General features: G+C 49.2%; 1 protein-coding gene and 1 pseudogene across 2 annotated transcripts; one reads left to right on the top strand and one right to left on the bottom strand.

The window, feature by feature from the left end:
• Positions 1 to 20054: 20054 nt before the first annotated feature.
• Positions 20055 to 20217, top strand: LOC130043119 (uncharacterized; annotated as a pseudogene).
• A 26653-nt stretch (positions 20218 to 46870) lies between these two features.
• Positions 46871 to 119716, bottom strand: LOC130043104 (aromatase). Of its 2 annotated transcripts, none has more exons than XM_056135415.1 (10): positions 119492 to 119716; positions 86361 to 86543; positions 76799 to 76949; positions 61616 to 61770; positions 58185 to 58361; positions 55604 to 55718; positions 52074 to 52188; positions 50692 to 50854; positions 48886 to 49127; positions 46871 to 47175 (listed from the first exon to the last, which is right to left on the bottom strand). In XM_056135415.1, the coding sequence occupies exons 2-10, from the start codon at positions 86503 to 86505 to the stop codon at positions 46948 to 46950; spliced, it is 1491 nt and encodes a 496-aa protein (XP_055991390.1). In that variant the 5' UTR covers positions 86506 to 86543; positions 119492 to 119716; the 3' UTR covers positions 46871 to 46947. The 2 variants fall into 2 exon arrangements, with proteins under 2 accessions (XP_055991390.1, XP_055991389.1); XM_056135414.1 differs by lacking the exon at positions 119492 to 119716 and adding an exon at positions 116774 to 116896.
• Positions 119717 to 143581: the final 23865 nt, after the last annotated feature.

Consider the following 143581-nt stretch of genomic DNA (forward strand, 5'->3'; position numbering starts at 1 on the left):
CGTTTCCTTTCTTTATTTTTGCTTTTTGGGTCACACCCAGAGATGCTCAGGGGATACTCCTGGCTCTGCGCTCAGGAATTACTCCTGGCAGTGCTTGGGGGACCATATGGGATGCCAGCGATCAAACCTGGGTCAGCCATGTACAAGGCAAATGCCCTTCCCACTGTGCTGTCGCTCTGGCCCAGGAAGCTGACGTTTTGGTATGCATGTGAGCAGTCCTCTTCCCTCTAAAATCAACATCAACAATTGCTAATATTTATGAGCCCTTACTACGTGCCAGTCACTCTTACCAGCTTTCTAGGTCCATTCGGTTGTTTAAAACCTTTCAAAATCTACAATTTAGTTATTCTTGTCATCCCAGTGTTTCAGGTAAGGGAAGTTAGTACAGACTGAACGTTTATCCATTCAACTTCTCTGCTATTCCCGTCTTTACATATGTAATAGTTTATGTTTTCACCTTTGACTGTGAGAACCATGTTCAGGTTTATGTGATGATTGAGGGAATGGAATGATGCTGCCAACACCCCCATTTCCATTTGATTCACCGTGATTTCCCCATTCTATTAGCAGTCTCCACCCCAACCACTCTCAAGCAAGCTCCAGACACCATTCTGCTTCCTTCCCAAGGCGGACCTCCATAGGTAGGGGGGCTTTAGTTAGTGTCAGGGCCTCTCCTAGTAGTCAGAGGCCACCATGGCCATCCCCAGGAGTGCTCAGGAGGACCAGGCAGTGCTGGAGACGGAGTTCAGACAAACACACTAGGTTTGGGTTCTGTGTAACATTGGTGCCATCTCTCCAGTACAATGAAGGCCCCTTTGTGGCCCATTTGGTGATGTGGCCTCATAACAAAGGAGCTGGCTCCAGTGGCAGGCTCTCTGGCATCAGTCACTGCACCCCACATTCTTTCAAGCATTGCTGGGTCTGCTCACCCACCCCATAGCTAAATTCAAGAAACAAACTAGATTGCTACCTCATACCACAGACAAAAGTCAATTAAAAATGGATTAAGTATCTCAATATTAGACCTAAATCCATAAAATTTATCATTAAAAACAGAAGTAGAATTCCTCATGATATTAACCAAGAGAGTGTTTCTCAACTGGGTATCACAGTGTCCCCCACCCCCCACATGGACTCCCAGGATATTGCATGGGGGCTGCAGGTGAAAAATCACATAAGCAGTGGCCATGGCGTGAGACTAGGGGCCCAGCAGTAGGACAGGGAGGGTCACGGGAAGGAAGCAAGGTCAGAGTGGCGCCATGGTCAGTTGGAAAAAGCTTGAGAAATACCGGACTAGCGGAGTCTTTGATGATTTGGCTTCATTGGCCAAGAAAGTAAAAGCAAAAATAAACAAAGGGGACTGCATCAAACTGGAAAACTGCTGCATTGAAATAAAAATCTGACTCGAATAAGAAGATGCCCCCCTGAACAGGAGAAAATATTAGCACACCATGTCTCTCAGAAAGGGCTGATATCCAAGGTATACAGATGACTCTCCAAACCCAACAACAAAAGCAAAATGAAACAAAAGTCCGTCCAAAAAATGAAGAAAGTGAATAGACATTTCTCCAAAGAAGACATTCAGATGGCCAACAGACATATGAAAAATTGTTCAGCACCAGTAATATCACCTCATACCAGTGGAACTGGCCTGTTTTAGACTGGAAGCAGACATGTTAGGGGAAAGGATCCCTCACTCACTGTTCACTGTTGGTGGGACTGTAAATGGACTCAGCCTCATTGGAAAACAATGGAAAATCTTTGAATGTTGGAGAAAGAGAGAGACAGAGACAGAGAGACAGAGACAGAGAGACAGAGAGAGACAGAGAGAGAGAGAGAGAGAGAGAGAGAGAGAGAGAGAGAGAGAAGGGAGAGATGGAACTACCATATGATTTAGTACTTCCAGTCCAGATTTGAAAAGATATATGTCCACACTGCTCACAATAGCCCAAGTATGGAAACAGTAAATATTCCACAAAAGGTAAGTGGAAAAGGAAATTGTGAACTGTGTTCTATACACACAAGGACATACTTCTCAGCTCTAGAGCACAGGCAAATTTGTGATTTGCTTCTACTTGGATGGAATTAGAAGGTATTGTGTTAAGCGAAGTGAGTCAGAAGAAGGACAAATGTTGGATGAGCTTATGTGTGTGGAGAATAAAGCAAGCAACAAGGGAAAAGACAATGAATGGCCAATGCAAATAAACCCTGAGGTTCTGCCAACAGAACTGAGGCTGCTAGAGGTGAGGGTGCAGTGACAGGGATGAGAAATGATTTACAGACAGTAGTGGAAGGACAGTGTCACTCTGGTGGTGGGTGTGCCACTGTCTTATTGTATGCCTAAAGCATAAATATCAGTATTATTATAAATCATCATTCCACGATGCATGAAACCATATTATTGTGGTCGCCAGTCCAGGCAAACAGTCGCTGACATCATCCACTTTCTGTGCAACTGTTCGGTCTCCCCAAGGGTCTCCTAAGTCTGCTTGACTCCAGACCACACACACACACACACACACACGCACACGCACACTTCTTCAATGCTGGAGTGGGATCCACCAGCCCGGTCTGGCCCTAACCCTTCCTCTTTCCAAACACTGGATTCAGATTATTAGTTGAAAAAGTGATGCGATTTTGATTGCAGTTCATTTTGCATGTGCATGTGCAATCGTTCATGCTTTTTAGCTATTGATTTAGTGCCAGAGGTTTCGAAACTGTTTGGCCTACTGTCCCCTTTTTAGAAATTACTCAGTCCCCCTCCTTTGCCTTCCCCGGAAATCTGCCTTCTTAAGTAACAAAGTACACCCAGTCGCACCCACTGCCTCCCTGGATCGTTACAGCACCCCACCCTGGGAGTGGACAACAGTACCCATATATATATATATATTTATATATTATGGGGGACAAAAACCCTCTGCTGCCTCAGGGCTTACTCCTGACTCTATGCTCAAGATCACTCCTGTTGCCATTTTTTTTTTGAGAGACACCAATTTAGACAGTAAAGGTCAGGAATCAACTTGTATCTTCTCTTCATGAGAGAACTGGTAAAAACTCTCTCTTAGCCAAGTGTTCTCTGTACAGTCTGCCAATTTGCTCTTATCCTGCAGTCTTCCTGATCTGTAAAGAGTTTTCTACTATAGTTTTGACCCACAGTAGATAGTTCTAAAGTTGTTCTTTCCTTCTGTGAGCAGCTTTATTATTATTTTCATTCAGCCATGCATTCACCCAACAAATTAACCATGCAGCTGTTATTTGCAGAGACTGTGATGGAGAGATATGGTCCCTGCTCCTGTGGATTTATATTCTGTGGGAGTGAGAGATCAAGAAAGCCAAGTGGATTTAATTTAAAACATTTTCAGGGCCGGAGTGATAGTGTAACAGGGTACTAGCCTTGCTTGCAGCTGAGCTGGGCTTGATCTCTGGTACCCCATATGGTACCCCAAGCCCTGGCTGGAGTGATCCATGAGCATAGAGTGAGCATTAAACCCTGAACACTACTGGGTGTGGCCCACACACCCTCACCCCATAAGCCCACCTAAAATACCCAATCTCAATAAATGTGATCATAACCAGATAATCAATAATTAACAGGTGTGAATCTTACCGGATAAATCCCCAAGGAGTGAATATTGAGACTAATGGTGGAAACTGCATTCGCAAGCATTTAGAAAATGATATGCTTTTACTTGCTCAAAGTTCTTTTCAAATGCACCCTCCATAATTAGTATTTCAATTCCCCTTTGCTGTTTGCTATGACTTTTCAATACCTTATGTTTATTGGCAGTGCCACAGTTTTGTGCCTGTGCCTCATTATTCTGAACATTCCATGTTCTGCTGACACTACGGTGGTGGTCGGACAGTGTGTGTGGTTTCTTTGAGGAAAAGAGTAACTTCCACATCTGAGGAGAAAGCAGTCTCCCACTAGGTAGAAATGTGGGTTTACTGGCTCTTTTTTTTTTTTTTGGCACTGTTATCCAATTCATGAAATTGTTTTTAAGTTGGTACATATTTGTTGGAAAATATACATTTACACATAAAATCAAGTCCCAACCAAGCTTTCCTCTTCCTGCTCTTGACCCTCAAGTACAACCCCAGTGGCTTTTTAGGGTGGTAGTAGGTGCACGAGGCACCCTAGGATCCATTAGAGAATGGGGCTCCACAGACAGCTCTCTGTGATAGAGAATGTCCGCTTACTGGGAGCACCTCACCTGGCTTACTGGGAGCACCTCAGCCACATGCATACAGTTTACACACTCAGGGTATGGTGAGCTGCGGGTACCCCTATTCTTTGAGAAGTCGACCTGTTGAACTGAATGCGGCAAAGCACATTCCTTGTCACTTACCAGTTTTTAGAGATAAAAGCACATAATGAATTGTGTGTATGACCACCTTGTCACCGTGAGATATTTTGCAAATGGAAATAAACTTAAAGGGGGAGAATTGGATCCATCAAAGTTGTCACATCCAACCAGCAGTCCCTTTGAAGGTGATTTCCAAAGGCCTGTTCAAGTCATGCTTCAGAAAGAAGGTGCTGCAACCACAGGGCAGTGAACACACACAAAGGCAAGAAGTTGAAGACTATTAACCATGCAAGCCCTGATTAATGAATTAAAGTATGTCTAGTTCACTCATTTCTAAATGCTTTGATTTCATATTAGGTATTTATATGGCTTTATGCATGATATTGTACAGCATGCATTTTTTACTCAACACTATTCCTAGTAATAATTGTGAGAGTAAAAATTTAGCCCATTGTTTTGGTAGAATGGGTAGTTTCATAATATAAATATTCTGCATAGGATAGAATTAATACTGTTTCTGTAATATGAATATTCAGCACCATCTTACCTTCCTCTACTTGAAAGTGTTATTCCTCTGTGAACTGTTTTCTATAATGTCACACAAATAAATCAAATAAATGTACAAGTATCTTCAATATGCATGTGTTTCCACAGGATAGATTCTAAAAGTGAAATCTAGGTCAAAGAATTGTATAGAAATATGGGTAATATTTAACAAATTATCTCCAAAAGATATTAAAGCACAGTTCATGAAAGTGATCTTGTCTGTAACCACCTGATATATTCAGCTCTTTATTAATTTTACTTGTAATTGTTTTTGTTTTTGGGTCACGTCTGGCGGCGCTCAGGGATGACTCCTGGCTCTGCTCTCCAGGATCACTCCTGAGGGAGTGGTATGGGGTATCAGTGATTGAATCCAGACTGGTCATGTGCAAGGCAAGCGCCCTATCTGCTGTACTATTACTACAGCTCCCTTCAACTACAGCTCCCTTCAACTTTTTATTTATTCCCAATATAAATAAAAAAATTGTAGGCACCATGTTCCACAATACTGTTAATAATAGGGTTTAATGATATAACGTTCCAATATTACACCCATAACCAGAATGTCCCTCTCCTCATCCCAGCCCTATACTAGACTAGTCCTATGGTAGGCTCAATTCTGTAGACAAGTTTCTAGATTTTGTTACCTTTAGCCATTTATTACTTACATACTGTGTTTCTTTATATCCCATGTGTGAAAGAGACCATTCTTTATCTGTCCCTCTTTTTTTATTTTATAAGGCAGTTTACAATGTTCGATTACTGTTAATATTCAAACACCAATCCCACCATAGTTACACCTTCCTACCACCCAGTTTGGGATATCTCCATCTAAAGCCCCAAGACCTGTCCCAAAGCACAAACAAAATAATATATTTTGTATTGTCTGTTATGGAAAACCGTTTTACGATGTGTTACGTGGCCTCATTTGGGGCTGCGTGGTCCAGGAATGGATTCACGTATGCATGAGACTCCTTGAGCGTGGAAGCAGTTGGGTTCTGGAGGTTGTTGGCTGCCAGGGCTGGGTCCCTTGGGGTTGGGAGGGCTCTAACCCGTCCCCCTCTGGGGTGCCCCAAGTGAAACAGCCTGGCGCAGAGTCTGGTGGCATGGCTATGGCGGGCATCATGTTGCTCCCTTCTGGGAGAAAAAGCTGTGTGATCTGGATGGTGGTTGATGAGGAGATTATCTAGTGCTGGCAGACGGTGGCTTATGGGTGTTGGAGACTGGGGGAAGCAAGCAGAGGATCTCTGCTCCCAGGTCCCATTGGGCCCAGAGTCCAAGGTCATAAAGTTCCGCATTTCCTGGGTTTTGTTTGACTTCACTTATGCGTGAGGCTCGGCCTGGGCGTGTGGGGAGCAGCCTTGAGCATGATGACAGTTGGGTTCTGGAGGTTTTTGGCTGCCGGGGATGGGTTTCTTGGGGGCGGGGAGGGCTCTCACCCACCCCCCCTCTGTGTCTCTCTTCTGATTTCACCCAGCATTATACTCTCCAGTTCCATCCACATCAAATCAAATTGCATAATTCTTCTTTTCTCATAGCCAAGTAATATTTCATTGTGTGTGTACCTCAGTTTCTTTATCTAGTCATCTATTATTAGACACTTGGATTGTTTACAGGTTTAGGATATTGTGAAGAGTGCTTCAGTGAACATATTCTTTTATGAATAGAGTTTTTGGGCTCTTGGGGTAGATGCCCAGAAGATGAATTGCTGGGTGATATGGAAGCTCAATTCTGAGTATTTTTAGAGGCACTTATATTTCCAAAAAGGTTGAACCAGTAAACATTCCCACCAGCAGTGGAGGAGGGTCCCTATTTCCCCACATCCATGCCAAGTCAGATTGTTTTTGTTGTTTGTGATCTGGGCCAGTCTCACGGGTACATGGTGGCATCTTGTTCTCATCTGCATTTCCCCCATGACAAGTCATACAGAGCATTTATCCATTGGCCGTCTCTATGTCTTCTTTGAGAAAGTTTCTGTTCACCTCTTCTCCCTGTTTTTTAATGGGATTGATTTCCCCACCCCACCCTGCCTTGTACTATGTTATAGTGCTTTAGAGATCTTGGATATTAACCCTTTATCAGTTGAGTGGTAGACAAACATTTTTTCCCAGTCTGAGAGAGATCTTTTTATTTTGGTCATCATTTCTTTTGTGGTGCAGAAGCTTAATTTGATGTAAACCCATCCACTGATCTTTGTTTCCATTTGCCTTGGCCAGTGGCATGGAATCCCTGACAGAGCCTCTGCATTCAGTGTCACAGAAGATCCCACCTCTGTTTTTATCAATACAGTTTATGGAGTTCAGGTTTGATATCAAGGCCTTGAATCCATTTGAATTGGTTTCTGGACATGGTGTTAGGTAGGGGTCTGGGTGTGTTTTTTAGTATGTGACTGAGTTTCCCAACACTATTTGTTAGAGACTCTCTCCTTGCTCCGTGTTATACTGTTTGTTTTTGTGGAAGATTAGCCATTCATATATCCAACAATCTGTTTCTGGGTCTCAGTTCTATTCAATTAGCTGTATGGCCTGTCCTTATTCAAGTACTATACTGTCTTGATTACTATAGCTTTACAGTATAATTTAAAATTGAGAAAGAGAAGCCTCACATATTCTTTTTCCCCTATAGTAGATTTGGTATTTGTGTGTGTGTGTGTGTGTGTGTGTGTGTGTGTGTTTATTCCATATAAATTTCAACAGTGTTTGGTCTCTGTCTTTAAAAATTTCAGGGGTATATTTTAAGGAACTGCATTGAATCTGTATAGGGTTTTGGGTAGAACTGTCAACTTGACAATATTAATCCTTCCAATCAATCATCGGGGCATGTATTTTCATGTCCTTGTGCCTTATTTCTTTTAGTCGATTGCCTCGAGCAGGCCCCAGTAACGTCTCCTTCATCCTAGCCCTGAGATTATATTCAAGGCTCTTTAGGAGAATGAGGCCCATCATTGTTACTGGTATTTGGCATATTGGGTACGACACAGGGAGTTTGCCAGACTCTGCCGTGTGGGCAGGTTACATTCGGTAGCCTGCCAGTTTGTCCAAAGTAGGAATGAGATAATAAGATGTCATAATAAGATGTCGCACGGCCGCATTTGCAGCTGCGCGGTTCCGGGAGCTGGTTTTTATAGTCTCTGAGTCTTGGGCGCTGATGGGATTGCACGGCACCAGGGGGCCAGTTGGTGGGTGTGACCCCTGCCTACTGGAATTTGGAGGATCTGGGTGGAGGATGCTTGGCCCTGATCTGAGTAGGCTTGGAGATCTCGGCCCCGGAACCTGCGTGGCTTTGTCCCTCTGCCAGGTACATTTCTTTTAGTAGTGATTCACAATTTTCTGCTTTCATTTGAACTTCCCTGGTAGCTAGGGAGGCTGACCAACTTTTTTATATATCAGCCATCTGCATTTCTTCCTCTGAAAGCTTCTTCCCTTGCCTTCTTCACCTTGTGGATAAAGCTGTGATTAGTGGTCTGCACACACTCCAGCTGTACTCGTGCTTGCTGGGTCATGACACCTTTTATTGTTGGGTCATTCACACACATGTGCACCTGGGGTTGCACTCACTTAGTAGTGGTATTGAGAACATTTGGGATGTGGTGCTTGCCAGGGGTCACTGGGTGCTCACAGTGCTCAGGTAGTCACACTCCTGGCTACAGTGCTCACACACCTCTTTTCAGTTGTGGTGCTTGCACCCCTGGCACTGGAATAACAGGAACTGGTGGTGGCACCTGGGATCTCAGAGAGAGGGGCTGTCAGGGTCACATTCTGCACATATGTGACACCAGGGACCTATCTCACACGGCCTCAGGCTTGCAGGACTGTTGAGCTTTCTCCAGGCCCTGAAGTTTCCTGAGCATTTTTCTTTTAACTATTCTTTAAAAAAAAAAAGCCAACCAAATACAGTTGTATTTTGTTTATAAACACAAAAATTTTTATCAACAATTGTGTTCGAAATTTTATTTGTACACCATGATTTGCAAGGTTTTCCATAGTACAGTCGTGTCAGATATTCCATGTTCGATGCCCTGTCTCACCACCGTGTTCACTGTTCTATTGAGCTGTTTGCTTGCACCGATTTGTTGGACCTTTTTTGATACTGTAGAAATATTAACTGCCATATTGTTACCTACATTGTGAATGTTTTCCAGGTTTTGTTTGTGTGTTTCAGTAGGAAGTCAGACTTTCAGTCTGTTCACATGGTTTCTAGGGATCTGTTTTTGTCATGCTTAACCAGAAGCCATCTTCCTGGCTGCTCAACTATGTCCTGTTTAATCAATGAATCAGAAAGAAGTAAGTAGAGGGAAGAAGGAAGTCAAGAATCGCTAGCAGGGGTCTGGAGAGATAGTACGAGGTTAAAGCCCTTGCCCTGCATGCAGTGACCTCAATTTGCTGACACTCCCAGGAGTGACCCCTGAGCAGAGAACCAGAAGTAGCCCCTGAAGACTGCAAGGTTTGACCACTCACTGTCCATCCCCCCCACACCCCCAACAATTCCTAGCAGAACCATCTTGCTGTTGGTTGTGTCTCTCTCACTGAAGACTTGCTTTCCCCAGGTATTCTCTCAGAAAAGTTGATGGATGTGTTGGGAGGTACTCGGGCTGCTCCCACATGCCCCCCTTCCCCCCATGTTGGTCCTGCTCTAGAAATCCTCCTCATTCCCTTGGGTGCCTCACCCTTCTTTCTTTCTTTTTAATAGAATCATGGTGAGATACACAGTTGTTCATGATTTGGTTTCAGTCATACAGAGTCCCAATACCCGTCCCTTCCTTCACCAGTGTACATTTTTCACCACAAATGTCCCCAGTTTCCCTCCCGCCACTCCACCCCGTCTGCCATTATGGCAGACACACATACTCTCTCTCCCTTTCTCTCCCTCTCTTTCTTCCCCCCTTTTGGGTGTTATGTTTTGCAATACAGGTACTGAAAGATTATCATGTATGTCCCTTTACCTCCTTTCAGCACTCAGTTCTTGTCCAAGAGATCATTTCCAACAGTCACTGTTTTAGTGACCTCTTCTTTGTCCTAACTGCCCTTCCAGCCCCCTGTTTGTGTTATGCTTCCAGCTCTGGACCTGTCCTCCTAGGCCCTCATTTCTACTGTCCTTGGGTGTTACGCTCCTACTATTTTTGTTTCTTATATCCCACAAATGAGTGCACTCAGTTTATGTCTGTCCCTCTTCCTCTCATTATACTTAGCATGATGCTCTCCATGTCTGTTCTTTTACAAGCACCTCTTCTTTGTCATGCCGGGTGCTGGGATGAAGATTTGGACGCTTTCCAAAAAAAAAAAAAAACAAGATAAAATCTGAAGCTCTGTCCACAATGTCCGTCTTTAAGACAAGTTCCACTGGAGGTGTGGAAGCTAATGTTAGATGGTACAGCAGTCAGACAGAATAATCACAGGACGAGCACATTAACCCCTTTCCATTGGTTACTAATATTTTTAAGGGTACTGAGGAAAATTAGTGGCGATGCATTCCACTCGGGCTCATCTCTTTCGTCAGAATCTGGCTGGTGCTGAGGGTCAATTTTTTAGTACAATTTAACAGCATGCTGTTGTTTTTCTTGTATTTCTCTTTCTCTGTTCCATTATTCTGTAAGGATTCTGTAAGGATTTGGAGTAGAGATACAGTGTTTCCTTTTAAAATATACACATAATTGCATACGTGAAGTCAAGAGTTTTGGAGATGCAGCCGGAATATAATAAATCATGCTGGTGGTTTCCCATGAAAGGGAGTTGGGAGAAAGGTCAAAATTGCCTCAACCAGAGTCTGCAAAATCCCCATTAACTCTGCTCCCCTTGCCGCTGCCCTCACTTTCTGCCCTCCACTCCTTTTCCTTTGCTACCCAGAGGCCCCATTCCCTCCTGACCTAAATTCCAGATATCTCTGCTCCCCCAGTCATATCAATCTCATCCCATCCTGGGGCCTCCCTTTTCTAAAAGAATCTGCATGTGATTTGGGAGTGTTACCTACTCCATTAAATGATGTCATCTTAATGGTAAAAGATCTCTCAGCCCGAGAAAGAGTGGGAAGAGCTTATGGGTTTTGTGGTTCAGGTTTCAGGCTAAGTCCGCCTCAATCAAATATTAGCTGTGACCTTGGGCCTGTCAGTCTAACACAGAGTAAATTGACTCTTAAAATTTGGGGAAGGGAGGAAGACAGCCTTGTAGGTTATCAGAGTCCTAACAGAATAAAGACAGGAGAAAGGAATACAATGCATCCAAATTGGAAAGGAAGAAATGAAATTACTTCTTGTTGCAGGTGTCATGATCTTATATGTAGGAAACCCTAGAGATGACACACACTAGAAGTGGTTAGAATTTAGGGTTTTGGCTTGGTTTGGTTTTCAGTTTGGGGCCACACCCAGCATTGCTTGGGGGGCTGTTCCTGGCTCTGTTTAAAGGTGACCCCTGTTGGTGCTTGGAGGACCCTATATGACATTGGGGATTGAACTGGGTTGGCCACTTTCCAAGAACCTTAAAAAAAACATTAGAATAAATGAATTAGGTAAAATTGTAAGCTACAAAAGCAATACTTTGAAGTCAGTTGAATTTCTATAAATAACCAATGAACCATTTTAAAATGGAATTGGGGAAATAATTTCATTTGTATGAAAAAATGAAATGCATAGGAATATACATAATCAAGGAGGAGAATGACTTTTACTCTGAAAATGACAAGACATTCTTGGGATAAATTAAAGAAGAAAAAATAAGTAATTTTTAAAAATGATAACTGGAAGGAACTCCTGTTTATAAAATGTAGAGCTTAGTGTTTAAAAGGTGTTATATGTCCCTGCTTAATCAAAACAATCTCCAGATTTAGTCTACTCTAAATCAAAGTCAAAGTCAAAGTCACAGTGGCAATTTTTTTTAGAAACAGAAAAAAACAATTCTAAATTGTATATGGATCTGAAAGGACCTAGAAAGGCCAAAGCAATCTTGAGAAGAACAAAAAAGGATATACTATACTATATACTATATACTAAGTATATACTATACTTCCCCATTTCAAGATACATTATACAGCTACAGTAGTCAAAATAGTTTGATCCGGGTAGAAAGACATACTGATAAATCAAACAGAGTAAAGAGTCCCGAAACAGATGCTTGCATTAGCGCCCAGATGATATCTGCCAATGACTCCGGGACTAGGTGGAAAGGATGAGCTCTAAAACAAAGGGCTTGGGAGAAAGTAGATGTTCATGTGAAAAATTAAAATTAAATGGACCCGTTCATACAACTTATAGGCTCAAGGCTCATTGGTGTCAGACTTGAGGCTAATGTGGCAACAAGAAATAGAAAAGCGAAATGAAACCTCCCCTCCTGGACAGGCAGAGCAGAGCTGACCCTTCTGCTAGAAACACGTGTTGAGGGTTGCTCTGTACACACCTGCCCAGGTGCCAAACCTAGATGTCAAACCCAGCTTGATTCAGATGGCCTGGGACTGAAACCAGATGGACCACAGTCTCACTCACTCTTTACATGATTCAAATATTATTGCACCAATTGGAACTTGATTGACCTGGAACCTAATTTCCATAGCCCCAGAGGGAGCTTGGGTAAGAACTTTCTTTGCATGTATAGGTATTATACACTTACAGATTTGCATGCATCTGCCCATGCCCAGAAGCATGCAAAACAAAAATTTTAGGGCTTCTTGAGTCTCAGGATATAGTTGTAAAACTCAGATAAACATATACTACCCAACACTCTAAACTCTCTTTCTCTCTCACTTTATTTCTATCTCTCTCCCTCCCTAATAAGGTTGTATGACCAGATCTTGGTTTCTTGCTTAATAAGGGAAACACGCATAATCCTGGAATGAGCTGTGATTGCTTGGAGAGAAATGACCTCAACGGCACAGATAACAGACAAAAGTAGACAAGGAGCAAGACTGCATTATTCTTCTAGTTTTGTGTTCACACCGAGCAATGCTCAGGGATTACTTCTAGCTCTGCACTCAGGAATTGCTCCTGGTGGTTCCCAGGGATATGGTGGGGGGTGGGAGGGCGAGAAGGGGGCATATAGAATGCTGGGGATTGAACTTGGGTCAGCCTTCTACGAGGAAAATGCTCTGCCCTTTGTGCTATCCCTCCAGACCCTGCATAACTCCTGAAAACTTCTTCACATCAAAGGAAACAACCAGCAGAGAGAAAAGGCAGCCCACAGAATGGGAGAAGGTGTTTGCAAACCAAATACTAGTAGGACTAATACTTAAAATATGTACACGATATGTCGTCCCAAGACTCTTTCTCTAATCTACCTATCTGCAACTTCTCCAATTTAAAGCAACAACAACACCCCCCAAATTGTCAAAGGACTTGAATAGGTATTTCTTCAAAGGATATATATTAATGGCCAACAAAGGTCTGAAAGATGTTCAACTTCATTCCATCTCAGGGAAATGCATATCAGAGCCACAGTGAGGTGTCACCTCGCACAAGCTACTCTGGTCACTGTCAATACTCAGTGTTGGAAAGGTCATGGAGCAGTCAGAATCTGTATTAATAGTGGGAGAATTGTAGATTGTGCAGTTGCTAGAAGGAACAGTGCAGCCTGTGATTAGGAGTCAGGACATTCCCTGGGCTAGGGCATGGGGCTGGGAGGAGGTGCAAGTTGGGGCAGGATGGCTCCTGGGCTCTGCTCCCTTTTTTTAAAAAACTGAAAACATGCCATATTTATTGTTTTTCTCCAAGCAGAGGTAAAGCAGGATTTCATCCTCTGTTTCCTCTTTAGTTTGAATTTATAGGATTAGCATTGTAGCACTGTAGCACTGTCCTCCCATTGTTCATCGACTTGCTCGAGCGGACACCAATAACGTCTCCATCGTGAAACTTGTCACTGTTTTTGGCATACCAAATGTGCCACAATAAGCTTGCCCAGGCTCTGCTGTGTAGGCGGGATACTCTCGGTAGCTTGGAGCGATAGCACAGTGGGTAGGGCATTTGCCTTGTATGTGGCTGACCTGGGTTGGATTCCTCCATCCCTCTCAGAGAGGCCGGCAAGGATTAGCATTACTTAAAAAATTTTTTTTGAGTCACCATGAGACACAGTTACAAAGTTTTCATGTTTGAGTTTCAGTTATACAGTGATCAAACACCCATCCTTTCACCAGTGCACTTTCTCCAACACCAATGTCCCCAGTAACCCCCCCTCCCCCACCTCTGTGGCAGACAATTTTCTTCTTTCTCTCTTTCTACTTTTGGGTTTGCAATACAGATATTGACAGGCTATCATGTTTGTCCCTTTATCTATTTTCAGCACACATCTCCCATCCCGAACAAATCCTCCAACCATCATTGACTTAGTGATCCCTTCTCTATTCCAGCTGCCTTCTCCCCCAGCTCATGAGGCAGGCTTCCAACCATGGAGCAATCCTCCTGGCCCTTGTCTCTACTGTCCTTGGGTGTCAGTCTTATGTTATTCCACAAATGAGAAAATCAGCGTTACTTTAAAAAAATTTTTAATTGAATCACCATGAGATAGAGCATTACAAAATTGTTCTTGATTGCATTTCAGTCATACAGTGTTTCAACACACATCCCTTCATCAGTGTGATTTCCCAGCATCAGTGTCTCCAATTTACCTCTAGTCCTTCAAGTCACCCCCACCCCCATGCTAGCCTGCCTCTATGGCAGGCACCTCTTCTCTCTCTCTCTCTCTCTCTCTCTCTCTCTCTCTCTCTCTCTCTCTCTCTCTCTCTCTCCCTCTCTTCCTCTCTCTCATTTTAGGCATTAAGGTTTTCTGCTCCCTTCTTGTTTCTTGACCTGGGTGCTTCTTGGTGTACGGGGTGAACTCTGCACTTCAGCACCAGCTCACCACCAGCTCAACCCACAGGAGGGATCGGTACATGACTGCCCTGGCGTTTGCCTTGCACGCAGCCAACATGACCGACCTGAGTTCGATTCCTCCGCCCCTCTCGGAGAGCCCGGCAAGCTACCGAGAGTATCTCGCCCGCACGGCAGAGCCTGGCAAGCTCCCCGTGACGTATTCGATATGCCAGACACAGTAACAACGAAGTCTCCAATGGAGACGTTACTGGGCCCGCTCGAGCAAATCGATGATCAACGGGAGGGTCTTTACTTTACTTTTACTTTTAAAGAATGTTATTACTATTTCTTTGCTTTGGAGGCTACACCCAATGGTGCTCAAGGCTCACTTCTGACTCTGAGCTCAGGAAACACTCCTGGTGGGCTCATGGGATGATATGGGGTGCTGGGGATCGAACCAGGGTCAGCCTCATGCAAAGCAAACACCCTACCCTCTATACTACTGCTCTGGCCCCAAAAGAATCATTATTTAAGAAAGCTCTTTCTGAATTTGAGCAAAACATAATGTCCCAAAATAGAGAGAGAGTATTGAGGAAATTGCCAGCCATGGAGGCAGGGTGAGGACTGTGATGGGGGGTGGAGGACATACTGGGGACACTGGTGGTGGAAAGTGTGCACTGGTGGAGGGGTGGGTGTTCGATCATCATACGGCTGAATCTCCAACATGAAAGCTTTGTAACTGCATCTCATGGTGATTAAAAAAATGTAATGTGTAGTTCATGCTGAATTCAGTCAGCTTAATCAATGGCTGAATAAATAGCAGTATACCTACATATGAAAAAGAAAAGAGGGACTGGAGGAAAGAGGGATAGCACAGCAGGTAGGGCGTTTGCTTTGCACGTGGCTGACCCGGGTTCGATCCCCAGTGTCCCATACGGTCACTGTCAGGAGTAATTCCTGAGTGCAGAGCCAGGAGTAACCCCTGTTCATTGCCGGTGTGACCCCAAAAAGCAAAAAAAAAGTGAAAAGAAAAGAAAGCCCTTTCTGCTGCCCTTGCCAGTGGCCCAGTTCCTTCTGACATCAGCAAAGCTTAGTTCACAGAGAAGTAGGGGTCAGAGCAGGAGAAAGGTGGTTTCTGGGACCCCCTGTGGGGAACTGCCTGTGCTCAGCTGAAGGGGGAAGGGGGGAGGGGGCTCTGAGGGATGGGGAGTTTCTGGAAGAAGAGCATTACTCTTGCAGGAGGAAGCCTGGAAGTCGAAACTGGGGAATAGGGGAGGAAAAGGGCTGTGGAGGGCTGGTGGCAAGGCAGGGTGGGGACTACAGGGGGAAGAGGGTGTGTGGGGGGGGGGGGCGCATTTGCGCATTTTCTTCCCCAGTGAAGTGCTGTGAGCTGGGAGATGTTTCTGCTCCCTGTCACCCCATTAGCCATCAGGGAAACCACAGGGATGGGAAAATGCCCAGAAACCTGCCGTGTGCAAATGTACTTTTCTCTGTGCTTCCGGTTGGCAGAAGCAAGGCCTAGTGGTGTCTGGAGGAGACGGGAGGGCGGCTGAGCAGAGCTCGGCCTCTCTGCACCCAGCTCCTTGTCTGCTCAGTACCAGGCTGGCCTGGGCAGGCCCCAGTCTTGCTCGGCTCCGGCAAGGAAAGGGTTAGCTTGAGTTGCAGTAGGGGGGTGGGGGCGGTCAGCTCATGTGACCTGCACTGCCTCCCAGGATCTGTACTTAGAGGACCCCATGCTTGGTTTAATGCTCTGCTCTCACAGTCTTGAAATTCAGAAGGTTTTTTTTTTTTTGAGCAAAGTGCTTGATTTAAATTTTTTTACTTGGAAAAAAAAAAAAAACCTGGGCAACGCCAAGCAGTCGGGAGGGGGAGTGTGGGGATCCAACTTGGGCCTTCTGCATGCAGAGCAGATGTGCAGACTATTGACCAGTCTCCCCAGCCCCCTCAGTTTAATCGAACTTAGTTTAATTATCTTTTGGGTCTTAGGCCACACCCAGCTGTGCTCAGGGCTTACTCCTGGCTCTGTGCTCAGGGATCTCTCCTGGTAGGGCTCGGGGGAAGAGATATGGTCCAAACAGGACTCAGAGGTGTGCAAGGCCAGCACCGAACCCCTGGACTGTCCCTCTACCCTTGACTTCACCCCTCAGACCGTGCCACCAGTGTCTGGTGACAGTGCTGTCTTTATTGGTGGGAGGGGCACCGGGAGATGAGCCAGCCCTTGGCCAGAGGACAGCAAAAGCCTTCTCCCTCCCCCTACCCGCTTTGTCTGGCGGTCTGGACCTGTCCCCCTCCATGACCGCCCCCATTCCCCAGGTAATGGCTGTGGCCATGCGGGGGAGGGGGGCTTGGCAGATGGGCCCTCGGGAGGAGTGCCAGGCCAGGCCTCACCGTTTGTCTCCCCAGGCCCAGTAGACCCCGTGAGAGGCCCACCTGTGTCTCCCCCATGGAGGTCAGAGAGGCTGGGGGCTGGAGGGGAGCAATAGGAGAGAGTTAAGGCCGAGGGGTGAGGAGAGACAGTTCTTCTTCTCTCTGCCTCCTTTTGCCCCCTTGAGTGAATTAGATTATAAAGTTCTGTGTGCTTCGGAGTTTCAGACCTTCTCAAGTTGTTACCATACCCATAGCCAAACTGGGGGAGGGGGGAATCCCTCCAGCACTGGGTCCCCTCTCTTCCCCGTCCTTTGGTAACCTCCGTCCTGTGCTCAGAGTCAGGGCCAGTTTCTGTTCTGTCACCGGCTTTGCTTGTGGTCCAACATATGAGTGAGATTATCCGGTATTTGTCCTTCGGACTCAGTTCGCTTTCCACGACCTCTTGGAGGAACCAAATAGGTGGTCTGCAGAGGCAGTGACTCATCTTCTCTTCTAGTAGTGGCGTTCCCCTGTGCATTGAGGCCTCCCTGCATCCCCTCCTGCCCCGTGCAGCACAGGGGCAATTCCCATATCTCCCCTCTGGCAGACAGCCCGGCCATGCCCAGGGGCCCGTGCTGAGCTCTCAGGCCAGCGTGTCTGTATCCGCAGAGTGCGGCTGGGTCGTTTGGTTCCTGAGTTATAAGGTCAATCTGGTTTTGATATTTGAGAAGCCTTTGTACTGTCTCCATGGGGTTTGCCACACCTGCATCATCGGAGGGAAGCAGAACTGTTCATTGGTTTGCTCTGAGTTAAGTCAGTCGATACCTGAAAGGCCAGCAGAGATGCCGGAAGCAGCAGACTCTCTGTTCACCTTGAGGCCCCTCCCCCGAAGGGCATTTCCCTGGGGAATCGTCCACCATGCAAGTGCTGGAGTCTGCCCTGTGGTCTGGGCAGCTGTCCTCCTCAGCACAGAGCCATGAAGGAATTTCAAGAGACAAACTCCAAGCCTGAATGTCAACCTGTGGCCTGGAAATTAGAAAGCATGAGAGTCGGACGGACAAAGGCTGGGACTTGGGTGTCGCAGCAGGAAGGAAGGGCTTGGGGCCACACCTTCAAGAGTCATATCTACGACTCCTGGGCCAGAGAGATAGTCCAGGGACTCTCTCTTGCCTAGCATGCAGCCGACCAGAGTCTGATCCTCAGCATCCCATAGGGTCCCCCAAGCTCTGCCAGGAGTGGTCCCTGGCAGGAATAAGCAAAGTTGGTTGACTCCAACCCCCTTCCATTGGGCATTGCAACATGAGCACTCCAGTCCTTTAAACTCTCTAGCAGGAATGAGTTGATTTTAAAAAATATTCTGAAAGCAAAAATAACGGGCTCGTATTCAGGGTGGAGGCACTGAGAAAAGGCGCAGTGTCAAGGCGAAAAACTTGGGGAGAACAGAAAAGCATCATTGAACAGATGGAGTGAGCGCTTTGTTCAGTCTTATTCCCTTAAATGCAGACTTTCCAAATGCAGCATGTTTCTGATCAGAAATGACACTTAATTGTGGGTTAGCCCGCCAAGACTGAGCGCAGTGACTGTCACATGCCTGTCAGTGGGATTTGGAGGCTGGGAGACCCCACACCGTCTTCGCAGTGCGGTCCATTTACAGATGCCCACTAGGTGGCGACAGAGATCCACCCGCTTCCCTGCAGAGCGGATCCCTGCTGTTTGAGGATACAATGTAACCTCTCCCGGTATTCCGCTTCTGTAAAAATAGATAGCTCACCCCCCAAACAAGATGCAAAGCTTCGTTGTATAGGGGAAAAAAGACATGGGAAAAAGAATATACCTAATAATTAATAAAACCCATTCAGAATAAATGTGCAGACAACTCAAGTGATTTATTTATTTATATTTTTGGCGTTTTTGAGTCACACCTGGCCACGCTCAGGGGTAACTCCTGGCTCTGCACTCAGGAATTACTCTTGGCTGTGCTTCGGGAGACCATCTGGGATCCCGGGTATCGAACCTGGGTCGGCGGTGTGCAAGGCAAATGCCTTACCTGCTATACTATCGCTCCAGTCCCTCAAATTGCTCTTTCCCCTCCACTCTGACCTGGAACTATGCAGTCTGACTTTTCCTTCTGGAACTGATACCTAAAGGATTCTGGAAGGCCCTCTTGTAGAGTTCTGCTTGTCTGTTCAGTGCTTCCAAAGAGCTTGTAGAGTTTATTTCCTCAGGTTTGAAAGAAATAGTTTGAAAGAAAGATTCCCACATAGGACAAGGGCACATGCTAATCTGGGTTTGATCCCTGGCACCCTATATGGTCCCTTGAACCCTACCAGAGCACAGAGCCAGAAGTTAGCCCTAAGAACCTCCAGGTCTAGCCCCAAATTATATTTTTGTAACAAGAGTATACGTATGCATTGTCCAAAAGCCAATGCACTGAATGTTCTGTTTCATTCTATCAAATTTTCTTTCCAAGAAAGAAAAAATAAAAGAACTGTCTAAAGGTGTTTTAGTATGAGCCCTCAATTAATTTTTCTACCACTGTTGGCTGGTAATGGTTATGAAAGAAATAAAATCCTCATTCTCCTGTTAAGTAATGTCAGCTTAGAGAACCTATACCTTTTTAAAATTGAGTAAATAGGGACTTACGTTACTGTGTATGTTTCAGGCCTACAGCTCCCAGTCAGATAATCTTATATGCTCCACCGTGATTACTGTTCAGTGTTGAATTTCCATTTACCACCAAGCCCTCACCCCTCTACCTATGACGCCTCCCCACCATTTGTTGTCAGAGTCTGAGTTGGTGTGATATGTTTATGTCCTTAGGTATCTCTTATCCCATTATCCACTCAAGGGCACTAAGGGTGTTTTTCTTTTCCAATTTTTTCCTTTGTTTATTTACCTGCTTATTTATTTATTTATTTATTTATTAGTGAAACACCATGAGGTACAGTTATAGACTTACAACCTTTTGTGCTTGGGTTTCAGTTATACAATGATCAATACCCGTCCCTCCACCAGTGCCCATCCTCCACCACCACGGGTCCCAGCATCCCTCCCACCCCCCCCCCCCCATCCTACCCTGCCTCTGTGGCAGGGCATTCACTATACTTTCAGGGATCATTTCTATAGTATGTTACTAAGGGTGTTTTTATACCTTGGCTATTACGACTGGTGATGAGGTGAATATAGAAGCGGTTCCTCAATTTGTGGTTGCATATTTTGATATATAGTCAGAAATGGAATTGATAGATCCAGAATTAGAATTGCTACATGTAGTGGTTCTGTTACCTCCATACTGTTCTCCATAGTGGCTTCACTTCACCACCCCACCCCCCAGGCGGAGGGATGGCACCTGCCCCTGTCAGCAGTGCACGGTGATACCTATTTCTGCACATTCTCACCAGTACTTATTTCTTCTAGACTTTTCCATAAGGGCTCTTTCAATTGGTATCATTTGAACTCTCATTGCACTTTCGATTTACATTTCCCTAATGACTAATGACATGGGGCATATTCCCATGTGTCTATTTGCCATCTAGCCACTTGTCCTTTGGCAGAATGCCTGTCCATTTTTAGTTGGCAGTATGGACATTTTATTTTTGTTCCTTGTTTTTGTTTTTTAACTTCTTAATTTAACTTAATTTATTATTATTTTTTGATTCACTGTGAGGTACAGTTACAAAACTTTCATGTTTGAGCTTCAATCTTACAGTCATCAAACACCCATTCCTTCACCAGTGCACACTTTCCACCACCAAAATTCCTAGTATTCCCCCCCCCCCCATTCCACACCTCCCCCTGCCTGTGTGGCAGACAATTTGCATAATACTCTCTCTACTTTAGTTATCTTTGATATTTTGAGACAAGTCCCACTACTACTCATACCTGCCGAAAAGGCAATGCTAGACAGTGTGTTTTGTATTGCATGTTATGGGTTCAATATAATGTCGCGTGGCTGCTCTCGCTCTAGGAATTCTAAAATTTTAATAATTAGGGTCTGAAGAGATTGCTGCAGCAAGTTGCTTAGATCCTAGATTCATCTGTGTGTCTCTGGATCATGACTGTGTGGAAGCCTAAGTAGATGGTGGCTGGATGTGGCATCATCTCAGAGTCCCATCAAGGTGGGGGGAAGGAGAAGGGCCCACTCCTCCCCTGTCCCATGAGGCTTGGCATTTACCGCCACCGCCACTCATACCTGGAGCTTGTTGCTACTTCTAGAAAATGGTGGCCACCAGGGCTCCTAGAGGGCAGGCGGAGGGATGGCACCTGCCCCTGTCTGGAGTAGCCTAGCAGAAACAGCCTATTGCAAATTCCAGGGTCATCCCTGCAACAAGTTGCTCAGGTCCGAGATTCGTTTGTGTGTCTGGACATTTTGTTATCATTGCTGTTGTTACATCAGAGATGTTGATCCCTTGTCTGGTTGATGGTTTGCAAGTACCTTCTTCCATGAAACAGGCTGCCTTTTCATTATCATGATGGGTTCTTTTGCTGTGCAGAATCTGGTTAGTTTGGTATGTTGATGTTCTTAGGTTTCTCTTATCATCAGAGACATCGACAGAGGCATGACCAAGGCAATATCAGAGGCTTATCTACCTGTTCTATACCTACTCTATTTTATGTTCTCAGATTTATATTCAAATCTTTAACCTGCTTGGAATGAATTTTTGTATATGGGTAAGAGTGTGGTATGGTTTCATGTAGCTATCCAGTTTTCCCATCATCTTTTATTGGATTTGTCTTTCTTTATGGTTTCCTCTTGGTTCTTTTATCATAAATTGGTTACTTATAAATGTGTGATCCAGCACTAGACAATGCCAACTCTCAGCACTCATTGTCACAAGGTTTTAGAAATCATGGCCAGAGCACTTAAAGGGAAAAACAGTATCTAGGTTGTAAAGGAAGCGGTCATACTGTCATGGTATGCAGAAGACATGATATTATAGGCAGCAAACCATAAGGACCCTATTAAAGTATTAGAAATAGTAAACATACACAGTAAAAATTTAGGCTTAAAAATCAATATATAAAAATCAATATACAAAAACCCTAATATATTTACATATGCAAGTAGTGAACTAGCAGAGACATGAAGAAAGCAATACCACCTAGATCTCATAAAAAAGAATAAAATACATAGAAATAGATTTAACCCATGAAAAGAATTACCTATATACTGAAAACATTAAAATAACTTGGAGACATTGTATATAATGAAAATATTGATATAAAATGAAAATATTAATTGTAAAGATGTTTTCTTCATAGAACAGAAAAATCAATATTGCTAAATTGTTATTTAATCCAAAGCAACACACAGATTCAGTACAATTGCTGTTTAAGAGACTAGTAGCATTTGTAAAAAAAGTAGGACAAAAATATCTCCAAATTTGTGTAGAACCACAATGACTTCAAATAGTCAAAACAATTTTAAGGGGAAAAGAACCAAAACAGACAAACCATGTTTCCTAACTTCAAACTGTATCTACACAGTTACAGTAATTAAAACAGTAGAGAACTGTAATAAAAACAGGGAACACAGATCAATGTAATAGAATCAAGAGCTTGGAAATAAACCTATGAATTATTTATAAACACTTAACTATTTGGAACTAAAAATAAGAAAATAGGGTAGAAAAAAATCCATTCGTAAAAATGACAAATCAGATAAAATGCCCTCCCTAATAAATGCAGTCATAAAATTGATTTTGGTAAAATACATGCTGATTTATTTTTATCCTGGTTTGGGGACAACACCTAATGGTACTCAGAGGCTACTCTCGCCTGAGGAACATTCTCAGCAGTGCTCAGGGGACCACGTGGTACTGGGAATAGAACCCAATTCTCCTCCAAGAAAAGCTTGCACTCAGCCCTTTGAACTATCTCTCCAGTTCCACAAAACACATTTTAAATGCTATTTTAAGCCATACACACAGGGACACACTGCGAAGTCTTTAAACAATGAAATTTTCTGCTATTGCCTGGCTTCAGAGTACTGGAGACTCAGAATCATAAAGATGTCGGGATCCCTCAGTTAACTCAGAAATGTTTTACTTTCCTGACAAGTTTTTTTTATTCATTTATTTACTTATTTTGGTTTTGGGCCACACCCAGCAGTGCTTATGGCTTTCTCCTGACTTTGTGCACTGGGACGACTCCTGGTGATGCTTGGGGAATCATATATGGTGCTGGGGATCAAATCTGGGTTGACCACTTGCAAGACAAGCGCCCTACTTGCTGTCCTACTTCCTGTCCTATCTCTTAGGTCCCCTGATAAAAGTATTTTTCTTTATTATAACACCGCGTTTTACAAAGTTGTTCATAATATGTTGTTTCAGGCAGGCAGTGTTCTAATAACAATCCCGCCACTATATGACCCTCGTTTCACCAATGTTTCCAGTTTCCCTCCCATCCCCCATGCATTTTTAAAGAATTAGGGGGCCATACTCGGTTGTGCTCAGGGCTGACTCCTGACTCTGCACTCAGAAATTATTCCCAGCAGGCTTGGGGGACCATGTGGGATGTTGGGGATAGAACTCATAGGCTGTGTGCAAGGCCAGTGCCCTAAGTGCTGTACTATCGCTCTGGCCCAGTGACAGCATTTTCAAGCCTATGAATATATGCTTCCTGCTTGCATGCAAGCCCGAGTAGGCATGTGGAGTGGAGGGGTGGCTCCGATGACAAAGACATCATCATGGCCACTGGGTAAAGGATCCTGGAGGATTCAGCCCTAACTTCTCGGTGTTTCAGCCGTGGCCCCTGACATCAGGGAACAGAGAGACATAAAGCCAGCCCTAATGTTCCCTGTCCAAATTCCTAATCCCCAAGTCCATGGGCATAACCCAGGGCTGTTTAATGGGGCTGAATTTGGGGCAGTTTGTTATGTTACCATAGTAACCAGAGCAGGTGGTATCTGCCAAGTTTATCTGCCAAGTTTCTCCACTATAAATTTCCTATTTCCCACCTTTTGAGTAATATGTAGAGAAAGTCTTGGAGATAACATAAATAGTTTATTCCTCATCAACCTCATTTTAGGAACCATAGCTGTTCTAATTCCATCATACTTTCCGTGTTAGCTCCCCACCCACACCCTCACCAGGAAGAACTTTTTTTCCCACCACTATATGTGTTTCTAAGTATGGGTTATAGTAATGAATTCATATTCAGTGGAACTCAATACATTCTTACCATGATGCCCAGGTTGTACTGTATTTGGCCAGTGAAAGTTCCTTCTAAATGATCTTTGATCTTTTACAATTTTTTCCAAATGCTTGTTGAATGTCCCCGGGGTTGCTGGTGCTTGTGAGATGTTCTAGGTAAGAGTTTTCTCCAAGGATCCCTGGTTTGTTAAATGAGGAATAGCATTTAGAAACGCAGATCTAAGCCCTGAATGTCTTTGCGGTTACAGGGCTGTCATTGTCTGCCAGCACTTGTGATGGGCAAAGCTAGGGGTGTAGTTTATTCCTCAGATCGCATAGGTTCATGTTGTTATCCTCATCCCCAGTCCATAACCACAGAGAACATTCTAATCCTCTCCCCTTTCCATAATTGCAGAGATTTACTAACCCCCACTAACCTTAAGGAATCTGGCTCCCAACCACCTTAATCTATGTTATTCCTTTTCCCAAACTGAGGATGGACAGAATGTGGCTTCAGAATTATTAACCCCATGTCACTGAGAAAGATTTATACAATCTGAAGAGAAAAAAGCCTCCATCCCTTTCAGAGAGCCCAGCAAGCTACTGACAGTATCCCACTCACACGGCAGAGCCTGGCAAGCTACCCATGGTGTGCGTGATATGCCAAAAATGGTAACAATGATGGTCCTCATTCCCCTGACCCTGAAAGAGCCCCCAATATGCCATCGTTCTACACTTAGCACGTGACAGGGATGAATGGAGACGTTACTGGCACCAACTCGAGCAAATCGATGAACAACGGGGTGATAGTGATAATCACTGAGAAAAGCAAGCTCCTGACCAGAGTCCAGGCTTTGTCTTCCTTTAGGTAAAATGTCTACAGAGTGAAATCCACAAGGCTTAGATGTACAGTTTTGTATATTTGGGGGAATGTTTGTGTAGCCATACCAGACACGCTCACCCTGAAGCCAGAGAACATTATATCACCCCAGAAAGTTCCCTGTGCCCCTTCTCAGACAATCCTCCTAGCACTGATTTCCCGCTTTTCTGATTTTTCCACTATAGTTTTTTCCCCCCTTCTGTACAATACCTCCATACAATACCTCCTTCTTCACATTGGCTTCTTTTGTCCAACATAACATCCGAGACTCATTCAAAATGTATCAGTAGGGTTTTTTCCCTATGTATTGCTGATAAGTATTCCATCTTATAAATCTGCCACAGTTCATCGTTCCACTTTTTATTTTGGGTGGGAAAGGGTGAAAATTTGGATTGTGTTCAGTTTTTTACTTTCACTACTAAAATATCCATGAATATTTTTGTGCAGTTCTCTTTTTTTTTGTGGATGTGCATTTTCATTTCTCTTGAGTTAAAAAGAAATATAGGTAGATGTTTAACTCTATAAAAAGCAAAATCATAGAGTTTCATGCTCTTTCCCACTAGCAAGGCCTGAGAACTCCAGTTGCTTCATGTCTGGAAATCCCCAAGGTGTGAATTTTGGCTCTGCCTTCTCCTATCAGTCAAATTTAACTCAGAGTGGGATTATTATAAGATCCTTAAGATTTTGGCAATCGAGTCTGAAGAGATGATCAGGAAACTCAAAGATGCTTTTTACATTCCTAATTCAGATTTACATAAGCTTTTGCTAATGGCATGAAAATTTTGTAATTAATCACGTGCCCATAATTTACTTGGGTTTGTTCTGTTTTGTCAAGCTGATTTAAATTGTAGACACTTAGAAAGAAAATTGAGTATCTGGCATTGTTTACATGCTAACACTTCCAGAGTTTTTATGAAAATTGCACAAGTGGAAAAATGGATTCTCATAAAATTCTCTTAGTGGCTTTTATTTTTTATTTTTAGAAAATAACACAAACTGTTCAAGGCTAGCGTCAACATACTGCCGGGCTGATTATTGTACTCACTGTGTTCATGATACTTTTCTTTGTTTGGTCATTTCATATGCCCACCACATCGCTGAAAGGTATATGTGCATTTAACAGATGGACAAATGTGGGCCTCCAGGAGTTTTAAGTGACTTGCCAGGGGTCTCCCAGTTGGTAGCAGCTTGGAAGTGGAAACTAATGTGTGTGTGGCTGATGCCAGTTCCATTAGAACCTGCTGGTACCCCCTCATGAGCCGCACTCGTGCCTCGGCCCCAGAACCACTTGCTGATGGACCACCTTTCAGTGACTGGAGAATAGACAGCCTGGGATCCAAGCATGAGACTCTCAGGCGTGCCAGACTCTCAGGCTTTCCCCAGAGAAGGGTGTGTGCACCCTGGGGGTGCCCAGGGGCTACTCTGACTCTGTACCCAGGGGCCAGTGACACCTGGCAGTGCTGGGGGGGACGTACCATGCGGTTCCAGGGACCAAACCAGGCCTTCCATAGGCAAAGCTTGTGCTCAAGCCACTGAGATCTCTGACCCTAGAACTGCCTTTGAATGGTAAAGCTCAGGAAAGTCAAGGAATGGTTTGGCGCCAGGAAGGCCAAGACTCGGGGAGACTGAGAGTCACTCTTCTCCCTGTGCCTCTGAAGGCTCAGATTTAGTCAAGGTACAATGTGGAGCAGGGTTAAGGCTCCCTTCCCCCGACCCCCCCCCCCCCAGCCCCTGCCCTCCTGACCTCTCTTCCCTCCGTTTGGGGGAAGGAGTTGAAAGTGGGATTCTACCAGTATGCATTCCTGAGCCCCAAGCCTATCACTGTATACATGCCTCATGAAGGTCACTGTCACTGTCCTCCTGTTGTTCATCAATTTGCTCGAGCGGGCCCAGTAACATTGTGAGACTTGTTTGGCATATTGAATACATCACGGGTAGCTATACAGGCTTTGCCGTGCAGGCGAGATACTCTTGGTAGCTTGCTGGGCTCTCAGAGAGGGGTGGAGGAATCGAACTCCGGTCGGCCATGTCAGCTGCATGCAAGGCAAATGCCTTACCTGTCTGTGCTAGAGCTCCAGCCTGACCTCATGAAGGTGGGGTTCCCATATATGGGATTAGTGCCCACCACAGGGTTCCCATATATGGGATTAGTGCCCACAGAAGAAGGCGGGACAGCACTGCTTCTCTCTGCCTTGGAGAAAGTGGCCAGGTGCTCTGCTTGGGACCAGCCCCGCAGCACTCTGGGGCGTCCAATTCTCTGGAGTTGGGAGGAAGAAAGAGTTTGGAAACTCATCAATGCAGGTGCGTGCGATTGGTGCCTCACCCTGGGATGTGCTTTAATTAACATCAAGTACAGGTTCCTCCCGTCTCAACAGTTAAGCTGTTCAGTCAGTTTCCATCAGTCAGGTCCAGGTTGGACATGATTTTGACTATCAGACATGGTTTTGACTATCAGAGCTTCAGCATCTTCCACTCTTGTGTGGGAAGTGCATGGGGACTTCCTTCGAGAAGGTCGACCGCTGGGTGCCCGAGCTTGGCCACCGTGGACTGGTCAGGAGTTAAGGGGCTCTGAGTCTGACCGTGGGTCCTGCCTTCCAGGTTTGGGGGGATGGTGGGAAGGCAGGAAGAGAGCTTTGTTTAATTTCACACTCAGATCTCTCTCTGCAGACAGTTCTCAGAGAGAAACTAGCTTCTCCTTCTCCTTTTATTTATTTTTTCCTTTTTAGGTCACACCCATTCACCCTCTGATGCTCAGGGCTTACTTGCACTCAGGAATTACTCCTGACAGTGCTTGGGCATCCATATGGGATGCTCGGGATTGAACCAGGGTCGGCTGTGTGCAAGGCAAATGTCCTACCACCTGTACTATCATCATGCTGTACTATCGCTTCTCCTCTTTCTCCTCCTCCTCCTTCTCCTCCTCCTCTTCCTTCTTTTCCTCCATCCCCCACTTCTTTCAAATTACACTGGTCCTTTGGCTCTAAATCTCGGCTATAATCTCTATTGTCCTGTGTTCCCACATCCCACTGCCCTGTGCTGTGTCCCTGCGCTCATCCACATTGGACCTAAAACTAATCATGTCTAATTTTCACATGTTCATTTTCATTTCAATGTATAAATACTCAGGCTTCACCATCGCTTTGTCTTTCTCACTTCTTTAGCTTCTTTTTGGGCAGAATTATTTCCAGAGCAGAATCCGCTACTTGCCTTCTCTATGGGAAGGCAACCGGTTTGTGTTTACTTTTTCTGGTCTCAAAGAGTCACACTGTGCAATGCTAGTCAAGTGCTTTGCTGTTGAGCCCCCTACGGCTCAGAGAAGCTGGAAGGAGAGAAATGTTCCTGCCCAGTGGAAAGGCAAATGTTTCTGTTGGGCAGAGAAGGTGCCCCCCAGAGGGATGGTTTAATTACCGTGGAGAGTAGGGCACTAGCCAATTCTGTGGCCAAGTTGGCACCTTCCCCTCAGTTCCCTTTCCTACTGATCCTCTATGTCATCTTCTTATATCACGCTTGAGCCACTTTTTCACCTCGCCTCCCCTCATTAATGAATCATGGAAATCTTCTGACACACTCCTTATATATTTACATGAAAATGACATTTTTGGCTTTTTGAAAATTAGAGCTCAACACTCGCAGATGTGACTGAGATCAGATTTCTCACCTTTCTGGAAAGTTGTCAAAGCTAGAATTTGGACTAGAGAAAAATGAAGTCATATCCCTGTGTGTGATTGAAATCCGCTTTCAGACAAGGAGGTGGTTGGTCCAGAGAACAGTTCGTCAAGATCACCTGAGGCTAGTCTTAGTCTTTATGGCTTAAGAAAATGAAATGAATAGAGGCTGGAGAGGTAGAACATGGCCAACCTAGGTTTGATCCCTGCACCTAAATGATGGTTCCCCTGTGACTGAAATCTCCAAGCTCTCTCAGAGCAGGAATGGGCCACTCTTCCCATCTCCGTATTTTACCAGTAGCTTGTTAATCATGCCTACAAGCTGCCCCTGGTGCTATATAATCTTATAAATGGCCTTGATATGGAGACTCAGAAATAAAGCTCCCGGGAGAGAGCGACATAGAATGACAAGCTGCAGAGATGCCTCCAGACCCTATGCCAGGCTATCTTAAACGAGGCAACTCTGAGGGGGTCGGGTGAGTTTCCCCCATGACTCAATGGAGCTCTGCCAGCCTAAAACCTCCAGAACTCAGTTGCCTCCACACTCATGGTCACTCTCTACAAGCTCGGACGAGCCTCACCCATGAGTGAATCTTCCATATAATCGTATACTAAATTTTAGAATTCCCGGAGCGACCTTTCATACTCTACACCACTTGAATACCAAGAGTAGCACACAGTGTTTGATTGGCTTTAACAAGCATGCTAGTAATCTCTTATACAAGGGCTTAATGGCTCCAGGATGAAATACAACAATTTTCCCCTTACTTTCCTCTAAAGAAACTTTACTGGACCATTTTAGCGGATTATTCATAACAAGTAATACAAAAATTAAAAAATAAATAAGTAAACGATAATTCCCAGGTCACTGCCAGAAATGCTCCCTGACTACCACTGGGTGTGGCCCCAAACAACAAAAATATGAATACATGGAAGTTGGTCTCAGATTTGATACTGTCATACTGTCGGCACTCCTGGGCAGTGTATGCTACCTACCTCTTTCTGCATCTGTTAATTCATCCCTTCATCCAGCACAGTAATTTGACACCCACTGTTTGCTGACTCCTTTGTAGAACCTAGACCCTGGGGAGTTGGGAAGGCAGAGGGCAAATCTCTTGTTCAAAGCAGTGATAGGGACAGAGATATACAGAGATTGAAGGTTGTAAGGACGATGGTTGGTACCCAGACATTGTGGGAACAATGTACATTGGGTTGTTGGAGGCCCTGGACATTATAGAGGCATCGCTGGTGGTGCCTAACATGCCCTAAGAGAACCCTTAATTGGAGACTTAAAATATGAAGAGGACATGGCCAGAAATGAAGACGAGACAAGACCCCTCTAAGCATCGGAGCATGGAAGAAGGGAAAGAAGAGTGAGGCTCCTGCCCAAATGTTCCTGAGCTTGGAATCTTGGTGTGTGGCTGAGCATGCTCCCCCAAACAAGTTTTGCCCGTGGAAGGGTGAACTATGGGTGTCTGCTTACCTGCAGCTGGTTAATTGTCTGTTTGACAGATGCATCTGGTTCAGCATTATTTCTGGGTGTGCCCGTAAGGGTGTTTCTGGTAGAGTTGCATTTGGGTGGTCTGGGTCCGACAGGTCCCCCACCCCCTGCGCCCCGCCACCATTACTGGGCATCACACTACCTGTTGAGGGCCCAAATAGGACACAAAGGTGAAGGAAGTTGAATTCTCTACACTGCCCCACTGGAGCTCAGACTCCAGCCTCTGGCCCTGGCCACAGCACACATGCTCTGGGCTCCATGCTCTGGGCTCAACTGCATATCCCAGGGCTTTGGCTCTTGCAGGTGTGAGATTGTGGGAATTCTCAGCCTTCCAGTTATCAGAGTCAGTTCCATAGACAAAATCTCACTCTATGATTTTTATTTCTCTGGGAAACTCTGACCAACTTTCAAAATCTCAGTGGAAGCCAATGGAGATTGTACCAGGAATGACTCCTGAGCACAGTGCCAGGAGTAAGCCCCGAGCACTGCTGGATGTGGCCCCAAAAGATTAAAAACTGTACTCAGTGACCGCTTCCCCCACTGTGTCCTGTGCTCATCTTGGCCCCTGACTTCCACCCCTTTCATCCTACGGACCTTCCTGTGCTGCCCAAATGGATGAGGCCCCTTGGAAGGGACAGGTCCACTGCAGAAGCAGGGCAGCCACCACTCGCTTCTGCTTCTCACCACTGACCCAGAACCTTGTGATAAATTGCGGGGGGAAGTGCAGTTTGCTCTGGATCCCATGGGGTGAGGTGCTGGAGAAGGGAGAACTTCGACACTAGTCAGGCTAGGAGGGGAAAGGGCAGCAGAGGTCAAGCTGTGGGGACACTTGCATTAAAGAACAATTATTGTTAATATAATTATACATTTTTGGTTTGTTTTTAGTATTTCTCCCCTTTATGAATTAATTTTTCTGGTCACTTCCTGCAGGCTCTCTATTCTCCCGAGCATCCAGCCAGTGCCCTCACCCCCGTTCTCCCTATGTGATGGGGTCTTAATGTGAAGCCAGGCTCTCTCCCAAGGCACACAGTTACCATCCCAATAACAGCCTCAGAAAATGACCAGGGTGGAAGCAGACGTTCATGCCTTGTCCCCATGCTCTTTGTCACAAACTCCAGCCACAGCCCCATGGCTGTCCTGAGCATTGCTGTTCACAGAGAGCTTAGCAGGCAGCGGCCACTAGTGTTCTCTGCTCTTTTAACCCTGCAGGGAACTATCCGAGGTGGGAATTACACCACTCAGATGAAGATGCTGAGGGTGAGGAAGGAGAAAGCAATGATTTCTGTCCCATAGCTGACACATAAGCTGGAGCGATAGCACAGCGGGTAGGGAGTTTGCCTTGCACACTGCCGACCTGGGTTTGATTCCTCTGTCTCTCTCAGAGAGCCCGGCAAGATACCGAGAGTATCCCGCCCGCATGGTAGAGCCTGGCAAGCTACCCATGGTGTATTTGATATGCCAAAAATAGTAACAACAAGTATCACTTCATGTTCCTGGGACGAGCAGACGCCACTGGGCTACACTAGCACAAGACAGGGACGAATGGAGACGTTACTGGTGCCTGCTCAAGCAAATCGATGAATGGGACAACAGTACTACAGTGCTACAGTTGACACACGGTGAGGCAGGGATGGCCTGAGCACAGAGCCAGTATTATTTTCCTCCTGCTGCCAAACCACCGGGCTATTGAGTGTAACATCTCCCTGCGTCTGTCTGTGACCAAGTCCTCATTCTGGGTGGTGAGGGAATGAATGCCCCATTCACACATCACCCTGCCAGGAGCTGTCCTGGAATTTTAAGGTTTAGACGACTCCTCCCCAGCACTGGGGAAGGTAGCTCAGTGGGAAGGAGCACAGGCTTTGTATGGGGGAGAGCCAGGTTCCACCCCCAGCACCTCATCTGATTCCCCCAGGCACTGCCAAGAGAGACCCCTGAGCACTGAGCCGGGAATAACCCCTGAGCACTTCCACCATGGCCCCCAAACAAAGCACAAAACAACACCCCTCATCCGTAGACCCAGAGCACAGGTCCAGGGTGGGGACCCTCTCATGCCACCATCTTCTTTTGCTTTCTGTGTGCCAGGGGTGGGCAGAGGGCAAGAAGAAGCAAGAGCAGAGCCTGTTTGTGGCTCTTCTGTTGGCTCTTCTGCCACCCTTGGCATGTTGCTGGAGTTTTTCAACCTTTGTTGGGGAGGGGCCAGAGCATAGAAAGAAGGGGCAAGGGAGTGGGTTTTAATGATTTTCCCCCCAAAGAAGGCAGGGGGAGTGTGTCTGAGCTGACCTTGGAAACGGCAGCATTTCTCTTGCTTGTGCCCCCTTCTCGCTTTGCAACCCGCTCATGATTGAGGATATTGTGAAGGTTCTTGAGGCAAAGACAGGGCCAAAGAAGAAGTGGACCAACCGGGGGATATTATGGTCACAAGTGACAGCAGCTTGAGAGGGGTCTGCTGCTTTCTGCATCACCCCACTTGGGCACCCAGGGTGTGTCTGGGAAGAGTTAGGACTGGTTGAATCTTCTCTGAACACCTGCACAACACAGGCCTGACACCTCACTCGCCCCACACAATGATTGTCAAACTGTACCTGAGTTCTACATGATGTACGCGGCATGGTAATTAACGCCCACCACCTGGTTCTTCAGGGAGCCATGAAATTCTGGCTGGAGTGAGGGCTTGGTCTTTGTGAGAAAATGCAAAGGCCTTCATGCTTTCAGGATGGGTTTTCCTTGGAGTCCCAGGGTCTATTCCAAGTCTATCCTAATCCACATTACCGCCCCTCCACTCCTCTCTTCCCCCACCGACTATCTACCTGCAGCAAAGGGAAAGCTTGGTTGTACTATACAATTCCATCTGGATGGCAATTCTAATATAACTGTTCTTCATTCTTTACTGGAGGGAAGAGGGAAGGTTTATCAAACTTTCTCAGGAAGTGAATTGCAGCCCAGAATTCTGTTGACCTGTGTTCAGTTCTCTCTTGAAAATTCTAGGCTGTCAGAGCAGACGGCTCTTCCAACACAGCTGCATTATTCTCAACAGCAGGACAATAAACCCGCTGCCCTGCCTGTATCGATGGGGGAATTTTTGTGTGTGTGCATGTTTTTTTTTTAATTCTATTTTTCCATCTGGTGACTTTTGTTTTCTCCTAAATGGTGCTGTTTAAATGCTTTCCACAAACGCAATCTTGAAAATAAACACATTGAAAGAATAAGAACAAAAGAGGCTCCATTCTCCATGCAGATCACTGCCGAGAGGTTTCTTCAGCTGCAGAGAGATGTAGGGCCTGGGGCAGAGGTACAACTTTTCTGTAAAATGCTCCCAGGGGTACTGCGGGGCCTGAAATCCCACCAGCAATGCCCAGCCCTCATCCTGATACCTGTCTGTGCACTAGACCTTGCCAAGGAGTGCGGCATTCCCCCAAAGTGGGTGATAGGCCACTTTGTAATTGGGGCTTTCTGCTTGTTTACTTAAAGAAAGTAGGTTTCTGTTGGGAGCCCGAGTGCTGGTACAGCAGGCAGGCACTTGCCTTGCACCCAGTCAACCAGGTTGGAACCCCAGAGCCCCAGATGGTCCCCTGAGCACTGCAGGGGCCATCTGAAGTGCATGGTCAGGAGTAAGCTCTCAACACAGCCAAGTGTGGTCCCCAAATCACCACCACCACTGTAGCACTGTCCTCCTGTTGTTCATCGATTTGCTCGAGCAGGCACCAGTAATGTCTCCATAGTGAGACTTGTTGTTACTGTGTTTGGCATATTGAATACGCCACGAGGAGCTTGCCAGGCTCTGCCGTGTGGGTGGGATGCTCTCGATAGCTTGCCAGACTCTCCAAGAGGGGCGAAAGAATCGAACCTGGGTCAGCCATGTGCAAGGCAAACACCCTACCCACTGTGCTATCGCTCCAACATACCATCACCACAACAAAAAATTATTTTTCAGTGGGGCCCTTTCAAGGAGGGGGTGAGTAGGTCAGGTCAGGCTGGGCTGTGGGACTCTGCACATGAGTCCTGTCTCTGTCCTGGAAAGCAGAGCTCTGCTTTCATGCTGGGTTCTGTTGTAGCGAGGGGGCAGTGTGGAGAGTCACTTCAGGACAGGATGTCTCTGTCCACTTCCTCCTACTGTCCAAAACTCTCCCCAAAGCTGTCAGAGGATGCCTGCAGGCCTGAATTTGCCAGAGCAGGCCAATCCCCCTTCTCCCACCTGCCAGTCCCCCTTTACCCCACTCCCTCCTTTGTCCTCACAAACCCTGACCTGGAAGCAGATCCCAGGTCAAACCTGACCTCAGTGCCTCCCACTGAGGGGCTCCTGGCCCCATGCCAGCTTATTTTCAGCAAAGAGGAAACCTGCCTCAACAAACTGTCCTATTTATGTGAGTCAGAGGAGAAACAAACCATCATTCTCATGCAAGCATAACAAATTGTATGCAAGCATAACAAATTCAGGTTTCATTTAACTCCAGGATCAAGTGAGTTACTCTCCCCCCCCCCAAGATTCTGTTAAATGTAGTTGAAAGGAAATGACCCACAGCTTCTTCGTGGGGGTAAAGGAAAGCTGAAATAACGATATACACGGATTTGAAACCTGCTTCAGTTTGGGGGCATTGCGTGTCCAAACTATAGACAAGAACCTCTTGCATTGTTCAGAGTCATAGGAGGGAGGGAGGGGCAGCGGGTGAGCTGGGTGCAGCCCCTCACCCATGGCTCCTCGCACTGGGCAGTGTCCGTCCAGGGTTCAGCCCAAGTCTGACCTTCTTGCGCTGGTGAGTATCGCCTCTTTTGCTTGGAAAAGTTTTGTGGGGAGGACAGTGGCAGCAGGTGGAACTTTGAGGTTCTACGTTTATGAAGCCTGTCGAGATCCCAGAACTCTCAGTCCCAGGACCTGGGTCTGGCTCTTGTGATTAAAGTACAGCGTAAGGTGCCCCGTGCCTGTCCTTGCACCACCCGACCCTGGTCACGACTCATGTGGGTTCCATACCCAGCAGCCTCCATCCTGTCACCTCCCGTTCGGCAGGTGTGAAACAGACGTGCAGGGTGTCCAAGGCTCTGACTGGGCTCCGCTTCTCAGCTCAGGCAGTGGAGCTGGATTTCTATCCTGGTGGCCTGGCCCCACTGAGTGTCAGCACCCAGGCACCAGACACCCGGCTCTTAGGCTGCCCCAGGCCGGCTGTTGGAGTGAGCGGGGCCAGGGCTATGAGCCACGCGGTGCCTCACCTTCTGTCTCCGTGTAAGTGCCCCAGGGTTCCCAGCACTCCATGGAAACTGGGATCCATGGTGGTGGGAAATGGGCACTGGTGGAGGGATGGGTATTTGATCATTGTATAATTGAAACCCAAGCACAAAATTTGTAAGTCTATAACTGTACCACATGGTGTCTCACTAATAAAAATTAAAAACAAACAAACAAAATTTTTCACCCTACACTTTATTTAAACAATGTGGTTTGCAAAATTGTTCATGATGACTTGTTATAGGTATTCAATATTCCAACACCAATCCCACCACCTTCCCTCGACCATTGTCTCCAGTTTTCCCAGCCACCACTCAATACTGAAAATTTGCTGACAATCCGTCAGAATGGCCTTTAGCCTAGTCTTCTGGATTGAGGCTCAGCTTCCTCAGAATGAGGGCACTAATGAAAGCCAGGGGTGCTAGTCACCTTTATTGACAGTACTTGAGATAATTGATAATAGAGAGGGCAAGATGGCCTTTGTGATGCCTTTGAAGTAGGGACTTCTTCATGATTCCACCTCCTGAAGGCCTGGTTTGAGGTGTTACCATAGTAGATACTCAAAAAATATTTGAGAGAAAACCTGTTGATTACTGGCCAACCACACTGGGCACCTCCTATGTGGCTGATCATTTTTCATCTTCACCCAATCACTAGTTCCTTAAAGAAAGTTTCTTTCTAGGGCAGGTGAGCCCACCACTCACCCAAACAGCCCCAGCAGCCAAAAACCTCCATAATCCAACTGTCATTATGCTCACAACCGGACTCCACAGGCTCGGGATGAGCCTCATTCAGGAATAAATCTGTTGGAGAAACTCAGGTATTCAGGTTTTGTGACTGAAATCTCCAAGCTCTCATGGAGTCGGGCATGGGCGACCTCCTCCCATCACTCTGTTCTTCCCAGAGCCCAACAGTCACACCGGTGAACTCCCTTGGCACCATCTAAGTTCATTAACTGGCCATGATCCAGATACTCATAAATAAATCTTAAAAGAGATCAACAAGCTTCAGAGATCTTCTGGATTCCAAAGTCACCATCAGTTTAATTCCAGCTTAATACCCCATTCAAAATTTTAGAATTCCTGGAGCGAATGTGGCCAAATGAAATCTCATACTCTCCACCACTGATATACCAGGAGTAGCACACTACATTGGATGGGATGTAAAGTAGAAGGCAACCAATCTCCATTAAGAAAATAAATACTAGCACACATGGCTCATGCTATAATAACATGTTAGTAATCTCTTATACAAGGGCTTATTATCGCCAGGGCGAGATACAACAATCTTCACACTTTTCTTTTTGTGAGCTCTTTATTTTTACTTTATTTTTTAATTGAATCATAGTGAATAATGTACAGTTACAAAGTTGTTCACGATTGAGTTTCAATCATACAATACTCCAATACCCATCCCTCACCAAGGTACATTTCCCACTACTAATGTCCTCAGTCTTTTTTTTTTAAATTTTTATTAGTGAGACATTATGAGGTACAGTTGTAGACTTACAAATTTTTGTGCTTGGATTTCAATTATACAATGATCAAATACCCATCCCTCCACCAGTCTTCACACTTTTCTAAGGAAATCTTTTTTGATTATTTTTAGCAAATTATTCATAACAGGCAATACTAAATAAATTTTATAGGGACTGCTATTGGGGCAGGCTTGGGTGGTGGTTGGGAAAATTGAACATAATGGTTGTGGGAAGGTGTTATGGTGATGGAATTGGTGTTGGAATATTGAGTATAAGAACTCATCGTGAGCAACTTTAAAAATTAAAAATAAATAAATAGAAAAGTTTCCTACCTTTTATTGTTAAAAAAATATTGGAGTCACTGTGATTTACACCACTGTTAATGGGAGGGTTTGTGCATACAGCATTCTACACCCCCCTTAATCCCCTTAGTCCCCTACATTCTCCCCCTCCCCACCTTTCCACATTTCGCTGTCATGGTAAGCCGAGTTCTGTAGACCAGCTCTGTTACGCTTGTTTGGCACTTCCTTATCCCCCTACTTTGTCAAATCCCACATACGAGAGAGATTATTCTGTGTCTGTCCATGACCTCTGGTGGACTTCGCTAAGAATGATATTCTCTAGGTCCATCCACGTAGCAGCACAGTACCTGACTTCATCTTTCCTAGGGTCCAGCCGTATTCCGTTGTGTATATGGTTGTGTATACGGGGTGTGTTTGTGTCTACCTTCTCTATCTACTCATCTTTTTGGGCACTTGGGTTGTTTCCAGATTTGGGCTATTGTGAATCATGTCGCAATGAGCATCGGGGTGCAGATGTCTTTTCTGAAAGGGGTAGGTGCCCCCGAAGTGGAATTGCTGTGTCATAGGGGAAGCTCGAGCCATACATGCTGTTTTCCAAAGAGCTTGAGCCAGCTGGAGTTCCCAGCGCCATTGGGGGAGGGTTCCTGCCTCCCCACATCCCTGCTGAGAGTGGTCCCCATCTTTTTCAAGTGTGCAAACAGCTGGGAGAGGGGAGGAGCGGCCCCAGATAGACATCTCTTCTATCACGGCAATGATTGAGCCAGCCTGGAGCAGGCATTACTCAAAGGAATCCAGAATTTATGAGTCATCATTTTACTAGGCAGTCAAACCACCCAGTAGGCGGTTTCCTGGCATCCCTGGCCCTGCCCTCCGCTCTGCTTGGAGCCTCCCCACAAAGCTTTTCTAGGTCTGCCCTCTGCTGGCGGAAGTGCACAGTGCAGGCTTCTCCCAGCTCTGAGCATTTATCAGGGATACACTCCTGCGCTCAGCCCTTCTGAGTGAAGCTGGACAGGCTGGCCTGTGGGACCCATGCCACTGAATCTGCCTTTCCTGCACCGTCATGGCCAGGGCTGTCTCCAAAGTAAGTCCGTTTTTCCTCAGTTTCTAGAGCTATAGGAGTGGTGAGAGCAAGTCACTGCGTTTTGTAAAGAGGATGAGCTTGGGAGAGGGAAATCTGTTGACTGGTCAATAGCGATTTCATCAGGGAAATGAGGTTCTATTGAACCTCTGTGGAGAAACCCAGGTGATTTGTCTAGAAAACCATGGACACTTGGAGACAGATAATTTCCTTGAGTAAAGGTACAGATTTGTTTGCCAGTACAAACAGGGCTCAGAGCAATTCTTTGTGAGTGAACTGTGTCCTGTGAATACCCTCATGTCCCCGTGGGACTAACTTAGGACTCCATGTAGATGTCCGAGCACATTAGGGCTTGTGACCTTCAGGGTGACACAGAGCAGGTACCTGGTTCCTGAACTCAGGCATCACACTGCGTGTTTGACTTGAAAGTGAGGTCTTATTAGCATTTTGCCTCACAGTGAGGGGTTGGCCACATGTTTCTGTAGTTGAACAGCACGAAGGCTCTGGAAATGACTGCCTGCTCTTCAGTTGTGGTCGGTGTTTATGGATGGGTCTGTTGATATTCATATCAATGAGAGGACACCAGCACAGAAGAGTGGATGCCTGAGAGGATCTGGGGTCCTGAGAAATCAGACACTCCTGTCTGCTGAGCCCCTAACCTCTCAAGAACCCTAGACAGGGGGCTGGAGCGATAGCACAGCGGGAGGGAATTTACCTTGCACGCGGCCGACCTGGGTTTGATTCCCAGTATCCCGTATGATCTCCCGAGCCCCGCCGGGGGTAATTCCTGAGTGCATGATCCAGGAGTAACCCGTGTGCATCGCCGGGTGTGACCCAAAAAGCAAAAAAAAAGAAGAAGAAGAAATCCTAGACAGGACCCTGTGTTGTTTATTGCACTGGACAGACTTCTCCATCACCCCGAGTGTGTGCTTCTGTCTGTCTTCCTCAGAAGGTGGCAGGATGCAGATGGAGTGATGGAAGTGAGCAGAACTGATTTACCCTCGGTTAAAGTCTGGGTCTGTGGCCTGGCAGGGGTGGGGGGGGGGGAGCTGCAAGGATGGTGATGTGAGGTCACTTTGTTTGAAAAGCACCGGCCTTGAGCCCTAAGGGAAAAGCTTCTCCTTTCTACAATAATTTACATATACAGCTGGCTTGACTCCTCCAGACATTTTGTTTTGTTTTGTTTTGAGGGGGGATGCTCAGGACTTACTCCTGGCTCTGCACTCAGGAATCACTCCCAGCAGTGCTCAGGGAACTATACGGGATGCTGGGGATTGAACCTTGACCAGCTGCATGAAAGACAAGCTCCCTATCCACTGTGGTATCACTTTGGCCCCTTCTCCAGACATTCTGATTGGGGAGCAATTACGTCCCTATTACTACCCAACAGGTGGTTATCCCAACAGCTTCCTGTGTGGGTGAAGGAGGTGCTGTCACTCCAGGGGGGCCTGACGACCTCACTGCCTCACCCCCACCCCACCCCTATTCCCACAGGCCTGGCTCACTGATGCCTATAATTAATTCTCTTGTTTGGAAATGACTATAATTCTGCCTCCTTGGAAATAATTGGATGATGGATCGAATATTTCATTTATATCTGGAATCCTTGCCAAATGAAGAAATTTTGTGTAGCAGCTGCCCATCCAGTGAGTTTCTTTGCATTTTTTTTTCCAATTTGGCCGAAAGGGGTGTGATTTTTGTTTTGGGTTGGGTTTTGTTGTTGTTGTTGGGGCTGCACCTGGAAGTGCTCAAGGCTTACTCCTGGCTCTGTGCTCAGAGATCACTCCTGGCAGGTCTGTATGCAATTCAAGCACACTGCTGCTATACTGTGGCTCCGCCCCCCCCCCCCCAGGTGATTTTTATAGTCCTAATGAGGACTCTTGCCAACTTTGTGCTTATAGTAAACTTCTGTATTTTTCCTCTTTTTTAAAAATCTGAAGTGCAGCGCCACGTCTGAAAAAAAATGGAAATGGTTCAAAATTAGAAAGTTCTTGGTGGTTAGGTAAAAGCCTAAATGGGATCTTATTTCCTGTTGAGGCAACTATTGAAATCCACATATTAATACAATTACCTGCTGGTGCGTTTTCACAGCCCTTTCCTGTGTAGTCTTTTGAGTAAGACCCTTAGTACATAATGGGGCAGTAGAATCATCTGGACTTTTAGGAGGAACAAGCAGAGAGTCTTCCAAGTAGGTAGCAAAGCTCACTGGAGGGGCCTAGGGCTTGGGAATGGGGCATGGACTGGAACCCAGCTGAACCTGTGGAAAAGTCCCCCAAGCTCCTCACTTCATCACTACTGGGCTTCTTGGGCCCCATCCTACAAAGGGGCTTGTTTCCTGCAGCTCCTTGAGAGATGGTGGACAGGGAAACATCTGCCATTTGTCCCTCTTCTGGGTAAGAAGAGGTTTGGGGTGAGGATGCCTTAGCTGGTGAGCTATAGGGAGTATGGACCACAGCATGGATACTCATTATGTAACTATATGTAAGTCACCCCAGGTAACCACTGTACAAAGTTTGTCATGATTCCTGCAAAGGAGGGATGATAAAGCTGAGGGATGGAGGGGCAGAAGGGCATGCCCAAAGTGCCCCCATCAAAGACTGTACCCACACTCCAGGTATCACTGCCTTCCCGCCCCCCCCCCCCCCGACAATTTCAAGATTGTGGTCTTTATTACTATTCAGCTTTTGCAGCTGTAACACCAAAGCAACACTCAGATACAGAAGAATATTTCCCTAGTTTTCTGGATTTTAACTGTACTGGCTGTTCAACCACATAAACATCAGAGAGATTAGTAAAAGGAATGAATTGATTTAATTACACACATATGGAGAATCTATCTGGGTGCAGAGTTTAAAGTAAATGAGGCAAAATGAGGGAATTTGACCTGAGCTAAATCGTGGGATAGGACCTGGGACTTGAAAAGGGAGGAAAGAGACACTGCCTTCTTATTTTGGCAAGTCACCTGGGACCCTGCTCCACTACCAGTCTCAACAGGTCAGACCTGCTTTGCAGAAATAAAAAATAAAAAGCTTCCAAACATCAGAATCCTGAAGTTTGTGAAACCAGGGTATTTGGTTAGAGTGGATTCAGGGTTTTTCCTTAGAAAAGATTTGCTAGCAGGGTTCTCAGAATGAGTCTCTTTTGTTTTGTTTTCCTTTGAGGGCCACAGCTGGCGGAGCTTAGGGTTACTCTGCACAGTACTTAGTGACTAGGTGTTGCTGGGGGGATGGACTGAGGCCATCTCAAGCTTAGCCATTTAAGGCACCACCCCAGCCCCTGAGCCCCGTTTCTGTTGCACTTTGAACTGTCTCTTTGTGGAAGAGGAAGCAGCAGCTACATCTAACAGGGCTTAAAGACCAGCTGCCTTGTCTAAGTGCTTTCCTTGTTGTATCTCTTGACCTGATGTCACCTGGACTTGACCATTGCTCCCTAGCTGGAGACCAGTGCTTTAGTACCCCCGGATGGTTCAGAGGCTGAGCCATGGACCCCAGAACTCAGATTTTGCTTTTCAAGTCCAGCCCATTGACAAGTGCCACAAGTTCCACTCAGTTCATTACTTTGGCTGTCTGATTCAGGAAGTCCTTTTTTTTTTTGCAAGTATAGGTGGGTCAGCCCCAGGCCCCTTGGAAGAGAAGACCAACAGAGATCCATCTGTTGCTTCCACATTGGCACATGCTTGCCTGGAGTGTGAACCCTGAATGCACAGTGCAGACTGCCAACCAGACTTTCTCAGTCTCTGGCACCTTCTGAATGGGATCAGTTCCTACCTGGAACCAGGAAAAGTCTGATGTCAGGTGCCCTGAAGGATGGAAGGGTGAAATAGCCCATATAATCTGACACTGACAGTGCCCTGCCAGGCATGCATTTCACTGTGAATTGACCCATCCCAGGTGCTGGGAGATAGCACTGCAATCAGGGCACATGCCTGGCACATGTCCAACCTGGGCTCAAGTCCTAGCACCACATGGTCTCCAAGCACCACTGGGGTAATCCAGCACTGCAAGGCCTGAGCTGACCTGCCTTTTCGGGACCAGTGGGCTGAGACTCTGCAGTAGCGTCCCTGGACTTCCTGAGCACCACTTTGGAGGACTCCCTCCCCCAAAATTAATTAATTTTCTCACCACCCAGAATCAGCAGCACATTCCAAACTGACAGGTACTTCCCAAGGTGGCAGAGTTCTGAAGAGAGAACAGGGTGTGTGATGGTCTGTCTAGCTCTTTAATGAAAAGTAAAGGATATATTCTGGACAGGGAAACTCACTTCTTCATTAATGTGTGTTTCTACTCGATGTTTGTACAGGGACCTCCCAGTGGTTCAAGGCGGTCTGGGGTCATTTCTGGGAATGCTCCATCTGTCGATGGTGTGGGCCTGATGCCTCAGCACTTAGGGACCACCCCGTCCCCCCCGGGACTATCTTAGCAGTGTGGATGGGGGCAGGAGATGCTGAGAATCTTCCAGGCCCCTCACCACAAGGGGGGGGGGCATGTGCTCCCTCTCTCATGACATTTCCCTCTGCGTCTCCTTCGCTTTTATGGAGGAGTCAATCTTGTCATTATTTTTGTTGAATTGGGTTCTTTATTGGAGAGAGAGACAAGCTCAGAGGAAAGCACAGCCTTGTGTGACTGCCACAGGGCCATCCCTGATCCGTGGGTTTTGTGTCCCCTGTGGGTATTCCTCCCCTCATTACAGATGTATCATTAGTTTATGATGTTATAGCGTTTCAAGAGTGTAACTACACCCCCACCCCAGTGTTTAGGAGTCATAGTCTCCCACCCTCAGGGTAGACCCTCTGCTTATTCCTCCCACTCACCTCCACAACCCCCCCCCCCAATAACCTTGAGTTGAGAACTTATAACTTTTGCTAGTGTGTTTGCTTTAGTGGTTCACATTCTACATTTAAGTGAAACCATCTGCCGGTTATCCTCCATTTCCTTGCATAGTTCATTGACCATAACCACCATTTCGTCCCAAAGGGCATCTTTCCGTCTTTCCTTTTCCATCTGGGTTAGGGTTAGGATGGCAGTTTTCGGCTAAATTACGGTGCTTGTTTGGCTTAGGGTTATGGTTAGGGTTGACGGTTAGGAATGAAGGTAAGGTTCAGTTAGAATTAGGGCAGCTAGGATGAGCACGGGACTTACAATCAGGGTTAGGGTTTCAGTTAGAGCCATGGTTAGGGGTCGATTTTATAATTTTTATACTCAGTGGAATAGTTCATTGAGTTTGTTGGCCATCTTGCCTTTTTCCAGGCATCTTAGATTGGACGCCCAGGCTGACTCCCAGTCTGACTGTTCTGTTAGGACAGTTTCAGCTGCTACTCTGGCCACCAGAGGCTCAGAGGGACCCCCGCTTCCCACTCTCTCCTCCTCCCCACCCCCACATCCCCATAATTTTCTGCAACTTCATCTGGGTATCCTGCAGCTAAAGCCAGATCTGTTACAACTTCTTCTGGGAGGTGGGGGGAATCAGTTCCACAGGGTCAGGTTAAGTCCATGACACTGCCCACCCCCCATCCCCCACCCACTTCAGATACCACTGGAAATTTGGTGGAAGCCCCTCCCCCGCCCAGTTATTCGGGTCACATTTGGCCTCACATCAAAGGTTCTGTGATCCCCCTCCTCGCCCTCAGCAGATTTACACACTCAGGGAAACACTCAAGTTCACCAGTTTATTCAGGGGTACCATAGGGGATGCAGGAGAGCAAGTAGATGAAGTGGTTCACCCGGAGCTGAGCTCTGGGAGGCTCCCTGGGGAGTGCAGGAATTTCAGTCCAGGGAGTTGGGGCATGGCACCTCCCAGTGGGACTTGTTCATTGGCGTGATGACTCTGCTGTTCCGAACTCCATGCCCTGGGCTGCCATGGGGGCTCTAGCCAGTGTGGGGCTATCCTGCGTCCATTGTCCATCTTCAGCTCCTCGCCTCCTCAGGAGCATGTGAGGGAGGTACGCTGGACAATCCAAGCTTCTCATCAGGCTCCTTCTTTCCGGGGACCAGCCCCCATCCAGGTGCCAACTAAGAGTCCAAGGCATTCCCATCATCCAGGACATTGCTAGGCTCTAGAAGTTCCGTGTCGGGGATGGGGAGCAGAGACCAATGCATTTCTTCTATTTTCTTACATATTTCAAACTTTTTAGCTAGACCTTCGGGGTTTGTCTATATATGGGGTTTGTCTATACCAGTGGTTCCCAACTACTGCCCCCTTTTAGAGAAAAAAAAATATCATGCCTTGTCCCCTACCGCAGTCCTGCTACCCCAGGGAAGTCCACCTTCTTTAATTTAGCAAACAACCCCCTACCCACTTTTACCCAAGCACACTACCAGCCAATCATCCCAGCAACCCCCATCCCTGGGAAGGGCTGGCATCACCCAGTTAGGGAGTCCAGGAAGAGTTGAAATTATTTAGACAATTTGACTTTAGGGAAGTTTGCCTGGATCTTCCTGACTTGCGCCACCCATTCTTCACCCTAGTTCTCATTTCCCCAGCATGTTTTTGATCTGCATTACTTCTAACACTATCGGCCTTCTGGCTTCACTTTGACCATGGACACAAAGCATTGACTGTATACATATACATATGTACATACATTTTATATTTTATGTATGTGTATACACACACGGGCTGGAGTGATAGCACAGCGGGTAGGGCGTTTCCCTTGCACGCAGCCAACATGGTCGAGTTCGATTCCTCTGCCCCTCTCGGAGAGCCCGGCAAGCTACCGAGAGTATCTCGCCCGCATGGCAGAGCCTGGCAAGCTACCCGTGACGTATTCAATATGCCAAACACAGTAACAACAAGTCTCACGAAGGAAATGTTACTGGACCCGCTCGAGCAAATCGATGAACAATGGGAGGACCGTGGACTGTGGACCGTGGTACACACACATATATACACACATACATAAAATATAGCAACTGTTCCAAGGCAATTGGACAGGTGAAGTGCACTGATCCAAAGCCTGTTTTGCTCGACTATGCAGCTCCTGCCAGAGGCAGAGTCAATTCGGTATTAATAATCATCAAGTAATCAAACTTGGATCCAGTGAAATCTAGAACCTGGATCTTCTGGGTCTGGGTCTGAATCATTTGGATGATTATCTGTTCCTGACTACAGATAATTTCAGGATACACAGCAATATTTCTGAGAAGGTTGTAGAAATGATTCAAGTAACTCCTATATCAGCTATTTATTTCTTTACTTATGCCTGTCCTCGAATTCTTTCAGTACCTTCCACTTCTTGCTTTGGTCCCTGGGACCAGCAGAGAGCGTCTGTCAATAAGAGTGTTGGGTCAGGATGGATGCTGAAAGGAATGGGAGGTGGGGATGGGTTACCAAAGACAAGAGCTCCTGCATTCAAGGAGCTTGCACTTTTCATCTTCTGTTGAGATGCTGGTTGGCTTAATGGAACACACTTACAAATGATTTACAGTTTTTAGTGACATTTGGTAGATTCAGTCATAGTGGCTATAACAGCACAGGTAAAGTGGTGTTTGGAAAAAGGACTCAGCTGTTGGGTTCCCTCTAGAGAGCTCATGCCATTTCGTACCTTCTTATCCATGGCTATGTGTAATAATTCCATCATCAAGGCATCTTTTACACCTCAACTGAGCATATCCATAAGCTCTGAGGTAGAATTTAACAGGATGGCAGTGATTCTCTACTGATGTTCTTTACTGATCTGTATTTGGCTTTTTCTGGTCATTGAAAGAACAAAGGGACAATACTGAAAGAGAGAAAGTCAGTGGAATGGCAGCAGCACTCCTTCTATATTCCTGGAAATGTGAAATTACTTACGAGGACCCCTTCGACCCCAGATCACTGGGGCTGTTGTACTGATGAGATGCCATTATTTCAAGTTAGCTTTTGATCCACCATACTAAGTGGAGCTAAGCAAAACTACGGACAGAACAAAGGATCATTATTCAAATGGGAAATGATTTTGTGATTTCTCTCCCTCCTCTGGAGCATATGTATCGTCCTAATTATATTTTACTTGGGTTCTTACTAAGTTTCTTTGTACTAATTACCTGAATCTACACCAGTGGCCCCTGAGGCTGGGCTGGAGGAACTGGGAAAGAATATAGCTGCTGGTTTAATTTTCCCACTGACAAGTCACACAGGGATAAAGAAAATTTAACTGAATAGAATTCCTAGGCAGCATCAAGTGCTGAATTTGTAAGAATTTGCACAAAGACTCTAAGAATATCAACCCTAAATCATTAAAATCCCAATCAAAGTAGTAAGGGTGTTTGGTCCCATTGCCCAGACATTGGCCTAGCCATTGTAAACCATTGACCCAGTGTTCCTTCCTCTGCTACTGATGTGGCCTGGGCAGGGTGGCGTGTATTGTGGAGGGGGAGAGGGAGAGAGGGGAGAAAGGGGTTCCACAGGAAGCTGGACACTGAGTCTGCTGATGGTCTCACTTTTCCAAAGCCTGTTTTGTTTTGTGAACAAAACAGGGGTGCTGCTTCTTCATGGACCACCCTCCCCCCACCCCTCCACTCTTGGCTTTAGCATTTTTCACTTCCTGTCTGGTTCTCGGTTTCGAACAGGTAGAGCTGGCTGCTGGCTTGCTGAGAGCCCCGCCCCAGAAAGTGTCCCCATTGAACCCATTGTCTCCAGAGTGCTGCGCTGAGGATGATGCTTTCTGGCAAAGCTGGATGGTTTCCTGGTCAACTACTGATGAGAAATGCTTGAGAGGAGAGGCAGACTGGCTCCCTTTGGGGTTTGAGTCCTCTGTCTAGTTTCTTGGGATAAAAATCATCTTCAGAAAGCTGTCAGTCTCATCAGGGTGCAAGGACAAGTCGTTGCATTTCTTCATGCTCTCCACACACTTGCCTTGGATCGTCTGCACGTGGAATCGCTTCAGCAACGTCACGAGAATGACTTTCATCATCACCATGGCGATGTACTTCCCTGCACAGCCACGAGGCCCAAAGCCAAATGGCTGAAAATACCGGTAAGGAACCTATAAGCAAACAAAATAAAAACCAATGATTAGACAGCTGGAGCAGTAAAAGTCCGTGACATCTCTGCCCAAGTCACCCTGAAAATTTAGACCCATCAGAACACTTGGTTTGGGTAACTCAGCGCTGTGGCCCCTTCTCTGGCATAAATGGCTGGGGAAGAGCCAGAGATATAGTACAGCCAGTAGGGTGTTGGCCCTGCATGCGAAAAACCTAGTTTGATCTTGTGCATTCCTTATGGCCCCCTAAACCCACCAGGAGGTAATCCCTGATCTCATAGTCAGGAATAACTCTTAAGCATCGCCAGGTGAGACCTCAATACCAAAAAAAAAAAAAAACCAACAACAAAAAAAACCCAAAAAAACCCAAAACAAAGAAAAAAAACACAAGTGGCCAAGTGGCTGTAGCTCAGATTAGATCTTCCTGTAGCCCATTTGAGTGGCCGCTGCCACCCTCAAACACCCCCGGCTCTGCTCTCTGTGTGGCACCACCAGGTAGGCCTGTGGCATGGCCACATCTCTCAACTGTTTGGAAGATCACCATGGTGGTGGTGAGTTTTGTGCTACACAGTATATGCAAAGGGCCCAGTTTAGGCAAAGACGTGGATTCTTGGCCAGTGCCTGCTAAGCAGCTGAGTATGTTTAGTTATGCACAGAGTTAGTGGGAACCGTCTATCTGTTTTGTATTTCTACCTGTCCTGCGCATATTTTACTTTAGGAGTCCCTGGGGCATGACTAATGCGCAGTAAAAATTTTTTGACCAGTTGCAAGCATGGAAATGTTTGCTCATATACAAGCAATAAATGAGAGAACTGAACTAATTATGATATGTTTCTACACCGTATACAAATGGAAAAAAGAGGGAGGGAATTATCCAGATAATTTGGGTTTAAAAATATCATTGCTTATTTGACACAATGGGAATAGTTTCAGTATGCGTCAGTGACAGGACAAGGAAAAGTGGAAGCTGTTCTAATCATGTGACCTATGTAGAATGGAAATTAGTGTGTGGGGGGAACAATTGGGGAATTGCAGACAATTTTTTTTTCAAATTTTGGGTCACTCTTTTGGGTCTCTCCACATGAAGCAAAAGTAGAGTTTGCTTAGGTGGTGCTAGATAAATGATGAAAAACGGTAAATTTGTCATCAAAGTAGATTGGTTGGGTTAAACAAAATTTGCACCAATTCAGTGTGATTAAGAACCTTGATTTTGCACATTTTGACCTGAGGTATGGTCAAAGGTACAAGGTAGCTACCTCCCAGGCTAGGAGAGCCAGCTTTCTTGACTTGAGGACCAATATGGTAATCCTATTTCCAGTGGGGGGGCCAGAGGGCTGAGAAGCTGTGTGAGGGTAGAGGGATGCATGTTAGACAAAAAATGTACATGGTGCAAACAAACCTAGAGAATCTTCATGAATGACACTTTCAAGAGTGGCACATGGTTTTTAAGGAAGGGATCTTCAAAAGTAGAGAGAGAATAAGAAGGAAAGTGTCTGCCACAGAGGCAGAGGGTGGAGTGGGGAGGAGGTGGCGGGAGGGAGATTGGGGACATTGAAAATGTAGAAAATGGACACTGGTGGAGGGAAGGGTGTTAGATCATTGACTGTATATCATGATGGTTTTATAAAATAAATAAATAAAAGCAAAAATAAATAAATAAATAAATAGAAGAATTGTTTGGTGAGGTGGGGGAGAGAAAGGAAGGGCTCTTACATTCTGTGCAAAGTTTTCAAGAGTAAATTCATTGGGCTTGGGGAAAAACTCAAGTCTATGCATTCTTCCGATATTCAGGATAATGTTTGTCCCCTTTTTCACGGGGTAGCCGTCGATGACATCGTCCTGTAATGCTCTGCGCATGACCATGTCCACCACGGGTTGGTAGCGCATGCTCTCATAAATAAAGCTTTCCACCACTTTCAGTTTCTGTAGATCGTCAATCCTTATATCTCTTTCACCTGTGGGAGCAGATAAAAAAGGATACATAAGGAAATGCTAGTTTTAATGTGAGATGGGCACTAAAATGCCTATAGTTTCCACCAAAGAGTCTACTCTTGGTTGAAACATATGTTCATCTAAGAGGCAAACTTGCACATCTAAAATGTATACTTGACAGGGACATAACTCGTCAAGCATCTCTAGTCCAACGATTGATCAGAATTCAGTTTTGAAGCCAAATGTCTCAAAACCTGGGGCCATTTTTCATCAGAAAGTCTGGATTTCTAGAAAAAAAAAGCATAAGAAACTGATAACACTGGATCTGTAGCCCCATATGACCAGGATGGGCTGAAATTGTGTTTTGTCTCTGGCTGGGATGGATGGGTGCTCCTGTCTCAGACCGTACCAATACTGGATGAGTCACAGGTTACTCCTAGAATTGGTGAAGCTTCAGAACATCCTCAGATCCCTAGCACTTGGTGTCTAGGGTACCGAGGCAAGGAGGTACCTGTCTTCTGCACATATGAGCCATTCTGGAAAGGGTGTATCTTGTCAGAGGGCTCGCAGAACCCTGTTTCTCACATGTGGCACTTAGTGAACTCAAAGCGCACTCTGTGGGAGGGAGGAAGTGTTTGGCTAGGGTGGGGAAATGATGGGGAAGACAACTAAAGGCAGAGTTAAGAGGGTACTTGGGGGCTGTCCTGTAGAGAATGGGAAGGCAGGGAGAAGAAAGGGCCAGGGAGAGGAAAACTGTCCACTGTACATGAGAACCCTCAATCTCTGGGAAGACACATCCAAGCCCTTTTGGTGCTGCAGAGGTGGGCAGGACATTGTATCTGAATATACTTTTTTTTTATTTTAAAGCAGACAACAGGGCTGGAGAGACAAAGAGATAGTGCAGCAGATAAGGCTCTTGACTTGCATGTGGTCAACCCACATTCAATCTCTGGTACCATATATAGTCCTCTGAGCACCTCCAGGAGTGATCCCTGAGTACAGAGCCAGGAGTTAGCTTTGAGCACTGCTGGGTGTTGCCCTCCGAAAAAAAAAAAAACACAAAAAACTAAATTAAACACAGCTGTGTATCTGAGTTTCTGTGCACATAAAGACCTTGTAGAACAGAGCAAACACTGTACAGTGGTTCCCCAGAGGGATAAGAAGGAGGTGAGCGAGGAGAGTGGGAAGAATTGGAGAACATAATTTTCTGCTTTTGACCTGTCTGTTTGATGGTTTTATTTTAATTTGGGGGCCACACCCGGCGGTTCTCATAATTCATGGCAGAATCTGGGTACCATGTGGGGTACTGTGGCTAGAATCCTGGGTCAACCATATGCAAAGAAAGTGCCCCACTTCCTATCCTATTGCTTCAACCCATTGCTTTTATTATTTTTTTAAAAGAACTTTTTAAGGAAGAATCATTTTAAAACCCAAAACTTTCAGCCAACTTGATATAATTAATGAGTTATGGGAAGGGTTGTTTGATTGTTCTGAGTATGAAGACATTATCAAGCATTAGATTCCTAGGACCTTGGTTGACAACAGGAAGTGTCTTCAGAGCCCTCTTACTTCTTGACCAAGTCTTACCAACCACAGTCTTGATTTCCTTCATTATTGCCTCCTCGACCTGCCTGTGCTCTGTGATGAGGAAAAGCATGAAGAACAGAGTGACAGACATGGTGTCCGGGGCCGCAATCATAATCTCCAGGATGCACTGGTTCACATTCTCTCGTGTCACGTCACCCCGTTTCTGAACAGTCCGGTGTGGGGGGAGAGGGGGCAGATAGGGAATGGAAAAGCAAGTCAAAATGTTAAGAAAGAATCAACAACGTCAAACAAAAGAATGTCACAGTTGACACTTATCTGAAACCGAAGGTGGACATTTCTCTTGCTAGTTCTTAGCTCAAAGTGTGAACAGTATAACTTTTCTAAATAGTTAGGATATTTGGGAATCCCTTGAGTTTCAGAGTTTCTGTTAAGTAGACAGCGGAGTTTCAGTCTGAGTGGTCAGTCTTACAGAAATGTCTAATGTGTGGGCTGCTTGGGTAGGCATTATAGAAATAGTAGAGGGAAAAAAAGGCTTAAGTACAGAAATACACCACTATTTGAAGAGGGAATCTTTCCGTGCTGGAACACAAAGTCATACATGTTATGTGGGAATTAAGAAGCCGGGTCACAGTCAATACCTCAGCAAAACTTCGGAGACCCATTAATAAATCTCAAAAGCCACAGTTAATCTCGGACCAGCACAAGGCTGAACAGACGGGGTAAATCGGAGGGGGCGGGTCAGCCCGATGCCTGCCCATACAGAGCCCTTGGCAGCTGCTTGCTCCCACAATCCAAAATTGCTGCCATACCCCCAGCCTGACTTCACCGTCTCAGGAAAGACCTCTTTGAATCTGCTGAAAATTCTGGTATGTGGGCTCTGTGATTGGAAACTCCAGGCTTTCTTGGGGGTCAGGATGGGCTACCTCCCCCTACCTCCCTGTACTTCTGGAAGCCTCACATCCATACCCTAAAGCTGCCACCCAGTTAAAAAGCTACTCCAGCCTACTGTCCCGATAAAAATACTGAATGCCCTGAAAAAACACCACGACCTCTTAACACTTGTATTGCAAACCATAATATACAAAGGGAAAAGGAGTAAGATAAATAAGGAAAGTGACTCCCATAGAGGGAGACTGGGGGCAAGGGGTGGAGTGTTGGGGGATGATAGAAGGGAAATAGGGGACACAGGTTGGTGGGACATGGACACTTGTGGAAGGATGGGTGCTGGGTCATTGTATGACTGAAACCCAATTATGAACAACTTTGTAATGGTCTACTCACAGATATTCAATAAAAATTTTTTTTAAAGTAGTGGAGTTTGTGACCATGTCAATCATCTTAATCAATGGCTGAATAAATCACATACTCCTACATTAAAAAAAATACCAAAAAAAAATACAATCCAAAAGAAAAAAAAATACCTCAGCAAAAATCAGCTCAGTGGCAAAATCTCTGCAGTCTTCCAGTTTCTCAGCTGTGGAAATCCTCTGCCTTTTTTCTTCAATCAGGATTTCTAGCGCATCTTTCAAATCCTTGCTGGAAAAGGAAAAAAATTATCAATATTTATTTAAGACATCTAGGAAAATGGATTATGTATCATTTAAATGTTTAAAATGATCAGTTTTGACTTAAGTCATTAAATACAAGCAAAAGAACTTACATTTTGTTTATAAATATCCTTAAACCACATATAAAATATACTTCATATTAAGAAACGAGTTATCTGGGACTGGGGAGATCATACAGCAGTTGGGCAATTTGTCTTGCATGTGGCTGACCTCAGTTTGATCACCAGTCCCCTTTGGTCCCCTGAGCTCCACTAGGAGTGGTCCTTGAGCACAGAGCCAGGAGTAAGCCCTGATCACCGCTGGGTATGCCCCCCCACCCCATACTCCCTAAAAGAAAAATAAACTGGAGTTAGCTTTCTAGGTACAGGGAGAAAAATAAGCAATGCAATCTCTTTAAAAGTTTAAAAACTAGTATCAAGGGACTGGAGAGATAGTACAGTGGGCAAGTACACTTTCCTTATGCTCAGTTGACCTGAGTTTGAGTGTCCCCTGCCCCAAATAATAAAACTAATACTACAGAGCTAAAATCGTCAGGGCCGGTGATGTGATTCAGTGGTGGAGTACATCACCTTGCCTGTGTGAGTCCCTAGGTTTGATCCCCAGCACCACAAAGAAAAAAGAAAAGAAAGGGACAGCATAAAGCGAAAATTTAATTTGCTTGACCGTCATAGCATTTTAATCTTTAAAAAGTGAGTGAAGGACTTCAGTGGGATTCAGGGGAACTGGGCTGTCTGATCACCCACCCATTCTCTCTGGACTAACCTGCACTCTCATTCTGGACACTAACTCAAAGTAAGTTTTATTTTTAATATTTATTCTGACATGCTATAGTTTCTTCCACACTGTAAACACCGAGTAAGCATGGGTTGCATAACTGGCTCCATAAATGTGTTTTTGTAAACACGTTTTGAGGATGTAGCCAAGGGGGTTGTATTGTGCTCTGGGCTCCCACTCACCATAACCTTCTTTCAATCTCTGAACCTTATGTCTCTTTTCAAATAAAAGGATCAGGGCCAGAGCGATAGCACAACAGGGAGGGCACTTGTCTTGCACGTGGTCGACCCAGGTTTGATCCCCAGCACCATGTATGGCCCCCTGAGCCCATCAGGAGTAATCTCTGACCACAGAGCAAAAAGTAAGCCCTGAGCACTGCCGGGTATGGCCCCGAAACTACACAAAATGAAACAGAAACCAAGAGAAAAGTCAAATGAAAGGACGAGAATTGATGAACACTAAGACCACACCTTGAGATTTAAATACGGTTAGTCTCACCTTTGCCTGTTCGTGAATACATTAATGTGTGAGTGGGTTGTTCACCCAATCTTAGGAAGACATTATTCTGTCTTGCATTAGTGAACAGTTGTCCCTCTCCTCCTTTTCGAATGATCACTTACAGACTGACAGCCTTACAGCCCTCTTAATGGTCACTTATAGCCCTTTTGATGCTGATAAAAATAGTCTTTTGTGATTACCCCAGCTTAACTGGAAAAGTAAGGGACAATTTTTTAAGTTTCTTTAGAGAACTAGATTGAGAGTTACACATTTGAGAGGTACTCTTTAGACTGTATGGGAACCAATTCTCTCTAACTGAGGGGCATCACCCATGTCTCTGAGATGCCCACACCCTCACATGCCTCCAACACACACCAGCAGTGTCTGTGTTCACCCATTCACTACCCAACCCCACTGACTGCGGGGGTTCGTCGGGCACCCCCACCTTCGCCTCTATATTTAGGGCGCTGTTCATGGAGCCTCATCATCACTCCTACCAACCATCTCCTCCACTGGAACATTCTGAATGCTTCTGCGTTGACACCTGGCCAACTGCCCCCAATGGTCCAGGAGGTTTTAAAATATCCCCGGCCTCTGAATTCATAGAGAACACCTTGATATATCTAGGTACACATCTATATAAAAGGTAAAGGTAAAGGCCCTCCCGTTGATCGTCGATTTGCTCGAGCGGGCCCAGTAACGTCTCCATTGGAGACTTTGTTGTTACTGTGTCTGGCATATCTAATACTCTCGGTAGCTTGCCGGGCTCTCCGAGACACATCTATATATCACAATTTATTTTCTTTCATTCTTTTTTTTTATGAGTCATCATGAGATACAGACTTACCAATTTTCTTGATTACATTTCAGTCACACAATGATCGAGTACCCATCCCTCCACCAGTGCCCATTCTCCACCACCAATGTTCCCAGTATCCCTCCTGCCACCCCCCATCCCCCACTCCCCCCACCTCTGTAGCAGGCACATTTCCTTTTACTCTCTCTCTCTCCTTTTGGATGTTATACCAGTAGTAAGTGGACATCATGTTTGGTCTATAGTCTTCTTTCAGCATGCATCTCCCATTCTGAGCAAGCCCTCCAAGCATCATTCATTTAGTGGTCCCTTCTCTATCCTAGCTGTCTTCCCCCCCAGCATGTGAGGCTAGCTTCCAAGCCATGGAGCGATCCTTTTGGCCCTTATCTCTACTATTCTTGGGTGTTAGTCTTCCATTATGTTACTTTATTATAGATCACAATTTAATTGAAACTAGATTCATTCTATTAGAGAGAATCATGCTGAGTGGAGTCAGTCAGAAGAAGAGGAACATACACAGACACAGAATGATCTCTCTCATATGTAGGATATAAAGAAACGTAGTAGGGAAATAACAAATGCTCCAAAGCAGAGCTGGTATGTGTGTGTGTGTGTGTGTGTGTGTGTGTGTGTGTGTGTGTGTGTGTGTGTTCAAGGGAGTGGGCAGTTGAGTGGCGTACTAGGACCACGGTGTAGGAGGGAAGTGGGCACTCTGTGGAGAGTGTGGTGTTGGAATGCTGTACTTGACTAATAACAGTATTGTAAAGCACAGCACTTAAAAGTCATACAACTAAAGAAAAATTAGGTTCATTATGACCCAGGTTCATTATAAAAACATTCCTCTGAGGCAGCCGCCGTCAGTCTCTACAAGCCGAATCATTTTGAACGTTTTTTCTCAGAATCAGCGCAAGTGTGAAAGAATTCAGTGTTTCCAAATTTGCGGGCAGGCCAAGAACATTTTGACAGAGATGCTGAGCCAACCCTTCCCTTCAGCTCCCACATGGGCCAAGGTCCTGGCTCCGGAAACCAGGTCTTAGAACACACACACACTCGCCCTGCTCAGCGGGAGGCTGGACTAGCCCAAAGCTCTCCTGTCTGGCCACAGGCAGCCCCACTGCTATGAGAACAGTTGCAGCAGCAGCTCAGCCCCCCCCCCCCCCCACTCCCTCCTCTGGGGTCAGGAGAGCAGAAAATTTTGCAGAAAAAGGCCAAGCATAGCAAAGGTAAAATAAAAACAACAACAGCAACAACAAACATCCAATCTTGGTGATAAACTTCCCAGCTGTGTGTTACTTACACAGACTTCTCATACTTCTTGTAAAGCCAAGAGATCTTAAAGAAGATGTCTGGTTTGAGAAGGAGCGCTTGCCACGCATTGAAATAGCCCTGGATTTTAACCACGAAGGCGCTTTCTGCAGAAACAGACACACAGAAGAGCAGCGAGTTGAGCGAACGTAGGAACTCTGAGAAGGGTCACTTGGTGCAAAGAACATCCCCTCTCAGTTCTCCAAGCTGGTGTTCTTGGTCAGGCGCATTTCCAGCCGCAGCGGGGTATTTGTACCCCTACCAACACTGATAGACAAATCAAGCACTTATTTGTTCTGCTTGGCTTCTGATTTGACTAAACCAGAGATCCACAGGGTTCACTCATTTCTGTTGGACACTCAGCCTAGTGTTCCAGGTCCTTCTTTGGCAGTCTCTGACCCCTTCCTGTTTTGTTCTGGACAATGGGGGATGGGAGTGGGGTGGGAGAGGTGCTTGGGGGCTCTGTGGTGCCCTTCCCTCAAGCAGTGGAGACAGCGGAAAGCCCAACCTCTCTCCTGTTAGGCAGCCAACAGGCACATTTCAACTCCATTTGGTGTGGGGCAAGCGGCATGGCACATGCCGGCATGGATGGCACACTGAGTTAAGAGCATTTCTTTGTCTTCACAACGCAATGTTCTATGTTCCTGCGTTCCTTCCCAGCCCCCACGGCACAGCTTTCGTGTTGCTTATATGCAGCACGTGCAGAGTATAATGCTCATCTTAGTGTTTTCAGTGTCAGGCCCTCATGCATAGTCAGCCCTGAACAACTACGCTTTGATGAAGTACAATACTAGGGGTAAGAGAACCTCTGCTTCCCCCTTTGCGAATTAAACTGTCAGTCTAGCATGAATTCTCACCCCAATAGACAACACGCCAGGAGTGATTCCTGAGTGTAGAGCCAGGAGTAAGCCCCGGGCTCCTCCAGGTGTGACCCTCCAAAAACACCCACCTCCCCCTCACTCACCATCCTTGGGCCCTGCTTTATTTTCCCCTCAGGACACTCGCTGTTCCCTCCTGAAGACTACCATTCCCTCCTAATGACTAGACCTGGGGTCATTTTCTCTCTATTGTCCCCTGGAGAATGTAGCACTGTAGCACTCTCCTCCTGTTGTTTATCAATTTGCTCGAGCGGGTACCAGTAACATCTCACAACAAATTGTGAGACTTGTTACTGTTTTTGGCATATCGAATATGTCACAGGTAGCTTGCCAGACTCTGCTGTGCAGGCAGGATACTCTTGGTAGCTTGCTGGGCTCTCCGAGAGGGATGGAGGAATCGAATCTGGTTGACCGCATGCAAGGCAAACACCCTACCCACTGTACTATTGAGAGAAACTGTAAGGAATTCCTTGGAACCAAAAATTTTACTATCTTGTTCACTGCTCTAGTAAACCTCGGGACCTCGGAGCATGGCTGGCATCAAATAAAACAAATCAATGTTTGTTGAATGAGTACAAATCAATACATGCTGGTATAGTATAAATTACTTCAGGAGAAATTACATGAATTTGGGTGTGGTATTGATATCAAGAATAGAATCATCCAGATCACCAATATTCGGATTTGGGTGTCAGCAGGGCTGCGTGAATGTGTCATAATATTCATTCTGCAGTATAATGAAGAAAGCAGCAGCTTTTGGGTGGGAAGGTGTGGGGATTGTCCATACCCGATGATGCTCAGGGCTTACTTCTGGTGGTAGTCAGGGACCATACGGGATGCTGGGGATAGAACTTAGGTTGGCCGTGTGCAAGGCAAATATACTCGCACTCCCCAACTGTACTATCCAGCGCCAGAAAGTAGCTTTTTTGGAGCAACATCTTGTTAGGGTGTTTTCAAATGCTAAGTTATATGCAAATGCTATTTGTGAAAACAACTTTTTCTACTGCCCAGGACAGTAGAAAAATTATACAATAGATACCAAATTAATGGTATTATTTTGAGCAGCTGCACCAGTATCATTGCATAGAATCAGAGGTTTTCGAGGGAGAGTATATATATATGTGTATTTCTGTAGGTGTACGTATGTTGTTTATGTACGTGTGTTACATCGAACTGTATCTGTAGGTAGACACTGAGGTCAGGGTCAGTTGGTTTGCTACAGTGATTAAGAGCCTGTTTTTTTGGCCTCCTTCAACTTCAAAGCTACGGTCAAAAGTGTGGCTTGAAATGGTTAAATATGCCAGTTTGGCTTTGGTGGACAGTTTCCCCCATGGATAAGCTCCTATTTCCTGGGAGCCATGAGGAGAGGCGGGAAAGAAATAGAAGATGGTCTTAAGAATGGTGGAAAATCAACACATCAGGAGACAAATATCTTAGGAATACTTGGAGATGTTGAACAGGGGCAGTGTGCAGGGGCTAGAAAGATGGCTAGAGACACACACACAGCCCCGAAGGACCCCATCCTCAATACTCAGGGTCTCTGGAGTGTGGTCGGGCGTGGCCCTGAATGTGGGGGGGGGGGGAGGGGGGAGGCAGATCAGTGCCCTGGCAACCGTAGATGGTTCCTGAATCCCCTGTCTCCATGCCCGCCTACTCCGTGTTCCAGGAAGGGCTCGAGAAGGAAGATGCAGTTACCATCCAAGGGGATCCCCAGGAACAGCACGTTCGAGGCGTCCAGCATGATGCGTCGCATGAGCGTCAGCACGTCCACGTAGCCCGACTCGCTGGTGACCTCCTCCAGCCGGTCCAGGTGCGTGCGGAGGGAGCTGGCGCAGATGGTCACCATGCGCACCAGGCCGGGTCCAGACAGCGCTGTGGGCGCGCACGGCCCGGAGAGAAAAGGGGGTGAGTACCGAGACGCACAGAGACCGGTGGGGTGGCGGGGGTGGGGGTGGTGGGGTGGGGGGTGGGCCTGGCTGGCAGAGGGCGGCCGGACTGTCCACGGCTTCCTGTCTAGCTTCACGATTGGCTGCTGTCTCCTAATTTGTTTGCGGGCGCCGTCTCACCTGTGTGACTCGTGGTGAAGCTTACGCATCTTATTCCAGATTCTGTAGGGTGGGCTGTTCCGGCTAGGGCCAGCCCTGAGTGGGACTGAAAATGAAACTGCTTGTGCTGGCTGGTGGGTTGGTTGGTTATTTATTTATTTATTTATTGAGACTTGTCTGAGGGTCTCGGTTTGGTCAGAGGATGGTTTGGTTTCAACAGGTGGTGTGGGTGCTGCTGCATTACTAAGTCCCAAAATGGGACCTGGGCGCTGGGAGCCCGAGCTGCTTCCTGGTGTCAAATTTTGAGTCTGAAATGTGAGTCCTGTTGGTGTCTCTCCATTTCAGTCTCTCCACACACTACGTTGATTCTTTCCACCCACCTCACATCATAAGAACTCGTGATTTTGGTTTTGTTTGGGGGCCCCCGCTTGGAAAGGCTCAGGGCTCGCTCACTCCCATCTCTGCTCGGGGATCTCTGCTCTGGTGGTGTTTGGGGCACGGATGCTGAGCTGGGCATCAAATCCGGGTTGACCTCGTGCTGAGCAAGTGCCCATATCCTCTCGCCCATCTCTCTGGCCACTAAGTGATTCTTTCCCACTGGACTGAGAGTTCGGGAGGGCACTGGCCACTGCCTATTAGCCTCCTTTAGTCCATCAAACCTCCCCGTCTGAGCACCCAGTGGGTCATGAAGATAGGAAGAGTCTAACATAAGAGTTCCTTTAACTTCCTTTGAGCACGACCTCTCTTTTCCTCCCTGTCCCTCTCTTCCTCCGTCTCCCTTCCTTCCTCTCTTCCTTCCTTCTCCACCCCCACTCCCCCCCCCCCCCCCCCGTCGTTCATTTTTGGCAGGACACAACTGACTGTACACGGACTTACTCCTGGCTCTATTGCTTTGGGATTCCTTCTGGCAGTACTCGGTGGGGGGGGGGGGGGGGATATGGGGTGCCTCAATAGAACTAGCTCAACCACTGTTCTCTCTCTCTCTCTCTCTCTCTCTCTCTCTCTCTCTCTCACTTGCTCACTCTTCTTTCTTTTTTCTTGTATTGTTTAGTTATTCAGACTTGCTGGTAAAGCCAGTATCCCAGACATGCAAGAGAACCTCTTGAAGGCAGACTTTGCAAATAAGAAAGAGAGCCTAGTGAGCGATAAGCAGAAATCTGAAGATTTTTACTGACATAAAAGGTGGGGGTGGGGAAGGTCAGGGAGATGCCTCTGAGGACTGGACCACATTCCTGTGCTGGTGTTGAACCTGGGGACCACAGGTGGCCCCAGGACAAAGCAGAGCACTGCCAGGTGAGGCCCCAAACCAAACTAATGATATTAATAATAATGATAATAGTAATAATAATGATGATGATGATGCAGGCCTGGGCTGGTGGCAAATTCTCTGACTGTAGGAAAGATCCAGCCAGTCTGAAAGACCAGGATAATACCCTCTTACCCCCATAAGTTCCACATCCGCAAGTCCAACAGACGCATCCTAAAGGCTCAACCCTTTGTGCAGAGGCCTGGCTGAACAGTGTCCAGGCTGATGTCTCTAGGGATTGGCTCTAACTCATCTAGCCTGAAGCCACGTTTTACACATATGAGCAGGGTGTAGTATCATAGAAAGGGATTGGACCAAGGAATGTGGGTGATTTCTTGTTTCTTTTTTTTTTTTTTTTTTGCTTTTTGGGTCACACCTGGCAATGCTCAGGGGTTACTCCTGACTCTGCACTCAGAAATCACTCCTGGTGGTGCTCAGGAGACCATGAGATAGATACTGGGAATCAAACCAGGGTCGGCCATGTGCAAGGCAAACGCCCTCCCTGCTGAACTATTGCTCCAGTCCTGGGTGGCTTCTAGAAGCCTGAAAGATAGGAAGGGAACCCATTCTCCCCTGCAGTCCCCAGAAGTGAGGTAGCAAAACAGCAACCCCCCATCCCCCAGTGTTAGAGCACTGCGACTCCCAATGGGCTTTCTGACCTTTGGAGCTGTCAGGGGACCTCCGAATGCTGGGCGTCACTGGGGCTGTGTCCCTTTTCTTGGACAGCAGCGATGGGACACGTGTGAGAGAGCAGAGTGGCTAGGCTTGTTCTTCCCTTGTCTCGGCAGCCAGCCATCAGGCTTCATGGGGTGGGGGCGGGAGGCAGTGAGTTTCAGAATGTAGCTGACTGAGGAATGGAGGAGAGTAATGGTGTGTGGTCCTGGTGTGCCTCACAGATGGGCTGGAGTCGAGGCTGGATTGGCTTGGCCTGGCCTGGGTGTCACCAGGCTGCATCAGCTCTTAGCTGGTCCTTATCGTTGCTGCCTCTCTGCAGTTCCTCACCTCTCAAAAGCTGCCAGTGACATGGCCTAGCCAGCCTTGCCACACTCTGCAGCCCTCTGCTTCTCTGCCAGAGATGGAGGAGTTGCTTTGTTCCAACGTCTGAGGCATCAGCCACTCACTGCTCCTGTTCTCAGTGGAAAACGCCCTCTGCCGTTTCCCCCATCTCTGACTGCCCTTGATGTTGCTGTGAGTCTCACTGGCAAGAACAGAGTTTGTGGCTAGAAATGTGGCCCCCTTCCCTGTCCCCACCCCTGGATTGCTCCCTGGACCAGCATTTACAATGTTGGAACTCAGGCAAGTGACTCATCCCCCCAGCCCCGTATGCCTCCAGTCTCCTGCCTATAAAATGCAGGTGATCCAGGTGTTTACCACGCGGGGTTGCGGTGGGTTAAACTAGTAAGTGCTTACTGTGAGGCCAGGGAGAGGGTATAGGGAGAGAATCAGGAGCTTCCTTGCACACGGCCAGTCCTGGCTCCATTCCCGGCGTCCTATATGGTCCCCCAGCCCTGCCAGGAATGATCCCTGAGCACAGAGCCAGGAACCAGCCCTGAGTGGCGACAGGTGTGACTCCCAAGCCCCAGCAAACTACATCAAGTAACATCAGATTCTATCAAGGACTTCAGAAATGCCAAGTGCTCAGAACAGGGCCCAGGGGTGCCGGGGGGGGGGGGCGGACATAGAGCGGGCGTGGGCACGCGGTATTTGGCAGTGGGGGAAGCCGCCCAGGGTTGAAGAAGTGACCGAGGGGGCAAGAGAGGGTGGCGCCTGCTCACCCTTGTTGAAGTACGGCCGCACGGCCTTCCAGAGGGCCGGGTTGTTGTTGAAGATGACTCCGTTCTCATGCATGCCGATGCATTGCAGCCCCAGCTTGCTGCCAAAGCGGCAGCTGTAGTGATTGTGCTTCATGACGTGAAACAGCCCTGAGGACCTGGAGGAAGCAAGCCGGGGTGGTCATTTCCAAGGTGTTGCGTGTGTAACGGTGGGGAGACTCGCCATGGGCAGCCCTTGTGGCTCGTGTGTGTGTGTGTGTGTGTGTGTGTGTGTGTGTGTGCAGGGCGGACTTCCTGGGGTGCACACCTAACCCTGCCTCCTCCAGCACAAACTCTGGTGCCCTCTGCCACCTGGTGTGGGTGAGAACCTGTGCCCGCATGGCTGTAAGGACCCTGACTCCCACCTCCTTTTCCTCTCCAACCCCAAGCTGCAGAAATACTGCAGTCAGCTGGGTGTCAGCTCTGCAGAGCCATGAGACTCTCCCCTGAGCACCTCCGATAGAGCCACCCCCTCCCCCCTCCCCCCACAACACACACCCCTAAAGAGATGGGGCGGCGGGGGAGCCTCAGCCTTAGGAGTAGCTCCACTCAGGCCAGGCCCTCCCGCGGGTCACTGTGCTGGGCACGAAGGGCAGCTTGTGGGCCCGGCTTGGAGCCCGGGGCTGGGCTGCCTGGACTGGCCCTGGCCGGTGCTCCATGGTGGTGATGGCTGCTCTCCTGGGACTCCTGAGTCCATCACGGTCCATGGAGGAGCCTGGGCTTCTTCAGGGGCCTGAGACATGGTGAGCCCCTGGAGCTGGCTTATGCCCACACCCCCACTTTCTTGAACTTCTGGGCTCCTCCCATTGCCACGGACCCACCAGCCTCTCTGTGCCAACAGAGCCTGTTTCAAGACCATTACCCATATGATTCCACTAAGGGTCAGTGGAAAAGGCTTCTCGGGTTTGGGATTTGGATGTGGCAATTCAAACCAATGCAAACCTCCAGTGCAAAGTAACAGGTAAGTCCATTTTTTTCTACAATAAAAAAATTATTTGTAACATTAGCCATTTTTTAAAGAATACCTTTATTTATTTTTGCTTTTTGGGTCACACCTGGTGATGCTCAGGGGTTACTCCTGGCTTTGCACTCAGGAATTACTCCTGGCAGTGCTCAGGGGACCATATGGGATGCTGGGAATTGAACCTGGGTCTGCCACGTGCAAGGTAGATGCCCTGCCCACTGTGTTATCACTCCACCCTTTCATTTTTCTTTTAAAACAGTGCAGGGCTTGTGGACTGCAAAGAGGAGGCAGGTGATTAGCAAAAGAGTTGAGGTTTTCTGCAGGATGTCTGCAGGATAGAGAAAGACAAGGCATGGCAACCCGCCTTTTGCTTCCATTTCAGTCAGGTTTACAGGGCAGGGGCCAGGCCTGGTGTAGGATTTGCTGCTGGCATATATGCGGGGTGGGGGGGGGGTCTGCAGTAGCCAGATCCAGCACGAAGTGACCCTCGACTCTGAGGCTTGAGAATCAAGCTGCTCTGGTCTGGGAAGTAAACAGACCCCAACAACTCCCTGCAAGCTTCCTGCAGCTGAGGATCTGAAACCAGGGCCGAGGTGGAGTTCAGAGAGAGATCATAAAGTCAGAAAGGGGTTAAACAGAGGAACGGAGAAATGGAAGGAAAATGTGCTCATTATGGCAAGGAAGCACCACCTTCATAAACGATGTTGCAGAGGAGGGGAACCGCAGAGTCTAGAAATGGAAAATAGCTGTGCGGTGCCCAGTGGTGCAAATTCAAGTTGCATCGAGTATTGCTGCCATGTTCCTCATTTGGGATCACATGGCTTATTTCTTGGTGAGCTCGGTATTCAGGGCATGCTTTCATAAAGTCTTTATGGACATGGACACCATGTCCCACCAGCTCCACAGGGCAGCTGCCAAAATGCGCCTGAAAAGTAAGTATTGAAGACTTTTGGTTCTGGGGCTGGAGCAATAGCATAGCAGGTAGGGGGTTTGCCTTGCACGCGGCCAACCTGGGTTTGATTCCCAGCATCCCGTATGGTCCCCCGAGCTGTATCAAGAGTCATTCCCGAGTGCACAAGCCAGGAGTATTGCTGGGTGTGACCCCCCCCCCCAAATAATAATAGTAAAAACCTTTGGTTCTTGCAAATTCTCCTGCAATGGGATTTTCACATAATACAAGGTCCGGGAGCGGCTACCCTCGTGGAAGCAGAGGGTTCTTGCCCTGAGCCGTAGTCATGTCTTCACTCTTGCTCTTTTCTGTCATAGTCGATACTTGGTTCCTAAAGGGACAGCTTTGCTTTCACGAGCTTTGTCCAGCTCATGCCTGTGAAAGCATGTGCTGGACAAATAAAGGCTGCTCTGGGGGAATTAATTAATCAGGCAGTGGACCAAATGTTACACCTACACAGTTGCGACAGATTTCAGAGTCTAGTTTTAAACGGTAAAGGCAAGCCATTGACACGAAGTAAAAATGCCAAGAAATAAAAAATGAGATTAGAAGAATAAATAATTTTGTTGATACTTTAGTTCAGGAAAACATTTTACTCTCAAGTCAAAACACCGTAAAGTTAGTATCCTCTTAATTTTGGAGACTGGACATTGAATAATTCCTAGTTCTGGATACGTTTGCCTCTTCCTAGCAGTTGGGTCAGAGGTTGGGCTGACTTTCCTATCCTGCAAAGAGCAATTCCTCCCTCTGCTGGAGTCCCCGTGATTGCTCGCTGAGTAACCATTGGCATGGAAGAAGAAATGGGTTTCAGGTGCGTTTTGACAGCTGCCATGTGGGGCCGGTGGGGCACGGGCATCTGTACCATTCGTGTAGATGCTCACAGCAGACTCTGCCACACCTGTCCCAAGTCAGGCCATCCTCCCAGGTGGATGAGACAAGTCAAACAAAGATGTGGGAGCAGTCTTTCCTTGAGTCTACCTCCTCGTTCTCCACTTTGCCAACCCACCTGCAATGCTTCTTCCAAAAGCCATCCTCTGCTTTTTACTACTCTGTAGAAACCCGTGTTCTCCATCTTCTCTCCCTTCACATTTCTTTTTCTTTTCTTTTCTTTTTGCTTTTTGGGTCATATCTGGTGATGCTCAGGGGTTACACTCAGGAACCACTCCTGGCAGTGCTCAGGGGACCATATGGGATGCTGGGAATCAAACCTGGGTTGGCTGCATGCAAGGCAAATGCTCTACCCACTGTGCTATCATTCCAGCCCCAGCTTCACATTTCTTAAAGTAAATTTCTTGAAATAAAACTAATTCGCCTTCACACACATAAAATTAAAGCACAAAGTAAGCACAACCTCATACCCACACATTTTAAGAACTAAAGAGCAAGCATATCACTATTTTTTCCCTACTCCTAAACCTTATATACATAATTATCTATCTTTGCATGATCATTTCTTCCAAAGGGATTACTAACCAAAAAAAATTTTTTTTAGAGAAGAAACCTCAAACTTCCCCTAAATTGAAATGCTAATCGCCCCACCCTACCCAAAAGTCCATGTTAAAATCAGTATGCTCTCCAGGGGGAGCCAGCATCTCGGTTAATTTAGCACCTGATGCTGCAGTCAGAAAGCACAGAGACATGTGACCGACCCCAGAGAAGCTTTTTTTTTTTTAACCTTTTTATTGAATCGCTGTGATACAGACAATTACAAAGTTGTTCATGAGTGGATTTCAGTCATACAATATTCCAACACCCATCCCTCCACCAGTGTACACTTCCTAGCACCAGTGTCCCCAGGTTCCCTCCCATCAACCCCCACTCCCCATCCTCTGCCTGGCTCTATGGCTGGCACTTTTCCCCTCTCTCTCTCTCTCTCTCTCTCTGTCTTTCTCTCTCCTTTTGGGCATTGTGGTTTGCAATATTGGTACTGAAAGGTTATCAAGAATATCCCTTTACCTACTTTGAACCCCCAGATCTTGTTCACTGTGATCATTTCCAGCTACTATTGTCATAGCGGTATCTTCTCTATATTACCTACCCTCAGCCCCCCACACACTCGCGGTTAGTTCCACCATTGACCAGTTCTCCTAACCTCTATTTTCCCTGGCCATGGATATTATTGTTCTACATATATTTTTTTATAACCCACAAATGAGTGCAGTCATTCTATACCTGTCCCTCTCTCTCTCTCTGACTCATTTCACTCATTGACATGATACTCTCCATGTCAATTCATTTATAGGCATATTTCATGACTTCATTTTCCTGACGGCTGCATAGTATTCCATTGTGTAGATGTGCCAGAGTTTCTTTATCCTTTCGTCTGTTCTTGGGTACTCAGGTTGTTTCCAGATTCTGCCTATGGTGAATAGTGCTGCAGTGAACATAGGAGTGCAGATGGTGTTTCTGCTGTGTGTTTTTGGGGCCCCAGAGAATATTCCCAGAAGTGCTATTGCTGGGCCAAATGGGAACTCAATTTCTAGATTTTTGAGAAACGTCCATATTGTTTTCCCAAAAGACTGGACCAGTCTGCATTCCCACCAAAAGTGAAGGAGATTCCCTTTCCCCCCACATCCATGCCAACACCGGTTACTTTTGTTTTTTTGGATGTGTGCCAGCCTCTGTGGTGTGAGATGATATGAGATGATATCTCGTTGTTTTGATCTGCATCTCCCTGATGATTAGTTATGAAGAGCATTTTTCCATGTGCCTTTTGGCCATTTGAATTTCTTCTTTGAGAAAGAGAAGTGGTTTATAATGAAGTCATTTTATCAGGAGCGACTGGCTCTATCAGCCCAGAGTAATCTGGGAAAGTGAAGAATACTGGCTCATTTGCTGGGGGGGGGGGGGTGTTAGTGTCTGGGAGACTGAAGGGCTCTTACCCCTGTGGGAAGACCAAGTGGGTTCCTCGAGCTCTGAAGGGCCCGTGTGAACTGTCTGGTCATGGCTGTCACACACCAAACAAACAGACGTGGGTGCTGCGATTTGTGTCCATGGAACCACACCAAAGTAGGAGCCACGAGGGGTGGGGTGGGGGAGAGAGGGGGCAGGAGCCAGTGTAACTGTGTCCAACCCATCTGAAATGGAACCACCCCAGAGATGGCCGATCTGTGGCCTATTCAGGGTGGAAACATAGCGGGAAAGCGAGTGTCAGGAGGTCAGGAAGAAAGAAAGCCTCTCGCTCCCGTTCTGCTTGTTAAAGGCCTCACCCCGACAGGACCAGGCTCAAGGGCGATGCATCCCAGAGGCACGAGGCCACTGGTGGGGTCAGTGGCACCAGCATTCAAAACTACCAGTCCAGGAGGCCTGTGTGCGTCTGAGATGTGTGCTCTGTAGCTTTATCCGTGCCCGTGACTCTTCTCACCTGGTACACCCTAAGTACCGGTCTCTGTGACAGACCCCTCGCAAGCTCCCGGGACCCAGTTTAGGTGAGACCCTCCTCTCTGTCTCCTAGACTGACCTAATAGGTGGTGTATAGCTCGCCCCCCACCCCAGGAAGCAGGAAGCATTATTACAAGGAACAGTGGCCCTGGAGCCTTTCAGAAGTCCAGGGAGGAAGGCAGCAGTCAGTGCTAAACGCAAACCAGCAGCAGTACGGGGCGAAGACACGGGAAAGAGGGGCCCCCTGGAGGGAATCAGAATGCCCTGGAGGGCCCGGGGACACAGCCCTCTCAGCTTGCCTGCTTGTTGGAGCATCTTCGTAGAAAGTTGGGGAAAATACCTTAACTGCTAAGTCATGAGGACCACTCCCTTCCCTGTGTTCCCCAGCTACCTCCACCCACTCCTTCTTCCTCCGTCTGATGAAACCCAGCTCACTCTCTGCTTGTGCCTGGTGGTCCCACGAAGCCGGGGGAAGCTCCCTGTGCTCACGCGTGCGTATGTGTCTACACACTCACACGCCTTCCCTTGTGCGCAGGTTGGATTCCGTTGGACCTTTAGAGCCAGTGTCTGCTCTGGCTCCCTAGCACCGCCACCCATGCTCCTCTAGAGGGCGCTGACATCCCACCTCCCCTCCTCAGACACAGTTTCCTATTCCGCTGAACTCAGAGAAAAGGCGGCAAGAGGAGGACTCCCGGGAAGCATCTGCCACCGGACTCTGTGACCCCCGTTCAGCCAGCCCTGAGGTTCCTGTGCAACCCCTTCCAGGTCCCCACGCAGGGCCAGCTGGACCTGTCCCCGGGGCCCCTCCACCTGCTACCCCCCACCCTGTCCCCTTCCCCCCATCTCCCCAGCAGTTTCCCTCTGCAGCTGCTCCTTGCCAGCTCAGGCACCCTGATCCCGCTCCCGTCCATTGCTTGCCTCCTTTCCCACAAACCGTTTGGAACACTATCCCTCTTTCTCTCCTCTGGTCAGCTATGCTTGTCAGGGCCACCCAAGACAAAATCCCTCTCTGTTCCCCCCCAACACTGTGGTGGTTCCACGCGTCATCTGAATCACTGTGCTGCCATGGGTAGGCTCCGGCCTGATTGACAGGCCCCGGGGCTCTCCAACCCCCACGCTCTCGTGGATGATGGCCCTTCCCGGGCCGGCTAGTTTCCTGTTACACTGGGAGGCTCGAGCCCCCGACCTTCCTTCTCTCCCTCTCAGCCGCCACTGGGCATTGTCCAGTCAGAATGACCAAAATAGGGCCCTCACCTCACCCCCATCCCAAACTTGCTTCTCCTGTGTTAGCCAGGTACCCACTGGTTAGCCAGGTACCCACCACCTTCCCCTGCTCCCTCTGTTTCAGCCTGGTTTTAGCCTAAGACTCAAAAATCACCGGGACAGTAGCGCCCCCTGCAGGGCGCATGGTTTTTTTCAGCGCCAGCTCTTCGTTAACATTTTCCTGGACTCTCAGATCCTTTGGGGTCTGATCTTTTGGCTTGGCCTGTGAAATAATGCCAAGAATTCCACCCAGTCGTGGCATGACCTGTGTGGCTCTTACATGCACCAAGCACCACCATCTCTCACTCAACAACTCTCTCTGCACCTATCCCGTGTGCTCTCTCTGGCCGTTCTCAACAGAGAGGCCAGGTTGATGGTTCAGGCTGAAACCAAGCGGCTTCTCATCTCAGGCAGGCCAAAGCTGGACACCAAAGACTCTGATAGCTGAGGATCAGCCAGCCCTGAGAACAGCCCATGAGGTTGCATCCCCTGGAGCTTCTCTGCATCCTCCCAAGGTCCCGCCGTCCTGCGTCCTTCCTTGCTCTTCCTTGCGGCTTCCCTCCCATCAGGGGACCTTTTGCATTCACCTCACTGGACTTCCCCCCACCCCTCCCTTAGGCCTTTAGGGGCATGCTCTTGTCCCTGCGAGGCCTGCCTGGATCAACTCCCACCGCTCCAGCTCGCCCCCTGCACCCCTACCCGCTGACTCAGCCTTTCTACACAGCCCACCTGGACCTAGTTATGTCCCAGTATTCGTTAGAATGGAGAGCACTCCATGGTGGAAGGCCCCCAGTCTCAGGCAGATTGGGGCCACCAGCTTCCAAAGTGACCCTCTGCATCAGACTTGTTTGTTGCTGGTGGTGTCTGAACAAGAGGACAGTGTCTTTCTCCTGAAGGGTAAAGGTACAAGTCTGATTTGCTCATGATACCGGATACTCATAGTGTGTCATCTGTAGATGTTTGTTTATTGTGGTGGTTGGGCCACACCCAGCGAGGCTCAGGGCTTACTCCTGGCTCTACCCTCAGGGATCGCTGCTGGTGGGGCTCAGGTGCCAAGGATCAACCCAGGATCGAATGCATGCAAGGCAAGTACCTTAACCCCTAGACTGACAAATGTTTGTCATCGATAAATGTTTATCTCGTGATGCCAAAGACTTTGATAACTTAGGATCACCCAGTCCTCTGTAAGGTCGGTAAAAGCATGCTGAGAGAATGCTTGAATGACTCCCCTGTAAGATCACGCCGGATTAAAGCAGGTGTGCAGATGGGGATCTGATTGGCACGCTATTTTGTTGTTTGCAGAGGCCCCTTGATGGGTTCTGCCCACTTCTGTTTTCTTTTGCATGTTCAAGTCCGAGACTGACATAGTGTTTTGCTTGAATCCTGCAGATGCTTATGCATTTTGGTGTGTCCAAAGAACACAAAAGACCTTTCCTGCTCCTACAACCCCTCCTCTTCCCCCATGACCCCACATGCTTCTTCCCCCAAAGTTCTGCAGTCCCTCTCCTCCCCCCTCCGCTGCAGCTCCGGGGGCTAAGCTGGTTGGAAAACTTGCGCCATCATCTCTCCCCATTTGTGATGGATACAGAGCTCAAGATTTCAGGAGGAATAAAAGAGTCTGGCAGACAGTTCAAATCAAAAAGGACAGAAAAGCTTTCTGAGGTCCACCGGGGTCTTTTCGAGAGGTACGGGCTGTTCCGGGAGGTACCTGGAGTGCAGGCGAGGGCAGGAGCTGGGGACAAACATGTCCTCTCCCTGATGAGCTCGGCCCTTAATAGCAAAGCTGAGTGGCAGGGAGGCAATTAAAAAGAACATACAGACCCCAGCGAGTGAAAAGCCCAGGGAGAGAGAACAGGACCAGAGCTGGGGGGTGGGGGCGAAGGGAGCGTGGGCAGGGTGGGGGTGGGGGAGCTCCTGTGTGAGTCTGCCTCCCTGCCTGCCTCCCTCCTGGCTGTCCCCACAGGGCAGAGTGTGAGAGTGGTCGCATGCCCACCCCACACCCAGGAGCTTCCCGTGCCAGGAGGTGACTTGGGGCATCTAGTGCTGCAGTCTTGCAATCTCAGGCCGTTTTTAGGTGGTGGCCTCTGGTCCCCCCCCCCCCCCCCCCACACACACACACAGGCCTCCTGCTTCCCCTCAGCACCTGCCTTGCCCTGCCCTGAGCTAGCCTGAGCAAGACCCTCATCATCCCTCACCAGGGCACACTGGGTTCATCTGGGGGGCCTGAACATAACTCGTGCCTGGGAAGCACCCTAGCAGATTAAAAATGCTGGGATGTAGCCTGAGAATTTGGGGTTCTTAAATGGGGGTGGTCATCCCTGAGTGACCTCCAGATGCAGCCCTCGAGAGAGGACGGGCATGCAGGAAGCCTGGATAGCGGCGGGGGCTGCCTTTGGGACAGACTCGGGGGCCATTCCTCCTGTCTGCTAAGGGCAACCAGTGACAGGGCAAGGGGAGGTTGACCCTGGAGGGACTGCGGCAGGGCAGCTGGCTGGCTGCGCTGGGGGCATCAAAGAGCAGGAGCAAATGTCCTGAGCCCACCCCCACCCCCCCAGGCCCCAACGTTCAGAGACTGTGGCTGGTTGTCAGGGTGAGTGGAGAATTAAGTTTAAAGTCAGAGACTGGGGGATGGGAGATGGGGGATGGGGGATGGAGTAGGAAACTGGGGACATTGGTGGTGGGAAATGTACACAGGTAAAGGGACACTGTCGAAGGGAGGGGTGTTGGAACATTGTATTACAGAAACCCAATCGTGGACAGCTTTGTAGCTGTGTATCTCACAGTGATTCAGTGAAAAATAAAAATAAAGATAAGAGGGGCTGGAGTGATAGTAGAGCGAGTAGGGCATTTTGCCTTGTACACGGCTGACCCAGGTTCCATCCCCAGCATCCCATATGGTCTCCCCAGCACTGTCCTAACCCTGAGCATCACTGGGTATGACCCAAAAAACAAAATTAATTAATTAATTAATTAAGATAGAGAAGGGACCAGTGGGACAATAATAGCTGGAAATGATCACGCTGGACAAAACTGAGTGCTAAAAGTAGGTCAAGAGATAAAGAGATATACATGATAACTATCAGTATCTGTAGTGCAAACTACAATGCCCAAAAGGGAGGGAGAGAGAGGAAGTGGGGGAGGGGAGAGAAGAAAAGTGGGGTCGATGGATGGGAGGGAACCTGGGAAATGTACCTGGTGGAGGGATGGGCATTGGGACATTGTGTGACTGAAACCTAACCATGAACAGCTTTGTAAGGTTCTATCTCACAGTGATTCAATAATTAAAAAAAAAAATCTTAAAAAAAAGAAAATCTTAAAAAAAAAATCAAAATAAAGCCAGGGGCTGAAAAGCCAGGACAGGGTTTGACTTGTGTGCACAGTCCCGTGAACATCACTGTGGACCCCACCTGGAGTCCCCAACCCCCAGCACCACCAGGCCAGATCCCACGGGTGTCATCCTGCAGGGTTTGAGCAGCTCCACACCCTTGGGCCTTCACACTGAGGTGCTGGCCTCGTTGGCCAAGAATCACTGGGAGGGGCATCCAGCACCCCCAACCCCCACTAGCCACTGCCTGGAAGCCCCTCACACCCAGTAAAAGCAGAGTCAGATTTGGTCATTGCTCAACCAAAGTGAAGCCTGTGACATCGTAGCCTTAACAACCATGACCGTGAAAGCAGCTCTAACTCCAAGTGCCCCCAATTCTGGCTTAACAGATCTCTAAGACCCTACCCCCAGGCATTCGTACCTTGTCAGTAAAGGTGGGGCCCAGGTGCATCTGTTTCTGTCAGGTCCCCAGATACGTATTGGAGAACATGACATTGGCGTCGTTTTGCAATGAGCCTACTCATCCACCACATCAAGCTGAATACACTCAAAGACAGCCCGGGCCAGAGGGGCAGTCGTGCTTGGTCCACCGTGACCTCACGGCATAATTTGAAGTATTCGGAAGGCTAACCCATCTCACTCAGGTACTGGATTCTGATAACTGGGCTTTGAGGACGCCAGGGTATCTCAAGGCTACAATTGAGGACACTGATGACCTGGAGGGGTCAGGATTGTTTCCAGAAACGCTCCACTGACTCCCAAACAGCAGCCTGGGCTGTCTGAATGGAGGCTTCCCGTGGGGATGGGAAAGAATCAGAAACAGTCAAACGTCATCAGTGAGATAGTATTGATAGGTGGCCTTACTAAAGATCCAGTAAAAAGAGCTGATGGCTCAGTAAATATGCCCATTGAAGTTCTCCATTTCTTCAATCATCAGGAAGACATCATGTTCTGTGATAACCAGGGAAACTAGAATTTTCACCGAGCTAGCTCTTCAGGGCTGAAGACTGTTTGGCTAACCTTGAGCAATTCAGTCCGTTAAGGTTACACAGTGAAATCGGCCGGGTCTAGGAGATGTGGGGGAGCATTGTGCCTTGGAACGAACAATAGAATACTGCTCCCGGCTCTTTGGGGTCCTTTATCTGGAGTGCTTGCACCCACACTCTGGGAGGGTAGACTGCGTGGGGACCACCATGTGCTTCTGGCTCCCCAGACAGTTCCATTTCTTTGCCTTGGGTGGGTTTTGTTTGTTTTATTGGTTGGCTATGCGGCCACACCTGGTGGTGCTCAGGGTCTACCCCTGGCTCTGCTGCAATCAGGAATCACTCCTGACATGGCTCTGGAGAATTTGTGATTGATGCTGGGGACCAAACCAGGATCAGCTGTGTGCAAGGCAAGTGCCTTCCCCCCCACCCCCCACCCCGTGCTGTCACTCTAACCCCTGTTTGTTTCAAATGCTTATAAACCAACATAAGACCAACATCTTAGCACTGTAGCACTGTCCTCCCATTGTTCATCGATTTGCTCAAACGGGCACCAGTAATGTCTCCATTGTGAGACTTCTTGTTACTGTTTTTGGCATATCTAATACTCCACGGGGAGCTTGCCAGGCTCTGTCGTGCAGGCAGGATACTCTTGGTAGCTTGCTGTGCTCTCTGAGAGGGACGGAGGAATCGAACACGGGTCAGCCGCGTGCAAGGCAGGCGCCCTACCCCCTGTGCTATTGCTTCAGTCCAAGACCAACATCTTAGAGAAGGCAAAAAGATTCTGCCTGAAGGTTTTTGTCAAAACCTCATTGGATGCTTTGTCTCCACATTCACTGTTTGGAGAGCCCATTGAATTGAGTCTCTATCCACCTCTAGCTTCAAGAAAGCCCCCCATCCTGCCACTTGTTTATAGAACCTGATTTGTTTGTTTGGGGGCCACATCCTACTTAGGTCTTACTCCTGGCTCAGGGATTGAAAGGGGAAGCCTCAGTTCCCCTTGCCAACAAGAGGGGAGCCCAGTTTGCCCTCACCAGCAGTTCCATTTCTCCCCATCGACCCACCCCACCTCATCCCTGAGACCCTATCTTTAACATTCCCAGCTTTCCCCAGGACCATATTGTTCTGTCCCAGAACTAGAAGTCACAAGACTGAGATAATGAACAATACCAGAGGCAGGTGACCAGAAAGACAAAAGACCAAGTGGATGTCAGGTGGGGCTTGACAGCCACCTGGTGGGGCTGGCAAGGAGGTGGGGGGAGTGGGGAGCAGGAGCTCGGACTGTGCCCAGCAGGGGCTTGTTGCAGACTTCACCATTCTTAGTCTCCCTGGGAGGCAGAGATGGGTTAGGATAAAGTGGCCGTCTTTCTCCCCTCCCCGTCTCATGGAAGCCACCTGTGGGGTCTACTGGCATCAGATTGATGCAAAGGGCTTTTGAAAAGACCAACACAAAACTCTTCACTTTTAACTTAGTCCTATACTAAGTGCCTCCCCACATGGGGAGTTCTTTTCACTTTCTCCTTTCCAATAAAGCTTCTCTACTTTCCAACTCCAAGTCTGAGCATCTTTATTATTATTATTATTATTATTATTATTATTATTATTTTAAGAATGAAAATATTGAAGAACCTGGGAATTTCAGAGACCTGCCACCACAACTTCTGCCTCACCTGCATCAGGATCGCTTACTCTGGGCTTACTCCTGGGCCTGTGCTCAGGGCTCCGGAGACCATATGTGATGCAAGGCAAACACACTACCTGCTATACTCTCTCTTTGGCCCCAACATTTGACTTTTACCTGGGTATCATTTAGCTTAAGTCAACTGTCTCAAGCTAATTTGCCCTACCACTCCCTTTACACACAAAAAAGTTACTCAGCACTGAAAAGTTACCCTGTGTGTGTGGGGGGTGACCTGAGTTGCGCAGGAGGAAGAGAGCGGCTTGGAATGCCTTCAAGAGCATTGAAGAAATAACTAAAAGGACAAAGAACCTCCAGCTACGAGCACATCTCTTTGATTCCACTATTCTTCCTGCATTAACATATGCCTCAGAGACCTGGACCCTACGAAAACAGGATGAGAACGCTATTCGGGTCTCTCAAAGAGGAATCGAAAGATCTATGCTTGGAATATCACGATTCACTCAAATGAGAGATAGAATCCGGAGTTCTGATCTTCGTCAACGCTCAAGAATCAGGGATGCTGTCTCATTTGCCAAGACATCAAAAATCAGATGGGCTGGACACGTAATGAGGTTTACAGACAACCGCTGGACTAGAGCCATTACTGATTAGATTCCACGGGACATCAAAAGATCACGTGGACACCCACCTATAAGATGGTCAGACTTCTTCGTCAAGACCCTAAATGATCGGTTTGAGGCTCTGCATGTTCCTAGAATGAACAGATACCATTGGGCTACGCTAGCACGCAACCAGGATGAATGGAGACGTTACTGGCACCCGCTCGAATAAATCGATGAATAACGGGGTTTAAGATAAGTGATTAAGTGTGTGTGGGGAGGGTGGGGTGGGGAATCTCCCTTCTTTAAATGAACAAACGGGGTGTGGTGCCGCCAACAGGTCAACCTGTACCTGTGGGGTGAGTGCATCAGCAGCTTGATGGTGCCTTCAGGCTTCTTGATACCCCAAAGTTGTCGCTGTGCCTTTGGCCAGACCCCCAACAACTTGGGACCAAGTTTACCAAGAAATTAAACAACCAAAAGTTAGGTATGTGGGAACCACATCCACAAACCACTTCTGGCTGAGCTATACAAGCTCATGGCTTTCTCAGAGTTGGGATGGGCTACCTCGCCCCACTCACTTCCTAATACACACAGAAGCACTGGCAGTCACCCCCATCAACCAACTCCAGCGTCACCCTGTAAGCTCAACTACCGGCCTGCTTCAGAAACCCTCAAATAAATCTCGAAAGAGATCAAAAGCCTCAGTTAAGCTTGAACCCATGCATGACTGAACAGACCAAAATAAACAGGAGGAGGGTGGGTTGGCCTGTGACTGCCCAGGCAGAGTCCCTGGCAGCCACTTGCTTCCACAATCCAAAATCACTGCCATATTCCCAGTCTGACTCCACCGTCTCTAGGATAGACCTCACCAAGATATAATCTGCTGAAAATTTTGTAATATGGATCTTAGCGCACCAACAGCCCTGGCTCAGAGACACAGAGGCAAGTCCCGAAAGACACCACAGTGCCAGAGATCCCTCCAGATCCCATACTGAGCCAATATCACCGGGGCACCTCAAACGGAGCAGGTGCAGTCTCCCCACCTACTCCAGAGGGAATCCCAGTGACCAAGAGCTTTCACAAGCAAGGACCAGTTACGCGGATTCAGGACTAAATCTCCAGGCCGCATGGTGGCAGAGGCTGTCCCCTCCCGGGATCCCCTCCCACCCCCCCCCCCCCCCAAGAAGACTGGCTGTCATGCCCACAGTTTGCTTCTGGGTGCCATCTTAGTGCACCAGCAGCCCTGGCCTAGAGACTCCCAGTTGAATCCCAAAATGGATTAGTGCCATACAGAGATGTCTTCAGAACCCAACCATTTACAATCTAGAAATTTACATTTACAATCGTGGTCACACAAATTCTCATGATATTCAAAATGAGCAATGAAAAATAAATTATCTAGTGTCTGGCCCTGGAAGATAGGCTTGAATGGTGGTGGGAAAATTGGAGCAAAACATAATGCCCCAAGTTAGAGAGAGAGTATTGGGGAAATTGTCTGGCATAGAGGCAGGGTGAAGACTGGGATGTGGGGGGATGGGGGATACTGGGGACATGAGTGGTGGAAAATGTGCACTGGTGGAGGGATAGGTGTTCCATCATTGTACAGCTGAATCTCGAACATGAAAGCTTTGTAACTCTATTACGGTGATACAATAAAAAGTAATGTGGAGTTCATGCCCAATTCAATCAGCTTAATCAATGGCTGAACTTAAACAATAGCAGTACTTCTACATTATTAAAAAAAAAAACTAGCAAACAATAAAACATTGCCCAGATGCACCCAAGGTTCGTAGCCTGCCCTCCCCACTACCAGTCCCCCATCATTCTAGCAGCCCTCCCCCAGCCCCCAGGGGAAGTATCACCCACATTAGGAAACAGATTTAAGCAGCTGGAGCACAATCTTGGGAATAAAGGTGGCCAACTCTGAGGATAAGTTCGTTCGAAAAGAGAAAACCACAACCCCGCCTCTCCCTCCAGCCCCTCCGCCCCCCGCCACTCCTCCTTGATTTTAATAAGGCCCCCAGGACTCCCAACTCACTTGCTGATAATGAGCGTCTCCTCTCCGCTGATCCAGACCCTCGTGAACTCGCCGTACATCCGGTTGTAGTAGTTGCAGGCCCTGCCGATTCCCATCCACAGGAACCGGCCATGGGAGATGAGAGGTCCAATGCCCAGACAGTAGCCGGGACCTGGAGGAGACATGGGTTCATGGTCAGGATTGCTGCCACACCCCAAAGCACAGTTGCCACTGCCCTTCCTCTTCTTTAATTTTTTTAAGTCCCCGGGATTTACAACACTGTCCATGTATGCAGTGTTCTAGCTCTGCACCCTCTCCCAGGGTTGACCTCCCTCCACCACTCTCTCAAGGTCCTCCACCCCCAAAGTCATCTCTGCCCACCCCCATCCCCACCACCCCCCTGTTATAGTAAACTCAGTTCTCTTTTTTTAGCTGTTGCCTTTGGCCATAAAGGAGCACAAGAAGGGGTAACAACACGTTTTCTTGTCCATCTCTATCTGTATGTCCTTTTAGATCTTCTGCCGTGAATCTGTGAATCACTTGAAGACAGTGACCGGAGCTTCCCTGAGCAGATCTGAGCTTCCCCCCACCCCTCTGCTGCCCGACACCCCCATCTCCCAACCTGGAGTGCCAGGTTGTTCAAGGGCCCACCACACATGATCTATTTGCTCTTAGCTTTTCCAATCCAAATGAAACACAGTGTGTCTGCTATTTCCTTGCCCAACTCAGTGGTGATGATAAGCTTCAAATACAAGTCCATCCACCTCGTAATGAGGCTGCAAACCAGGGTGTGTCACATGGTGGTGAATCTGTTTGGCTACCTAGTTTTCCTACCTAGTTTTCATTTTGGTTTGAATGCCCCAGAAGAGGGAAGGGGTAGGTTAGAATTAGAAGACTGTTTGCATTTGGCCCCTAAAACCCCAGCAGCCGCCAACTTCCAGAACCCAATGAGAAGCGCAGGTACACAGGTTCAGTGACTGCAAACTCCAGGTCTCAAGGGGTGGGAGAGGATGGGGCGGTCCCTCTCATTCTCCCCTGCTCCTCCCCATGGGACCCTGGAAGTCACACCCACAAACTGCCTCCCGCTGCTACTTATGCTCTTAAACATCCATGATCCAGAGACACACAAAAGAATCTCCAAAACTGAGCAGCACATTGCAGATACTTCTCCAGACCCTAATTACCTATGATTTTAGAATTCCAGGAGCACGCAGCCACTCTGGAGGCCATGAGACATCTTATGCTTATTATGCTCATTACATAACAAGCAATACAAAAGAGAGTATGGGGGAGGCTGCTATAGAGGCAGAGGGAGGGGTGTGATGGGGGGATACTGGGGACATTGGTGGAGGAAGATGTGCACTGGTGGAGGGATGGGTGTTCCATCATTGTATGACTGAAACTCAAACAGGAAAGCTTTGTAACTATCTCATGGTGATTCGATAAAAAAAAAATAGTAAAAATTACTGTATCACTGTCATCCCGTTGTTCATTGATTTACTCGAGTGGGCACCAGTAACGTCTCATTCGTCCCAGCCCTGAGACATTTTAGCAGCCTCTTTTTTTGTTGTTATATTTATTTATTGAATCACTATGGAAAAAGTTACAAAGCTTTCAGGTTTAAGTCTCGGTCATACAATGATCAAACACCTTTCCCTTCGCCAGTACTTATTTTTCACCACCAAGAACCCCAATATACCCCCTCTCCCACCCCTCCGAATGCCTGTGAGGCAGATGATTTCTACTTAACTCTCTCTCTACTTTGATTACATTCATTATTTCGACAAAAGTTGTACCATTGTTGTTGAGAGTTTCTGCCCAGCAATCAGAACTGCTGAAAAGGGATTGTGAAATAATTTGTTTTCTATAGCTGTTTATGAGAACCAAATGCTGTCATTTTGGATTTCTGATATTTTACTAATTAAGTCTGGAGGGATTTCTGCCAAGGGCCAGAAAATTACGAAATTGATTTATGTGCCTCTGGAGCCATGGCCGTGCCGGAGAGCCGCTCGTGGGGGGGCAACTCATGACCTCGGTAGGGCATGAAGGACAAGCCAGTACCATCCCCCTTACCATGCGACCAGCCTCTCTTTACTTGTCTTTCCCAATGCTGCCGATTTGGAAGCTCTTTCAGGGTCAGGGGAATGAGACCTGTTATTGTTACTGTTTTTGGCATACTGAATATGCCATGGGTAGTTTGCCAGGCTCTGCTGTGTGGCTGGAATACTCTCAGTAGCTTGCTGGGCTCTCCGATATATATATATATATATATATATATCTTTATATATATATTTATATATATATTTCCCTCTGATTTGTTGCCTATTGTCTGAACCCCATCAAATATGGTGTGGTAGTTATGGAGAATGGGTAGGGAGTGTCTTATGATGTGTCGTGCAGCCATGAAAGCAATAAAAATAATAAAATTAAATTAACATTCAGAATAAAAAAAGAGTGTTTGGGTTATAATTGTTTTGTTTTCATAATGCTCCCCCCATCAGGGCTACAATGAGTAGTTCTGGGGAAGAATTGGGGGGATGTCACATGTGCTGGGGTTCCAACTCAAGGCATTGCACATGCCAGGCATGTACACTGCCACTTGACATATCTCCTCAGCCCAAGTAGAATCTTTTTTAGCTAAGAGAAACATGTTCTGCAAACATAACACCCAAATAAAGATCAATTTCTTTTTTTCCCCCCTTAGCCCTCCCCGCCACCACACACACACAGTTAAAGAAAAAACTGTGGGTTGGAGAGATTACTTCAGGAGTTAAGGCATTTTCCTGGTGCATGGCCACTAAACCTGGTTCCATCCCCAGAGCTGCTTTTGGTCCCGCTGAGCACTGTCAGGAGTAAGCCCTGAGCCTAGCTGGGTGTGGTCCCAACACACAAAGAAAAATGGAGACGAATTTTGTTGTTCTTGGTGTATTTGGGGAGGGTGTGTGTGTGTGTGTGTGTGTGTGTGTGTGTGTGTGTGTGTGTGTGTGTGTGTGTGGATGAGTGGGGAAAGTGGCACACCCAGCTGCGTCTTCAGGGGTTATTCCCAGCGGTGCTCAAGAGGAAGATCCATGCAGTGCCAGGATTGAGCCCAAGCCTCCGGCATGCAAAGCATGTGCTGCAGCCCATGCTTTTAGTTTAAGAATATTTAACTAAATCTCACTGGCAAAATAAAGCTGAGAAGTGAGAAGGAGGCAGTGAGTCAGATCAATGTCTGGCTGAGTTTGAGTTAGATCCGGGGCTTCTGGGGAGCAGTTGCCATCTATACCCTTGCTTTGACGATGGCCACTCATAAAGAACAAGCAGCCAGGGTGCATCTGGGGATTTGTTGTTGTTTCTGAGAACGAAGCTCAGAGCTCTATTTTCCTGCTGGTGGTGAGAAGCTAGACAAAGATCCTGGAATAGTTTTAGGAGTTGTGCTGTAGAACTGTTGCATTCCTAACTCCTCCTCCTTCTGTTCTAAGATGGTTATGAAGTAATTACACTCATGATTACAGGAGACAGTAGTGCGACTCTACAGTGAGGTTGTATTACCTAGAGAGCCTGTATTTGGATTTTCATTTGGACTCTTAATCAGCTCAATTAAGAGTTTTACATCTCGGTTGTTTGGCAAGTAAGACTCCATCCCTAATTTCTCATTAACTAGTTAAATGTGAACAAAACTGCCAACTTGCCCATCTCACACCACACACACACACACACACACACACACACACACACACACACACAGTCTTTAAGGAGATCTCTGGTAATATTTACAGAACCAACACATTGTAAATGGCTCCAATAACATACAATCATAAGTAAACAACTGACTTTATATTAAAATCATTCTATTAATGGCCAGGGAGAGAGTGGTTTAGTTGCTTGCTTTACACACAGCCAGCCCAGATTTGATCACAGGCACTACATACGTTCCCCTGAGCACTGCATGTGTAAGCTCTGAAAACACGTCTCCCCACCCCCAAATAAAAGACCTTTTCAACTAGAAGATATGATTGAAATTATGTATTTCCTGGGCCAGAGAGATAGTACAGTGGGTAGGGCACTTGCTTTGCACACAGCCAACCCAGGTTAAATTCTCCGGCACCACATATGGGCCCCTGAACTCTGCCAAGAGTAATCCCAGAGCCAGGAGTAAGTGCTGAGAACCAGGGGGTGTGGCCCCAAATCCAAAAAAGCAAAAAATATTTTCTTAAAATGTCAATAGAGATACTGACTGCTAATTAGCTGAAATATGCACAATCAAAAAATACTTTGTTGGAGATTTACAGCCTTAAAACACAGTGGATTCCCAGTAAATGTTTCCTGAATACATCCTTTTTTTTTTTTTTGCTTTTTGGGTCACACCCGGCAATGCACAGGGTTTATTCCTGGCTCATGCACTCAGGAATTACTCCTGGCAGTGCTCGGGGGACCATATGGGATGCTGGGAATCAAACCCAGGTCGGCTATGTGCAAGGCAAACACCCTACCCGCTGTGCTATCGCTCCAGCCCCCATCTTTTTTTTTCTTTTCTTTTTGGGTCACACCCCGGCGTTACACAGGAGTTACTCCTGGCTCATGCACTCAAAAATTACTCCTGTCAGTGCTCGGGGGACCATTTGGGATGCTGGGAATCAATACTGGGTTGGCCGTGTGCAAGGCAAAAGCCCTACCCGCTGTGCTATCACTCCAGCCCCACCTGAATACATCTTTACAGATAACCAGATGTGTATTTTTAATATAAAGGGAAAAGGTTGCAATGTCATTCTTAGAGTCTTTTAGGCTGTATTCATATTTCGGTACAAAAACTCAATACCATCATTCTGTCACATCCGTGCAGCCCTTGGAGAATAGACTCATTCATCGTGTCCTGTCTTGGCACACAAGCCCTCAGGCGGCAGTGACACAGGGAAAAGACTGGCCTGTCCATTCTTTACCCCAAGATAAAGAATGCCAAGTTGAGTCTGACTATTTGGGAAGCACCATTCCAGTTCTGGCCAGGCCAATGGGAGCTGTGGACAGGGGCAGCGAACTCGGCCAGGGCTGAGAAACCCCGTGCTTGAACCTATTGGGAATCAGCGTTTGGGTCCTGAATGGGCACATGTCAGGTTAATTCACGCAGGAAATAGAGAAATAGGTGCCACGTAGGACCGGGGGTGGTTTGACAAATACAACTCCCATGTCTGGAGCAACTGGGCATCCTGGGCCAGATGGGGGGTCAGGGGGCAGGAGAGGGGCAGACAGACAGACAGACAAGGGTGGGAAGCACAATAAAAACATGATCCAATAATGTTCCTGCCCTGTGCTCCTTTGCCTATCACGTGCATCTTCCAGCCTCGGGCCGGAGCACTGGCCGTGCGGGAGGAGAGGGGCTTTGGGGGAATGTAAGGGAAATGCCTTTCTGCAGGCGCATCAGGTCTGGCTGTCTCGGAGCTGAGAACGCTTATCTAGGCATGAAGTCTTTTTCACACCCTCAGAGGAGCAGTAAATACTTGGGAACATTTTTTTTTTTTTTGGTGTAGCTGTGGCCTCCGGGGCGGCCAACAGCTGGTGCCCCTCCCGCACCATCCTAATCAGGAAACCGCTGCATTCCAGACTCCTACACCCTGGAGCAGCACGCAGCACGGTAGCCTAGACGGGAGACACCCCAGATGTCTGTGGCGCGTGGGCTGGCGCACTGCGCCCAGGGATGTTCCCTGTGAGCTCCAGCTGCGAGCGGGGATGGAGAGCGAGCAATGAGACCCAGGGCTGCTGGATTCCGTTCGTGCACCATCGGGAGGCAGGCAACAACCAAGCCGTGTCGTTTGGGGGCTATGAGATTAGGTGGCGAAAATGCAGGTTGAGGGGAAGCAGCAGCAGGGGGTGGTGGTAGGGGTAACTGTCAGGAAATCTGGAAGGTTCATCTACAGGGATGGGAAAAGGCACAAGAGGAAGCCCTGGGTCGCTGCCCCACCAGCCTCTCTCTTCCTCTGAGTTGGGATGGCTTCTTGACCAACGTCATTTTGGGGGGGCGATGTGTCTTCCACATGGAAAGGCAGGTGTGTGTGTGTGTGTGTGTGTGTGTGTGTGTGTGTGTTTGGTCGTATCCTTTCCTCGCTGTCCCCCACCTCCAGGGCCAGTGCAGAGAGGAGCTCAGGGGAGGAGGTTTCCTCTGCAGGGTCCTCAGGGAAGGGGATAGTGGCAGATGCCAAGTACCCAGAGGTGTTGTTCAGAGCTGTGTGAATGGGAGTAGGGGGCTCCCCAGAACCCTGGAGAGATTTCCATGGAGAGCCCTAATAGCTAAGACTCTTTCCTCCACTATGTGCAGTTCCCCTCCTCTACTTTCCTTGTTCGAACCTTTTTTGTTTGTTTGTTTTTTGCCCCCGCCCACTTTCCTTGTTAGAACCTTTTTGTTTGTTTGTTTTTTGCTTTTTGGATCACACCCGGCAATGCACAGGAGTTACTCCTGGCTTTGCACTCAGGAATTACTCCTGGTGGTGCTCAGGGAACCCTATGGGATGCTGGGAATCGAACCCAGGTCAGCCACGTTCAAGGCAAGCGCCCTACCCGCTGTGCTATCGCTCCAGCCCCCCACCCTGCTTTCCATGGCAGCTTCCTTCCCCAGAAAGTGAGCTCACGGAGCTGCTCTCCCCGACGACCTCTAACCCCGTGGCCAGCCGAAGGGCCTTTCTACATCCTGAACTCCCCACAGCAGCTCCTTGCCTCCCTTCAGCGCCCGCTGACACTGAGCTTCCCCTGAGCTGTGTGAGGCTCAGGGAAACTTCGCCAGAGGAGAACAAGGGACCAGTCAGTCAGAGCCGGGCCCTGGGAGTCTGTGCCACCCTGTTTAAGGTGGGGAGGGGATGTGATAAAAAGCTTCCTGGCCAGCAAGAATAAAAACTGATTTGGGGTTCAGTAAATTCTAGCTTTCACCCCCCCCCCACACACACACACAAGCACCCACACACACCCAAGCACCTTTCCCCCTTTTCTCCCAGGGTGCCAACATGCAGTTTCCCTTTTCTGGGCTCCAGGCCTGCCCAGCTAGGTGGGCCCCGGGCTCCCGTGGCTTCTGCTTGTCCCCAGAGTTCGCCTGGGCAGACACTGCTCTGGGACTCCGTTTCCCCTTCTGCCTGGGAAGGGTTGGTCTCCTGTCGACTGGGCTGCTAGGAAAAACCCACCTGCTGCCAGGAGTAGGTTGGAGGCAGCAGGGGGCATGTGAAAATGTCCAGGCCTGGCCATGCGTGAACAGCGGAAGCAGCACTTTGACTCAGCCTTGGAACTTCACACTCCCGTGTGACCTGGGAATCTGGGAAGCAGCTGCCATTTTAATGTTTTTTTTTTAAATGTGTCAGCATAGGAGCCCACTTCAGACTGGGCTGAGAACCCCTGGGCAGCCTCCTGTCCAGGATTCCTCATCCCAGGGCCTGGGAGTTTTCATCACATCGGCAGCAGAAGCATCTCCAGAGGCTTGCCAGGCTTATCAGCCCTGCCCCCAGTCCCTGTCATCTCCCTTCCTCCTGGGGACCCTCGGGGGAGGGAGAAGCCAGGGAGGAAGGGGCTGTGTCAGTGAAGGATCTTCCATAAATCCCAACACAGAGCAGACAGAGCAGATTAGCATGCAGTATCATCCCCGTTGGTTCGGTCATTGTGCTTTGTCCCATCACACCAGGAGGACAAGGCTGCTTGAGGTGGAGAGGCAGGCAGTTCTTGGAGAGTGTAATTAAGGTGCCAGACCCGGGGGATGGGGCTGCGGGGGGGTGGGGGTGGGGGGGTCCTGGCTGCAGCCCTTCAGTGCCCAGTCTGCCAGTGCTGTGGCCCTGGATGAGAAAACCTTCACCTTCTGGGGCTAAGGGCAGGAGGGGTTGGAAGACCGCCAGGAGAAACTGGCACCGAAGACCCCTCAAACAGCCTGATTTGATCATTCCGGACTCCCCTGATATATGTGAGTGTTTGGGTGGGGGAAGGGCAGGAGGCCAGGAAGGGGCTCCAGGGACCATCTCTGGGTCCTCACAGCTGCTTCCCCAGACCCCCAAATCACACTGGAGCGTGATGTTCCGAGGCACTCAAAGTGCTGATTGCTCTGCTCACACCCCTGCCCATGCCAGGCTATTCCTCCGTGTCCCCTTCCCGCCACCACCACCACCCATCACAGTGAGGGCTAAAGCAACACAGAGTGGGATAAAGAGAAGAAGCAGCTTCAAGCAAGGTAAAGGGAGGCTGTGGGTGAGGCCATGGAGGACAGAGCAGGAAAGGTGTCTAGGAGGCACTTCAGAGACATCTTATACCTTCTGAGAAAAATTTAACTGAATTTGGATGAAAAAAATGACAACAACCAAACCTCAGTATGCCACCTGGAATTTTCCCTTGCTCTACCCCACCTTGATCCTATGTCAGGTTTGTTTTACAAAACAAAGCACAGACTGGGAAGGAGTCTATGTTATTCACACACATACACTCTCTCTCTCTCTCTCTCTCTCTCTCTCTCTCTCTCTCTCTCTCTTTCCCTCTCTCATTTAAAATGTGCAGATAACTGGTGGAGAGATGGGTGTTCAATCATTGTATGACTGAAACTCTAACATGAAAGCTTTGTGACTGTATCCTATATCTCACGGTGGTTCAATTAAAAAAAATAAAATAAAACGTGCAGATAATTGGTCCAGCAAGGGCCGTGTCCATTCCCCTCCCCCCATACCCCCATCCTTTTTTTTTTTTTAATTTTATTGGATCACCGTGAGAAAGTTACAAGCTTTCATGTTTGGTTTACAATCACACAATGATCAAACACCCATCCCCCCACCAGTGCACATTCCTCACCACCAATCTCCCCAGTATAACCCTTTTCCCCACCCTCCCCCTGCCTCCATGGCAGACAGTATTCCCCACACTCTCCCTCTACTTTTGGGCATTATGGTTTGCACTACAGACACTGAGAGGTCATCATGCTTGGTCCATTATCTACTTTCGGCACACATCTCCCATTCTGACTGATTCCTCCAGCCATCATTTTCTTAGTGATCCCTTCTCTATTCCAGATGCCTTCTCCCCTTTGCTCATGAGGCAGGCTTCCAGCTATGGGGCAATTCTCCTGGCCATTGTGTCTACTGTCCTTGGGTGTCAGCCTCTTGTTATATTATTCTATACTCCACAAATGAGTGCAGTCCTTCTATGTTTGTCCCTCTCTTTCTGACTCATTTCACTTAGCATGATGCTTTCTATGTCTATCCACGTTTTTTTTTTAATTTTTATTAGTGAAACACCATGAGGTACAGTTGTAGACTTACAAATTTTTGTTCTTGGGTTTCAGTTATACAGTGATTGAGTACCCATTCCTCCACTAGTGCCCATTCTCCACCACCACTAATCCCGGTATCCCTCCCACCCCCATCTCCCCATCCCACCCTGCCTCTGTGGCAGGGCATTTCCTTTTGTTCTCTCTCTCCCTTGGGGTGCTGTGATTTGCAAAAGAGGAATTGAGTGGCAATCATGTTCGGTCTATAGTCTACTTTCAGCATCCATCTCCCATCCTGGGTGGATCCTCCCTCCATCCTTGTTGAGGAGGCTGTGCCTTTGGCTCTACCCAGGTCACTAATCCCCTGAGCTGAGCTCACTGTCAACTTACCTGGTATAGAGGATGAGTCCTCGTAATTCCACACCAGGAGCAAGAAGCCAGTGAGCAGCAGGATGGGCATGGTGGCCACGGGCATGGTTCCAGGCACCACGCTGGTGATGTTGTACTGCATCGGGTTGAGCATCTCCAAGACCATCTTGTGGGCCTCGCTCTCAGCGGGAGGAGCGTGGAGTCCTGTGGGAAGCGAAGGGCACAGGGATGAGAGAAGTCCCTCAGTGACGAGACCTTCCGAGGGTGCGGGGCGGGGACGTCCAGTGCCCCGTTTTTATAGTAAGCGCAGGCATGGAGGCAAGGCAAGTTTGTGGTTATGAGTCAAAACAAGCCAGTTCAAGCGGGATCCTTGGGTGAGAAGTGCGGCATTTCTGACCTTGGTCAAGCCCCATGTTTCCTCAGGCGCTTGGTCTGATAGGACCTTATCATCATGCCCTTGAGTGGGTAGGGTGACTGAATTCCCAATTGGGAGCCAAATTTCTTACCAAAAGTACGGGAAACCGAAGCTCACTGCAGAGGTGGAGTCCTTGGGTGATTTCATCGGCACATTTTGTTTAGGCAAACTCACTTCCCTGAAGCCAGACCAATGAGAAAACGAAACAAGACCATAGCCCCCTCACCTGGCTTCCTTGCTCCAAGTTCCTCCCCGCCCCCCCCATCCTCCCCCCACTGTGGTAACCTCTCCAGAAAGAGGCTTCTCCGAGGGCACCAGCGGTGCCATTCTCGGAGCTGCCCATGAGGCTGTGACTCACTCAGGACCCTGTTTTCCTACAGGGCTTGGAACTGAGACTCAAAACCCTTTTCTACCACAGCCAGGTTAAGCAGCACCATGGAAAAGAAGGCGGGCGAGGCCAGGCATCGTTCACCTACCACAGAAGGTAGGAGAGTGAGGTGGAGGGAGAGGATGAAGGGAAGGAAGGGAAGGCACTGAGCAGAGGACCAGCAGCTACCGGCTCTGGGGCTGCTGCTGCAGAAGCCACCTCCAGGGCAGAGCCATTTCAGTGTCATCTGCTGGTTCTTGCTGGGGTTCCCCCCGCCCCCAGAGTGCATGACATGGAGCTTGGCTTATGGGTCAGGTTTTACAGTATCTAGGGTGCTGAGAGACGAGTGCCAGGGAAGGCGATTTGTGAAAGAGATGGAGCTGGGAACAACCTGTAGTCACTTTGGGGGTACCCCGTTCCCCCACACCACTGTTGGATAACATTGGTTGGAGCTTTCTCCCCCGCCACAGGGCATTTAGGTTTATTGTGTAACACCCTTTACAGTGCTCCTGAGGCACTCTCATGCCTCTCTGTTTATCTTTAACCTCTCCCTCCCCCCCCATCTGTTATCACTTACATTAGCAAATCAGAGCCTCTGACTTGTAAAATCAGATTCTTCTGAGGACTTTGGATTGTGTATATGCATGTGAAATGTGAAATGATGCTTTTCTCTTTCCTTGATGTCCTTTGCATAGTTTAGAGCAATTGGATAGACACAGGAAGACAGTTAATACTATGCTTTTGTTACTTGAGAGTTAATCAAGCCCGAATAATATTGACGGGCTTCTGAGCACAGCGGGTAGGGCGTTCGCCTTACAAGCGGCCAACATGGCCGACCCGAGTTCGATTCCTCCGCCCCTCTCAGAGAGCCCGGCAAGCTACGAGAGTATTCGATATGCCAGACACAGTAACAACAAAGTCTCCAATGGAGATGTTACTGGGCCCGCTCGAGCAAATCGACGATCAACGGGAGGGCCTTTACGTTTACGTTTACGTTTTCTGTCATATTTACTCGACCTAAGCCTCAGTTGCCCTTAGTTTCTAACACCACAAAAGGAGGGTCCTGACAAGGGACTAGATAGACCCGGAGCAAGCCATAACCTACTCTGGCGTCAGAAAGGGACAGGCTAGGCATCATAAAAAATATAAGTTAAGAGCATGGTCATGGGACAAACTTTGTCATGACCCAAAAAGAAGTAACTGGATAAGGACCCTGCTGGGGTCAGGAAAGACTAACCTGGCCTGAGGACTGTAGTCTAGGATCTATAGTGAGGTATCCCCAGGAGAGGCGCTCTTTAAGCTTAATATATCTCTTACTGTGTCCATACAAAATGACTAGGAATATTAAGAAAAAAATTTTAGATGGCTGTTTAAACAAATTTTTTTTTTTTTGCTTTTTGGGTCACACCTGGCAATGCCCAGGGATTACTCCTGCCTCATGCACTCAGGAATCGCTCCTGGCAGTGCTCAGGGGACCATATGGGATGCTGGGAATCAAACCCAGGTCAGCTGCGTGCAAAGCAAATGCCCTACCAGCTGTGCTATCGCTCCAGCCCCTGTTTAAACAAATTTGGACTAAGGAAAGGAGATATATGCCCTTAGATGGAATTTTGCCCTTGGACACATCTAGCAGATGAGATTTTGTCCTAGAAGACCATCTCCTGAAGGAAGGGCTTTGCATCTGTTCATTGTGCAACCACACCTATGTGTAATTGCTACCTCCGAACCTTCATGATTTCTCTGTAATTAATGCTGTGAGACTGGAATAAATGGTGACTGATTACCATCCAGCCTGGTGGCCTCCATTCCATCCTTCATATGCCCGTCACCATCAGCCGGCAGGATGGGGAGGCGGCTCTTGGCCACTGAATGCATGTGGCGTGCGCCCATACTTTTGAGCTCACATACCAGGATGAGCAGGTGGTAGCTCCCAGGCTTCCCCCCAGATCCCCTACCCCCCACACCCCCCAAGAATACTAGGTTTCCAGGACACGGTGACTTGGAAACAGATGGCGGCCAAACTCTGCTTAGTAAGAAAGCTCTGGATTGATTCTTCACCAGATTCTAATTGGATTTCAGGGACTCTGTGAACTCCCTAGAATGTTCCATAAAATGTTGTCTCCATTCATCTGTATCTTTTTTTTTTTACTTGGGGGGGGGGGTGGGGGGAGGAATGGGGATGGGATGGGAGGGGGAGTGGAGGTGGGGACAAAACTATAATTTCCATCAGATTCTCAAAAACAATACCATGATATTCTCCTTTGCTCTAGGATCTGAAATGTGTCGTTCCAAGCCCCTGTTGGGGGTGCTAGGGTGGGGATAGGATGCCAGGACACAAAACACACTCCAGGCTCCATTGCACTAGTAGGGGCTGGCAGAGGACCCTCTGGGAGAGGCAGAACCAAGCCCTGCACAAGGGCATCCCAGCCTGACCAGTCCCTGCTAGATACTCTCATCCAGCAGGGAGATGATGCAGTGCCTGAAGGCCAGTGCCGAGTCTGCCCCTCCCTCTCATCCTCTCCTTTAGGCTGCCCCCTCCTCCTGGAGAGACACCCCCAGCCACCTGGACGCTCTCCCTGCTGTGCCCTCTGATCTAGGGCCATACTGAATCAGTGTGTGTGTGTGTGTGTGTGTGTGTGTGTAGGAGTGGGGGAGGCTGCCTCTTCCCGCAAGGCAGGTGTGACCCCAGTTCCCAGGTGCTGGCCGACTGAAGCTGAGATTGGGGGGTTAAAGGTCCTTATGGAATGCTTTCCCACAAGTGAGGGGGAGTTTCTAGCCTGGGATGGGTAAGGGCTGCTGGGTAGGCCTTGGGGGCTGGGAGTGTGCATGTCTAGGGAGGGCAAACCCAACTGCAAGCAGAAAGAAGTCTGGGGGGTGGTAGCCACAAGAGGTGGGGGTCGGGGGGAGCAGGACATGGAGGCAAGAGAGGGTGGCAGGTGCCACTGAACCAATCTGTGGGGGTGTTTTCGACAAGGTTAGACTTTGTCGGTCAAGTGACAGAAGGCAGCAGAGGGCTGGGAGCAAAGGCCCAACCATTGTGTCCTCTGAAAAAATTCCTAGTCGCTCCAGCTGCAGCAGTGGGGGAGGTGGGCTCGGGGGTGGGGAGTTCTAACCCCTGGGAACCCGCAGCAAGCACTTGGTACCCTCTGCCTTGGAGTCCTCCTGCCTCAGCCTTTCCGACCTTCAGCCACCCCCTGCCCTGCAGCATTTCTTCCTCTCTGAACCCCAGCTGCCCAGCCACCAACTGCCTCAGTCTCACTCCATACTGATGTGGAAGCAGATGCACGAATCACTCCAGTACTAAAAGAAGCCAAGGGACCCTCCCCCTCTATCCCCACCCCAGCCTTCTGGTTCATTTCCCCAGCTGACCTGAAAATCATGGGCTCTCCAACTTTCCGCTCCTGCCTGTAACCATCCTAAGTACAGCCAGTCTCAAAGTTCGAAGGGTAGACCCTAAAAATGTTTTCTCCTGAAGAGTTCCCTTCCTATGCTTCCTTTACCTTCTGGCCCAAATATTAAATCCAGTCCTTACAATGATTTCCTCAGGCTTTCTTTACAGTTGGGCTCATGTGTTAATTTCCCTTCCCTCCACTCTGTTGATGAGAGCTTATTTTCAGTCCAGTCCAATCACTGAGGGGTGGGGAATTCATCTGCCTTCTAGATTCTTGGCCATTGTGACCCAACATTCCCTGCAGTTTTCAAATGTTGTAGGAATGTCCCCCTGGGGGCTTCTGGGGTTCCCTCCACCTACCCTGGGCAGTTCCAATCCCTGCCGCCATCCTGAAGGCTGTGCCGGAGACAGCCTCGGGGAGACAGAACGTTCCAGGCCTGGGGCCAAACCAAACGTCTATGGTTCGGTGTCAACTCCCATTGGCAGCCTTTACTCGGTATGTGCAGTAAGTGCCCAACCTTCAAGGAACTGTATGCTCGGGCCTCGCCCTATCCTGTCTGCAAATCGCCTCTGCATGGCAAATGCTCTGGGGTCAAGACTCAAATTGATTTGAGTCTATGGACGCAGTCAGGGCCAGGGATGTGGCTCAGCGAGAGAGAACTTCCTTGCTCCCTCTGCAGGGTCAGGACTCCCCACACCCGGTTGGGTAGGAAGCTGGGTCAGCAGTCCGGAGTGTTTTTGTGGTGCACAGCCCCTGCCTCTCCCTCAGAAACTCACACACCAATGGGTATTACCCAAAGAATCTGAGAAAAAAAAGTGTTTTTTTTTAATACTTTTATCTGTAAAGCAAAACAAAATATATCCAGAGTTTATTCAAAAATCAAGAACAAAGTTTCTTTCTGAGGATGTATTTGAGTTTTCTGACACCGGGTAAGAGGATGGGCTATTCATCTGGAAAACCCCACTCCCCCCGCCCCCCAGGCATTATGCAGAGCTTTTCCAGGCCTCCGGACACAACTCCCCTTCTCCTTTGTCAAGCTGTATATGGCATCTCCCCCTTCCCACAGAGCAAGGGTTCTGCCGCACATTTGCTTTTGAGGGGGAGGCCTGGAGTAGGGGAGGTTCCGTGGAGCATAAGTGCTCCTTTCTCAGCAAGGTCCTGTGGACTAGCAGGAGGTGTACGCTGGAGCATGAACCTGACCACGGGGCTCAGGACAGTGGCCCAGGAATTTTGTCGTCAGGGAAACCACGCAAAGTCACAGAGCTGCCAAGGGCATCATCTAACTCTGTAGTTCTCTTCCTGGGCATGTGAACGACCCTAGGGAAAGCCTGGGCTCACAGTGGGGGAACTGAGTGAGGTCCCTCCCATGCGGATCCCTGGTAATTTGTTCTAAAGCGTTGAGACAATAGGAACATGCGTGTGCGCACACGTGCACACAGACACAAAGACACACACACACACACCCCACACACACATACACACACACATCTGTGTGCACACACACACAGACACACACACGCACCCCCCACACACATACACACACCTGCGCGTGCACGCACACACACACGCGCACCCCAAACCACCCCCCCCACACACACACACCCTGCCCCTAACCCATGGAAGCCATAAGAGATAAACCCAGACCTGGGCTGCACACACTTGTCCATTCCACTGAAAGTCAGTGACCAGGAGGGAAGATCAGGCCCCGCAGGGTGCCGAAAGGCAGGCTCTCCTCTGCCTCCTGTGACCGGGAGTGCCCACACCCACTTGGCATTTGGGTCCAAGTTCGAAATATGCAAGACCCCAAGGTCTTGGGTGTCAAGCAGAAGTGTCGGGGTGGGCTGGTGGAGGAGCGGGCGGCTTCTGTGCCCATTTGCAGCCAGCCTTCCCCTCCTCTGCCAGAGCATCCTGGCTTGGAGGCATCACCTTGGCTTTCAATGGGGCTCTTCCGAGGGCACCTCTGCCCACCTGGCACCTGCCCCCACACTTTCTCCCAGGAGCAGTCAGCAAGGACCAGCTAGGTCAGGGCTGGGGCCTCTGGACACTCGGCTCGGGCAGGCCAGCCTGGCCTGGCAGGGCCAGTGTGTCACACCCACCCTGGGTATCTCCCTGTCCCCTCCCTTGCCCTTTTTGCTCAGTTTTACTAGCCCTTAGGGGGATGTGAAGAGAGTGTCATCCTCAGCTTTCAGCTTGCAACCTGAGGTGGGCAAAGGGCACCATGGATATCGGACTTTGGGTGGGCATCTCAGCTCTGAGGCGAAGCAGCCACTGTGATCAGGTTCCCCTCCTGATGCCAGAAACAGCGAGGTCTACTTCGGGGCACAAAGAACTCAATAAAAATCTCCCCAGTGGCCTCTGTGGCAGGCAGGTCGACGCAGGGCGGCGGGGGGGGGGGGGGGGGGTGTTGCTTAGGGTTCCTGGCCCAAGGCTGTGGACCAGGGAGGCTTCTTGGCTGCAATTCCTTGGGGGTAAGGTCCAAAGTCAGATCTGAGCCTTAGCGTCATCTCAGAGGTACCACATTGGGACTGGGCTCACCTTCTGGGGTAGGACAAGCTCTCTTAGGGAGCTGGGGAGTGAACAAGACCACCTCCTGGACAGAGCACCCCGGGCCAGGGACCTAGGGGGTGGGGTTGCCTTTTCCACAGCAGAGGTTATTGATGAGGTCAGAGACCCACCCATGGCCCCCTACCACTCTCCTGTGGTAGCCCTGTCTAGGCCCTCCCCCACGGCAAGGGTGGGGGTGATCACAAGGGTCCTTGTGCAAGTGCTCAGTAAGTGTCCGCGAAGTGAATGAACTGGTGGATCCCCTCCCACATGCCCCAGAAGCGCCCTTATCTAGAATTTCCAGTGGGCTTGTTCCAGCCAGGCAGTGGGCCTCAGCCACCACCCAAACATTTCGATAACAGCATCATCGCTGTTCTTCCCGGTGAGATTTATCTCTTGTTTAATGAACAAGACTGCAAGATGCCCAGAGATGGCCTAGAGCTGAGCCAATCCCCAGAGAGGGAGTTGCTAGCTTGACCCCAAGCCCTGGGCTCACTTAACCTCTCTGTACCTCCATGTCCTTATCTGCGGAAGGGGGTAGGAGAGAGGGACGGGGTCATGTGACCCCCTTCTCTGCTCAGGGTCTGCCCAGCATCCAGCATTCTTGCTTTTTATCTCAGCTCGGGGCCCCTCCCCACCCCCTCTTCACCTTCCTCTTTCCTGCCCCCTTCCCCCCTCCCACCCCCCACCCCCTGCAGAGCCCAATCAGAAAATGGGACGCATCAGAAAGGGCTAGAGGAAGATGGACTGAGCATGTCTGAGCCCCCAAAGCACCTTCCTCTGCCCCCCCATCACCACAGTGCCCTGCACTTCCCCCCAGCCCGGTTGGGGTGCTGCTTCAGTTTGGCATGGGGGTGGGGGGCTTTGGCCAGGCTGCATGTAGCTTCCCTCTGGGGCAAAGCCCATGACTTGGCTCAATCTCCCTTTGCCCCCACCGAAGTGTCTTTTGTACCCCACATCCCGACAACCAGTCTGGACTCCAGGAATATTGCAGTGAACAAAGTGTAGCCCTTGCCTCCTCTTCACCAAGGAGGAGTCCACTGGGCCAGGAAGCCATCCCCCCACCCCACCCCCGCTTCCTACGGACGCAAGCCACATTCAGAGAATTCAAAGGCATTTCCACTGGGGAGAAGAGAGTGGGCAGAGGAGCCACAGGAGGGGGTACAGCAGAGGAAAAAGTCACAGCCCACGGAACAATGAGGGACTCCTGTCTGTCGCCCCGGGGGATCCCTCAGGTCCCTGGCTTCAGAATGACTCCTATCACAGTGTGCTCTGAACTGCAGCTCTGTCTCATCTTCTTCAACAGAAAAATGGAAAAAGAGTAGAGCCGTGTTTCTTGGCAACTAGGAGGAGGAAATAAGAGAAAGCAGGTTAGGAAAGGGGGGAGGACCCTGTGAGACTCCCAGGGCTCCACGCACCCAGTCGCTGGTTGCCATTGCCTTTGGGGGGTGGGGGTGGGCAGTGTCATGAGAGAGGGTCTGGGCACTGTCCCCTGGGGAGGGCAGAGTCCCATGCTTTGGAGGTCCTCGAGCCCCTTTGATGGTCTGGAGGCGTCTGTGGGAAACTTCACACCAGTGTGATTGGGGATGGGACATCTCCCAGGAGCGCAGAGGTGACCTGAACCCATGTGGGGGACCATTGCCACAGGCCTTCACTGTCCCCCGCTCCCCACAGTGCAGTTCCTGGGCCCCCGCCCCTTGTTTTCTAGCTGCCCACTCTCCTTTCTCCAGAAGTAAACGTCTCAACAAAACAGTGTCGGGGGCTGATTCTGGAGTCTGTTCTCTGTCAAGGGAAGCTTTTCCCTTCTAGCAGGTGTGGGGAAGGCCTGGGTGAGGGTCCTGGGCCTCCTATCGGCCTCGTGGCAGCCTGTAGCGTGGTTGGGGAAGAGAGAGCTAAGGGGGTCAGTGTGGCCCTGTGGAAAAGGACATGGAGACCAGGGCCTTGGGACCATGGCCAATGCCACCTTTGTGTGTAGAGACAAGTTTGGGCGGGGGGGAGGTCCTACAAGGTGAGAGAAATGGGATCGTGTTGGGGAGGCTGAGGCTTTTGAAGCATTGGAGGGCGGGCGACCTGAGGCAGGTGGATACAGACCCAGGCCACCCAGAGCCACTGCAGGGAGCAGGATTGGCTCCAGAAAGCCTGTGAGTTGGGGGTGAGACCCAGGACCAGCATCCATTGCTGGCTTCCAGTCCGCTCCACAAGGAAACCAAGGACAGTCAGAAAAAAAAAAAAAAAAACAGAAGATGCATGCGCCCAGTTGCCCCTGAGAGCTGGGCAGAAATGCCCAGATCAGTTCTGAAATACTGGCTAGCATATTTCAAATCTACGTCTGCTTTACTGTTTAAACCATAATCTGGCTGGGCTCAGGGATCACTTCTGGCAGTACTGGAGGACAAGGGTGGTTTGGGGGTAGAAGCAATGGTGGGGATCAAACTGGGCTCGGCTGCATGCAAAGGCAAGAGGCTTCCCCCAGGACTCTCTCTCCAGCCCTGTATGTCCGGTTTAACACACCCACCATGGTCCATGAGGACAAGTGTCTGGCTTTCCGGGGCCCTCACTGGGGGTCCACTGGCTCCCTGTGGGGGGAGACTTGCCCACACAGTGTGACAACTGGCCCATGGTTTTCCATGCTGCTGAGAAATGCTCCCTCCGCCCGGGCACCCCAGACTAGTATTTCTAACCATTGCCTCTTCATTCTCACCACTTCCAGGTCACCGAGGAAGGTAAATCTTGGGCCTTACGATTATCCTTCATGGCTCTTACCTGCTGTTTCTTATTTCCCATTCTCTTATCTTCAGAAGCTGCCTGCTGCGACTGCTTTCTTGAGCAGATCCTCAGCGCTCAGCTCTTCCAACTGTGAATTATTTTTCAAGTCCAATCAGCCATATTTCCATTTTCAAAAAAAAAAAGATCAAAAGCACCACTTCCTTTTAAAGGGAGATTCAGAGAGATGGCTGCCAACTTCTCTTTGCAGATGCGGCGTCTGCCTTGTCAAGTTGCTCATATTCTCCTGATGGAGGAGGCTGGTTTTGAACCCTCCCGGGCAGTATTTCCTGGGGCATAACCTCGGGCATGAACTAACTCTTCTGCTCCAGAAAGAAGTCATCAACCTCGCAACTCTTCCAGTCCTGGACTGACCTGCATTGAAATGTGCCCGATTCCTGCTACTGGAACACTCCCCTCTCTCCCAGGGGAGTTGGGTGAAAATGCTGCACCCCTCCCTCCCCCCACCCACTGGTGGCAAGGAGAGAGATGGGATGCCGTGCACCTGTTTTCAGGGCGGTGGAGTGCACCACCAGTCCGAGTATCTCAGCAGTTTAGCTTCCTGGGCTTCAGTGGATTTGGTCTCTCCAGCACTAACCCATCTACCAGGAGCTTCGTGGGCGGGCAGGGCCACTGCTTTAAATGCTACTTGGTTAGGGGAGAGGTGTTCAGAGATGCCTGAAATCATCATTGGGGTGCCCAATCCTGGCACCCCCCCACATATACATATTTTCTCTCCCCCCATCCATTTCTAAATGGGAGACCTGTGGGATTCCAGCTTGCCTTTTGAGGGATTCTTTTTCGGTTCTGTTCTTTGGCTTTCTTTCTACCAAGTTTCATCTATTTCCATACTTCTAGAATTTCCGGTCCATTTTTTCTTTTTAAAGAAAAAATTAAAACACACACACACACACACACACACACACACACACACACAAAACCCCTTCGGTGTCACAGACTTGGCCCACTTAATGATTTATTTACCAAATTGAGCCTGAGAACCAGTGATGAAATTAAGGGTAAGGTGCTACTGACTTCGGAAAACGTTTCCAAAGAAGGGGTGCTAGGTGAGGGTTATTTCTTGAGCAACCATCAGGGTGCCCATCTGCATCAGCAGATAATGTCTGAGGCATAGTCACTCCCCTGCCTCATGACTCCCAAGCCAAACCTGTGACATCAAATAGCATTGCTGAGATGGCCGGGGCTGTGGATGAACCACTCCTATTTGCAGGGGGATTCAGAGTTGGCTAGGATAATCCTCAGCAGGAGGAAGGGGCCATGAACAGGGGCAAAGCACTGAAAAAAAAATGTATTGGAAGAGTAAGGTAGGCATGGTACTTAGAGACCCAATTGGAGGGAAAAAACACAAGCAAAATGCAAATATGTAAAAATGGCCATGGAGAGACCATGCAAGACATACAGGGTACCCTTTCACGCAAGCCCAGAGAGTCCCATCAAAGTCAGAAGTTCAGAAATGTGGGAGGGAAATTGTAAAGAGCCAATGGGTGAATCCTTCGGTGAGCACTTAAACAGGGCTTCGAACAGACCCCGAACAATTGTCACTTGAAAATGATCCAACGAACATCATTCTCGGCCCCCCCCACCCCCCCAGCCTATGACATTCTTCTGTTTGTGTTGTCGTGTTCTCATGGAGAGAAGATCCATGGTCCAGCTCTGTTCCTCTGCTGTGTGACTTGGGGCAAGTTACTATACCAGTCTGAGCCTTCAGTTTCCTTGATGGTAAAATAATAGCACCTTTCTTGCCCTGAGACTGCTTGGATGGAATGGCAACTGGACAGGGATAATAGTCTCAATGGTGGGCTTGTACAAGGGTTAGGGCCCAGACCCAAGCAACATGTTTGTTGAAAGTGAGACACACAAACGTCCCTTAGGCCAGCACTCTGGTGGCCTTTTTGGGGCCTTGCATGCCATGCATGTCTGTGAAACATGCACATTCTCTTACAGATTCACTTTGGACTAAGGGCATTGGTGCCAGGGACATGCCCAAGGGCCCTGTGAGGGGTCCAGTCTCCAGAGCTCATGGCCCAGCAGAGAAGGCTGGATTTCGTCCAGCAAATATATAAACGTGGAACACATTTTTTTAGACAGACACGTGGGGCCTGATGGAAATGTGACAGGAAACCTCTTTCAGATCACTCACACAATGCCAGGACCCTTTCCTCCCCCTCCAGGCTGAGTCTCAAAGGTCTATAGGTGTTTTTTCCAGGATGAGGAATGGCAAGTGGGTGTCTTCCCCCAGAGCCGGCATGCTGGCCAGTCCGGATGGTAAAGACGACAGAGCACGAACACTCCTCCCTAAAAGGGGAAAGCTCCCTCTTTCCCAGCTAGGAGGGCACACACCTGGTAACTGGGGGCATGGGGCAGTCATCATCCTCAGGGTCTCTCTGGCCTGTCACCCTTTGTACCCCCCACGACCCCAACCCCATGCAGATGGGCTGGCCCCAGAGACATTCCTGCCATTTATCACAAAAGTCACGCAGGTCATGGCCCAATTCAAAGGCTTCTCTGACCAACAGGTATTTGAGGTTTCATTGACACCTTAAGCTTACAAACGAGAGGACTTGGCCTAGTTTGCCCACTCTGAGGCAGCCATCAGTTATTAGTGCCCAAAGTTTGGAAGTCTTCCTGCTGTCCAATCACCCCTGATGGAAGCTGCCCTGCGCCCGACATTTAGCTGAGATAGACAAAGTGACTTGTGTTCTGGTGCTAGTAACCCCCAAGGTCTTACACGTTGGGGATGGGGAGGAGTAGGGCGCTTTCCACAGCAGAAATCTGCCACTTGCTGGAAAGTGATGTAAGGAAGGCGATTGCTTCCGGACATGCACCCCAGGGGGCACATGGGGAGTATTGTGTGTGCCAAAGAGCCCTCAGTGACACATGGTGGCAGCCATTTTTTTACACTATGGCATACATTTTCCCCACCCCTTCTCCCTGCCCCGCCCCAAAAACATTTAAGGCCCCCACTGTGGGAATTCAACAGTTCAGCTGGCTTCCCAGTCATTCCCTCGTTTTACAGGATCCCTTGCACGGCCCATGGGGGTCAGATCCAGCATTTCCTACCAGTGGGGAGCGCGCCTGGGGAAAGCAAGCTCTCAGTGTCACCCTGACAGAGCCAGACATCGGTGTTCCTGAAAGAAGCGTTTCTGTACAGTTCATCAGCAAAGGCCACTGGGTTCACAAAGACCCTGCTCCCCAACCTCTTTCTCCCCGGGAATCAAATGAAGGAGAACACAAGGGCAACCCCGGCGGTCCCCTTAGCTGTCCAGTCTTTGGGTCGCATGGAAACGCCAGTCCATTGCCACCCAGACTCGGCAGCAGCTTTAGTCACCTCTGCTTAGGAAGCTCCCATTTCCGTGAAAACCAGCGAGGACCCAGTGAGTTCACCCAGTGCTGGCTTAGGAGTTTGGGAATTGGTGTATATATGGAAGAAATACACCTTGGTGCCGGGGTCTCGGGAAGACCAGCATGTGAGCATTGGGGTTACAGCAGGCCCCCTAGGCCCACCTCTCTAAGGGTCTGATGGCCGTAGAGAAGAAATGGCCATAGGCGTGGCCTCTGTGGTACATGCCAAATATACCCAATATACTGCAACCTTGGTTGGGCAAGTTACTTAACCTCCTCGAACCTCAGATCCGCTGGTCGCACCCCCTCACCACCACCCCCAAGACCACTGTGTGGATTTCTTTTTCCCCTGAAAAACTGGCTTCGTTCCCTGAAAGCATCTCATCCAGTAACCACAATGCTCACTGCCATCCCCAAGCCAACTTCGGTGATAGAAGAAAGGCTTTTCAAAAGACAAAGGCCTCAAAGGGGAGAAAAATGGCCCCACCAAAGACAGTTTTGAAGAGGGAAACTGCGATAGCTTGCACTCAGCGGGATGGGCCAGGGGCTGGAGAAATCTAACCGACGGGTTTTGCCAGCACACGCCAAGCAGGTGATGGCTGTTGCCTGAGCACTGTTTAGAACCCCCCGCCCCCCCGCCCAGATGCCTTCGTTTAGATGGTACAGTGTATGGTCCTTTTGATTGTGCAGGGACTTTCCGCACCCATCAACTCCTAATCTCTGCCTTCAGCCTCAATATTCCCGGGGCCCCACTAACAGCAGTCACCACGGCTTCTGTGCAGCGAACACCACACTCTCCTTTATTCCAGCTCCCCTCACCTTGGATTTTGCTGAAGAAACTATTCTCGCACTCATTTCACCCATGTGGGCATGGGGAGATTCAAGTCACTTGCTCAAGAGTTCACATTTCACTGAGTAGGGAACTGAGCCAGAGGAGAGGGTGGGGTGGGCAGGGTGTGTGTGTGTGGGGGGGGGGTGGCCCCAAGTTTCTGCCCTATGGTGGGTGATGCTAACAGGGCCAGGAGAACCACTCTGGAAATTCCCTTAGCAATGAGCGGGCCGAGACTACGCATCACTGTGGGAAGGACGAGCACGTGCAGATACTAACCACAGGAGCTCCGCTTCCACACTGCAGCACGAGAAACCCAAACAGCTCCTGACTTCTTGCCACCAGGGTCCAGCCCGCCTGAGCCCTGTGCTCCGGGGCCCATCCCCACTCATGTCCTTTTTTTCCCTTCCAAAGGTGAACCCACAGTGCTGATCCCTGTAAAAACAGCAGCAGCGCGAGAAGCCCCCTCCCTTCCTCCCTCCCCTTTCAGGCTGTCTTTGAGGCTCAAGTCCCATTCCACCTGCAGGTCCCATATGCTGCTCGTGTACCCATGCCTGCACTGGGTGTGTCCTGGTCAACGAATGTACGTACACACGGGGCATGTTCAGATGCATGCCAGCGTAATAATAGGTAACACTTATTGAGCACTTACTCTGTGCCAGGCACTGCTCTTAGCACTTGCTTGGCTACTGGGAGGTAGGTGCTACCTGAAGTCTGGAGCCAGAAAGCCCCTGAGGAGGTAGGGCAGGACTCGATCAGGGCTAGGTGGCTCTGAAGACTCGCCTCTCTCCTGCTTTGTAGTAATGTGTGATTAGCATGGAATGTCTCCTGACTGCCGGAGGGCAGGGATTCCCAGGCTGCCGGCCCAAAGTATCCGCGAGGCAGGATGGTCCATGCGTGTGAGGTATATTGGCGTGTCCTTCTCAGCACGACTTCAGCTCGCTCTTGCCTGGTGCTTTTGAGCCTGTGACTCAGGTTAGGCCATCAGCTCTCCTCCCACTCTCCCTCCCTCCTTCCCCTCCCCCCCCCACCTACCTTGCAGGACCCTCGATAGCCTCTGCATACCTCCAAAACACATTGTGTGTGGCTGAGGGGTGGAGCCTCAGTCCTGGGAAGATGAACTTGGCAAAGGGCACTCCTCTGTAAGGAGCTCCATCTGTGTTCCAAACTCTCCACCCTGACCATACCATGTTACCACCTCTCGGGCCCTTGCACAGTCTCCTCTGGTCTGGCAGATAGGCTGATGGAAGAGCACAGACCTGCTGGCTGCCAGGAAGGTGAAGGTAGGGCCTGTTGAAATTGTTGAGTGTACAGAAAACTAAGGGGTTTCTCCTTCAAATGAACATCTCGTGCATTTCCTGAGGACATGCATAGAGCGGGGTGTGTGTGTGTGTGTGTGTGTGTGTGTGTGTGTGTGAGAGAGAGAGAGAGAGAGAGAGAGAGAGAGAGAGAGAGAGAGAGACAGGTCTGCAAAGGGAGCATGGGGAGTATTGTGTGTGCCAAGGAGCTCTCGGTGACACATGGGGGCAGCCATTTTTTTTACACTACGGGAAACAATTCCCCCACCCTTTCCTTTCCACCGCCCCAAACAAAACAAAACAACTAAAGGCCCCTCCGCAGTGGGAATCCAACAGTTCAGCTGACTTCCCAGTCATTCACTGGTTTTACCTATCCCTAGCTTGGCTCACAGGGAATCAGACGGCTCATGGGGGTCAGATCCAGCATTTCCTACTAGTGGGAAGTGTGTCTGGGGAAAGCAAGCTCTCAGTGTGACCCTGACAGAGCCAGAAGTGGGCATTACTAAAAAAAGAAGGGTTCCTGAAAGAAGTGTTAGAATCTAAGAAAGACAGTGGAAGCACCAGCTTTAGTGGAGGACTCAATGTCCAAGGAACCAAGGGGGGCTACCATGGCAGCTGTTCACCAATTGGACAGAAGCTTGAGAGAGAAAGTGGAGAAATCTACACAATAAAGGCCATCCCCTGGCCTCTCCAACCCCCTTTCCCCCCAAAAACCCCACTCTTTGTCCCCACCACAGTCCATGACCCCGCTGTGAAATTTAAGAGAACAATGAACTCTCTCTCCCAGCCCCAGATTGTGCATCTGTAAAATGGGACTAATGCTGAGTGCCTTCCTATCCTTGTGAGAGTCACGGGCAAGAGATGGAGGATTCCCAGCAGCTCTGGCCAAGCAGCGTTGGGGTTCAGATAACTGTCATCAGGATCTCTGACACATCACCAAAGCAAAGAGAGCATTAATTTTTTTTTTTTTTTTGCGTGAAAGATAATGGTGAATGCATTCCCTGGCCATGCCAGGCAATTTGTTGAGTGAGGGGATGATTGGATATCTCCGCCTTGTTTGGGCTATGCGCGTGGGGGGGAGGGGGAGGGCAGGAAGGCGTGAGAGAAGAACCCTAGAGTGTCAGTACGTTGTGTTCAAATCCTCAGTTTCACAATGACATTGTAGACTATGGACTGGAAACTGCATGGAGCTGTGCTTTGGGGTTCCAAGAACTCTTTTGCCAAGAAGCTTCACAAAGGCTTTCTTGGAGAGCTGTCACGATTTGGGGGCAGGGCTAGAGGTGTGTGTGTGTGTGGGGGGGAAGGCTATGTTTCACAGCCTGGGCAGTTCAGGTAAAGGGAAAATTTCACTTAGAGAAAGAGGCTGTGCACCCAGAATCGTTCCTTATTTATCGCTTAAAAAAAAAAAGAGTCAGAAGAGGAAGAGCAAACAGTGATGCCGGGTTGCAGCAGATTGGAAAGTGCTTTCGAGAGGGCGAGAAACGCTAGACAGATGGGGAGAAACTCTAGGAAGCCAGTAGGAGTGGGCTGTAGAAGAACAAGAACCATGTTAGAGGATCCATTTCCTGGGCAAAAAAACAAACAAACAAACAAACAGAATGACCCAGATTCTGGTATGATTCACTGTCTGTCCTGAAACCCTGAACTCCTGCCCTGTCCAGAGCCTGGGGTCAGGATTCTAGCAGAGAGGGAGGCAGATGCTAAGAATATTGTCTCTGCCTTCAAGGATCTTAAGAAACTGCTTGTGAGAAAGAAAAGCATACGAATAAAAATAGTCATGCATTGATAAGCTCCACAGGCAAAAAAAAAAAAAAAGTAGAAAGAGGGATTGCAGGGGAGCAGTTATTTGCAAATACTGATCAAGGTTGAATAGTGACAGAGATAAACAGCTCAGAGGAGAGGAAGGTGGGCCTGGCGAACATCCTTTCTTGGACCTTGTCTTTCTGTGGTCTTGTAGAATGATCTGGAACAAAGATGGCGGGGTGTGCTTGGTGATGGCTTCACACACAGATTAGGACACATTGGGGCTATTTTCACAGAAAGCTTTGGTGAAAAAACTTTGCAACAATTCTGTTGCATGCTGGGAAATAGCAGGAGAGACCGTCAGGAGAACAGTCTTTTTTCGTACACTAACCCAGGGCATGGCTGGGGCCAACGCTGCGTGCCCTCTAACCTCTTTTCTGAACAAAGCCAGATGGTCAGAACATGTCCAGCAAGAGAACCAGGCAAGTGTTTAAGTGGAGCCGGGCAAGCTGGATGGGGTGGGGCTGCTTAGAGTGTGAGGTCCTTGAGGACAGCTCAGAGGGAGGTATCTCAGGCTTTGTGCAGCTACGAGGGTCCTGAAACCAAAGGAAAGAGTAGGCAAGATCATCTAAGACCTTTTTCTACATCTTAGCCAAAAAAAAAAAAGTGGTAATAAGCATCATCACCATGCCGTTCCCACACCCCTGCCCCCTGAGCCTGCTAGAGAAAGAACAATGCCATGTGTGTGTTTGAGTTCATTGCGAGTATTGGAAGTTGAGTCTCTGTCTTTGAGCATTGAGGCTATGATCCATCACAGATGTCCAGTATCTCAACAAGAGTCACTGTCCGTGCCCCACCCCAGCCGCCCCAGCTCATACTCAAGTGGTGGTACAGCCACCAGCTACAACTGAGGAACAATCATAACCCCACCCTTCACTGGGGTAGCGAAGCAGCACTGCCGGGGGCCAGACGTCGGGCCAGGCTAAGGGTTCTGGGGATGGGGGTTTAGGGTGGGGTACAGTGGGGTACAGTGAAGACGGTGAGAGCACCAAGGACGATGACGACGAGGACAGAGTGGTGCTGTAACCTCCCGCACTGGCCTTGTGGATGACAACCTGCATATTGGATGATTTCTCCCTGTATTTGTCTTTTGTTTTGTTTGTTTTATGGCCGTTCCTGGTGGTGCTCAGGGCTTACTTCTGGTTCTGTGCTAAGGGATCAGTCCCGGTGAGGAACCCAGATGGACCACAGGCAAGACCGTGCCTTGCCTGCTGTACTAGTTAGTATATACTGCTTCAGACCCTGGTTAAGATTCTCTCTGAAGTTTCACCACTCGCTCACCTCCCTCCACATTCTCTGGTGCCTGGTGGGCTGAAGCTCTCCTCCGCATACCCTGCATCCCTTTGTCCGCCTTCCTTCAACCATCCCTTTCCTCCTCACAGGTGACCTCCAGCTCTCCAAAATACAAAGCTGCTGTTATTTACTCCTCTTGCTAAGAAGTAACAGAGGGCAACCAACCACTCCAGGCTCCCCTGTTTTCTGTTCCCTGGTTCAGTATTCCCCTCCCCATACCCATGGCCCCTCCACCCCCACCCCCCATCCCCAAGCCCTACAGGCGCGTTTTTGGCAAAAGCAGCATCCAGAACTTGCTGCTTTGCAATCAGGGGAGATCGTGACTCACTGGGGTCTGGGGAAAGACGCCAGGATGCCAGACCTATTTCACAACCACTTCTAGACGAAACATTTGCTTTCTCTCTTCTCAGGTTGGCAGAGGTGGGGTGGGGAAGGGTGTCCAGCAATAGCTGGCACTGAGAGAGACTCCCATGCTGAGGGAAGTGGGGAAAAGAGACGGCATTGGTGCCCACCACAGGGCAGACACTGCCAGAGCAGGGGAGGAAGGGGGAGCAGAGGACGATGATAACGCGGTCATAGCTCTGTAATAGAAAGGCAAGGCTTTCAGAAAGAATGGACCTAGGTCCCGTGATGTCACGGAAGCCCCAGGAGAAGTTAAGAGTGCAGGGCACTCCCAGGGGACCCACACCTGGAGCCAGACCTTCCAGACCTTCCAGATCTTTTTCCAACAGGCAAAAGATCCCAAGAAAGAGCAGCCTCTCCTCTGACCATCACATGCCCAGAGCCAAAAGGAGTGTGTGTTTCAAGAAGGAAGATACGGTTGACTGCAACCGGGCCACCACACTCCCAGGTGGTCGTGTGTGTGTGTGTGTGTGTTCGTGTGTGTGTTTGTGTGTCTGCGCGTGCGCACGTGTGCGCGATACCCCACCCTGAGCGGTCACATGTGTGTGCGTGCTGCGGAGACAAAGGATGCCGTAGAATCTAGCAAGGAAGTGCCCCAGTCATGAAGCAGTTTCTGCAAGTGGTGAAGGAGAAGATTGTGGAGGGGAGAAGAGAAAAACCACCCAGGGCAGAGACAGAATGGAGACCACCTTTCACCCCTCCTGAGTGCAGGGGAGGTACTTTAGGGAGAGCTTGAGCAAGGCGTGAAGGAAAGCTGTGCTCTCCAGGCTTTGGGGTAGAAGGAAGATTCTAGCATTCCTTAGTTAGCCTGCTGATGGGAGGAATCCGGGTGTGGGGAGCAAGTGAAAAGATTAAGGAGAAAGCAACCTAGTGGACTACAATCCAGGGGTTTGCAGGGGGAGGGGTGTGGGGGTTGAATGGGGAGGAGGGGCACTCATGTACACTCTTGTCATGTCCTGGTAAGGGCAGGGGTGGGGGACGGGAGCATTCGATGCAGCTTGTTCATTTTCTCTGTCAAGCTGCTTCTCTGGGAGCAATCCCTGAGACGAGGGAATGAAATGACCCTCACAGTGGCCAGGGCTGCTCAATGAGTGAGAGGAGATTGGCAGGGACTGTGCTCTGGGTCCCTAGGAGGACAGGAGCCCAGCGACTGCCCCAAATGCCCTCTGGGGTCCCCTGCTCTGGCGGTCCCCACGTACTGAGCTCAAGGAGCCCTGCCAGGGAAGGCACTCAAGAGGGGCCACACATCCATAAACACCGTGCTTAGGCTGCCCTGGAAGCCACCATGGCCTCTAAGCTTGATTCAGGAGGGAAGTAGAGGAAGAGATCCTTGGAAAGAGAGTGTGCCGAGATGGGGCGTCAGGGTGGTGCAGCACTCACGGGGACCTTTAGCGCCTCAGCAGGATAGCCAGAGAGCAGAGAGGAAGACAAAAGGAGACAGGGTGGGTGGCGTGAGGGCAGGGCGTGAGTTTGGGGGTTTCTAGAATACACGTCCAGACCAAGCTTCCCGAGCTGACATGGGAATGGTGGCGAGGAAACCTTTTTTTTTTTTTCTCCCAATCAAAATCACATGGTTTTCCTCTGGTGTCAACCACGGAGAGAGGAGTGAGAAGGGTCACTGGGGAAAAGGAGGAATTTAGGGGGACTGGGGACATGGCATGAGGGCACGGGGGAACAGGCTGAAAGCAGTTTCTGGGGCAAAAAGACTTGGGTGACATGTGTGGCCCCTTCTCCATGGCGACGGGGCCACCAAATATGGTTTCAAAGGGTTTCATCCACTCTAGACCCTGAGGGAGGATGGCCCTGAGTAGAGGGGAGGCCTGGAGGTGTGGGAGGGATTTGCAGGACTTCTGGAACCCCCTGCAAGGTTCTTTTAGGACACTTGAAAATGCACAGGTGATTAGCAGCACAGGACTTGTGGAAGGGCTGGCCACCAGCTCCGAGGGCAGTCAGACATTTGAGCCAGTCAAACGAGGACACGGTGTGTCTTTCCAGGGTGGGCTTCGATCCCTGCTGGCCCTGCTCGCTGCCCAGCTAAAGGAGTTCAGGCCCGACTCTGACGTCTTGGCACTGAGAATGTGGTGTTGCTGCCCCCGCAGGGGGAGGTGGCAGGTTAGCTCATGTCTCCTGCCCACCCTTGGTACTTCCTCCCACTTTACCTCCTCCCCAACCCTCTACATTCACCCCCCTCGCCACAATATCAGCTGAGCCTTTTTTCATTGCCTCAGGGAAGCAGAATGCAGAAGCTGGGGGCCAGGGAGAAAAAGTATGTTCCTGGCTTTTGAGTTTCAAAATCCAGGCCCCATAGGGGTAGGTGAGGGTCAGCCACAGTAAAGGCTTGGGAGAGAGAGAGTATATGGGCGCGCGCGTGTGTGTGTGTGCAAGCATGTGTGTGTGCGTGCATGCGCGCATAGGGAGTGGTAAGAGGAGTCTTCTTTTTCAGACAGTTGTGAGGCAACAAAAGGGATAGAGGAAAGGAGGGGTTCAGGCAGCAATTGGGGGGCAGAGTCACCTTGCCAAGCGTATCTTCCTGCCTGCCTCCTTGTAACTCATGCCTCAATTCAGAGATGTCTAAGACTTAAAATAGTCTATATTGTGAAGTCAGAGCCTAGAGGAAATTGAGTAAATCTGGTCCTACCCTCCCAGGCAAAGGCAAATCTCAGTTTCCCCTTCCCCCACCCCCAAGTCCCTCTAGTAAAAGTGTCCCAGCAGCCTGCCTACAGATGCAAAGATGTGCCCAGGGGCAGCGGAGGAATGAAGTCAGCCACCCCCTGCCCCAGCTTCCCTGACAGGCCCAGAAAAGACCAGAACACACTGGTGGAGGGTTTGGGTGTAGCAGCTCTGAGGCAGGCCAGCGTATTGACTAGACATATCAGGGGGATTATACACACCATGACACATATTTCTAGTTCTGAGAAAGGTTGTGGTGGGTGGCCCCAGGGGCTTCCACAGAATACATGCCATCTGGGCACGGGCCTCTCACTAAAGGCACAGGGTCTCCAAGAAGACATGCCCCATGGCACAAATCTACTTGCCAAGACTCAAAGAAGTTGAATCCCAAGAGCTCCAGTCCATCAAATATCTGACTTCATCTTAGGGAAGGGGTAGGGCCCAGGAAGCACTTCCCTCCCTCCCCTGTAGACAGCCGTAGACAAGCTTCTTCCAGTTCATTCTCCAGCCCCCAGACAAGGGTTGTGCATGGCTTGGTCACACCCTGGCACGCACAGTAGAACCCAAGTTCATTTCATGATCATGATTACGATCACGATCACGATCATGATCATCCTGTTGTTCGTCCATTGCCTTGAGCAGGCACCAATAATGTCTCCTTCGTCCTAGCCCTGAGATTCTAAATTGTTCCACATTCAAGGCTCTTTCAGGGTTAGGAGAATGAGACCCATCATTGTTACTGGTATTTGGCATATTGGGTACGCCATGGGGAGTTTGCCAGACTCTGCCATGTGGGCAGGTTGCATTCGATAGTCTGCCAGGTTGTCCAAATCAAGAATTCAAGAATGAGATAAAAAGATGTCGTGTGGCCGCAAATGCTGGGTTTTATAGTCTATGGGTCTTGGCCGTTGACGGGATTCCACAGCGCGGGGGGAGGGGAGGCAGTTGGTGGGTGTGACTCCCACCTACTGGGAGATTGAGGATCTGGGTGGAGGATGAGTTCATTTAGACTTTGGAAATCACAATGTCTGAGCTCTCAGGGGAACCCTTTCTCACCCCAACAGCCTGGAGAGGGGTAGGGCACACCCTCACGCCCCAGGCATACCCCTTTCTCCCTCTTCTCTGATTGTACTTGAATTGGGTTCTTGTCCCAGATATCTTCATCCTCACAACCACCCTCCCCATCCTGCCCCATTTTGCAAAATTGGGATTTTCACCTGCACCCCTACACCCACAAACAAGGCAGGTACATCTTTGTCTCGAAGAAAATCTCAGGTGTCTCTCCCCTCCCCTTTACCCTGACACCTTCCTCTCTGGGACAGTTTGCTCCCACACAATGCCATTCAGGCTCTGTAGGCAAGTGGAGGGGCTCATACCTTTGGGCCTGGCCCAAGATTAGAAGCTTTCAGCTCCTCAACTGGGGCATGCCTGGGCACAATCCTGTAGCCAGCACAGAGCACAGCCTGGGTGGGGGCTCAGTGCCACAGGAAACAGCACCATCCCTTGTGGAAAAGGCTGCGAAACCCAGGCTCTCCCTCCTTTTGCTACCGCTCTTCTGCCCATCGCTGAGGCATTCTTTTGCAGGTTCATGTTACAATTCCCAGTCCACAGGCATCCTTAAAAGACAAATGCAGATTTCTCTTCACCCCAGAGGAGTACAGCAGGGCCCCCAAGGAGCAGAGATGGGGGTAGCAGAGGAAACAGACCCCCTTATCCCCCCCCCCGCCCCCGCACCCCAGTGGCTTGTCAATAGGAGTCATGGTTGTCGCTGGCATTACCAAGGGCTCAGGTTCAGAATCTATCCAATATCCCATTAGACTTCACTTACAAAACACCAATTCAAAGGTTGGCTCGAATGGCCACAAGTGCCCACTGGTGCGGTGGGCAGGAGTGGGGGGCGGGGGAGGGGAGGTGGGAGGGGGGCTTGCTGTAGGCAAAAGAGCAATTAGGAGCTTTAATGTGACCTTTGGCACTAAACAAGATTCCTCCATTCATTCCCTTCACTTCACCCCCAAGCCTTCCTTGGCGGAAAGCTCAAAACAGACAAACCCCTCTTCCCTGTGTTTCGCCCTGGGCAGGCTTCCAAATTTTGCCTAGACTGGATTGGGTTCTTTACGCCAGACCATCTGTCCTCTTCATCCCCTCTGAGCGCGCCCCCCCCCCCCCCAACATGTACATATTCCCCTATCCCTTTAGAAAACCACTCTATTGAGGCATAATTGACATACAATAAACCTCAAATGTTTCAGCAAAACGTTAGATAAGTGTTATGTACTTGTGAAACCATCACCCTACTGACACTCCCCCCTTCTGCCCACCCCCAGATGAGCTTCTTATTGAGCAGCTTTCCTGTCACAATGAGTTCATTGGTATTTTCTATAACATCAAATCAGTGTAATCACACCGTCTATCTTCTGTAAGCTGGCTGCTGTAGCCAGAATGATGGCGTTTAAGCCACATTCACCGCTTTCGTATCAATAGTGGAGTGCTATTCCATTGTATAGTTATGCCACAGTTTATCCAATTCCATTTGGGCTATTCCCATGTTTTGTTTTAGCAGGGAGGAGGGGTTATTTCAAATAAGAATACTAGGGACATTATTCTTGGCCCACAAGAGTGGAGTAACTGTGTTACATTCATTTTTTTTTTAAATAAAATGCCAAATTATTTTCCAGAGTACTCCTACAGCAATATGTAAGAATTCTAGCTTTAGAACTAGAAATTCTTATCCTCACCAGCACTTAGGGTTCATCTTTCTCTTTTAATCCTTCTGTAGAGGTATCTGATGGGGTTCTAGTTTCCCTTTCCTTGATTACTCTCATTTTCAAAATGTCTTTAGGAAGCTCACTGGTTGTGAGCTTGTACCTTCCTTTCCCCATTTCAATATTTTCAAGTTTCTAGGCTTTTCCAGAAATGTATTCTGGACTCAATTTCTTCAATATTGACATCCTTCATATATTCTTTTTTCTCCTAGTCATGGCCCATTTTGTTTTCTTAGTGTCTATCAGAGATCAAAAATTTACATTTTTGGGGAAACTCAATTGTCAAGTTTTCCCCTTTTATAATATAGGTCTATGGTGAAAAGTGAAGTTTCATGGGGTTCCCTTACCATGACCAAGTCGATCAGGCACCATTTGTTGAAAAGACTGTCTTTTCCTCATTGAATTGTCTTAAATCCTTTGAACTGGTTGCCGTATGTATCTGAGAACTCTTCTTGGACTCTCCATTCCACTATTTGTTTTGGTTTTTGCCAATACCAAATTGAGTCACATGAATTGTAAAAGGTGCGACAAGACCACCAGAAGATAAGGTCTCTGTATGTGTGGGGTCTCTGGAGGGACTCTGTTCAAATTTCCAAAGAACTTGCTATTATGTGGGGGTGCAGAGCTCAGAGCACCACTGCGCAGTTTCACAAAAAAACCTTTGGGTTATTCTCAACCAATAACTAAGTGTGATGGTGGCAGGAAAGGGAGGTGCCCATGGTCGCCCCGATGTAGGGTTCCTCCAACAAGCCAGCTTTGCTTGCAGTCTCCCCCTTTCCTTCCCAAACCAACCCAAGCAGCACCCTAATGTGAGACCCCTTCACAAATCCTTCCCCTCCCCCCCACACACTTCCTTTGGCTAGCACATGTCCATCTGTCCCTGTCTGTGGGATTCAGATCTTTCTTGCCCTGCCCCCTCCGGCTCCCTCCTCTCGCTGCTCCCCTTCCTCAGTTTCCCCAGTGAAATCCCTTGGAAGTTCAAGTCAGTCTTCATGCTTCTCAAAGTTTCTGAGCACTTCAGTTATTCTAGTTCTTTCACATACGTTTTAGAAATCAGCATGTGAAATTTGACAGGGAAACAGAAAAGCCGGGCTTGGATTTTTTTTTTAAACGTTTTTCCTTTATTGTTTTTTTTTTTTCTTTTTGGGTCACACCTGGCAATGCTCAGGGATTAATCCTGGCTCTGCACTTAGGAATTACTCCTGGCAGTGCTTGGGGGACCATATGGGATGCTGGGAATCGAACCTGGGTCGGCCGTGTGCAAGGCAAATGCCCTACTCAGTGTGTTATTGCTCCAGCCCCTGGGCTTGGATTTCAACTGGCAGTTCACTGATACCCCTTAATGATTTGGGTGCAGCCACCACCAAAGACTCACCAGAATTGACCCTCAGGTTATAAATGATCTCCCCATTGATTAAGTCTTCCATTTCTCTGGGCAGTGTTTTTGTCCTCTTCAGCACAGACCTGGGTCATCTTTGAATCCCCTCCCTGCCCCGGCCTTGGCGTATTTTGTGTTGATGTGTTTGAGAGACTACTTGTATTGAAACTTATTGACTGTCTTATCATTTTTCACGGGATTCAGGGTCAGGGAGCTAGCCCAGAGGACTGGCTTGCAAGCCTGGTATGCAGGGAAATGGGGGTGGTGTGTGTGGGGGGGGGGGGGGCGAAGGCAGGGAAGGGATTTGTTGACTTTGATTCCAGGTGCCTCGTGGTTCCACTCCAAGCCCTTCCAGCACCGTGAATGTGGTTCAGGTGGCCCCAGACAACCGAAGTAGCAGACTTGGGAGTTCAGCGGCCCTCTTTCACCTGGCCGAGTGGAGCTGGGGGAGGCTCACGCGGTGACACTTGGGTTTTATGTGCTAAGCTTGTTTCCTCTTACCTCACCTTCTAAAACTCAATTTTCATGGAGACTCGGGGCTCTGATACAAGTAGGGTGTGGATTGGTTGAAGCTCCTATCTTATACCTCCCTCCCCCAAATTTGCTCATAATGTCTAAAACGTTTCCAAAATGTTCTGACCTCCAAGATGCCAAGAACAAAGCTAAGCTAGAGACTGTTCTCTAAGATATTCATCAATATCTTAGAGATATTGATAGGCCTTGTATCATACTTGGGTCTTTTGTATGGGGGTGGGGTGGGGTGGGGTGGGGATTGCCCTCCGGCAATACCTGGGGCTAGGTGTGTGTGTGTGGGGGGGGTGCGACCCCTGGCAAAATTCATCTCAGTGGTGTGGACCTGAGCTTTGGTGTCCACGCCTGAAGGTGCTGGGGTGACCTGGGTCACATGTAGAGGTGCTATGGGGACCAAGTGGTTCTAGAGATAGAACTGGGGGCCCCGTAAATGCCAGGCATCTACTCCACCTCTTTGAACTACTTTCCAGTTGTGTCCCCTCACTCCAATTTTCTCTAGAAAAAAAAATGCTCCTTGAGCTGGAGCGATAGCACAGCGGTAGGGCATTTGCCTTGCACGCAGCCAACACGGCCGACCTGAGTTCGATTCCTCCGCCCCTCTCGGAGAGCCCGGCAAGCTACCGAGAGTATCTTGCCCGCACGGCAGAGCCTGGCAAGCTCCCCGTGACGTATTCGATATGCCAAACACAGTAACAACAAAATCTCCAATGGAGATGTTACTGGGCCCGCTCGAGCAAATTGAGCTAAACAGTAATTTCATTCAAATATATATATATTGTTGTCATTGCTCTGGGGCCACACTCAGCACTGCTCAAGGCTTATTTCTGGCCCAGGGATCACTCCAGGTAGGGCTTGAGGATCATACAAGGTTACAGGGAAAGACCTCGGGTTGACTGCGTGCAAGGCAAAATGCTCTACCCGCTGTCCTCTCTGGTCTTGGTTTTCTTTTTTCGATGAGGAAGAATTGGAGATGAAATCTCCCCTTCCATGCCTTTCAGGAGGGATAAAAATCAGTCTATCTGATGCCAAAGTTCACGCTCTTTCCTCCCGCCTCACTCTGGCCTGCCTGGAAAAACTGGATGAGGACTCGCTCACAAGGGGCATCTGCAGGGGGCCACGTCATCAGCAGGGCTGGGCATTCATTGGCCACAGGGACTTGCAGGCCGGAAGGCCTTTCTGCTGTGCCTGTCCCCCACTGGGCTTCCCCACCTTCATCTTCTTCCCACTCCCATTTTTTTTTATGACCTTCGACGGCTCACCCCAGAATAATTGTCAGCAAGTCCCTAAGCATGTTATACTTTTCTGCGGCCCTTTTGACCTAGAGCTCCTCCAGCTATGTGACCCCATTACATCTGGCTCTCTTCTACAGCCTCGAGTTTCCTTCTCTCACACCTTTTCGCCCAGCTCCTCGCTAAGTGCTCCGTGGGGCACTTACTCTGTCTGCAGAGGCTGGGGGAAGGGGAGCGGGGTGGGCGGTGGGGGGCTTCACACACCACACACGTGCTCTCCAGACACTCCCTCTGCCCTTTGCCGAAGTGAAGAAGTCCTGGCCACCAGTTCTGCCCACATCTGTACTGCCTGAAGGACCTGGCCTGGTCTGGAGGTTCTCTGGGTTTCCCAGGGTGGCCCCCTCTGATCCCACAAAACTCCCCTGTCAGTCAGGAAACTCTGGAGCTTCTTTTGCATCTGGAAAACATTCTTCCAATGGGCCCCACCACCACCCCACCTTACCTCTCCTGAGTACAAATCCTATAATAACCCCGTGTGTGTGTGTGTCTTGATTTGAACTTCAGGGAACATATTCGACATTTCCCAGTTAAAAGTGTCCCGCCCCCCTTCCCCCCCCACCCCACACCATCACCCCCGTGATGCTATCGAAGTCGACCGTCTTCCAATTCTACTCAAACAGGGAGCTAATTCCTAAATTCCTTTCATTCTCCCAACTCATCACAAGTCCAGTTCATGGTTTGCTCTCAGTGGCTCTCGGTTGAGGCTTCTGCTGGGCAGTTCTGTCCCAGGCCAGGCCTCTGACAGTTGCCTGCCTTTTGCCAGTGCAGGGATGCCAGGTTCTTCGATGGGTCATTGAGTCAGGGTCAGTGGCTCACAGGCTCAGAGTCTGTGTCAGAACAGTGCCTCTGTGGGATTGTCAGAGTTATTCACTGGGGGACTAAATCTTCCCCCTTATTCATGTGCGCCCACCCCAGCTTTCTCCCAGTGACCCCAATTATCATAGTCTAGTTCCATTGTTATGTTAATCAAGAGGAGACACTCAGGTCCTATGGGTTCTCTGTGTCCTTGGCCCATTCTCTGCTCTGTTCCTTTGCCCATGTACATCTATCTATAGACCGTGTGAATAGACCTTCTGTAAATCTTCAAATTGCCACTCCCTAGACCTGAGGTTTCCTACCCTGGAATTTCCTTGTAAGACCTCTTCAGCCTTCAAGATGTAGGCTCCTAGAGCTCACCTCTTAAAGGTCTACTTAGTCATTATCTCCTTCAGAACGAAAACTAAAGCCTATTCAGTGTAAGCGAGCCTCGCTTTTTGTCGTGAACTGCTGCGAAGGTCAGGAAAGTGTCTTTAACTGCAGCCCAGTGCCAGACACATCATGACATGCAGGCAAATACATGTTGAACCAAACAACTTCTTTATGACATTTCAGCAGCGTGGAGTTTGAGCAGAGTGCGTTAAAAGAGTTTCAGCTTCCTCATCTGGAAAACAGAGTTCAGGAGACCAGCCCAGAGGTGATGAGCACTTGAGTCTTTGTCTAATGCTCCTTGCACAAAACTCAGGGTCGAGCTCAGTGCTTAGCATTTCAGATGCTCAAGGTCCATTTTTAGAATCGTTACCAGAATCGTAGCTTTCCCATTAACTGCTCCACTATTTCAGGGTTGGTGGGGGGGCTCGAGGGGGTCGGTTTGTTCTTGGTCAGACCCTCTTCTGGGGAAATGCCAACTTCAAACATGAGAGTTATTAAAAAAAAATCTTGGGCCAAGAGGAGAAAGATCCACCCAGAGTGAAGTATTATGCCAAGGTTCTGTCTATGATTGTCCTAATATTGATGCACTGCCTCACCCTCACTTAAGGAACTGCATCTTCTACTTAGACACTATGCATCTCTCTAAGGGGAGAGGCGTTTTCCCCTCCCCCTGCCCTCCCTGAGTTCTCACAGGAGGGAGGAATTATCAGCTCCATGGGCTAACTTTAACCTTTGGAGGACACAGTGTATTCATGAACACTGCATACTTGTATCCAGGAGAAACAGTAAAAATCAACCCATGAAGATCTAGTAGCTGCCCCCTCCACTCCCTGCCCCCTCACAGTTCTGTGAGTGATGGCAACACTGAAGCCTAATCCACCCTCCCACTTTTCTCTCTATAAAACAGGGCAGATAACTTGGAACTCACCCTCCTCTGGGGCTTCAGCAACTATAATGAAACAGAGGAAAGAGCACTGGACTGGGAGTCAAGAGAGCCAAGCTCTGGCCCTTACTGCATCTAGCTGCATAGATCTTGGGCAAATCATTTCAGCCAGTTCCTTCACCCCAGAATGAGAAGTCTCAATTAAGAAATCGCTGAATTGGGTCTTCACATTCAGACTGATATTGACTTTCCGTGAGTCACAGAGCACACTTCTTCAGCCCAGGGATAGCAGAGAGGAGAGGAGACTTTTCTGTGCACAAGCAAGAAAGGGAGTTTGGGCCCGTGCTGCCCGTGGTGCCGGTGCCCCTGTCCCCCCAGCAGGAACCCCAAAGATGGTGGGCATGTCTGATTGGAGACAAGAACCCTAGGGAAGTAGAGACATATGGGATTACTTGAATAATCTTGCACAAAGAGACTTTTTTCCCTAATATAACAAAATAGAGCCTATTACCATCCATTCTTTTCCGAGCTGCTCAGCTGCCCGGGGAGGCCAGCCCTCTGACACACAAGTGGGCTGATCTGTAATATTCTCCCAGTCAGGGATTGGCAGGAAGAAACTGGAGGGAGGCTCCCTGGCCCAGCTCCTGGGCAGGCTTTCCACTCCTGCTTGCAGGTAATGGACTGTTCCTGGGATTCACTTGATGATCAGGCCAAGTTCTGGGCAGGTCACCTCTAGCCTCCAAAATCTCTAGCTAGAGTCACCATGCCCCGGGAACCCATCATGTCCCCTCCACGTTTTGCAGTGGTAGGAAACAACCACAGGGTTTTCAGTCAAAAGATCTACATTGTCTCTGCGGGTCGGGGATAGAGACACGTCATGTCTCGGAACTGATTGATGTAAAGAAGGGTGGGGTGGACTCCAAAGGGAGAACTTTAGGCCAGGTCACACCGTGCTGTGGGGTGGGGGAGTGGGGGTGGGCTCCTCTACAAATCTTCTGCTACTCAAACACTGTCTGGGGGGAAGCTTTTGGTCATCACACACAATGCATCCCTGTTCATCAGGGATCTTGGAAGGGACAACTGCATAAACCCAGTCGCTTTGCAGCCAGAGGGGGTCTCCCCACTGTCCCCAGGGGCAGCAGGAGGAAACTCTGCATTCAGTAGCGTCAGTTCCACCCCAGCCCTTGCCCCAACCCTGCCACCACAGCTGCCACTGTAAAGCAACGCCCACCCCCACCCCACCTGCACCCGTCAGTCATTGGACCTGTTCCTGATCTTCGTAGGGTTCCCTCTGTGCAGTCCTTAACTGTTGTGGTCCGGGGTGCCCCTCCCAGGGAGCCCTGCTCAGGCCTGGTGCTGTTCCCCATAGAAAGGGAACCTCAAAGAGTCCACTCCACCCCCAACAGTTCACTTGGGATGTGCATCACGGCAAGAATACCCACATGACCCGCGCTCCCCTCCGCGGCCCCCCCCCCCACCAGCTCAGGTGGGTACCTCCAGCATCCTCCCACACACACACCTCCCATTCCCACCCCTGGCTCACTTTTCCATTTCCCCAGAAAAAATGCCAATGCTGGGTTATGTCCGTGTACTACGGCGGTGACTGGACTTTGCCCAGTTGTTGTGAAGATTAAAGGGAGCTCCATGGGGTCAGGCATCACATATTGCTTCTGGTGGCTCCAGGGAGCTTTTTAATTATTGATTCACCCACCCCCCTCCCAGAAAACACCCACATTTCCCCTCCTCAGGTAAAGACCGGATCTTCCTAAGACGGCTCATTCAGGAGGCGTTCAGGTTTCTATGTAGAAAGGCTCAGCCCTGAAGCTTTACCTCAGGTTCCTGTCTGATCATTTTGATCAAAGTAATAAGGACCGTGTCCAGAGCAAATGGGTCCTCTTTTTGTCCCGGGGAGCCACTCACTCCACTCCTTGCAGCAAGATTGTCTTGTCACTAGTACATACTCCCTCACCCCAGCCCACCCTGTCCTTGTTCCCCGAGCCCAGCCTGAAATTTATTGGAGGGAAAAAAAAAAGAGCCACCAATTTCTGATCGGATTTCTAAGCTCTCCATAGGAATTCTGACTGTCCTTCCTCCTTCATCCAACCAAAATGACATCTTTTCCCAGGAAGAACACAGGGATGCAAGAGCTGGTTTCTCTTTCTCCAGTTTATGACTTCTGCTGACCTGCCATACCTCCGTGCACCCATGTGCCTGCCTCTGAAATAACCCTGTCTCCGCGAGCAGGGCTCAAGTCTCTATTCACAGCATTTCCTGCACCTCTCTAATTCCCTCTTCCTAAGGCAGTTTATTTGACAGCTAAAATGACAAGCTCTACAGTGCGGTTAGCCTTCTGCTTCCTCGCCGTGCGTAGACAAAACACAAGAAGGAACCAGCCTCAGAGGAGAGTGACAGGGTTGGGACAATACTAAGGAGCCACTGCAAACCACGCAGCTGCCCCTCATAGAAGAACTGTTTCTCCTTCTTGGCTTCTTTTAATTCTCCTGCATACCAGACACTTCAAACTGGAAATGTCTCCAGTCACACAGCCAAAACATCTGATTTACCCACGTACTTTAAAACCACAAACAAGTCGCCACTATCACTTAGCCTGTGCTGTAATTACAAGTGTGTAAAATCTTGAGTTCAAAAGAACGATCAGATTCTTTTGGTGCTTTCATAGTACATTTGCTCGGGGGAAAAAAAAGTTTTGGTGATTCATCTCAAAATCTACATTATCACTAACTTCTGAGTAAGGCAAACAGATTTTTTTTTCCTGCCTAGAGTCAGTATCCGTAACAAAAACAATGAAGTCACAAGCAGCTTTTTAAATCAAGTCTGGTATATTGTGTTATGATCAGGAGCCCTTTCTTAGCAGAGTAATTCTAAGTCCCAGATTTTCTACTATTGTCCGGATTTGAAATACCTTGACCCACTGCAACTCTGTTTATAGAAAAAGTAGCCCATTTTTTCAGTTCCAAGAAGATGTTAGCATATAGTTTAAAGATTGAGTGACACAATCAACTTTTATTAAAAATAAACATCGCTGATCCAATTTGTCTTTATTGAATTGCATTTTTCCCCCTAAAGCCTATTTTCTTTGATTTGTGCTATCTCTAGGTAAGAGTATCACCAAGCCCAGTTCAAGAGCTTCTCACTTTGCTCTTGTAAAACATTCCTTTATACATTTTTTGAGTACCCCCAACCCCAAACGGATTTTGAAATACACAGTCTCATTTGAAGGGGCACAGATGCAATAAAAATTATTCCTCATCTCCAACTCCAGTTTCCTATAAAGGTAAATTTAAATCTTCAACTCCTGGTTACCTGGGAAAAGCTTGGCTGGAATTTTCCCCTATATTTTTAGTTTTTTTAATTAATCTTTGCTTATAGAAAATGCTTCTGTGCTATATAAGAGGAAGGACAGTCCTTCAATATTTGCAACAAAAGACCATCACTGTGCTCTCGGAATTAATACTGGAGGCTGAAGTTTGCAAGTAAATTCAGTGCTGTCCTTTAGATATTTTGTCCCATTAAAACATGTTAAAACATGTACCAGCAAACAGCACTGGCAGCCCCAGCAGTGCTCACCCTTAGGATGGGGACAAACAGCTCTCTTCTCTTTTGCCCCGTGTTGCTTTTTTCAGTTATTTTTTTTAATCTCCCTTACAATGAAAACAAAGTCTGGAAAAAAATGATTTATTTCTCCCTTCTAGCCTCAGGTCAATGAAATATTTGAAGCAACTGGTCTCGCCCATCACAAAATTTATGTCCAAGTTTAAAAAAAAAACAAGCAATAACAACAACCAAAACCCCCATCAAGCAATAGTTAATAGAATAGAATGCATGCTATGAAAAGTTAGCCCAAACCAACTAATAATCCCTTCCCAAAGAATCTATTTCAAAGACTTTTTCTCTTCACGAGTTGCGTGAAATTTCTCTCTCATCTGATCAGGAAAAAAAAAAGGTGCAATATCATGGTTACCTGCGTCAGCTGGTCACTTGTAGTGAGAGGCTCTTGAAGGAGTCGCAGAGTTTTGCTAATGATGCGCGGCTGTTTAAGAGCCGGGCGGTTTTTCTGGCAATCACTCTTTGTGTGCCATCTTTTATAAAGGTGCTTCTTGTTGCTAAGAGATCAGTTGCTTAGAGACCAAATCATTAAAATATATATATATATATGTATGTCAGGGGCCAACATAAATTATAACCAAATTTTATCATCTCAGCTCGCCCTCTGAATGCTCGTCTGCTGCGGTGGATCACCGCGTACCAGAAGAACCCAATTACTAATCACAAAGAGAAAAACGGACCATGAGGAGGAGAAAAGATCTATTCGTACACTCCTGTGGACAGACAGTAACGCCACAGGCTCCCCGGGAGGGGTCACAGCGCCACCAGGCTCTCTGGAAAGTTGGGGACTCCTTGCGGGGGACTCCCGCGTGTGCCCCCACACCAGAACATATCCACCCACCCCCCCCACCCCCCACCCACCCCCACCCCCCATAAACTTGAATGCAATTTTGGAGGATGGAAGCATGGGGACGGTGGCATGACTTTAGTCTTTTCTGAGGGAAAAGGCTGCACAGGAAAATGTGAGCAGAAAATCTGTGCCGTGATCTCAGCTGCCAGCCAGACTTTTTTCATGCACGAGCAGTTATCACTGATCCAGGTCCAGGGTTGTGTGTGTGTGTGTGTGGGTGTGTGTGCTGGGGGGCCGGGGGTGTCTGGCTCTCAAGGACTGTGCTCTTCACTCTTCTCCAGAGTGCTCACACGCAAGGACTGGGGCCAGCAAGGAGAGGAAGAGAAAAAGGACAATTTGGGTAATTAGGAGAGATTTGCCTGTAGCATCATTTTGGTCTTTTTGGTTCCCCTGTTGTGGAGACCTTACAACTGAAGATCCACGCCCTGTCTCATTCCCCCCCCCCCCCTTTGCCATTTAGTCATTGATTTTGGTGTGTGGAAGACTCTTAAAAGAGGCAAAGGAGCATCGGTGTTTCCAGCTTTAACCAGATCGGAAGATGACCGAGGACACAATCATGCTAGATCGACCCCACACCCCTCCTGTCCCCCTGGGTACCCTCCATCTCTCCTTTTTTGCAGTGTCTCTGGTCTTAGCTTGGCTGAGAAACAGGCAAGCAAGTTAGAGCTCAAAGACGTAAAGTTTCAAATGAAGCAGAGAGGTCAAAACAGAGAACACCACAGCTCTCCCCCAGTCCCACCCCATTCCCACTAGACTCTAAAGTGCTACTGTTATCATAGCTGCCTTCTTGCCTGAGCTTGGTGGGGGGTGAGGGTAGGGGGTGGGGAGCGCCTCCTGGGATAGACCCCCTGTGTGGAGTGAGAAGGCTGGAGAGGTGCTGCCTTGGGACTCTAGAGGGGAGGAGAGAGAAATCCCTTCCCTTCTTTGCTCACTGCCTGGTTGACATGGTCCCAGCGCCATTCATTTTACAAAGTAGGTGAAAGCCCCACAAGCCAATCCTTTTGATTTTGTTTCTCCTGAGAGCTGTCTGCCAGGAAAATGCACTCGCAGCCTGCACAAACAGGAGGGAGCTTCGTTAAAAACTCAGCAGTTTAATTACTTGCATAATAAAGTGAAATTACAAATGAAAGTATACTTCACTTGCAATGAATGGCAAATTCATTGCACAAAGATATGAGGGGGTGACTTTGCCCACCCTAGCTACAACTGACATGAACATTGGAAGTGTCCGAAAAGGCTATCTGAGTGTCACAGAAGAAATTCGGGGTGACCCACCCAGCCTGATTCTTCCCTTAATCCTGCTTCAAACATCCCCAACTCCAAATTTCTCTGTTGATTTCTTTAGTTTGGTTTTGTCTTGAGAGTGAGAGAATTGGCAACAGAAAGGGAAGGAATCTAACAGAGAGGAACTAGAGAAATAAAAAGCAAGAGAAGCAAGCAATTCTGAGTCCATGGTCAGTACCTAATGCTAGTTGAAGAAGTGGGGCAAAGTCAGGAACTCAAATGTATGTTCCTGGAGGCAAAAGCCCCCTCATACTTTTCCTTTCTTCCCTCTCAACAACTATGCATGGGGATTTGGGGCTGAAAGTGCTGCTACATGTTTTTGTTAAAATTCTAAGTCAGAGGAGGGAAATACTGGAACAAGCTGATGTAAGGGGCATGTGAGAAATTGTCCCCCTCACAAAACTCTGGTCCCCTGGTGAACAAAAGTCAGTCTGAAGGGCAGGCAAACGTGTGCCCAGTGAGAATACATTAAGACAGTTTAGGCTCTTTTTGGGTACAGGAGGCAGTGAAGGTGTGAGCAGGTCAGAATAGAATAGGAAGCTGTCATGACTTCATGACTTTATGCTTGATGCTTTAAGGGTGCCTGCGGCTGGCTCTGGGAAATGTTCCAGCCTCTGCTCTTATGTACCTGTGAAATGTTGATGTGTCTACTCAACAGAACTGTCCACTTCAACAATAGCTCACATGTTGGGGAGCCAGGGTGGGGAGTGGTATTCCGTTAAATAAATGGCCAGCCCGTAAGCCCACTCAGGGTTACACGGGGGAACCATATACGGCTATGACAGTCCTTGTGTATTTGTGTCACTCTCTGTGATCAGGATCAGTTGGGACGGTTAGAACTTGTTTGTAGCAGTGGGGCTGGGGAGCGAGCCTGCTCTGCTAACCTGCTTCTGAGAGCAAAGCCATTCGGTCCTGTGCCTATGTCCTGTGTCCCTATGTCCTGTGTCCCTATGTCCCGTGTCCCAGTTCCTCTGCCTCCCATCTGGTTCTTCCCTGCCGTGTGGTCATGGGCTTGGGGGGTGGGAGGGAGACTCCGTCTCTAGCACCACCTCGGCCATTCAGTCACCTCATGCCTCTGAGGTGAAGGGACTTGGACCTGTCCCAGACCAACTCCAGACCTTCACCTGCATTAGCTTTCCATCAAAGGACCCCAGCTTGCAGCCTCCCTGTGAGGTTCCAGAAAACAGGTGGGGTGTTGAGGGGTGGGAGGCTGAGGGTTCTCTGCCTGCAGATGTCCATCCTTGAAGATGTTAAAGAAATGTTCGCCATGGATAGAACTGTTGGCATCAAAGAGATGCGCCTAGTATCACATGGGGCCCTGCCCTGTGTCAGACCCTCGGCCACCATCACTGAGGGCCACCATCACTGAGGGCCACCATCACAGAGCCCCGACTCCCCACCTCAGGAACCTGCTCTCTCAGGACCACACAAGCTCCAACTCTCAATGCTAAGAACAGGAAGAGCAGCTGGGCACACACCCCGCGTACCCCTGACTCCCAGAGCTGCACAGGGCATTCAGACCCAAGACTTCTCTGTAGCAGCAGGGGTCTCCTGGTGGGGAGGCCAGCACCCCTGATGCCACTCCGCATGGGCACCCTAAAATCCTCTTTCTATTTCTTGCTAGCCTGCTGGCCCCCCAGCTGCCAGTTAACTCCCCTGGCGGTCCCTCTTCTGCTCAAGAACCCAAGACATTTCTAGAAAGGCTCACACAGGCTTCCCAGGAGCTCAGAGGTGACAGCAGGGCACCCGCCTTGGCTGGGCCAGTTCCAGGATAGGCACCCGCCCTCTCTATGCCTACTTCTCCAGGCAGTTGTTCCCAGAGAAGGTGGGCAGCAGCCCCTCCCCCCCTGCCCTGCCCTGCCTTGGGAGAAAGGAAGCTATCTTCTCTCAAATGCCAGGCCCTCCAGAAAACAGGACCTGTGTGCACCTTAGTCAGTTACTACAAAGCTCCGTTGGGACCAAACAAGGTTGCTTTCCCCCCAAACTGGTAGCCCAGGCAAAGAGTTACTTCTGGAGGTGCCAGATGCAAGGGAGCAACAAAGGAGGATGTGGTTGGGGTGAGGAAGGGGTGGGGGACGGGGTCAGCCCCAACTCCCAGAGCCACCTTAAACTGAAATCATGGGCAGCTTGAGGAGGAGGTTCGAGCTAAGTAGGGCAGAGGACCTCCTGGCTGCAGGAAGTGCAGCCTCGTTGCTGCTCTCCTGGGGTCTCTCTAGACGGGAAGCTGGTGGCGACCATGCCCCTGGGACCAGAGCCGATGCAGAGCGGACCACAGGACCTAAGGACACGTGACTCAGTGACCCTTTGCTGATCCCACTTTCTTCTCCTGGACTTGGGTCACCCTTTCGAAGATAAGGTCAGGCCACTACTACATACCATGCTCTCCTCTGCACACAACACAGCCCCCCTTCATCCAAAGAGGGAATAATAAGCCTCTCCAAACCTAGGCTCCCCTGTCCAGGGCATTCCAGCTCTGTAGGCCTGCCTGTGTATATATACACGCGCGCACACACACACACACACACACATGTCCACATGCATATGTGTCTGTGCATGTGTCCACGCATAAGCCCTGCAGGTCCTACATTTTGAACCTGAAACCACAGGCCAAACCTGGCCCAGTACTGAGACCCTTCTGATATCCTTCCTGTGACCAGGCCTCCTCCAGCCCCCACCCACAGACAGGTGGGAGAGGCCGCCCCCGACTGCTGTCTTTCTTCTCCTGCTCATCCTCCACCCTGGCTTTCACCCACACCAAGCACTCGTGGAAACCACACTCTGGCCTGCCTTGGGGAGCAGGGAGTCGCTACGCTATAGCCACCTCCCACCCCGCTGCCCTCTAGGAGGGCCCCAATATCACGTCTTGCTCTGCTGTGTGGACTGCCCCAATACCACGTGTGGCCAAACTGAGTGAGCTGTTCCCAGACCTTCAAGGCACTGAGCTGTGGACAGACAATTGCACGCTAATTAACCAAACAGCAAGATCTCAGCCTGATGGGTTCCACCACCCAGTCCAACTTCCCCGCTTTTCTTGGAGAAAAAACCATGATGTCCTCCTTTACTGGACTCTCTGACGCTGGTTGACCCTCCTCACAGCTGGGGATTTACCCCAAGCCAGTGCCTCTGATCTTCAGGTATCAATCGTGCCCATCCATTCAGTAACTTTCGCTCAGAGATGACTGGAGTGGGAGACACCAACATGATGTGTGTGTGGGGGAGGGGCGGGGAGATGCTGTGGGGGCGATGGGACTTGGGAACAAACAAAAGCCAAGCATCTCCTCCCTCTTGAGATTTTCACGGGCCCCCGGAAATGGAGGTTATTCACTGATGTGGCCAGGAGGAGCACATTCATTCTGCCATCAACTAACTCGAGGACACTTTACTCCTCAGGGAAAGTGGGGGGGGGGGGGGGGCAGGGCGGAGGGTATTACACCCAGAATCAATCACAAGACAAGCTGCCAGCTTGATCTTCACAACAGAATTGGACAGAGCCAAATTGTCCATTGTCCAGTCCATCTTGCCTGCCTCCTTCCTCCTCTCTCCCCCTGGACAGATTGTCCCCCACCTCATCACCCTGCAGCCTCATACCCTCCCCTCCTACCCCCTCTCCCTCTGTACAGCACCCCTCGAGCCTGAGGCACACACAAACCCCTGAGCGAGAGGGCTCAACTGAAGGCCAACGAGCCCACTACCGAACTACTGTCTTCGGTCACTTGGTTTTTCTCCCCCTGCCCCCCCACCCAAGCTGGGTTCCCATCTGCAGTACAGTCTCCACCCAACAGGATACACAAAGAATGTCTTGACGTCACTCAGCACATCAATTTGGAAGCCTAGGCTTGTTTGAAACCCCCTCTGCCAACACCTCCTCATATGCAAACCCGCCCCCCCACCCAATACCAAGGGGCACTGCACACTTTGAGGATGAGTAAAAGACAGAAATTGTTTTCCTGCTGATGCCATTCAAGGCACCTTTGCCCCATTCAGCGTTTCCCAATAGTCTTTCTTTCTACAGACTTGTCAGGGTGTCAGCTTGGAGCAGGCCGCCCAGGGCAGTTGATGAGAAATTCCGGGAAGGGAATACAGCTGCCTTGTATCCATTCGGACAATTCTGTCTGATTCTTTTATAAATCCCGAGACCTTTCCTGAAGCAAAATTTTCTAGTCAAGAGGCTTTGAGAGGGATGAGAGGTGGTGGACGACTCCAAGTCAGCTGAGGATGATTCCAACAGAAAAAAAAAAAAACCCTCATTCATCCTGCCTCATACGTCCTAGATGGATGCATCAGAAGGGGCAGGCTAGAGCCAGGAGCCTGGGCTTTGTCTGAGGGAACAGACAAGTAAGTGAGTGAAGGCCCTCCTGTTGATCATCGATTTGCTCGAGCGGGCCCAGTAACGTCTCCATTGGAGACTTTGTTGTTACTGTGTTTGGCATATCGAATACACCAGGGGGGGCTTGCCAGGCTCTGCCCTGCGGGCGAGAAACTCTCGGTAGCTTGCCGGGCTCTCCGAGAGGGGCGGAGGAATCGAACTCGGGTCGGCCATGTTGGCTGCGTGCAAGGCAAACGCCCTAATGCTGTGCTATCGCTCCAGCCCAGGGAACAGACAAAACCAATCCAAAGCTTACTACCCTTGGATTTGGGCTATAGAACAGAGGTTACCAGCAGCAGGGAGAGGCATTAGAGCACACAAAGGGTGGAAGATATAAATGATGGGGGACTCTCAGCCCTCCCACGATGGGTGCAGTGTGACAACTTACTTCTGAAAAGGGTTTTAAAAAATATTCCTGAATCATATGCAATGATGTCAACCAATGTTGCTTCAATTTCAAATCAATCAATAAAGCAAACCTCCTAACCCGTCCCAGAGGGAGCAGTGATGATAAGGACAATGATAATAGGCGACATGCTGAGGGTGGCATGTGCCAAGCATCCCGTGGAGACTAACACTTTGTGGTGGAGAGTCCTAACTATTGGCACTCTTTGAGGGGCAGAGAGACACTATCCCAGTCTAGAGGTGAGCAGACAAGTCATTTTAACCTTTCCCTGGAATCTGCAAGAAATTAACTGGGTCAGAGAAGGTCCTTCTCAGGGAGTAAGGGCACGGGGGTTCTCTGGATGTCACACATCTCTTGAGAAAACCTGCCTCTACAGATTGAACCTAAACCTAGGAAAACTTAAGTAAACGCTACAGGCTAACCTCTCCCCATCCCCCTCCCCTCACCCCCACCTGATCTCTGCTGCAACAAAAATGCCATCCTTGGGGACTGAACTAGAAAACAAACCAGTTGTCCTTCCTTGCCAGGACTGTTTCTGTGCTTCCCAGGCCTGAGGCCTGCCTCCTCTAAGACAATGAGCCACTGAAGCACCTTTGGAGAGAGGGAGAGGAAGAGAGAGGGAGATGGAGAGGGAGAGGGAGAGAGAGAGAGAGAGAGGAGAGAGAGAGTGACAGCAACCGCAGCTGGGATGGAGGTAGAGGGCTAAAGCCACAGAGCCTGAGTGCAAATGTGGTGTGATTGCAGCGCCCTGAACATGGGCTGCTTGAACACAGTTCTGCCCCACCCCTTCCCCGAGCCTGCAGTCAGCAGCAGCTCAGGCATTGGCGCAGGGGAAGCAGGGGAGGGGAGGGGGGAGAGGAATGGAGAGGGCTGTGCTGGGGGTGCCCACTCACACGGCCTCCCTGCCACCCCCCTCGCCCCTCCGAGGCCCCAGTAACTTTTGCTCCTAGCTCTGCCCTAGTCAAGTTCCTGCCGTCTCCAGTTCTTCTGTTAAGAACCTCCGCCCGTCCTCAAACTCTTCTGTGCGGGACTCCTGCTTTCCTTCAGTGCTTCAGAGTTAAACTTACTCACTCGGAAACAAAACCACCTCGCCCCACTCTCTGGCTCCCCAGTCTTCTTCCTTCCTTCCTGCTTGCTTGCTGCTGGAGGCTTTGGTCAAGTCAGCAGCTTCTAGGAAAGTCAGTGTCTATCCTGAGCTGGATTCATGGACTAAAGGTGGAATGTTAAAAAGTTCAATGCTGCCGTGACAGGCTGCTTTCGGCGCTATCAGAACACTAAGTCGCCAGGAGAGCAACCTATGCCTGATCCTTCTTGCGGGGCACCTCCCGCACTCAGCAGGGTCTGGTTTCCCTCGCCGCCACTCATAATGTGTCACCCTAAAAAAGAGTCAAGAACCTCTCAAGAGTAAGGACCATGTCTTATTCATCTTCCTAGCCCTGCACCGCTGACTCTTGACTGATTGGCACGTGCCCAGCCCCTGGCGTCCACTGGCGCCGCCTCCCTCCCCGTCTCCATATGCCCATGTGCCCACACCAGCCGGGCAGCTGGGTGCTCTTGTCCACCCAGCCCTGGTGCTGTGCACTCTTGACCAGGCTGCCTTATTCAGGTACCAGCCCCCTGATGCCCCTCTTCCGTCAACTCCATCCTAGCAGTGTGTCGGCCCCAAAGTTTCTGGGGATCACAGGCTCCCCACTTCATCTCAAATACCCTGCTTGTGCACCACTGGGACCCAGTGCTTGCCCTTCCAGGCAGACTTTGGCTCTGCACGAGGGGAGCCCTCTCCACCCTGGGGCCAAGCTCTCACCCTCATCCTTCTCCTCTCAACCCGCCCTTGAGCTCCTGTTCCCTTATCCATGCTAGATGCCCCGGCTCAGCCTGGAAAAGGCAAACCCAGAATGGTGTCGCCGGCCCAGAGCCCTGCTCAGCAGCCCCAGACCAGGTCTTGGCTCTGCCAACTTGTGCTGCCCCATCTCTGAGGCTCCCAATCCTGAACCCCGCTGCGGGATGGGGGGAGGCTCTGAGCATTGGTGTGAGTTCCCCACCTCCCCGCCCCCACCCCCACCACCACTAAGGCTTGCTTCGAGGCCCTGCTCCTGCCCACTGGCCCTGAGCATCGAGCGCAGAGCACTTGGGCGGGCCATGCAGGCTTTGCCAAACACCAGGCTCTGAGCATTGGTGTGAGTTCCGCACCTCCCCCACCCCCCCACCACCACTAAGGCTTGCTTCAAGGCCCTGTTCCTGCCCACTGGCCCTGACTATACAGCGCAGAGTATTGGGGCGGGCCATGCAGGCTTTGCCAACCAAACACCACACCAACAGATGTGGTCTCCCTCGCCTGACTGACACACAATAGGGGTTGCAATGTCTTCAGGGAAGGCACCAAGAGAAATGGAAAGTGAACCAAAGCTGGAGAAGGGTGGCGCAGGGAGGTGGCACTGGACTGGGTCGGTGGCCACAGAACTGGGGTTCTGGGATCGCCCATGGAAGAAGGGAGGGAGGCAGGGCCATGTCTTGGGGTTGGGGAAGAGGCTTCTGGCGAGGGCACTGAGCTCAGCAGCGCTTCCCTCCATATGTGTCTTTCATTTCATCTGTTTCCAGGGACTTTGTACCAATCGTCACTTGTCAAAGTGTTTTCAGAGAATGCCTTCTCAGAGAGTGAATTTGGGAAAGGGAGTCCCTGGAGGCAGGGGTGATGCACGCAAGGCCCCCTCCCCCCCAAGACACACACACACACACACACACACACACACACACACACACACACCAGACTGTCGCGTGCCAGGATTGGCTCTCCATGATTGCATGTGCCAAGGACCAGGCATTTGTCACTGGGGACAGTCGGCTTGGCTTCTTGCTTTGGGGGCACTGGGGACTCTAGGGAGACCACCCAAAGCATTTATCACAGTTTTGCCTAACAAATTTGTACCCCACTTTCTTTCACACAGTGACAGCTTACAGACTTTCATTTCTTTTGGTAAAAGGGCATGTGCCCTCCCACCCTCCAGTCTCCTCACAGCCTACCCCTGCCCCAAGGAATGAAGGCACAAGTAAGTGAGGCCCATTTGCAGGCCGGGGTGGGGTGGAGGGGGGAGCCTGGGGGCTTGCTCAGACTGGGATAAAATGAGACGAACTGAAGAAAAGGCTCTCTCCCAGCACCTCAATATCTGACACAACACCAGAGGCTGCCGGGGAAGGGTCAAGGCTCTAAGTATGGACTCCACATCTCCACCCCTGCCTCCCACCCCAACTTCAGATGCCTTTTTCTGAGTGAGCCTAAGGCCAACAACAGCTGCAGTCGTGACCCCGAGGCTGAGTTGCACCTCTGGTTTTGAATGCTGGCATTATCGCCAGCTGCCCTCAGTGGCCCGAGCAACCTCCAACCCCCCACAGCCACGGTCCCAGACCGTTTACTTCACTTTCCTACTCCGTTTCCCAAGAACCCACCCTACACATGAATTCCCCAGGGCACTGTGCCTGGCACATAGTAAGCACTCAGTAAATGTTAGCTATTAATGAGACAGACCTACGAGGAGGCTGGAGTCCCCTTTCACCCAGCCCAGACCATGGTGCACCAGCCCGAGCACCATCCCCAGCCTTAGCACCCTCGGGGACACTCCACTTACGTGTGCTTTCTAAACTGGAGCACCTGGCAGTGCTTTAGAGTGTCACAAGAAAGTTCTTGACACATGGCAAGGAAACCACCCACCCCTAGCTACAAAGCTCCTGCTCAGAGCACTGTCTCCCACATAGGATGGCGATACTGCCCCCCAACCTTCTGTCCTCTTTGGGCTGTGCCCGTCTAGCTGGCCAGAAGAGGTGGTTAAGTGAAGAATCTGAGATGGGAGATAGTGCCTTCTCTGGGGGGTGGGTGTGGGCTGCCCATTAAACCACTCAACAAGCAGCGTTTTGCCAGCTTCTCACTTAAAGCCATGGGACAGAGAGATGCCAGGTTGAGGCCTGCCTTTGGAGGCCAGAGAGAATCCTTAAGGCTTAAAGCCTTAAGCCCAGGACCATGGCATTGCAGCTCCCTCCTTTCCCATTGACCACCCCCAGCCCCTACTCCTATAATGGTGGGTATCCTGCATATGGGGGCCTAAAGGTTGCCCCTATTTTCTGAGACCCCAAATTTCCAACAGGTCCTCTGGCTTTGCCTCTATTTCTAGACACTTCTACCACACCGGAAGTCAATGCTCTGCTTTGCCCTCCTTGTTCCCACCTTTATCTCTAGTGTCTAGATTCAGTCTCACTCTTAAGAATCACCAGGGCCAGGGCAGAGTGACAAGAGTGTGGCTAGAGCACTTGCTTTGTCTGCGGCCAGTCCCAGGTTCAATCTCCATCATCCCATCTGTTCCCCTCCCCCGACCTGCTCCAAGCCCTGAGCACAGGAGTCAGCATGAAGCACCACCGGGGGGAGGGGGGGTGGGGGGGTGGTCTCCAAACTAAAAAAATAATCACTAGAACCTCAGAGTGGCACCCCCAACCACTCAGACTAGAGCAGGACACAATAGCGCCCCTCTTTTCTGCAAGGGAGAGGGCACCCCCATTCTGTATCACCAAGGTTTTAGCTGGCTGCACCATGACAGAGCCAGTATAAGGGCCACAGAAAGCCAGGTTGGAGGAAGACTGATGATTTCAAAACCAAAAAATTCGGTCAGGGTCTGAGGATCACTGGGGGTGTGGGTGAGGGGCTGTGTGGCCCAGGCAGGGGTGGTGGGAGATGCTCAAGGCAGATTGACTGCATGCACCCAGGTACACAGCCCCACAGGGTGTGGAGGAAGAAGAGGACGTAATAATTCTGGTTCAGAATAAACGTGGGTTGGAGGAGAGGCAGGGTGGTGACAAGAGTAACAGGACATCACATAGCTAGACAACGGCAAGACCTGCTCCTGAGCAGGGCCTTCACTGGCCTATCTGGACCCCTCCCCACCCCCACTGTTCTCCGCCAGGCCCCACACTCCCTAGTCTTTCTGTGGGTGATCCAGTTTCCCAGAAACTGACTAGAGCTGAAGCCGGCCTGCTCTGGAGGAGACACGCTCGTGCTGCTAAGAAAGGGGGCAAGGGAGGGTGAACCCACATGGGATGCATGCTTGTAGCAGAATGATCTTGGTGGTGTTCACAGAATGCGGTGGCAGCGCCGGTGAGATAAAAAAATGGCTCAGCTTCAAAGGCTACTCAGAAAAATGTAGAACCACGATTCCAACTGATGTGTGGATTTGCGCCAGTGCGTGCGCGCATGTGTGTGTGTGTGTGTGTGTGTGTGTGTGTGTGTGTATGTGTGTGTGGTTATGGTGGTGGTGATGGTGGTGGTGGTGGTGGTGGTTGCTGGGGGCATGCCGGGGCGGCCTGCAAATGTCTTCCCTGTGAACGCTGTTTAATACCACAGAGAAGGAGCAGAATATCGGGGGATGGAAAAGGTCTTGGCATGGGGCACCATGAGACTGGCAGGACAGACAGCAGTTAGAAAGGGGGCATGCCGATCTGGAAATACACCAGGACCAGAAGATAGGAACCCCACGAGATGCAAATGCTGGTGTGCGCCAAAACTCCCAATGCAAAAGATAGCATGGAGAAGGGCCCAGCAAGGAAGAGGAGGCGGGGGAACCCTTGGCTTAGGAACTAATGAAGAAGCAGAAAAGAAGCCACGAGGGTAGGAGGAAGACCAGGAGAGGGTCATTTAACTGTTGACCAGAAGAACAAAAATAGGAAAGAGAAGTTATTAGCTCAAAACACTCTACAAAGGACAAGGCTCATGGTGGATTCAGCATGGTGTGCAGGCGTGGAGACCGGGCTGGGCAGCCCGGGGCCAGCTGGACATGTGCAACAGCATGTGTGGACTCTTTTTTCAAGAAATTTGGCCATCAAGAAAGGAGGAAACTGAAAATGTGACTGGAGGCAAAGGACCCGTCAAATAACAGACTCCCAGCAGATTCAGTCAATCATCCCAAGTTATTTGTCGACCCTGAACAGACCAAACTGCTGTCTCATGAACTTTTTTTGTTCCAGCCTCTACCCCTGCCCCCCAAACAGCAGGAGTGCTGCCTTCTCACTGCCCTATGAAAGTATCTGCAATGAGAAATCTTTACACATAGTCACAAAATCTTGTGTAGTTTCCTTCTCCAAGGGTGCAACCTTGGGGCAGTGGCTGAGGCCACTACAGGACCTCGCAGATGATGCAAAAAATCTGCACAAGCTTCACTGCAGGTTGCCATCACTCAGCAGATCACATTAACTCAGGTGCATCACCTCTGTCCCTCTGTCTCTGAGCAGTTCTTCATCCTTTGACACAGATTAACGGGGAGGAAGGGCCAGTTGGGAGGAAAATTGCCACAGAGTCAGGGGGAGCGGAATTCAGCCCCATACTTTCCGGTCAAGTCTTATGTCTGTCCATCCAGATGAGACACCTTTTTCTAAATTGCACAGAGGAGACTGGGGAAGAGCAGGTGGAGATGGGAGTGCAGCCGACCCACGAGAGGGAGAGGATGACTGGGGTCTTTTTATGGGAGGGCTAAAGAGCAGCTCATCTCCACCAGAGAAGCCGTTTCCTCAGACTGGTCCCATGCAACAGGCGCTGTGGTTTTCTGCCCCATACCCCCAGGTTTAAAGGGTGCTTTCATTCCTCACCGTCCATCAGAGTATCATATGGGTGAGAAGGTTGGGTCAGCCACTAGCTGCCTCAGAGAAAAAGAACCCAGATGGTTTGTGGAGTTGTGAGTACAAGCCCGAGAGGGGCACGTGTCTGCAGCAAAATAGGGTCAACAGAGGAATTTGAGCATGCACGTTGTTTTAGAACACCGAAACAAAATTAAAAAGTCTGAGCTAACCCCTACCCCACCCCCTTTGAATGAGCCTGGAGTCCAAGAAGGTCAAATCATGTTAGGAAAAGAATTTTTTTTTTAAAAAAAGAGCCTTTAAACAAGTAGTAATAAACGGAACTACATTTAGTCAAGAATGATTTGTGTAGGATATGACTGTGAATCAAATATTATTGCCACTGCCGAGAAAATGTGCCGTAATCCCTGATGCCAAAGAATGTCATATATTGTGTGAAGAAACTAAGAATAATTGACTTGTTCATTACAAAGCTCTCTAGCAGAATGCTCTGAATTCTTCAGCCTCTGAGTGGGTTCGGAGTAAATTAATGTTAAATCAGTGTAAAGTATTTTGAGCTCATGACTTCTCTTTCCTTAATTTTAAGGTGGGATGTGATATTGACATAGTGGGGGAAGGGGCAAGGGGAGGAAAAGGGAAAGAAGAGGGGGGCTTAATAAAGTTTTACTCCGAGAAGGATCTCAACTTATGCTGTTGATTTCCCCAGGGTGATTTCAGAGGGCAAGGGAAAACATTAGCCAACATTTCACTCAAAGTTCAGATCAGCTTCATTCACGTCACTTTTCTCAACTCCCCATCACGCGTCTTTCCTCAACTCCAGATGTCCTCGCCTGCTGCCTGGTGCTCAGAGTCCTGCCCAACCGCCTTACTTTCACACCCACCAACCCACCAGGCTCACCCCAGCCCCACCGAGCTGAGAAGTCCAGGGAAGGCTGGCCCAAAGCCAGTCAGTCTTCCTGTGCCCCTTCTCCAAGACATTCCACGAAAAGAGGCTCTCACGAGGCACTGAGTCCAAAGCTCAAGTAAGGGACCAGAATGGAAAAACCAAGTCCAAACTTAAAGTTGGGGGCTTCCCACGTGCTGCCGGACCCAATGGCCATCTCCCATGTCTTATTTTCCTGGGAAGACTCAGGAAAGTACAAAAGGCCAATTGTGGACCTTCTCACTTCCTTTCTGGCTGACTCTGGGGAACTGGTTAGAGCGCCAGCAGGAGAGCACCGGGGGCCCCAGAGGTGTTTAAAAGGAGTTAAGGGGGGGGAGGGGTGGCGGGGAAGAAGTGAAGTGGCAAAATGTGGCCAGAGTGCAGTGGAAGGATTTTCTAGCACAACATGCAATGAAAGGCTGCTCTTGAGAGCAAATGAAGGAGAGGCCCCTGGGGGTTGAAAAGATTGCTTCTCTACTCTTCTGTTGCTTCCAGAGAGGAGGCTAGCTGGCAGGGATGCAAGGCATGGTAAGAGCAGGGGTGGGCGGTGGCAGGATCTAGACCTCATGTGGCTGGAGCCGCGGGTTATGGGAGCAAAAAGAGAGGTCTCCATCAGCCTGAATCTGGGGTGGCAGGAGCTGGGGCAGCCTGGAGTTCTGTTTTATGGTAGCAACCCTCTGGGTCAGGGATTGTGGTGGAAGAGGCTTCAAAGGAGGAATGTGAAGAGCAGAGGAAAAGAACCTTTTTCCTCTCAGGAGGGAAATAGGAAAGGAGAAATGTAGTTAGGCTACACCTTTTTTCCCCTCACACTCCTCCCCTCAGGCCCAGGTGGCAAAAGGGGCCCAACAAGGACGGAGCCTTCCACAGTTGCTGCTGGGAGCTATGGATCGGTCTCTAGTGCTAACCATGTGTGGCTCCACTGGCCGTCACAAGAGACTGTCACCTGCAATCCAGGCGTTCCCGGCACTAAGTTCATGGGCCAATGTCCTTTAATGGAGAAACTTCTCACTAAAGTTCTGACCAGGGGGCGCTTTTGCCCTCGCTGTCCCCACATCACCTTCAATCCAAAATGAAGGGCTGTCCTTTATGCGTCCTTTTCAACAGGAAACAATGATGGTAGATGTGAGTTTGAGCTTTTTCCTTAGCAAAATGGAAAACTAAAAATTAAAAAAAAAAGAATTGTCTCCTGTAAGGTTCCCTTCTCCACAACCACCTCCACGTTTAGACATATTCCCATCTATAAAATGTGTGGGAACTATTGTTACAAAACTAATGTTTCTATACCTTAAATAGTATTATTTTTAAAAAATGGCTTTCAATGAAGCGTTTTTGAAGCGCCAAGTTTGTCATCCTTGGTCAGGGCTTACCACCTCAGGCCTATATACCACTTTGTAAGCCTTTCTGATACGTGTGTGAGGTAAGGAAGCTAAGTCTTATTGACCCAACTGTTTCCCAAAGGACCCAAGGAGGTCGTTTATCTCCCTCCAGAGACACCTATAGACAGACCTGAGTCTGAACCTTCGGACTTGGGTTCATTGGAATTGGTCTTGTTATCTGCTCTGGATTATTCTGTCTGAAAACGACACAAATGGAGACTTTCCAACAGCTGCACAAACCATCAGGTTAGCCTAGACAGATGCAAGAGAGACCTGGTCTTCTACATCCCCCAGCCAGCCAGCCCTCTCCCATTTGTCCCCCATTCTATCTCTGTGGTTATGGCAACTGCCTTAGACCCAGCAATCCAGGTATCTTCCAGAGCCAGACAAGGCAGCTATGACCCCCACATGCTCTGCCACTGGCTAGTAAGTGGGTTTGATCATCTCCTGCATAACTATGTTTAATGCCTTCCTGATGTGTGGCTCTCACGTTCTCCCACAGGGCTTCTCTCCCCCAACATCAAGGATCAGTTCCAAGGCCCAAGCCCCCCCCACCCCCCAGTCTACCTGAACCTCTACTTATGGTTCCTACAGATACCTCCACCTCTCTGCTCCCTTCTCCTCTCTTCCTTGGCTCAATGTTCACTTTTAAGAGTGTGTGGCCATCTTGTCTTTGGTCCACCCCACCTCTTAGAATGGCCCAGCCCGGCCCCCTTTTCCCAATAAGCACCCAAATTCTCAGAGTAGGCTTGGAGATGGACATCTCGGGAATGACAAAGAATAATCCAGGGGCCATCAGAGACCTAGCATGGTCACCTTAACACTGTGCTGTAAGGGACATTGTGGACTGGGTCACCATGAGGGCACTCAGAAAGGGGAAGGTTTGGGTCCCTCGGAGACAGGAAAGCTTCATAGAGAAGGTATTTGAGCTGGGCCTTGAAGAATGAGGTAGAAGCAGAGAGGATCCCAATCTGGCTCCCAGGCCACCCCCGCAACCTGTCCCCAGTTCCTCTAGTTCATAGACTCCAGAGAACAAAGCAGAATTTTCTAGAGAACAGAATGATGATCTAGAGCGAACCCACCTGCAATGTTAGGCCCCTGGACAGGCTCTACAGAAGCCTATCCTCCCACTCTGCTTGAGGTCAGGCCCTAGGTGTGGAGATTATCATGTCCATTAACTATAAACAGGTTGAATGGTCCTGCATCCACCATCTAGCGATCTTCTGTTTGCATTGCCTGTAAAAATGGAACCCACGCCATGCAAAAAGAAGAGCATAAGCAATGAGTGGTTTTCTGGTATCTATTGACAATTTTGGTGATTTCTAATCACACTGAAGACAATATGTGCCCCTGTCTTTTGTGTCCCACACCCATCACCCCACTCAGGTGATGATTTTGATGCCACTTTGTGGCTACCTCTCAAGGATCGGTGAATCCTCCTAATATACGGGGCCCGCACTCCTCCTGTTTATGCTCTGAGCTCATCAACCTTGGCTATTAAAGATGGTATCTCCAGCTCGTCCTGATAAGGAGTCTCAGTAGGAGACGTGCAGTGAGCGTGTGTCTTAAAACATCATATAGACAGAGGAAACCAGAAAATAGTCTTTGAGGAAAGAACAGCCAAAATGTACAGGAATCAGTTTCTGGCCCTGACTCAGATCCTCGCTGGGTCCTGACACCAGCTGTACCAGCTGTAACCACCCATTTGCCTTTCTCATCTCCAGGAGCACAGTCATTACTTAGGGAGAGTGGGGAATGGAGTAGATGGTTTCTAAAGACTCTTCCAGCTCTGTCACTTCTATCATGAAAGTCAAAGGATTCCTTTCTTGCACGGTGGTCTAGAAATGTCCCCTTCCTTGCCTATCAATTACGTGTATCCTTTGTTTCTCAACCCCCCAACCCTCACTTTCTCTGTGACTCTTGTTCCTTGACTCAACCTTTGCTCAGCTGAAAGCCCATATTCTCTATTGAACAATTGTGTCTGTCTCTCACACTCTCCCCTCACAGATAAATTGCTTTCAGTAAAAACTATTTTGCTTCCCCTGCCTCTCCCTTCCAAGATCCTCAGCTTATAATGATTGGATTATCCTACTTTGTGTCGTTTAGAGTGGCCCACGTTCCAGATGGGTTGGCCTCCAGAGGGAACTTTTGCCCTCGCCCACATTTATGCAATTCAAGAAAAGGTTTTTAATGTCTACCCAGACCAAACTCCACACACAGTTGCTTGAAGATTCTTGGTGGAAAAGCCCCCATTGTGACTAAAACCACACCTACCTCCAGCTAACTAATCATTTTTCTCCTCCCTTAAGGCAGGTGCCCACTAAAGTGCGTCCTGATCCACAACCAAGGGAGGCTAAAAAAGGAAGCAAACCAGTCCCTTCTCCCCAGGATCTGGAGGACAATGACCTGCTCCAAAGGTAGCTCATCTGTGGGCGGGAGCCTGTGCTGGACAGCCCCGCCCCAGGCAAGCCCTCCCCATACTCAATCTGGATCAAATTACAGGCCACAAGTCAAAGGGGGGCCAAACCCCATCCTGGATTATCATTATCCTTCTTATTTTCCTCCTTCACCAGTAGATTCCCACTGTGCTCTGCCTAGGTCTTGGTCCCTCATGTCCCTTAAGGAGGTGGCGCCCCCCAAGAGGTGGTCAAGGGCACGCCCCTGTTTGGTGTACACACCTTGCACCTCTTCCAACTGGAAGGCTTAACACAAACTTTTCTCTGAACATCCCCAGGAACTGATTTTTCTTCTGGAAACAGTTTTTCCTGACCTATCAGCCCCCCCCCCCCCCCTCCGGTCCTGGGTTGATATCCAGCTGTTGCTCTTCGCTCCCTTCACCGCAGAAAAGAGGGACCACATTGCGCGGGAAGCAAGGAAGGTGGTAGCCAACCATGTAGGCCGCCCAGACCCAGACACATGCCAACTGGAAGTCATCTTCCCGAAGGAGCTCCTGCAATGCAATCCCAAGGCACCTGAGTGTAGGAAGAGTCTATGCCTATACTGCCAGGCTCTGTTGGGAGGTCTCTGGGATGCAGCCAGAAAGCCCATCAGTTCGTTCAAAATTAGTATGATAGTGCAAGGCAAGAGGAGTCTCCCCTGCAGCTTTCCTGCAGCGCCTTTTTGTAGCATATAGGATGTACAGTACTATAGATCCTGGGGCAGTGGAGAATCAAAGAACCATAAACATTGCTTTCAGGGCACAGTCCACACCAGGTATCAGGGGGAATATGAAGATACAGGGCTTTGAAGGAAAGAACCTATCAGAATTAGTTGGTATAACAGAGAAGGTTCTTAATAACTGGCATGCACAGGAGGAGGAGAGCCAAGTAAGGAATCTGATAAAGATACCGGCATTTAGAAAAAGGACAAAATCGAGGAGACCTCTGTGTAGAGGGAGGAAGGGCCGGGCCCCCGCTAGATCTAGACCAATGCGTCCTTTTTGAAAAAAAAGGGACATTGGGTCCAAAATTGCCCCAAGAAGAAGGCAGGGGCACTGGCCATTAAGGACTGAAGGTGCTGGGATTCGGATCCTCATCCTGAGCCTCGAGGAGAAACTGCCCTATGTCACTGACACCGGGGCTCAACACGCTTTCCTCAAGAAACCCATGGGAAAGCTTTCAGGGGAGCCTTCGTTCAAGTTGGCTAACAGCGTAGCCGAACATAATTGGACAACTGAAAGGACTCTGAACATTGGATCAGGGATGGTAAAGCGTAAGTTCCTGGTTCTCCTGAACTGCCCATACAATTTGTTGGGAAGAGACCTCCTGAACCCCCCAGGGTCCACAACTGAAACAACCATACCATTCTGGGAAGTCCACATTTTATAGCCATCGCAGGTGAATCTCTGCTTCATGAGAGCCCGCATCCCCTGGAGGCCCCACCCAAGGCACTCGTGGAAATTCTGACTTCCCATACACGTGGGCAGAAGGGAACCCACCAGGACTGGCGAGAGATCAGCGGAAGGCAACTGCAACAGCCTATTCGGGTGCGCCAATACCCCCTCCCCACTGGAAGCCAAGGAAGGGATCAGGAAACACAGTAACTGGCCCCGACAGGAAGGAATCTTGGTGCCACACCAGTCCCCTTGGACACCCTCCTTCTTCCAGTTTGGAAAGCAGAGACTGGGGGATACAGGCCAGTGCAGGACCTCAGGGAGGTAAACAGAAGGGTTGAGGACATCCATGCCACCATACCTAACCTTACTGACATTATGTCCTAGACAATGGTCTGTACTGTACTAGACCTACAGGATGCCTTCCTTTATGTTCCCTTGGCTCCAGAATCGTGGCCCCTGTTAACCGTTGAGTGGTCAGACCCTCAGGATGGGTTCCAGGGACAACTAACTTGAATCAGGTTGCCTCAAGGATTTAAGAACTCCCCCATGGTCTTTGACGAGGCTCTGCACACTGACTTCCATATCGCATCTTGTATCCCACCTGCAGGCCACCATTCTCCAGTATGTGGATAACCTCTTGGTTGCGGCAAAGTCAGATGGCGTGGACTGCTGCAGACCCTACGTGGGAAGGGGTGTGGAGTCTCCGCCAAAAGGGCACAATTATGCCAGACGAAGGTCACCTACCTAGGGTGCAACCTGCATGAAGGACTGAGGATGATTTCAAACTCCCAATACCCAAGGCCTGGGAACAGACACCAGGTACTCCACTTTCTTGGAAAGAGTAGGCTACTGTAGGCTCTGGATATCCCAGTTCGCTGAAATCGTGAAGCCCCTATATGAGCTCATTAAAGAAGGCAAAGATTTTGGGTGGACTGAGGAGGCCAAACCGGCTTTCCAAGAACTAAGGGGAGCCTTGCTACCAGCCCCTGCGCTGGCCATCCCAGACATCAACAAACCCTTCGACCTGTGTGGGGATGGGAGAGCGGACATGGCAAAGGGCGTCCTGACTCAGAAGCGTGGCCCATAGGTAAGATCCGTCGCTTACCTAAGCAGGAAGCTAGACCCAGTGGCAGGCTGGGTTTCCTCCCTGCCTGCAGATGGTGGCGCCATGGCCACTTTAGTCACGGACTCCAGCTAATTGACTCTACGACAAAAACTAGCCGTCACAGCCCCCCACGCCAATAAGGGACTGCTCAGGATGCCTCCTGACCGGTGGATGGCCAATGCTAAGGTGACCAGCTACCAAGCCCTCCTCCTCAATCAGCCGAAGGTTACCTTCAAGCTTCTCGCTATATTGAACCCTGCTCCCCGCCTGCAGACGGGCTCATTCAAACACTGCCAGGATGTTTGCCCTCAGATGGTGGGGGGAAGGCCAGATCTCACTGACACCCCCCTCAACCACCTGGATTGGATCTTGTTCACCAATGGGAGTAGTTTCGTGAGGGATGGCAAGCAGTATGCAGGGGCAGCGGTCATCACTGCAGATCAAACACGGTGGGCAGCAGCCTTGCCCCCACGGAACCTTAGTGAAAAAGGCATAAAGTGGTAGCCCAGACCCAGGCACTAAGGATGTCCAAAGGCAGGCAGGTGAACATCTACACTGACAGCAGGTACTCTTTTACCACAGTCCACGTCCACAGGGCCATATACAGGGACCGCAGACTGCTCTCAGCAGAAGGAAAAGGCATCGAGAACAAGGAAGCAGCTCTGAACTCACTCCACGCCATCTGGAAGCCAGAGCAAGTGTCTGGGATACATTGTCCTGGACACCAATGAGAGGACAACCCCGTGGTGCAAGGAAACCACCAAACTGGCTGAGAAGGGGTGAGAGGGCTTGGACAAGTGAGGGACAAAAAAAGAGCAAAGTCTGTGGCAAACTATTGCCTGCTGGGATCACAGCTCGTATATCGGGGCTTTCCTCCACTTTAAAAAATGATCCTGAACCAACAATCCAAGCGTGAATTGGATCATGGTTAAAGCAGCGGAGGACAAAAAAAAAAAAGGGTCAGAAAGACAGCACAGCAGATACGACCTTTGCCTTGCACGTGGCCAACTTGGGTTCGATCTCCAGCACTCCATATGGTCCCCTGAGCCCACCAGGAATGATCCCTGAGGGCAGAGTCAAGAATAGGCCGTGAGCACTGCATGACATGGCCCCCAAACAAAACAAAACAAAAAACAGAAGATGTTAAGGAGGCAATGCCTCAGGCTAGTAGCTGCCTGGGCACTCCCTGGACCCCATCTGTGTCTTCTCTCCTTTCCCTGAACCTTTCTTTGTGCCCCAGACTACCTGGTATGGCACGAGGCCATCTGCGAACACAGAAGAACTGTTCCTAATGTCCAGTGCATTCCTGTCCACTGTTGATGGCCCCCCTCTCTCCCTGATCCCTGGTTTATGTGGCTTTCCATTGAAAAAATACACAGACACTCATCCCTGCCCCCGATAAGACAAATGGTCAGGACAAAGCCTGCCCATTCACAGGAGCTGCTGCCCAGCTGACAGATGTTCTGGCCTCAGTGCCCTACGGCCAGCCCAGTCGCTGACCCCAACCGCAAGGCTCTGCCAGCCATTCTCATCCCCCAGTTGCCCAGACGCGACTCAGGATCCTCCAAGAACGTTGACATTTGTTTTTCCTCCCCTAGTCCTGCCTCCACAGCTCAGTGCAGTGCTTTGGCTAAAGCCGCTCGAGCCGGGCAGCTGGAGTCGAGTAGAAAGACGGTCAGAGCCGTTGGCCACAGCTGCTCCAGTCCTGCCCTGGCCAACCTCACTTGGTCTGTGCAAAGATCAGGCCTTGGGGACTGGACTACTCCTGTGCCCTGCCCCCATCCTCAGAGCAACCAGAGTAAGGAAAGAAAACCAAATGCCTGCTCAGGTTAACCAGAACCATGTGGGTTGAGTGTGTGGGGGGGTTTGGGGTGCTCATCCCAGTTTGGGTGGGATGTCTGAAGGTCTAACCCCATGATGTCTGAAAGTCTAACATGCTGCAAGGTCTGACTTGACATGCTCCCCCCCCCCGCCCCATTTTTTTCTTTATGTTTCAGGAAGCACCCCCGGGGTCATTGAGCCCCAAGGAGGGCGTGTTGACTTTCGATAGGATGGGTAGGAGATTCTGGAGGCTTGGGAGGTTGCGACAGAAGAGGTGGAAGTTTGGGACTAGAGAAGAGGAAGAGGATTGTGCGGAGGGTGAGGGACTGGAGTGGGGAAGAGCTTCCTCTGGCAGCTGTCTTTGTGTAGCAGAGTGGGGTCATGGGGGACACTCAGTCTTTTAAGCAGGTTCACCAAGCCTTCCAAGGCACCCTCAAACCCCCAATCCCCCTACACACACACACACACACACTCCAGGAAGTCCTGAGTTACCAGAAATCGAGTCTAGGTGGCAGGTAGCATCTCAAGGCGCTCCTCTTAATAGGATTCATAAGGAGTGTCTGTTGGTGTGGGGGCAGATCTTTAAAAGGCAAAATCTCAAACCTGGACACAGAGAGAGGATCGTCCAGCACTTTTCTACATAAGTCCCCGAGCACTGTGTGAATCCCAGACCACAACCAAGGAAAGGCTGCAGGTGGCATGGGTGCTGGTCCTCCGGGACACAGATTCTAGAAATCACTTTGGTGCTTAGTAGCTGTTTTCAAAAGTTGTCTCTGGGGCTGATGGCCAGAGGCTTCTGCCCCAACACATGCTGCTTGAGCCGAGTGTGCCCATACTTGGCAGGGTGGGGGACCAGCTCCACTGCCTTTCCCGCCAACAAACTCCCCCAAATCATAGCCATCTGCTGTGTCCTTTTAAGGGGTCCAACAGGTGTGGGAGTTTGTTTAAAGATCCAATAAGACAGTAACCCTGAAAATAAATCTACCCGCCCCACCCCTGCCTGCCACACACACCACACACACTCAGAAATGAAAAACAGTAGGGAGGGAGATGATGGAAAGCATGGGTACAAGGAGGAGAGGCGAAGAGAAGTGAACAGAAAGCTATGGAAGGGGACTCTACCCCATGAGAGGCTGCTGGCCCCTCAAGGTGGGGGGCCAGGCCCAGGGGGACCACACAGTCTGTGTCTGAGTCACATCTAAAGGGAATAACCACCTTGGGATAATTAAGGCATGGTGCTCGAGCTAGCTGGACTAAGAATCTGAGCTGGTAGGAGCCAGCCTTTGCTGGGGTTTGCTTCTTTGCGTGAACCTCTCCCCTCTTTCACTGATGCCCTGAGATTTGCACTGTGTGGTATTTGTTCAACGGCCCCTCCCCAAGGGCAAACACTGAACCTGAAGCTGAGGGCATGCACAAAGCTTCCTTTCCAGATGAGAGAGCTCCTGCTAGCCTGCCTGGTCCCCAGGAGACAAGAGAGGGGCCAGGGACTTGGGCTGCCAGGCCAGGGAGATCAAAGGTCAAGCAAAGAATGAACCTCCTAAGAACTTTTAGGATCAGGGCCACAGGCCAGCATGCTCCCCTCCTTTGACTGACAACACCCACTGCTCCCCCTTCACCTTGACCCCAGCCTGGGCTGCCGTTTCTTCTCTGGCAGCCCAAGACAACCGTCAGGCTCTCTGCTTAGTCCTGTGATGAACTAGACCCCGTTTATCTGCTAGCTTCTTTTCCATCAGGTTTCTCTTTGGGTTGCTTTGTCTTTCCAAGGCTCAGGTTATTACTGCTCCCCCAAAGACTTACCCCCTCACCCCCACCCCTATTTGGGATTGACTAGCTTCCTGGGGTGAACTCTTGCTTGTCATTAAAATCCAAAA

Source organism: Sorex fumeus, unplaced genomic scaffold (genome assembly GCF_029834395.1).
Source record: "Sorex fumeus unplaced genomic scaffold, SorFum_2.1 ptg000111l, whole genome shotgun sequence".
Classification (NCBI taxonomy): domain Eukaryota; kingdom Metazoa; phylum Chordata; class Mammalia; order Eulipotyphla; family Soricidae; genus Sorex; species Sorex fumeus.

Bases quoted from the DNA above. Each gene is read 5' to 3' on its own strand.
- LOC130043104 (XM_056135414.1), bottom strand. From the start codon at position 116,876: ATGGGGAACAGCACCAGGCCTGAGCAGGGCTCCCTGGGAGGGGCACCC. The intron at 61,771-76,798 runs GTGAGTTGGGAG...TGCTTCCTCCAG, and splicing joins GAGACGCTCATTATCAGCAA to GTCCTCAGGGCTGTTTCACG. The intron at 49,128-50,691 runs GTAAGACTTGGT...CTGCTCCCACAG, and splicing joins GGAAATCAAGACTGTGGTTG to GTGAAAGAGATATAAGGATT.